We start from the raw sequence: 134637 nt of genomic DNA on the forward strand, positions 1-134637 counted from the left end.
AGTAGTCCTTGAAGTCTCCCATTTTTTCGCAAACCAAGCGGGATTTTTCCAGGAAGTCCTCTGATTGTTTTATGACATCAAAATAGGCTTGCATGTCATAATAAACCAATAATTGCCAACTGGATGTAGCGACTTCAATTTTACCCATTTTGTTCACCATAACTGCAGCTTTTACGTCGAGGTTCTTTGGCCTGTTTTCGGGGTTCCGTATTTTCTGTCGCAGTTGTAGCTTGCAATATCAATAAACAGCATAGCACAGTAGCTATGCTTCCAGTGCTATTCCTTTTGTCTTATGGAACTCGATGCCTAAGCTTCTTGTCCTTGCGTAGCTGCATTGACTCCGCTAAAGATGGCGTTTCAGCTCCAGCTGGGTTTGCTTCGCTAACAGAAAGTTGACAGATCTTGTTTAGCGATCTTTTTACTTCCCCATCGCTTGTTTTAACCGTGACTACCCGGACTTTATCATCTTGTCCTTTAGTCGTACTAATGATTCTTCCCATTGGCCATCTTGCAGGGTGAGTGTTCTCATGTTTTATAAGAACCAGCTGTCCCTCCTTCAGATTTGGCTTTTCTTGTCGCCATTTGGTTCGCTGTTGCAATGACACCAGATACTCCTCTTTCCATTTCTTCCAAAAATCACCTCTGGTGCGTTGAATAAGCTTTTATCTATCCAAAGAGCTGAATGTCTTACTTTCGTCAAAATGTTCAGGAGCTCCAATTAGAGGTCTTCCCACCAGAAAATGACCCGGCGTTAATATGTCCTCACCATCGTTTTCGTTCCTTACAGTGACTAATGGACGCGAGTTTAGCACTGCTTCGATTTGACATAGCAGCGATGCAAATTCTTCATATATAAAGCTGTTTTCACCAATAACTCGTTTAAGGTGATGCTTCACTGATTTTACACCGGCTTCCCATTAAACCTCCCATGTGGGGGCTTCCCTGGGGAATAAAGTGCCACTTGATGCCTTCTTTTTCTAGTGTAGGTGCTAACTCATTATTGTTTTTAATGGCAGCTACAAATTCTTTGTCCAATACTCTTGAAGCTCCCACGAAGTTTGTTCCATTATCTGAGTATAGGTTCTCACTCTTGCCTCGTCTTGCAAAGAACCGTCGAAGGAATTTCCAGGAATTTGTCTGACGAAAGGTCGCTAGCAGCTTCCAGATGTATCGCTTTTGTTGCCATACAAACAAATACACATATGTATCCTTTATACGTTTTTTGACCTCTTCCCTTTGAGCAGCGAATCTGGAACGGTCCGGTGTAGTCGATTCCAGTATTTTGAAACGAGTAAGCAGCCGTTACTCGATAAACTGTTAAATTTCCCATCAGTTGACTGCTTGTATCGTATGCATACAATACATTCCCTTAAATATTTCTTTAAGGAATTTTGTATGCCAAATATCCAGAACTCCCTCTGAATATAAGTTCTCATAATATTAATTCCGCCATGCAGAGTTTCTTTATGAGCATCCTTTGCAATTAACCAAGTCAAATGTGACTTATCCAGTATAATTGGATGTTTTACATTATACGGAATCATTGCGTTTTGTAGTCGTCCACCAACTCGAAGTACGCCATCACTATCCAAAAATGGATTTAGCGCCTGTAATATACTCTTTGGGTCTAATGGTCTTTTGTTTTTGGGTAGTCTGACTTCCTGTCCAAAATCCAGCTGTTGTTGTATCTTTACCACGGCAATCTTCGCTAGCTTTAATTTCTCCACCGTAAGATGTGATAAAAGATAAAAGATAAAAGATGATTTTGCAGATATTCGGATTTCCGATTCCTTTTGAGTGGGCCAGTGTTGTGCACCTGTAGCTAGCCAATTCGGCCCTCTCCACCAAATTTCACAGATTTTAAGAGCTTGCGGTGATATCCCTAATGAAGCCACGTCTGCTGGATTTTCTTCCGACTTAACGTAATTCCATTTGACATTGGGAATTAGTTTAATGATTTCTTCCACTCTAGTTCTGACGAACTTATCTTTGCTGCGCTTGTTCTGTATCCAAGCAATAGTAATTTGCGAATCACTCCATGCATGCGTTGTGATCTTGTTGCTCCATATAGCCTGCACCTTCGCTAATAACTTTGTTAATAAATGCGCAGCACATAATTCCAACTTTGGAATTGTTTTCCTGTTTTTTATAGGATTTACTTTGCTTTTTGCTGCTAGCAAAGTAACTCTGCCGCCTACTTTTGTATACACAGCCGCTGCATATGCTTTCTCTGATGCATCGCAGAATCCATGTAGCTCCATAATACCTTTGGAGCATCCAGTCCAGCGTGAATATGCTAATTTCTTCTAAATCTTATAGACCTTTAGCATATTCCATCCACCAGTTTGCTAAGTTGGATTCCAATTCAACGTCCCAAGTCATCGGTAACTTCCTCAGTTCCTGAATGAAACATTTGCCTTGAATCGTTACAGGTGCCAACCATCCTAGTGGATCGAAAATTCTGGACAACTATGATAACACTAACCGCTTTGTTATGCGTGTTAGCATTGGGTTTTCTGCCGAAAACGTAAATGTATCCTTCTTCTTGAAGTCTAAAGGTTTTGATAATTTCATTCTCCTCAATGCAGATTTTCTCCGTAGCACCGTCGTCCTGAATGTCGGCTAAAATACGTTTGTCATTTGCAACCCATTTTCGCAGATGCATGCCGGCCTTTTCCATCACTTGTCTCAATTTCCTTTGAAGCTCATAGCACTCGTTGACTGTGTATCCACCAGTTATGAGGTCATCCATATAAAAGTCGTCTCTAATTGTTTCTGCTAAGACAATATCCTCTTGGCAAAAGCGATCTGCGCACTCTCGTAGACATCGGACTGCTAAGAAAGGTGCTGCCGATGTGCCATAAGTTACGGTTGTTAACTTAAACTCACTGATCGGCAATTTTGGATCATCTCTCCATCGGATATATTGGTATTCTTGGTCTTTCTCAGCAACCTTAATTTGGCGATACATTTTTTCAATGTCAGCTACCATAACCATATTGCCACTTGCGCCATTTAATTAGAATATCGAATATATCCTTTTGAATCTTAGGACCAGCTATAATAACGTCATTTAGGCTTAGTCCATTTGTCGTCTTTGCGGATGCGTTAAAAACTACTCGTAGCTTCGTAGTTAAGCTTCCAGGCCTGATGATTGCTTGATGGGGTAAATAGTATTTACCTTGACCCGTTGTCTTTACAGATTCCATATGTCCCATCTTAAGGTATTCTTTCATGAATTCGTTGTATGCAGCCAAGTTCTTTGGGTTTCTTTGAAACTTCTTTTCCACTTGCATAAGCCTTGCCATTGCCTGTTTGCGAGAGTCCCCCAGCTTTGGCTCTTTGTGGAATGGAATTGAAACCACAAATCTGCCTTCTTCGTTAATGACAGTTGTTTCTTGGAATTTTCTTTCACATTCTGCATTGTCTGTAATTGTCTCATCGGCTTCATCTTCCAATTCCCAAAGGCGTTCCAGGTCCTTTAGATTAATTGTTGTAGTGGCACTTATAATTTTTTGCTTTGCTGCTCGAGTTATATTTAAGAACACAATCCATCCAAATCTGGTTTTTTGTCCCAAGATTCCATTCACGGTTTTTATTTTCTCCATCATAATCAGGGGAAATAGATCCACACCTATCACCATGTCAATTCTGCTTGGCTCGTTGAATCGTGGATCTGCTAGCCTGTAGCCCTTCCACTCTTTGTTGATATCAATATATAACTTTTTGCTGGGAAGGGCTCTATGGAGTGTTGGTAAACCAATGCTTCCGTTGATGTTTTGAAGCTGCTTGGAATTTTTGGTTTGATCGTCAGGTGGACACTATTTTTTGATAATTGAGTAGTCTGGGAGATACCTTCGACCTCTATAGTACTCCGTACTCTGGGAATCCTATATTTTTGTGCTGCTTCCTCTGAAATCAGCGTCTTCAGGGATCCACCGTCTATTAGCGCCCTCAACTCGTTGTAACCTCCAGCTTTGTTTTTCACTAAAACAACAGCTGTCGCCAATATTGTGTCTTGGCCTTGTTTGAGGCTATTGCTGTTGATTCTGCGTTTTGTGTCTTCATGAAGAAGGCTGTTGTGTTCTTTGGAGCATCGATTTCATGTAATTTCCTTTCTGCAGTCGATAGCATTATGCTTTCCAAAGCATCTAAAGCACATGCTGTTCTGCTCTGAATTTGAGACACTTTATCATATCGTGGCCATCCTTAGAGCAAAAGGTACACGATCTAACTTGCACTTTTCTTGTAGCAAGCTGAGCGGTATTTTTAATAATGGCATTTACTGAGTTGTATTGTTGCTCAATAAACTCCAGTACGTCTTGTAAGGACTGTATAGCTCTTGCCTTTTTTACATGCTGTTCATACAGCTGCAAGGCTTCTGGCGAAAATTTCCGCAGTAGAATTTCTGTTAAAATTACGTCAGCAGAGCTATTTTTCCTTTTTCCTTTATGATGAATATGCTCTCGGTCGCAGTGTCCTAAAACTTCCTTAAATTTTTCTCATCATGGAGCAGCAAGCACTCCAGTTCCATTAATTTGTTGAAGTGTTGGGAGAATATTTCGTCGTAGTTGGAACTTTTGAACTGTTCCAACTTCATTTGAAGTACCATATCTAGTGCGGCATCTTCAGATTGCAGAATGTCTGCCTCATCTTGATCAAAGACAGTTCTGTCATACTTGTTTTCAAGCAGTTTCAGTGTGTCCGTCACGTTGGACCAATGACTTTTCATCATTGCCAGCTGCTTGACTAGTTCAATCTCACTTGAACTATCTAGGGTTTCGTAGATTAGGCTCATCTGTTGCCTCACCCTGTCCGCTCTTCTATCCACCAGTTGAACCAGATTATCAACTGGACTGGAGCTCCGAGCTGATGTGGTATAAGGTAATTTTGATCCGCTTGGTATATTTATCGCTTCAAGTGTTTCTACCTTTAATTGTGACTCCTTGTAGGCCTTGATAGCATCCATAGTTTTAATAAATATTTTATCATTAAAATATTGATGATTGCCAACTCTCAATTTTACCAGCGCATTGTGGTTAGTAGTAAATCGGACTACCAATGCTTCTATTGCTGGTATGATCAGCCAAGGAAAAGCAAGAACACAATGTTTCACCTTATAGTTCTAGTACTTTAAGGCGTGGTCTTTTATTCTTTGTTTCTTACCACTGGTGGGGGAAACAACAGAATCACTCGAATAACCTTGCTCTTTTAACTTTGAAGCGCTGGTTTTTTTCTTCTGTCTTTCTTACCACTGGTGGGGGAAAACAACAGAATTTCTCGAAGGACCAAAATGTTCACACTATAAATTTGTGCGTACACTTAATGAGTTCAATTCGGGTGTTTGAATCTAACTGACTCGCTACTGCGAGGGCTTCGCCTTTTATTCATTCTTACATAAGTTCTTATCATCTAATTATATAATGCAGCGCTTGTAAGTCGCCGCAGTCTGCGTTTGTAAATGCAGCTGAGTTTTATTCTTAAATCTATGTGCGAAAACAGTAGCAAAATCGATGTTTGAAGTTTTAATCTGTGAAAAACTCCGATGCGTCGCTTAAGCTTCTTATTTTTTGAAATAAGAGCTAATACATGGTGCATACATGGTACATACATGGTACTGTGGGCCTTACGAGTTTCTATCCTACCACAACTGTGTATATTTTTGTTTATAAGCCTTTGAAACACTGCCGATGCAGTTTTCAGACCCATTGGCATTCTGAAAAATTCGAATTCGTGTAACAAATGAGGTGTATTTAGCCGATTCCTTATTAACAAATACAAAAAAAGAACCATTTTTAAAATCAAGTTTTGAAAAAACTTTCTTGTTTACTAGTTTGTCTAAGAGGTCATCGATGAGCGGTATCGGATAATTATCTTTAATTAACACTTTGTTTAGTTTCCTAAAGTCTATGAATAGTCAGTCATATGTCTTCTGTTCATTTTCAAAGGCGTGCTGACGCGAGAAACGACGCCTCGACTCCTCCCGCTGTTGCTAGGCCACTCCCCTGCACCCGGATTTGTGGGGAGTTTTAAGACTCCTCACATCTGCCCCTTCCTTCGGATATTTTTGAAAAGATGATGTTTCCGGCGGTCCTCAGCTCCGGTGTCTCCTCGCATAGGCAGCTTCCTCATTTCTCCTCTGGTCGACCCTACACCCTTCGTTCTAGACCCCGTCGTTTAGCGTCTTGACTTGGCATCTCAAACATTCATTCGCCTTGAACATTCAGCCTGCACCTTCCTGATCTCAGCATTGGCGTCTCAGCCTAGTAGACCCGTCGTTTAGCTTCTTGAAGTGGCATCTTGATCCTTCACAACCACCGCCCCTGACTCCTCTCGTCGACCTGCGCGTCCTTGATCACAGCCCGGCAGTCTCAGCCTTGTTGTCTCAGACCCTGTTGTTTAGCGTCTCGACTCGGCACCTTGATCATCGCGTCCTTCTCCACCTTCGTTCATCTGCTGCTCCTCGTCACCAGCTCTGTATTTACACTTCCCGCCTGCCTAGATGTTTCGTGTCTGGAAACTCCACCGAACCTCACCACGATCGAATTATCGATATTGACGTCCGGCGTTGCCACTTCCTTTTCATTTCGATATTACCGGTGCTGACATGTTGTGTCGATTGCTTCCAATAATGTGACCGGGTGTTGAAAATCCATGTATATCCAGTATTCGACCACATCTCGGGTCGTTTTGCCGGTCCGCGTGCCTGGCCCCGCATCACCTCCCTTCTCGCTCATCTGTGGCTGCTGCGGATGACATCCGCACTTTTTTGTTTTTGTGTAGTGCAATGTCATTTTTTCCCTCCCCTGAACCAATCACCCGATCAAATCACCGATGATTACCGTGACAACTTTCTTTATTCGGCATTCAGAACCTTCACCTCCCCGCCCACCGCACCTTGAGGCGGTACCGCTGACCGTCATGGATGAATAGCTTGCCCCAGTTCTTTCTCCCTCGCGCCGTCTGTCCGTCAGGAGCTGCAGATAGGAATCGGAATCCCCACTCTATATCGCTCCGAACTGTCCCCCCACGCCGCTCTCCCGCATCTCCCAGTTGTTGGTGTTGCTGCGTGCTGCCACCTTTAGATATCGATTTCAAAAGATAGACTCGAGCCACCCTCTCCGCGATGAAACCACGGTTCTCCCGTCTGCTCCTTGGGCCATTATTCGCGGGGCCTGTACCGGTAACAGGAATTTCCTCCGTGTACCTGCCTCCCACGGAATTTGCAGCTATGTGCATTAACCGCTAACAGTGCTTGCGGCGGTATAACCTCCCTGTCCCGCTCTCCAACGGGCCTGTGTATGTGTATGAGTGACTGTTGTGCATTTCGATACCTCGTCTCGTTTTTAACACTCGGTGTCCTCTGGCCCGCCGGCGCCCGCGCTTCACGTCTTGTGAGCCGTTTTCACTTTTTTGGTTGCCACGTGCTGCTGGATGCAAATAACTGGAGATGTGAACTCCTTTATCCTGAACGGCCCGACGCCTTTGCCTTTGCCTTTGAAATATGGTGCTCCTAGGCCCATACTGTGCCCCCCACCTTCTGTTTCCACGGCCGTCTCCGAAGATTATAGGGGTGCTCCTGATCCTGCGCTGCCTTCACGTTCCTCCGCACCAATTCGAAGATTTCCTTTAGCTTTTCCACGTTCTCCCCTGTGAACTGCGCGATCATTGTTTTGACGGTCCTGTTGGCCTTTTCAATCGGGTTTTCTTGCGGGTTATATGGAGCTGTGAGCTGGTGTCGCACCCCCAGCACCTCCATAAACCTCTTGAACGCCCTGCTTGTGAACTGCACTCCGTTATCCGTTATCATGACCTTGGGCACCCCTATCCGTTATCGAACAGACTTCCGTAAGGTCTCGGTGGTTGCCCTCCGCATCGAAACGATCTCGGACCAGAAGCATTGAACTTCCGTGCTTCGACCGCGGAAAAGGGCCCACGAATTCCGCACACACGGTGGCCCATGGTTCCTTTGGCACATGGGTCAGCATTTTCCCGACTGGCTTGGACAGGTTTGTACTTCATGCAGCTTTCGCAGTTCCGCCCGTACTTCCTTATGTCCGGGTGCATTCCCGGCCAGTGGTACCGGGCTGCTATCCTCGCAATCGTCTTCCGACTTTTAAAGTGTCCTGCCGACGGCATGTTGTGGTTCTCGGCCGTGACGAGCTGCCTCTCCTGGACCGTCTTCCATGACGTCACATTCTCATTACCTGCCCGGTGCGGAATGTGTCTGTACAATCGGCAGGCCTCCTCCAGATAGTCTGGCAATTTTTGAGGCTTTACTTTTTTTTCGCATCTCCTCCGTCCACCTGCACCCCTGCTGCTCGTTTGGGTGCCCTTCGTCCTTTGCTTTTATCCTACGGCACGTTTTCTGTAAAGGTTGTCTTGACAGAGTGTCCGCGATGACGATCATCTGGCACATCCTTTAAGAATTTCGAAATTTCGTTGAAGCTCCAGTGCCCACCTTGCGATTCTTCCGGATGGACTCTCGATGCTATTCAGCCATTTCAGGGCCATGTGATCCGTTTTCACTTTGAAGTGGTAACCCTCCAGGTACGGTCTTAATTTCCTGACGGCCCACACTATTGCTAAACATTCCTATTCCGTTGCAGAGTAATTCCTTTCCGCTCCGTCCGGCGTCCTACTGGAGTAGGATATCAACCGCCCGCCTTGATCGGACTGCTGTGTGCGGATGGCGCCAAGCCCATAGTCGCTGGCGTCCGTCTGCAACACGAACGTCTTTGCGAAATCCGGGCATGCTAGGATTGGGTCGGCGACCAGCCTGGGTTTGACTGCCTCGAATGCTTCTTGGTAGGCGTCCGTCCACTCCCACCTTGCCTGCTTCTTGAGGACCGCATTCAGTGGTTGTATCGGCGTCGCAAATTCCGGTACAAAACGTCTGTACCACGACGCCACTCCCAGGTACTGTCTCAGCTCCTTCAAGTTTCCTGGGGGCTTCAGCTGCGCAACCGCCTGGTCGCATCATCACTTGGTCTAACGCCCGCTGAAACGTTGCCGACGCGGAGTGCAGTCCGAATGTCATTACTTTCCACTGAAATATGCCCTTCCCCGGCACCGTAAGTGCCGGCTTTCCGCTTCCAACGGAATTTGCCAGTATCCATCCTTCAAGTCCAGGCTTCTTTTGTACATCGCCTCTCTCAATTGGTCCAGAATGTAGTTTATCATCGGCATTGGGTACGCGGACCTTGCATTTATCTCGTGGAGATCCACACACAACCTCCATTGACACGTATTCTTTTTTACCATCACTATTGGTGAGCTTTATTGGCTCATCTAAAATTCGTCGACCTTGGCGTTGATTTCCACCTGCATCTTCGGATTCTTCGATTAATATCGCTGCTTGACCGGTTGATCGTCGTTGTGGCACCGACACTGTGATGTCCCTTACACTTTTGCTAAACCGGCTAACTTCGACCTTCGGAAGTCGTATCGTAACGCTTAGTCCCGCGCACTCCATCCTTGCTCCCACTCTAGTTAGAAAATCCCAACCCAGAACTAGAGCGTCGATTATATTGTGGAGGATTAGTAGCTGCGTTCCTAAGGTCCTCTCTCCGAGTGTCTGCCATACGCACTTCTCTACTCGTGGGTGCGACCTCTCCCGCTGCCTTCAATCGTGTCCATCGTGTCCTTAATTTCCACTCCGTCTATGAACACTGTGGCGGACAGTTGCCTTTCCTCCGCCTTCAGTTTGCCCATTAATTTTGAGGGTCAGCACCTTGCGAACCTAGTTTGCCCCTCTGAGGCTGGGGTCGCGTGGCGTCCTCGGGCCGATTCTCCCGCAAACCCAGCATAAGCTGATCGGACGGTTCCGGGAGTCACGAGTCCAATGATCCTGGCTTCCGCATCTATGGCAGTATTGTGCCAGGCTTAATACAAACCCCCGCCGCACCGGGTCTGGCCCAACCCCTTTGCTCAACTTTCTCATGTGCCACCTGGTTATATCCTTCTTCCTCTGACCTTTCTTCAGTCCGTGTGGACTGACCCCTTTGTCCATTGGTTCAGGTGGGTGCTGGCTCTGAGGGTTTCCCGCATACGGGCGTGACTGCTGCCTAAACGAGCCGGCTTGATGGTTTCCTCCCCTTTGTGTTTTTATGAAGTGGGGATTTTTTTATTTCTTCGTTGGGCCTGACGAAACTAGCCGTGAACACACTCCTATCATTGCTTCTTGGGGCAGGGCTAAGGCTGTTGGCAGTGATTTCTGTTAGACCTAACACGAACGCATGCAGTGCGTCGTTTCGGAACCTTTCATTTAAAACAATCGCTGCGGCCGCGTGGTAAGTCATTACGATTTTGTTTGTTAGAAGTATTAATTTCTTTTTCACTTCATCAGTAATACTTTATTACGACGATACTTTATTTAATAACGATGGGCTCAATTATTGCTGAATTACATGTGTCGGTCGGAATAACTATGATATTCTGAGCTTTTTGGTCTTCGCTGATGCCCGATGTCCAGAGTTAGGTATTTACAAGTAAGACGTGTAGTTCGATTGGCAACAAAAACTGATCTAAATCTTTATTCTAGCTCGGTTCACAATCAAACCTAATAGGTAAGTTTTTATTTATAGTTTCAACTACCCCCTGATTGTGTCCAGTTTTTCGTCAAACTGCATTTTTTGTCGATCTAAGGCGGCGCTGATAGCTGCCTCCAAACTAGTGATTTGGTGGTGCTCCATTTCTTGTTTTCGTTGAGTACTTCCCCCGCTTGTAAAATCTGAAATTAGATGCAATATTTTTCATTAATATTTTACACTCACGCGTTTTTTCTTTTCGCTCCGCTCTATACTCTATTTTAACCTCTCACAGATTTGTAATTTGTAAAGTCGATTTGTCGATGTGTAAAGTAAACATACTGTTAACAATCGTTTTGTTGTTTGCTTAAAACTTAAAAAATATAAAAAAAAGTCTTAAATATTCTTTACTGATTTATTTATTCATAATTTGTCCTTTAGTTGACTCACAATTGGTTCTTTATTGGGTTTCCAATTTTTGTCGTCAGTCCTCTGTGGAGGCACTTCAGTATAATATGAATTGCATCGGTGTGAGCCAATGCAGTTATTTTCTAAAACCGATTTCTACCATATCGCTGCTCCCCGGCGAAGCTTCGAATTCCCAACTGTGCGGTCACCTAAGTGCCATGTCAGCGATTTTGCGTCCGCTCGACGACGGCCACTTGTTGCAGGCGTGATCCGACGGAGTATCGGGCCCCGCACGACGGGCTGCATACTCAGCAGTTTCCATATTTAATCTGTGGGCATCTATAGCTGTTTTGTCGGCGTTTTCGTTGCCTTATATTCCAATGTGACTGGGGATCCATATAAGTTTAATTTTTGGGAATTGTTTAGAGACAAGGTTCCTTGATGAGTTTGATGCATTTTAGGGCGGACATGGAATCGGAGCAGATAGCATTGCCTGTGGTTTTTAGTGCAATCCTAACTGGTTCTCCTATGGCAATTATTTCGCTTCAAAGGACTATGGAGTACGGGGGGAGGAGGCCAGATTTGATTTTGTTGGTTCCGAGCTGTGTAAAGGAACTGTAGGTTGTGTTTGGGAATAGAATTTTTTAGAGACTGAGTTTTAGGGAGGAATTTGAAAGTTGTGGCGGGTGTGCTGGAATATTTGTTGTATTTTGATAGAGATGTATTGGTAGCGTTATGTATAATTTCGGAGTTGAATTTTTTACTTGGGGTGGTTTTTATTGGTAAAAAAGGGACATTAAGCTTATGACAGTCTGTACTATTCGGTCAATAGTTCTGGGGTATTAAAATTTCTTATTGGGTGTTTTAAAGAAATTTTTAAGGGGTGTCTCGTAGGAGTGTAGTAGCTTGCTGGAAAGATTGCCTTTCAGGAATTCCCTTCTAATTGAGTTGTTCTAAAATCTCATAGAGCTGCTCTTATTGCCGAGCTTTGCATAGTTTTTATTCGATTTAAGTGTTTTGGGGCGGTACAGTAAATGGACAGGCAGTAGTCTATTATAGAGATCAATATCGAACTTATAATTTGGATAACGGAGAAAGTGTTGATGTTGTATTTTTTGGAGGAGAGGTGTTTTATGATGCTAAGGGGTTTACAGAGGCTGTCTCTTAGATTGCCTATGTGGGGTGCCCAGTTGTATCTATTGTTTAGAGATAGACCTAGGATTTTTGTGCTGTACAACCTACAACCTGGAATATTTAAATTTGTTTGGCATTTGTTTATTGAAAGAGAGGCACCTAAGTATGTGTATTGATTTATATTGTTAAAGAGGGGTGAAAGGTTAGTTGAGGGTTTTATTTTGTATTGTGTATTGATTTATATTGTTAAAGAGGGGTGAAAGGTTAGTTGAGTGTTTTTTTTTTTGTTGAGGGGAGATAATAGCAGTAAGAGAATTGTAGGCGATAAGAATGACTAAGATTAGGGAACCTTGCGGGATGCCGTTTTTGAAAGGAAGCTGTTGGATAAATTTTTTGAGTTTTTAACTATGATCTTCCTGTTTGTCATGAAATTTAAAACGTATTTAATGATACGGGGACCTAATTTCCATCCTTGCAGTTGGTGGATAAGGGAGTGGATACCTATTTTGTCAAAGGCTTTGGAAAAGTCTAATGAAATTATGGAGAGGTGGAGCTTTAGAGAGAGGGATATTGTTGCTAGGTGGTCTACGTATAATAGACTGTCTAGAACAGATTTAAAACCGAACTGGTTGTTGTTTGTTGGTTAAAACAAGCCACCACAAACGTTTACCTACAAGTTTATCTTTAGCCAGGCATGGGTTCAGGGAAATGGGAAATGGTGGGAGTGTTCTGAATCATGGTATAGCAGATACTGTCTAAAATTAGTTTTTGAATTGATCGATATACCGATCGCTTCGAAATCAGAGTTTAGTTGGTGTTGTGTGTGGGAGATCGATTTGTGCACTAAGATAGCTATGCAACCGAATGCATTCGAACAGAAGCTGCAGTATATTTTAAAATTTATAGGGATATGGAGGGATGAGGTGTGGGATATGTGCGTTCCTGAAGGGCAATGATGTGTGGTCTAAACTTTTTAATTAGTATTTGAAGTTGGGAGTAATTGTTCCTATAACCTTTAATCTTCCATTGTTATATATTAAGCATTAATATAGTTTGGTGGGGGTATAATGGGTTGGTAGTTAGTTGGTCGCAAGAGTCGCTCGACACGGTTTGTTTTAGATTTTTATTGGCTACTTTGAGCGATGCGATCATGTGTTTAGATTTTTTGATGAGAAGGATTTTCACAAGGCTTAACAGGGTTAGTTAAAGGTAAGCTTATAAGTAAGGTCGTGGTGGTAGTCGCCTCCGCGGTTGTAGCAGGTTTTTTGTTTTTACGACTTTTGTACAGATAGCCGAATCCGAAGCAGTTATTGCATCTAGTTGGTAAAGGAATATACTCGTAGATTGATGTTCTTTGATAGCTGATTACATAATCAGGGAGTATGTGAGAGTTGAATGTCTATATAACAAGGCAGGTTTCGTTGAGATTGCCGTTCTCTTTTTTCAAAATCTTATTTTAATCGATTACTTGTGGGTGTGCAAGTTCTCTTAGGATTATACTTTCGGATTTTCCTCGCAGATCATTAGAGTAGAGTACCCATTACGGTAACATTGCTGTTGGGAGCAGAAGCTTTTTTTTTTTTGTTTTGATTCTTAGCCTATTGCATTCTTCGACTTCTCCTCCGCAGACGAAATCAATTTGATATTTTATTGGAACTAGCAAGGTCGAAAACTGGGTCGGATCTGGATATAAACATTTTTTTTGGGTCCCCGGGGGAATTTAAAAAAAACGGTGTTATTGGTGGTGGAATTTTGTGGGCCTCGATCGGGCGGATCTGCCATATTGGTGTTGTTGCTTATATGTCTCGTATGTTATTTCACTGGCGCTGGTTGTAACGGTAGATATAGAGAATTGTTGTTCGTTTGGGTAAGTTGCCTAATGAGCTTTAGGTTTGCTTGGCGAAACTAAGACACGACAGATCTTAAGAAGAGTAGGATTGTGACTGCGTCCAAGAAATATTGTAGTATTAGTTTCAATTTATTATTTAAATTTATAATTTATTATTATTTATGATACTCGTAGAGTAAAACGGTATACTAGATTCGTTAAAAAGTATGTAACAGGCAGAGAACACGTTTCCGAGTCGATCTGGCCATGTCCGTCTGTCCGTATGAACGCCTCGATCTCAGGAACTACAAAAGCTAGAATAAGATTAAGCATGCAGCTTCCAGAGACATAGGCGCACCGCAAGTGAGTCGATCAAATGTTGCCACGACCACTTTAACGCGCACAACCCGCACAAAACTGTCCCGGCCACACTTTTGAAAAATGTTATGATATTTCAACAGATTTGCCAAAAAACTTTTTGCCACGCCCACAAGCCGCCAAAAATGTCACGCCCACAATTTTGAAAAATGTGATATTTTCCTATTATTGAATATATTTTTAACTTTCTATAAATCTTCAAAAAAAAATTTTTGCCACGCCCACTCCAACGCTCACAAGCCGCCCTAAGCTGTCATGCACATTTTTTTGCAAAATGTGGTTATATTTAAAAATTTTTTTTTATACCTTGTAAATTTCTATTAATTTGGCAAAAACTTTTTGCCACGCCCACTTCAACGCCCACAAGACGCACAAAACTGTTAGGCCCATACTTATGAAAAATGTTGTGATATTTTTTCAATGTATCTTGAAAATTTCTATAGATTTGAAAGAAAATTATATTAAATCATATCTGAAAATGAGTTTAAATCAATCCTTACTAGCACTGCAGCAACTGCTGCTATTATTGTGTTAGTTTCAATTTATTTTTTAATTACAATGTCCATGTTTACATTTCAATTCTTAATAGTTATGTATTTTGTTTTAGCCTGTAAGACCGTATATTTGCGACCAAGAAATTTATGGCTGAACAAAGTTTATTATATTTGGCCCAGTTTCTGTTTGCGAGAGTACTGGGCCTGTCGATTGGAATCTCACTATGACGGGATCACAATGAATACTGCTCAAGTGGATCAAATATGTTGTTATCGATAGCATTAGTAATGCATATATTTTGCAAATGTCCCCTGCAAAAGATATGAAATGTGTGGTTTTTTTTTTTTTGATGTGGTACGTACATAAAGAGGAACATTAAAGGAACTGAATATCAAAGTAATTTGTACGTACTACCAAAAAATATATACATATTTCGGTATTTAGCTACTTATTTAAAATGCATCGCGCGCTTGTATTTTTGACTGCGTTCTGCTGTTCCCCATTATTTTGGGCTAAGGCGAATCGTTGTGAAAGGAGGTGGCATTGCTTTCTTCTGGCAATGTACTAAAAGAAACCATAAAGTCTTCCACATCGAATGATATAGAATTCATTAAGGGACTAGTGGAACACTGTTCTGGAAAAGAATTTAGGCGGTCTCTGGAAACAGATGTTTCCAGCGGAAGACTAAGAAAAACACCGGGCTCAATTCACTCCTAAGACTTTTTTGAACGAAGTACAGTGGTTCACAGCTTATTTCAACCACCGTCTATCTGAAACTTCAACGGTCTGTAAAAGCTGAACTAAAAATTTTATCAAAAAAATTTAAACGCAACAAATTTCTTGTATGTTTCAAGATATTATTTACTAACTTATTTTATTTTTAATAATTTTTGTAGTATTTTTTTAAGAATTAATAATGAAAATGTACCTCAAAACAACGCAACAGCTTATTTCAACCAGTTTGTAAAATTGGTATTTTTTCCTATGCTTAAAACTATTCAATTTTTTTAAAAATTTTGTGTGACCTCCCTTGTTGTTAACAACCATTTTAAGAATTTCGGGCATCGAATCCACTAATTTTTGGGTGAGTTCTGGGGTGATTTTAGACCATTCCTCTACCAAAGCGAGAGCTTGTATTAAATTCGCGGAGGGAAATTGCAGAAATGGTTTCGCTGAGTGATTCTACAGTCCAAAGTATCATCTATCGCTTCGTCCGAGAAAATTGAGTGCAGGATAAGGGAAGAAATGATCCCAACAAAATTTTTAATCAAACGGACGAGCGCCATATCGTTCGGAAAATTCGGGAAAATCCCAGATTATCGGCTCCAAAAATTGCCAACGAATTAGAAGCCGAGTTAGGAAAGTCTTGCCACCCGGAAACAAATCTACATGTGCTCCGAAACAAATCGTGTGATTTGGGAAGCTCGAATTTATTGAGACAACGATGGATAAAAAGCGTTACCTCGATATTTTGTCAAATTTTTGGATAGTGCGGAGAAACTGGCTATACGGGACCATTTTCGCATTTATCAAGACAATGACCCCCACAACATAAGTTGGGCATTGTGCAAACCTGGCTAGTGTGGAATTGTCCCCATGTATTGCAACCCCCAGCACAGTCGCCAGACATGAACGTTATAGAGAATTTGCGGGCAATTTTGGATACAAACGTCCGGAAACGCCAAATTTCCAATAAATCTAACCTAAAAGTAGCTTTGGTAGAGGAATGGTCTAAAATCACCCCAGAACTCACCCAAAAATTAGTGGATTCGATGCCCGAAATTCTTAAAATGGTTGTTAACAACAAGGGAGGTCACACGAAATTTAAAAAGAAAATGTAATAGTTTTAAGCATAAGAAAAAATACCAATTTTACAAACTGGTTGAAATAAGCTGTTGCATTGTTTTGAGGTACATTTTCATTATTAATTCTTAAAAAAATACTACAAAAATTATTAAAAAAAAATAAGTTAGTAAAAAATATCTTGAAACATACAAGAAATTTGTTGCGTTTAAATATTTTTGATATAATTTTTAGTTCAGCTTTTACAGACCATTGGAAGTTTCAGATAGACGGTGGTTGAAATAAGCTGTGAGCCACTTTTACGCTCTTTTATTGATATGCCAAACATTGTGGCGCCCACAAACAGCGCAAAACTGTCTTGCCCACACTTATGAAAACTTTTTCAATTTTATTCTGTGTAGGTATGCCAAATAAAGTATGCTCATAATTTTCAAACAATTTTTCTTGCCGATTTCTATCAATATACTTTGGCATAAAAATGTTGAAATTTCTACTTAATAATAATAATACTCTCTTCGAATACTCTCCTGGTTGGTTTCGTCACTATGTTATGCCAGTCGACAGCGATCCACTGATGATGCATCATAAATCTTAATATCAGTAAATAGAAGTGTTGAAGGTTGCTCTTAAGTTTGTTTCATAAAAGATAGAGAGTTTGATTTAGATGATTTAGATAGATAACGCCTGCACAGTGGAAGGAAGAAAGTCCTTTAAAGGACGGAAGAAAGGGAAACGAAGACAGTTCTGTTTGAAATCCATAAAATATTTATTTAGAGTGATGCCTGAGGTAATAAAAAAAACTTCAACAAATGTGAAAATATTAATTTAAAAAGTTTTTCAAGGATCTTGTAAGTCATATCGCCGCTGGCATCGTAGATTGTAAAAAAGATGCGTCCACAATTTTAGCCTTAAAAAACACACCAGGGAGTTCGAGAGGGTTTTTTTTAATGTCGATAAACTAAAATATTTGAAAATTCGAAATTTAACCCTCAAGCTCACCCTAAAACAAGCTCAAAAAAAATATAGGATTTTCCACCAAAATAAAATCGTATTATTTGCAGTCAAAAAGGGTCCAAAAGTGTTTTGTTTTAAAATCATTAGTTCATATACAAAAATTTTGTATGCTCTTAAAGTATATGCTAGATGTTGAAAATCACCCTTATACCCTACGAGTAACGGGTATACTATATTTGTTGAAAAGTATGTAACAGACGGAAAGAATCGTTTTCGACCATATAAAGTATATATATTCTTGATCATGATCAAAAGCGGAGTCAATCTGGAAATGTCCATATGTCCGTCCGTGTGAACGTCGAGATCTCAGGAACTACAAAAGCTAGCATTCAGATACCACAGACATAGACGGAGCGCAAGTTTGTTAACCCTTGCCAAGCCCACAAACCGACCAAAACGGCCACGTCCACAGTTTTCGAAAATGTGTTGAAATTTGTTCATTTCATTATTAGTCTGTTAAATTTCTTTCGTTTTGCCAATACATTTTGCCACACCCACACTTTTGAGAGTTTTTAATTTTATTCTTGTCTTTTTCCATTTCTATCAATATGCCAGAAAAATTTCTAGTTCGCACTGATAGTCGCGGAACTCGACTTCTTTTTTTTTTATTATTAGGCTTATACTATTTTGAAAAACATGGTTTCGAGAAAATGCCGTTCCAAGTTTGCTGTCAAGAAAAAAATAGTCGCTCGGCGCTACACAATTTCGAGAGTTAGCTTATGTAGCTTTGGCACGATATTCTGAGGCAATATACATATCGATTTAAACAATACAAAAAAAAAGATCTTTTTAATGTCTAAAGGTAGTTCCCTCCTTAAGGCTAGCTTACTCTGAAACTATGAAATAGTGAGAAACTCTCACGACAACACTATAAGGTATACTCATTGCCGATAAACTACTTTTTACATTCTAAAACATTTATTTCTAATTTCTTTTTTTCAGAATATGTCTGGAAGAGGAAACTTGTTGAGCTTATTTAATAAAAATATTCGCAATATGGAAATATCAAATTCAAACGAAGATCATGAAATCGACAGTGGATTGGAATATGAGAATTCTGAATCAAGTGGAGAATGTTTGCTGTCAGGCCATAATATTGAAACTGATCTTATAACCACTCTTCAACATGTAAACATTTCGGTCGGTCGAGGACGTGCTAAGCTTATACACACGTTAAAAAAATATGACCATACATCAAAACAATTTATAACAACTGAATTGAGCACTAAGGCAAACAATGTCGAAGAGTCAAAGGGCCCCGAATTGGAAGCATGTTCTTCAAAATATGGATTCTTTTTTCCCGATTTAGTTCATGGATCCAAAGGTAAATCCAAAAAACATTATGCATTATAATGTTTATACATTATACATTCAATTAAGAGGTTGAAACCATTTTAAGTGTATAATAATTTAAGTAAAACCCCTTTGTCATTTCTTAAATCAGATACTTTAAGGTGGATACAACTTTTTTAAATAACACTAAAATATGTACATTTCATTTATATATCTTCAATTTAAAATATAAATATAGGAATATATATTTTCTAAATTAAAACAAGAGAGAACCTATAGTCGAGTTATCCGACTATCAAGTATCCGTTACGCACCTAGTAGAAGTGCGAACGGGAAATTAGAACATTTTCTGAAATATCGGTAGAAATTGGGAAACGAATAATAAAAGGGAAACAAATTTAAATTTTCCAAAAATGAGGTCGTGGCAAATCTATAAAAATTTACAAGATATATATCTTATATATACAGCTGCGGCTAAAAAAATAGCACGACTGCAGGTGGAAAGTTTATTTCCTAAAAAAAATGATTGAATGTTTATTTTTTTTAAAGTCAGTTTGCATTAATAATAAGTACCATATGTTGTCTCTCTGAGCAAGAAATTTTTACTCTCTCAATGTAACGGTTCTTTTTGTTTTTGGGCACTTTCTGTAAAAGCGCCCGAAATGAGGCGGTAACAAAACTAGCACTGACCACGTATTTGCTGAATAAAATTAATAGGAGTGATTGCTTTGGGTTTTTTTTTGACAAATTTTGAAAAAAGGAGTTGCATTAAAGGTTTTAATTGAATTTTTTCCAAACGAAGACCAAAAATTCTCTAGTCATGGGTCGCGGAAGGCATTGTACCGTCGAATAAAGAAATTTGATTAGAAACATGGTCTCTGAAGGTAAAACCTACGCTAAAATTGATCGAATTTTCGGTTGTTCAAACAAAATGATCCGCAAAGCACTGCTGTTTGTCGAAAAGAACGAAACACGTGGAAGAAAGCCCTCAATGTCCAACGTGGCGATCAAGCGCTTGGTTCGGCAAAGCAAGAAGGAGCCTTTTAAGCCGGCAACGGAATTGAAGAAGGAGCTTCAGATAGCTGAAAGCGTGAAAACAGTATGCAAACGCTTAAGACAAAACAACTTTAATGCGTGGAGTCCCAGAAAAGTCCCGCTTTTGACTGTGAAGCATGTGGCAAAGCGAATGGAATATGCTAAGATACACAAGGATTGGCCTGTGGAGAAGTGGCGCAACATTTTGTGGTCAGATGAGAGCAAAATTGTGTTGTTTGGTGGAAAAGGCCCTCGGTCTTATGTTCGGCGTCCACCACGACCTGAATATAATCCTCGCTTCACCTCTAAGACGGTAAAGAACGGAGGATCAAACATAATGGTATGGGCGTGCTTTTCATACTATGGAGTAGGTCCGATCCATTGGATTCAAAGCATCATGGATCAGCATATTTACACAGATATCCTGGAAAATGTGATGCTGCCATATGCCGAGGATGAAATGCCGTTAGTTTGGACATTTCAATAAGGTAACGACCCAAAACACACGAGCAAGAAAGCTCGAAAGTGGTTTGAGCAGAAATCGATCAGAGTAATGAAATGGTCTGCTCAGTCACCCGACTTGAATCCAATCGAAAACCTTTGGGCGACGTGAAAAAAAAGGTTTCTGAAGCCAAACCCAATAATATCGAGGAACTTTGGGGTGTGCCCAAGCAAAATTCCTCAAAAACGGTGCCAGGACTTGGTGGACTCCATGCCAGGACGATGCGCAGCTGTCATCGCCAACAAAGGTCACGCAACCAAATATTAAGATTCTTTAAACATAGTTCTTAAGATATAATCCATTTGTTGAATTATTTTTTTATTTTTTTGCTTAGTTTTAGCAAACTACGAAAAAAAGTGCTATTTTTGTTATCGCCTAAATGTGAAGGTTTTCTTTTTGTTTTGCCAATTATTTTTAAAATATCCATTAGATCTGTTACTAATTTTGTTATTTCGATTGAAAATCATTGTAGAATTTAAGTTTAGTGAGTAAAATGATGAAAAAGTGTCAGAAAATACAGAAACGCTGGGACAAACACGAAATGTGCTTATGGTGCTATTAATGTCTCCGCAACTGTATATATCTAAAAACTGGAAAAATAAGAAAAAAAATTTTCAAAAGTGTCGACATGTTGTTGGGCGGTTTGTGGTTGCTAGAGGGGGCGTGGCAAAACAAACTTGCGCTGCGTCTGGAAGCTGCATGCTTGATTTCAACATTCTCGTTTTTGTACTTCGTGAGATCGAGGCGCTCATACAGATAGACTGACATGGCCAGTTCGACTTGGCTATTGATTCTGATCAAGAATATATAAATTATGTTTTAGTTATTTCCCTGGGTTGTCCCACGTCTCAGTCCAACGGAAAGGGGTGATGTCGTCAGCCCGACTTGGTCGGCCTCTCGATCGGGGAGGGGAGCGGAGATCTTCTCTGCTCGTGAACGAAACGTTGCGCAGTTTGGTATAGTATTTATTGACTGACCGTTATTGACTGCCCTTAAGGCTAGCCAACCAATATAAAATATGCAGCCTTCGCTGGAGTAGGATTCTTGAGCGTGTGCTCTTTATTATAATTGAAATCAAACTGAACTTATTCTATTTTACTCCAGCTATTCGCGGCCGGCAAGCCGACCGCTCGTCCAGCAAAGTGCTGACACTAGCAAAAACTGCATATCTCCCAATACTGGGAAACCGTTGGGAACCAGGAACGGCCCCTAAGGCTTTTATGCTGAATCTGCATATAAAATACTGGGGTAGCGATCCTGAACTTATACCGACTTAAGTTTACTCATTAACCGTGTTAACTACTCCCCCCTTGAAGTATGACCGTCCTCGGTCATCTGCAACTTGTCAACGACCTGACGAAGCGAAGACGCTGATTCCAGTTCCAGCCGGTTCCAGCCGATTTCGCTTCCTCTTTAAGCCTTTGGATAATCTCCAAATTTTCGTTCTTGATCCGTTGGAGAAGTGGTATGCTTAGCCTGGGATCATGGCCGATGATGTTTAGCAATGGGGACGCAGCTTCACGTAGGTTAGCGTATTTGGTGCCGTTGATGAAAGCCACTCGCTCGAACATAATTAGATGTGAGCCGTTGGGATCTATTTCAGGACCGTCGTCAGTGCTGACTTTAGCTGGGCACTCGTTTATTATTACGCCGTCGTCTACTAGTGTAATGGGGCTTAAATGGCTGGCCTGCGTTTTGCATAGTGCAGTGCTCCCCGCGTGCAGGCCTCGAGCGCAGGTATCTTGGTTAGCCAGCTTACAGTACGAAGCGTAAGTTGTTGATACGCAATCGGTGACTGCCAGAACGTCGTTGTTGCATTCCGCTACTATGTTCTCCGATGTGTTGGTGTGATACAGGAAAAATTGTAACCTTTCTACAAGTGGCTTTAATATTAGGATATGCATTATCACATGGATAATACTATCGGACTGGAAGATTTTAATATTAGATGCCTCTATTAGGCTTATAACGGGGACTTCTGTGGGGTGATCTATTAATACAGACTTCAAATCGTTATGGTTAAGAATGGCAGGGTTTATGATATTGGCTTTAGTCAGTGTGACGGTAAGCATTAAATTTTGAATTTCGGTTATTAATATTCTGTTTCTAGCCAAGAGTACCTCGTAAGTACCACTCCCAAGTGGGGAGTGTCAACCATATTATTTTGTTTTGCTCAAATGATTTTGTTAACTGCTTCTGTTAATTCGTTAATCTTGTTTTGAGTTTGCGTATTAATGACCACTTGCCTATTATTTGACTCTATTAATCGAGATTCGGATATTTTTGGCATTTCAAAATCGGCGGCATCGGGGGTGCCTGCTATTACCTTAAGTGCGGAGCCTAGAAAGTTTAGGCTTCTGGCAATCCTATGATGTACTTTCAATACGGACAATAAACTTCTGAGATGGTCGGTATCGACATCTAACAAATTTCGCATATGCGACTCTGGAAACAGCTCGGACAACCTACTAGTCTCTTCTATCATCATTTCGAATTCGGACAAATTACTAGAATGCCTAAGCCAATTTCTCTGTTCCCGCACCAGTGCAACACCGTCTGTTATGGGGATGTAATTAGCATGAGAGTAGTCTGTAACCCTAGCGTTAACTATAGCTAACGTAATTAATATGATTCCGGCATTCCTGTAAGAAGGCGAAGGATAAATTGAATGTGCATCTAATAAAGATAAGTATGCTTAAATATAAGGTGCATGAATAAAGACATAAAAATTGTGGGAGATGTAAATTCAAGAGGGAATTTTTTATCTAAGGTTGTCCTTATGGACCACCCTCCCTCTAATGAGGACAGACGTTCCCATGTCTGCTTCTACACGCTCTTCTGTGTAGAGTGCGGTTAGTTTATTTCCTAACCTTTTATTGTTTCTGAGGTAAACCTTTTCACCTACCTCAAAAATTCGGTTTTGCTTAGTAGGGTTACACCTCGCTAGGTTAGCCTGTTGCGCTTTTATGATACTGGTTTTTATTGCCAACCTCTGAGCGTCGCTTGCAGAATGTAAGGCATGTTTAGGTTGCAAATTTGTGACTGAGTGTAACGTTTTGTTATACTCTACCGTGGCTCTCATGATGAGCTCGACGGTGTCGTCAACTTTTTTGTCAATTTTAATGCAGCTAGCTATTTCCGATAGGGTGCTGTGGAATCGCTCCACTTGCCCGTTGGAGCTGCTGTGTAAAGGGGGTGCAGTAACGATGTCAATGTCATATTGGTTTTTCAATAACGAAGATATGGTATCCTAATTGAAGGAGATGCCTCATTATCGCAGTATATGGTTTTGATATTTGGAAAAAAATTTACCAATTGTAGCATGGGGCTGCGTACGTCAACTATGGCCCTAGAATTTAATGGGTGAACTTTGAGAACTTATCCACGCAGGTTAAGAATAACTTTTTATCCGCGGAGTAGATGTCTATATGCAGCATTTCGCCCGCATATGAAGGAATTGGGGTGATACCCAATTCTTGCTTCTTGGGGTGCCTGTTGTACTTGGCCTTGGTACATGTCTTGCAATTTATAACCACCTCGTTGGAGAGTCTTGCCATATTTGGAAAATAGTAGTCCTGAAGGACTTCTTTAACATTTTCCTGGGCAGCCCTGTGGGCGCGGTTATGCTCGCATGTAGTAATTTCCCTCTGCTCATTAGCATCAGTGATATCATTAACGAAGTTTTTGCAATGCCAAAACTTGGTTGCTGGGAATTCCGTAACCAAGGCATGCTGGATGCATGCTAGTGTGGGGAGGTTGCAGTAAATAGCATTGACAACATTTACGTTTACAACTTCTTTAATCGATCCAAGCAGCGAGTCCTTCTTATCAAAGCTGATAATGTGTCGGTTTTTGTTTCCAAAAACAATAAAATGTCGCCGTGAGGGCTGGCCTGATTCTTCCAGGATTATTTGATTCCTGTAACAGTTCAAAGGTTTATCGGTGGTTTCGACCGTATAGGTCAGCGACAGTTCACTATGCACAGTGGCTGCGTCGGAATGGAGTTCACTTTCCAAGGCATTAATTTTCTGACGGGACAAGGCGTCGGCCACAAAATTTTCCATTCCAGGCTTATAGAACACTTTGGCGTTGTGTTCTTCGATGAATGCTTTCCATCGTTTTATTTTAGCGTTAGTGTTCCGCTCGGACACAGCGAAGGTGAGCGGCTGGTGGTCCGTGTAAATCAGGATTTCTCTGGTGCCATATAGGTAATTTTGCAATTTCCCAATAGCCCATACAATTGCTAGTAACTCCCTTTCGTTTGTTGCGTAATTAACCTCGCAGTCTTTTAATGTGCGAGATATCATTGTGATTGGTTTGTCCTTTTGGGATAGTACCGCACCAATACCGCTTGCTGAGGCATCGGTTGTCAAATCGAAAGGAAGTTTGAAGTCTGAATAAGTAAGTATCACATCTTCAGATGACAGAATATCTCGCAAGCGCTCTGCGTTGGGTATCGTCAAAATCAATAGCGACTTTTTTTGACATGTGTTTACTAACAGTGTGTTTACTGCCATTCTCTCCCTTAAGTATTGAGGTAAGTGGTCTAGCTATAGAAGCGAAGTCTTTGAAAAAACTTCTGTAGTAACTAGCCAATCCAAGAAAAGACCTGAGACTGAACAAATTTTTTGGTTCAGTGTACTCTTGTATGGTTTTTACCTTTTCCGGATCTGTTTTGGCTCCGTTTGATGTGACAATAAAACCTAAGAATTCAACATTTTCTTTGAAGAATTTGGTTTTTTCTGGGGCCACTCTCATGTTGGCTTGATACAGCTTGATACCAAAAGGTAGACGGCAAAATTCATACTTTCCTCTGTTTATGGAGAAAGCAGTTTTTTCGCGGTCTTTTTCAGCCAGTAATTCATACTTTCCTCTGTTTATGGAGAAAGCAGTGTTTTCGCGGTCTTTTTCAGCCAGTGGGTGGTACCCCGATTTTAAGTCTAGGGTAGTAAAAAATTTTGCCTTTCCTAAGTTCGCTAGAATCATAGGAATACTTGGCATAGGGTACCGATCGGCAATGGTTCTTTCATTCAGTTTCCTGAAATCGATTACCAGTCTTTTTTTGTTGTTGCCGTCGGCATCGGTCCCTTTTTTGTCTACAACCCATGTTGGGCTGTTGAATGGCGACCTAGAAGGCCGAATAATGCCATCCTTTAACAGCTGTTTGATTTCTGTGTTAACAAAATCCGCTGCTACCATGGGATAAGGATATAGCTTGGAGTATACGGGTTCGTTAGTTTCCGTACGAATTGTGGCAATGATCGAGGTGTTAAATGGCAGCGCCTCTTTAGAGTGCGAAAACACTTGTTTCCTCTTAAGGATCATTTTTTTAAATTCAGCTTTCACTGAACTTGGGACTTCCACGTCATCGATATTTGTGAAGTTCACATAATCGCATTTTTGGTATTTTAGCTTTTCAGATACGTTTCCATACCTGATTGCGTTGTTGCGTAAATCTAATGCTGCTCCGGCCTGCGGTAGCAAGGCATTTGGCATCAAATGTACTAATGGTATCAAGTAAAAAGAATGGGGCCGTTAGGCCAAATATGTGCATTAGGCACTTTCTTTTTACTTAACTGGAGCCATGAATGGAACTCACAGTGAATGGCGAGTCGGCAGGCGTTATGTTTTTGAGCTCCTTTAGGGGCTTTACATAATTTTTTGCCGCTCCAGTATCTATGAGGATTCTTAAAACTCTCCCCGCCAGCCTTCGTTCAATGAAGGGCAAGCGGGACCTTCCTCTAAAAAATTAATGAGGTCGTTGGACTCCAATGAGTCACTGTCGTCCTCAATTGCATTGAGAGCGGCTACATCCGCGTTTTCGTAATCGTCATCTTCCTCCGCGTTAGCTTCTTGTTCGACCTTGAAAACCCTGTGGCGCCTTTGGCCAGATTTTCTTTCAGAAGAGTTTGATCTTTTAGGGGCATGTTTACTACTTCCCTGCCTATAGTTTGTGGGGAGTCGAAGCTTTTAAGACGATGGATGTATGTCCATTGGTTCTGGGGTCTGATTTTGTTTGGGATCAGGGACGCGATTTCAGGCGCGCGATGGAAATCAGTATTCTGATTTCTTTGCTCCATCGCCTTGGCATATGTGGCCGCGAACATACTTCGCTCGATACTGGCCTCTGCCTCTCTTGCTAATGCCAGTGTGGCTGGCAGGTCTTTGGGCTGTGCTGGAAAAACAACAGCCCTTAGGGATTTTATTAGACCTGAAATAAATACGTGTAGGGCATCAGCCCTAACCTCTGTATTAAGCAATGTGGCTCTTTCGTCATCATATGTTATGACGATTTTGTTAGTAACGAGGGTCAATTTTCGTTCGACCTCATCGTAGTATTGCATTAGGGTCTGGTCGCCCTGACGGACCGACTCAAGACCCTGTCGTAATAGGCGCAAGGATGTCTTGTCTGCATGGGAGCAGTCTAGTCTGGCCAAAATGGCGTGAAAGTTAAGCACTGTGTTATGTGAAACTAGCAGCGCGCGCGCTTGCCTTTAATTTTGTTTCTAATAATTGTAACGGCTTGGAAGTGTCCTCTACTGTCTGGATAATCCTTGAATAATTCAAAAGCATCCGTGGCCGATTGGCTCCATGCCACGTATTCATCCTGTATACCAGTAAATTCTGGAATTGAGTTCACAATGTGTAAAAGTGTATCACACGGTGTTGCTCCCGGTTTTACAGCTACCCTCTGGTAGGTTTCTACCTCTGGCGCTTCTACACGCAAATTTTTTAACTGTTGATTAACAGCATTGATTTGCCCCGCAAATTCGGCTTTAAGCCTCTGTTCTTGATTAGACAAAGCCGCCTGAATTAACATTTCAATTTGGGCCGCGTTCATGTATGTGTTATTTTCTGTCAGTGCTACTGGATTTCTAAGAGTCTCTCGGACGAACTCCTCTTCACTATCACTTTCACTAACAGTTTCCCTATATCGGCCTGGGAAACTCATAAGGCCATTAACTGGTTAACACTAAACACAAGTATAGAGAGGCCGATTATTTTAATTTGACTGTGGTATATTTATATTAATAGCCGAGTGCTTGGTGTCTGAAATATTCATTTATTAATGATAATGATTATAAATTAATTATAATAATAAATTAATGATATTAATTTGCCTTTATTTGCGAGTCACATTTATAATCACACTTTGTTTAAATTTTATATGTTAAGATTTTTTGTGAATAATTTGTAGAGATTTTTGTTAGTTTTTCCCTGTTTAATTGAAGCTGTATTAATTTGATTATTATATTTGATCAGCCCACTTACGTTCTTAGGGGTCGTGAATTCTTCTTCATAATTGGGTGCCAATTATGTTTTAGTTATTTCCCTGGGTTGTCCCACGCCGCAGTCCGACGGGAAGGGGTGATGACGTCAGTCCGACTTGGCCGGCCTCTCGATCAGGGAGGGGAGCGGAGATCTTCTTTGCTTGTCGTTGCGCAGCTTGGTATAGTATTTAGTATATGTTGGGAGAACTTTCTCCGTTATTGACTGCCCTTAAGGCTAGCCAACCGATATAAAATATGCAGCCTTCGCTGGAGTAGGATTCTTGAGCGTGTGCTCTTTATTATAATTGATATCAAACTGAACTTATTCTATTTTACTCCAGCTATTCGCGGCCGGCAAGCCGACAGCTCGTCCAGCACAGTGCTGACACTAGCAAAAACTGCATATCTCCCAATACTGGGAAACCGTTGGGAACCAGGAAGCGCCCTAAGGCTTTTATGCTGAATCTGCATATAAAATACTAGGGTAGCGACCCTGAACTTATACCGACTTAAGTTTACTCATTAACCGTGTTAACTTAAATATGTACCTGTTACATACTTTTTACGCTACGAGTAATAGGTGTAATTATTAGTTTTCTCTTCTTTTCATTATTTGTATTTCCAATTTATATCGATATGCCAATACCAGCTTGTCCCACAAAACGTTCAAAACCATCACGACCACTCTTTTGAAAAATGTTTTAAATCTGGTCGCGAACTTAAATTGCAGAATGCTGTGTCGAATACAACTTTAGTGATTGTTTCTTTAATTTTATAATTTGTCTTGCCAATTCCTCTCGTTATTTAAAAAGTATTTTGTATATGTTGTAGTCAGATACGATTAAAGCGTTCTCACTTGATGTGATTATGTACTAATGTAGATTAGTATTATTTTATGGTATAAACACTTTTTTGTATTCCTACTTTTTGTTTATACATTGCGTTGAAATAATAAAATCGATTTTTCAGGTTCATCTGTTAATATGTATTGCAATTACTTAAAGCTTACGACGGATGAATCCAAGGGAGTTTTTAATTACGAAGTGTGTTTTTTCCCTCCCATTGACTCGATTCATTTAAGAATGAAATATTTAAACGATCATAAGGATAAGCTTGGAGAAACCAAAACATTTGACGGTACAACTTTATATTTACCTATTTTGTTACCAAATAAGATGACCGTATTTGTTTCAAAATCCGAAGATGCTGAGTTGCAGATTCGCATTTTATTCAAAAAAAAAGAGGACAAGAGGAACTGCACGAAATTATATAATATTTTATTTGATAGAGTTATGAAAACATTAAATTATGTTAAATTTAATCGCAAGCAATTTGATCCTTCGCGGCCAAAAATATTACCACTGGCAAAGTTAGAAGTTTGGCCTGGCTATGTTACAGCCGTTGACGAATATAAAGGTGGTATAATGCTATGCTGCGACGTTTCGCATCGTATACTTTGTCAAAAAACTGTTTTAGAAATGTTGGTCGATCTATATCAACAAAATGTAGATTATTACCAAGAATCCGCTAGAAAAATGTTAGTTGGAAATATTGTCTTAACTAGGTATAACAACCGTACATATAAAATAAATGAGATTTGCTTTGATCAAAATCCAAAATGTCAGTTTCAAATTAAAACTGTTTGCACAAGTTACGTGGACTATTACAAACAATATCACAATATAAACATAAAAGACGTTAATCAACCATTGCTTCATAGTATAAAAAAATCAAGAACAACTCCAGCCGAAAAGGAAAATGTACAGTTTTGTTTAATCCCAGAATTGTGTTATCTTACTGGGCTGCGGGACGAAGTACGGTCAGATAACAAGCTTATGCGCGAGATTGCTACATTTACAAGAGTTTCGCCAAGTCAACGACAGATGGCTTTAAATAAGTTTTACGAAAATGTTTCAAGGACACCCGCCGCACAAGATATTCTAAATAGCTGGGGTCTTTCATTAACAAATAATTCCAACAAGATAATTGGACGTCAAATGGACATTGAGCAGATATGTTTTTCAAAAATGACAATATCGGCCGGAAAAACTGCAGAGTTCGCTAAATATGCTGTGAGCAATGAAATGTTGGAAGTAGTTCACCTGAGTAAATGGATTATTATACATTTAAGAAATGATACGCGAGCTGCAACTAACTTGCTCGATAACATGAAGCAAGGTTGTAAATCACTTGGTATGAACATTTCTAATCCAACAATGATTTCTCTGGATCATGACCGAATTGATGCTTACATTCAAGCATTGCGACGGAATATAACAATGAATTCGCAAATAGTCGTATGTATTTGTCATAACAGTAGAGATGATCGTTATTCTGCTATAAAAAAAATATGTTGCTCGGAAATACCCATACCATCACAGGTAAATTGTTTTAATAATTAACCTTACTTAAATATTTAGTCCGCACTTAAAAGTTGAGTATGACAATGAGTATGAGTAGTACGCTCAACTAAAAAGTCCCCGTTCTACCATTGTTTTTTAATTTTTTTTTAGACCTTTAAGTGATTTGCCAAAAAAAAGTGTTTGCCACGCCGACTCTAGCGTCAACACACCGCCCAAAGCGACCACGCCAATACTTTCGAAAAATTTGCATTTTTTTCGGTTTATTACTTGTCTTGCCAATCTCTTGCCTATCGATATGTCAAAAATGTTTTGAAGAATGTATTTATATTTTTCATTTTTTTTTATTAGTCTTTTAAATTTGCCTACAAATCGATCGCCCAGAAACCTACCATTACAGAATATGTAACCGTCACCAGGTTGTGTTAAAGAGCAATCTCGAAAAGAGTATTTTTATCTTTTCTGCATCTAATTTCCTCGCTATTCCACTAATTAAGTAGGACATATCTGAAAAACTTGATTTTCTTGTTCGTATCCAAGCGTATATGTTATAGGGCTAAATTGTTCAATTATGATCTTTACACGTTGTTCTGTTCACCAACTTTCTTGAATTCAATGCAATAAATGGAAATGTTGTTAATAAGAATACTCAAACTTATCAAACTCAACTTATTTTACAGATTTCAGCAATGCTATTATTAAAAAAAGTACTGGAATAAAAAAAGTTGGAATTGATTAAAAGTCATCCAAGCATGGCTTCCCTGAATATCTTGCGAGATATCAATATTCTTGATCAGTAACAATAGCTGGTTGGATTTAGTCATATCCGTCAGTGTGTTTCTTAACAAACTAGTCTCTAACTTTCTAAGTTTATTCTTAACTTTATTTCTATTGAAGGTATCACAAAATCACAAAATAGAAAACTTAATAAAAGACCCAGAAAATCAGCAATTGCAACTTTTTGGCTCAAAAAATGGAGAAAACTAATATTTAGTGATGAAATTAAGTTTAATTTAGATGGCTCATTTATAATTTTTTAATATATATAATATATAATTTTGTTATTTACATTTTTTTAAATTTATACGGTCTGTCATACTGATTAATATCGTTTTAAAACTGTTTGTTTTACCTATTATAATGTTTTGCTTAAGATTTGTTTTTTTATTTAAACAATTCAGTACTGTTACGAAGTTTTTTATGTGCTAGTTCATCATAGCTTATTAACTTCTTAAGTTAGAGACTTGTGATATTTGAATGTCGTTTAAAATGTATATTCATACGCTATCAATTCTTCGTAAAACCTTATTTTATCGAATACAACGAGTTTTTGTTAAATTGAAAAGTGTGTGAATTTAAAAATTTTCTAGGTCTACAGATTCTCCAACTGTTAATATAAGTTTATAGTTTGTATTAGAATTTAAATATACACACTAGAGAGCGTGTCGAATATTAATAATATCTTCCGCTATATTTTTACCTCGGTTTCAATGTTATTAATCAACCATAATAAATCTATTATATGGTCAATAGTTATGTTCGAGTTATTTTTTTGCTTGTTTTTATTGTTTGCGCGTTAGTGTAGTTCCTCAAAACATACTCTCTTTTCAATTACAATTTAAAAAAATCGAATTTTTGGATTTTTAAATTACTTTTGTGTAATTTATTGAAGGCTGTTAATTTAGTAATACTCATAACCTTATCTTTTTAATATCTAGGTGGTTGTTTGGATCCTAACCTTAACCTTTTTTTTATAAATGTTTATTGACCTCCATCATAAGTCTGTATCCTTGTTGTTGTTTCCCGTTTGTCGGCTACCTATGTTTAATGTTTTGATTTGATTAATTTTAATGTAATGTTTCAAGCCGGTAATAATATTTCTGCCAAAAACTACTGACTCAGAACAGAGTGTACTGAATAGTTGTACTCGTACTCGTACTTCTCAAAGTTTTTGTGTTCCTCTTCAGCCTTTAGCACTGTGAATATTTCCTAAAAGGTTAGGAAAACCTGCCCATTAACCTAAGCCTTTTTTGATGGTTTCAATTGATCTCGTGGCATAAAAGTGGAGTTACTACTTGCCCATTAACCGAAATTTATATTGTGGGGCATTTTAAATTTAGTTGTATTTTAATGGATCTTGTAGTTATTGCTTCAGTGATTTCTCATTTTCCACTACAACTTCTTATGATAAAACATATAAAATCAAGTGTCGTGTAGAGTATATTTTATGTCTAGAATGTCTTTTGATGATTTATCGATTTTCTATTCTGCAAGTCTTGAGGAATTATGTAAAGTCGGTAGAACCAACCATTTGGTTTCCGACTGCTGCAATCTAGAGCAACCGTTTTCAAATGTATGCTTTAAGTAAGTCAACTATTCTAAAATATAATGGTTTCTTGCTGTACCTTCAATACTGCCTGTTTTCTTTTTAAGTTTGCCCTCTGTAGCATATTCCTTGTTCGTACTCAGCTATTGCGTATGTTTTCGTCTGATTTTGCTCCGTTTGTTCTTGATATTGAACTTCAAGATAATCCTTGTCTTTTTTCGCCTTGACTTAAATCAAATGCAGGTTGTTAGCCTTTTTAAAGCTGAGGCCTCCTAAAGTAATTAAGCGCTTTTGTTTAAATACTAAGGACTGCTATCATTGGTTGCGCTGTGGTTGTTGATAATATTTGGAGTGGTTAAAGCATCATGTAATCTGCAGAGCGGCGTTTTTTATAAAGGGTGTTTTTTTGTAGGAGGTTTATGTTTTTAAATTGAAAAAGAAATTGCACAGGTTGCGGTAGAGAGCAGATGTTTTTTATTTGAAGGAATTCAATTAATGAATTAAGGAATACGGCTTGAGACCCAAAGGGTCCACAATGTCGATGGGCAGAGGTGTAACTCCTGTGCACGGTGACGAATCGCTGTGTTCGGGTCTTCTGCTACACTGGCCTCAACGTCCGCGTTATCGTCTAGTCTAGTCGAAACTACTAGTCGAAACTTCTTGATAACCTGTTACTCGTAGAATAAAAGATATACTAGATTCGTTGAAAAGTATTTAAGAGGTAGAAATAAGCGTTTCTGACCCTATAACGTACAAATATTCTTGATAAGGATCATTATCCGAGTCCACCTGGCCATCTCAAGCTGGAAAGTATCAAATCAGTTTTCAAAAGTGTGGGAGTACCAGTTTTTGGTCGTTGGTGGACGTGGCAACTTTTTGAAACAAACTTTCGCTGCAATTATTAGTTCTCTTGCCAATTTATATCCCTATGCCAACCAAATGTTGTACGGGCGCTGAAGTGTATTGCATGGCTCACGTGATGGTAGACCCGTTATAGAAACTAGTAAAGGATGTAAATAGTAAATATTAGTGAGATCTAATGAGTGAGATCATGCAACTTATAGTTAGATAGTGAAACTAATTGGAACATAGAAGTTCACCACGAATCAGATTACAAGTAAAGATTGCTCCAAGCATCGTTCTATGTTTAGCTAGGTAGAGTAAATTAATTAATATTAGTCTTCTGGAATAAAGAGGTAATATTAGGTTTTCGGCGCTGTATGGCAAACAGTAAAAAGTTTTTTGAACCTATTCAATGCGGTGATCCATACTCTAGAATCAGACGAACTAGCGAAATGAATAAGGTTTTAATCATGTAAGGACCTTTAAATTCCTTTGACCACCTTTTTATAAAACCAAGCACACCACTAGCCTTATTGACAATAGACATAGATATAGAAAATTTAAGTTTAGGCCATAGAAGAACACTAACATCACGTGTTATTCTTTCCAAAGAGCACCCTAAGTCGCGTGTCTTGGGATGACACGACAAAACTTCATAAATTTAGAGACATTGCCATTTCGTTAACCTTACAATCCAATTTAGAAAATCAAAAGGGAATCATAAATACGGTTTAATAACCAAAAGTGAATGATTAGCAGAATCAAAAACTTTACTAAAGTCAGTGTAGATCTGTGAAGATTATTTTTGAAGCCCTGTATTAGGAAGAAAGTTAGCTCCAAAGGGTTATTGGTTGTTGATCTGCGATTCATAAAACCGTGCTGACACGGTGATATAATTAACCTACAAAGGTGTTGCATATGTGGAGTGATAACATTTTCAAAAAAACTTAGGGATAGCCGACAATTTAGGGATTCCTCTGTGATTCCTTGCATCAAATTTGTTACCATTTTTATGGAGAGGAATCACAAATCACTCTTTCCATATATGGGGGAACTGTGAAGATTCCAGAGATAAGGTAAACAGTTTCAGTAAAGGCTTGCACAAGGCTTCCGCACAGAGTCTAAGAACACAGCCCGGAATTCCGTCGAGGCCTGGCGAATAGACAGGCTTAGACGCTGAAGATCGTAAAGCAGTGAGCTTTCGTTTAAAGGGGGAGTAAACAAAGGAGTAAAGATCGGACCAATTAAAGCCGGATGAAAATTATTTAGCCTCAGAAAGTTTGCCTCCCGAAAACAGACTTCTCTGATTTATCTTATGTACCTGTGTCCATTGTCACCTCAAAAGTTGAATATTATGGATCTTCCGACTGAGAAAGAGGTGCAACTCTGGACTGAAACATCCTATTAGAACTTCTTATAAGGCATAGATCCAATAATCGACCAAGAGAGTTTCGAATATAATTAACTTGCGACAACGCAAGTCTCTGAAAACACAAATGGAAAAGAAAGGCTATCAGAATAAAATGTAGTTAGCTTGTTTCGCAAGCATCTTGCATTGTGATAGGAGATAGTTAGATAGGATAGGAAACTAGATGTTAGATTTTTTAAAAAGAGAGGAATAAGAGGAGAAAGAAGTAGAAGAGGGGGCGGCAGTGGTCTGGGCACGTGAGGAAAGTTTAATTCCCACGGTCCCTTTTTTCCTATTTTTGATCTTTCGAACTTTAGTTTGACCATACTATCCGGCCAAAATAACCAGAACATGTGGTGGAAAGCAGCTCACTATCTTGAAAGATGAAATGTCCCTGGTTGGAATCACTGGTTGAGAAACCAGTGCAGACAAAGCGGAATCTCTAGCATCCCAAATTGGAGTCCCTTCACAATATATTAATAGGATTTCTCCGAATCTTTTTTAGCTGCCGATCTTAGTAACATTTGAGGATTTGCTACGATCGACAACCGATCAGCTGTGGAGCCCTGTTAATCACTTGCCGAATGCTGCGGTGCATTCCCATTAGGCAGCCCACCACCAGCGGCTTTCTTGCGGTTTGGCGATTTCTCTAATAACTTAAGGCTATTAAACTGCGAATTTAGCGCGAAAAGAAGATCATCAGCTCGACGATCAGTCCAAGCCATCTTTAGCTTGGCGCATAAACGATATTAAAACGATATTTTAGATTTGGGCCCTTAGCTAGGTGTGTGGAGAGCGGGTGCACAGTGCATTTATTGGCGAACAAAAACAACACGAAGCAGCACTACAAAAGAGAGAGTAAACAGAACACAAAGACAGAAAAAACAAAAGTTTTAATTAATTTGTTTAAAGCAGTGCACAAATCGAAAGAGATTCACTCGCGAAGCCAACGGAGTTTTTATAGTTTTAATTATATACAAAATATAATTAACAAAAAACTTATTAAAAACCCTTGCTGGGTTTGGCAAGAGCAAAAATAAAATAAAGAAACATGACCGTTCACTTTGAAGTCAGAAGGTATCTGCGATATTTTCAATTAATTTTATCGACTTTTATAAAACGCAATGTTTTACTTTGTAAAGTAATTACTTAATTTATAGGGTCGATTGTCCGTATCGTCGTATTGGTGATGTTCTACTGCCTGTAAAATCTCAAATATTGAATCCGAATTTAATATTTATTTACTACACCTGTCATGTATCTTCGATGACTGGCGACAATAATCATCTTATTGTTCTTGGCGACTTTGATTTCCCAAACGTCTCTTGGTTTCAGTCTAGTGACTTGTGTACTTTTATTATGCCACACATTGCGTTTTAGGAGAACGAATTCGTCGCAGCTAACGCAGTCGCTATTTGTGTTTGATTGGGCGATCCTAATTAATTTTCCTTTTGCTGAAGCATCTAGCAAACATCTAGCATTCTTGGCATGGTAATCTTGCTTATCATATTGCTTCAGGTTGCTTGAAAGTATGATGGAAGGTCATTCCCCTGCGCAAGCCAGGGTTCGCGTAGACTGTTTGTCATTCATCACATTTCGGCATTGCAGCCATCCAGTTGACTCAGTATAAGTGTGGTTTCTTGGGGATCAGAGGCAGAAGCTAGAAAGGACACTCCGCATCTAACTTGGAACTTTCTTCCCAACGTATATTTTAGCCGGGCGAAGTGAAAAAAGTGAAGGAGTACTTAATTTCTTTTCTTTTTTAATGAAGAAAATCATTTTTCCACTCTTCGCAAAACGTTTTTTTGCGGTTGAACAGTAATTGATTTTCGTTTGCACGAGTCAAGCCGAACACGTCTACCGAGGATCGTGTCATCGTTTACAGTGTCGGTGTGGCGGCAGAGCGTCGGTAGAGGAATTCCCAATCCCATAAGATAGGGAATTGGCCACGACTGATTTCGAGGACAAGTTCTCTTCTACTCAAGCTCAATCGTCCGCCACAAGTTTTCAAATGTTTGTTTAGCATGGTATACCTATTCAAATTAGGGAACATCGCCATTTACTGTATAAACAATTTGTATTAACATAGTCTATAACCCCCATCTATGCGACGCTTCGTAACATCATTGTTTAAACTTAGTCCCTGTGTATGGTTCCACTTGCACTTCTTACTTCAAAGCTTTCCTGCGTACATCCTTTTTGACGTCCTTAATCAATTCATAAGACTCGCTCATCAGGTAGACTGTGTGTGTAGATACTTATGTATTCGTTTTTTAATTTCCAATGAACCGTTAGTTACGCGTCTACTTCGAATATCATTGACAAAAAACATGGAGTGTTTGGCCAATATATCGCTTTGTTCCTACATTTTTGATATAATCCACCTTATTAAAATTACCGATAACACAATTTTAGTTTTATATGTATCGAATTTGTAGCTTTCTAATATTACTTCAATTATATTTACTGTTGCTGCTCACTTCGTACACACTGTTGCGATGTGTCCAGCATAACCACATTTGAAAGATATCACCGTTGATCCCTTTCTGGTCATCGTGGATCTGCTGTGCACCTACTTGGGCATAGAATCAAAGTATCCAATACCAGACAAATTTACGAGCTTTTCTCGGTATTGTTTTGCAGGGATGTTGAGAACACTTCTGATGTAGGAAATCTAGAGTCAGGTTCGTCGGTCATAAATATTTTCATTTTCTCTTTGGCTGCAGCGCAGCTAGTCGCAATAATCTTTTTTTTTCAAAGCTTGCTTCTGGAGGTGTATTTTTAAGTACCTTTCTTTGGTTACTATTCTCTCCCTATCATTGCCCTTAGCTCAGGGATTTCGATCACCTTCCCCACCGCTCTCTCATTCAAAAGCTTCTCTCTTTGTTGTTCTTTGAACTTAATTTATTTTTTATTTTCAACTTAGCAATACACATAGTATTAAATTTTTTTTTTAATATAACTCCTTTTTTTTGGATCTTCTCAGAAATAATGTGATATATGAGAAATAACAAAAATATTTCTAATCTTAATTATATTTCACAATCTTTTGAACTGTGATCTGGAAAAATAGGGACCTAACGATAATCGTTGGGTCGGGGAGGGTCGTTGCGGCGAAGACGGGATCGGGCAAACTCGCGTTAGACTTGCCGCTATGTATTTAGGATGTGAAGTTAATTTGCTAATGTACTTATGTTTTTTTTTGAGGTATCTCTTCTCTGACGGATCTCATGTTCAGGTCTCTTTGAATATTTTCGTTTCGACTATTCCACGGTGCTCCAGGGAGTGCTCTCAGTATCTTTGATTCAGCACTTTGAATGATGTCAATATTACTGCTGCTGGTACTTCCCCATACTTGGGAGCCGTACGTCCAGATTGGTTATAAAACTGAATTATAGAGTAAGATCCCTTAGTCCACACAAAGAGATGACCGATAATAATAAGCCAAAGGAGGCACTAGCCTGAAGCTTAAGATGTCTTTGATGTTCTTGCTCCAGGGGAGCGTTCAGTCGAAGTGGACTCCAAGATAAGTATCTTCATTTGCTTTCAGGAGTACAGTGATGTTTAAGGTAATCAAGGGGCAGTCATGCCGATTGAGTGTGGTGAATGTCAAATGCTTACATTTTTGTTCGTTTGTTTGTGATCGAGTTTGTCGTCGGCAAACGTAGAAGTCGTTAGTATTCTGTTGTTGGTATGTCTACTGTATAAAGGACATAAAGCGTGGGTCCAAGTACGCTGCCTTGGGGAACTCCAGCGTTTATATCATGGTCGTCGGATATATTAAAGTTTCATCTCACATGTTGTATAGATGTTGTAGAGATACAATTTCAGGAGTGTGTGGGTGTTTTTGTTGCTTTAATTTTTTACAAAAAACAAGTTTGGCCATACCTTCGCATAGGCCTGAGAGACATCGATAAATATTGCCGTGTAATATTCCCGCTTATTGAAATCAGTTCGTTTTTCTGATGTTATTCGATTGATGCGCCGGATTTCTTAAAGGTGAAAGAATTTCTGCTGATGGGGTTAAACTGGGATGAGGTTTCCATAGGGAGTTTTTAACGCTTGACGTTGATAGTGGCTCTACGTGCCTCCTGCTTCAGCGCATTGGAGAGTTTACGTGAAGCACTTTTTAATCTTTGCTTCACGATTGGCGATCTATAAACTTTCCACTTCATTCGCATACATCGGTTTTCAAGGACGACCTGCTCGTTGTCTAGGTTTGTTGTCCTAGGGCTTCTATTTGGGGTGATTAGGCGTGATCCCCAGTGGGTGTGTATGTCGTTATAGTCATCTGTAGCAATGAAGAGGTCCCCTAGGGTGTTGGAAAAGTCCAGAAATGTATACCGCTGCAAGGGTAAGATTGCCGTTTCCTAGTTGCACGTTAATAGAAGGGGACTGCAAGTATCTGTAATCTCGCTATGGTAGTGGTTTTACTGTGTTATCGAAGTAACAGGAAGATTCTCTAGGCATTTGATTGACTATGTCTTTTCTATATTAAGTTAGCTAAAGTATTTAAGCAGTATATATACAAAAGTATAAAGTATTTAAACTCCCAAATTTATTTTCAGGTTATAAATGCTAAAACTTTACTAAATGAATTAAAAATTCGATCCGTTGTTCAAAAAATTGTACTACAGATGAACTGTAAGATTGGAGGCTCATTGTGGACGGTAAAAATTCCATTTAAAAACGTAATGATTTGCGGAATAGACTCATATCATGACCCATCAAATCGGGGCAATTCTGTTGCTGGTAAGGATTTTTTATCATTTTATATATATATAATATATATTGAAATCAATAATTTATATTATCATATCTTCCTACAATTATTTGGCACGTCTACTAGAACCTCCTTAAAAATATAAGGCGGCTTTTTAGAAAGATTTTAAAAACTTACTAGAAGATAATTGTAAGTCTGCATGCTAAAGCATTTATTTTCAGCTTGGTATAGAACCTCCTTTGCTGTTCGTCTCCATATTCCTCGAACTTCCATTAGCTGAGACTATTTTATAGTCGTATTTTATATGTTTTATCTATGGACCACATAGTTTGCGGCTTATTCAATCTCATAGAACTTCAAATTATTCCATAGAATAATATCTTATAGATAACTAGCGCATTTTATTATTATTATTTAAGAAGAAAAATCTCTATAGTGCCTCTTTTAATGTTCAGCTTAAATAACTACGAGTGTGATGACATTTATCAGTAACATTCATTTTATTAATATAGAATAATAAAATCCGCACTTACCTTAGTCTTACGTTTACTCGTAGAGTTAGGGGTATACAAAGTTAGTCGAAAAGTAAAGTTTTAACACGGATGTTTGATTAAAATGTTTTAAAATGTAAGAGTGGACCTCTCGCTTGGTACAAAATATAAAACATCGCACGCAGTTTTTCGTTGAATGATCATTCGAAATATCCTAAAGAATGCTTTTAAAATTGAGCTTCATATATTACTATATTGGAACTTTTTGAATTTAATTGGGTGTAACTTACAATTTGTCACTTCTTACCATTATACTATATTGAATTTTAATTGGTTGTCTGGCTGTCATTAATAGTGTTGTTGTCATATATATTTTAACTTGTTTCTCGAAAGAAATGGGTATACTAGAGTCGTTGAAAAGTATGTATATTCTTGATCAGGATCTTGATATCCGTCTGTCCGTATGAACGCCTAGATCTCAGGAACTACAAACGCTAGAATGTTTAGATTAAGCATGCAGCTTCTAGAGACATAGAGAGTGTTTCCAAATGTTGCCACGCCCACTCTAACGACCACAAACCGCACAAAACTGTCACGGCTACACTTTTGAAAAATGTGATATTTTTTCAGTTTTGTATATACATATGTATGTATGTAATTTTGTATCGCTATGCAAAAAAAAAAAATTTGCCATGCCCACTCCTACGCCCACAAATCGCCCAAAACTGTCACCTTCACACTTTTAAAAAATGTGATATTTTTTCATTTTTAAATGTATATTGTAAATTTCTATAGACTTGCCAGGCCCACAAACCGCCCAAAACTGTCACGCCCACACTTAAAAAATGTGATATTTTGTCACTTTTTTATATACTAGGTTTTGGAATTAATTCATAGCGTTTTACGAACGATGGCGCTAGCCAACTATTCATAGTCACACAGACAAAAGTAAATACTCTCCTGGAAGCTACTGACATTAGCGCATCTTCACCAGTATATGACATTGCCTTATTGTGTTCATAGCAATTGTTGTGCAGTATCAAACATGTCGAAGTTTGTGCCTGAAAAATCGTTTTTTTCGGGGAGCGTTACTTCATTATTTTAACATGAAGAAAAAAGAATATACGGTGAACATGCTCTCGCTGAGAAAACATGCAGAAAGTGGTTTGCGCGGTTTAAAAGTGGAAATTTTGACTTGGAAGACAAAGAACGTCCTGGACAACCGAAAAAGTTCGAAGATGAAGATTTGGTGACGTTTGCTCGATGAAGACCCGTGCCAAACACTTCTGGAGATGTCCACATCACTTGGAGTCGACTTTTCGACGGTCGGAAAACGCCTCAAAGCCATAGGAATAGTACAAAAACAGGGAACGTGGGTTCCATATGAGTTGAAGCCAAGGGACGCCAACGGCGTTTAACCACCTGTGAGATTCTTCTTCAACGGCAGATAAGGAATAAGGATTTTTGCTTCGAATAGTCAGAAAAAATCGTGGGTCTTACCCGGTCATGCATCGACATCATCTTCCAGGCAGAATATTCATGGAAAGAAGATCTTACTGTGCATTTGGGGGGATCAACTCGGCGTTATTTATTATGTATTGCAGGAAAAGCGGGCGCAATATAAAGATCGTCACGACAAAGTAATTTTGCTTCATGTCAATGCAAGACCCCATGTTGCGAAAGTCGTGAAAACTTATTTGGAAACGCTGAAATGGGAAGTTTTGCCCCACCCGCCATATTCAGCGGACATTGCTCCATCCGATTATCATTTGTTCCGATCCATGGCGCATGGCTTGTCAGAGCAGCGCAAACTACGACGTGACCACAAATTGGATCGATTCATTCATCGAATCGAAAGAAGAATTTTTTCGACGCGGTATTCGAACTTTACCAGAATAATGCTACTGTAATGATACCCTCATAATAAATCACGAAACTTTGCAAAAAAGCGCTACGAATTAATTCGAACACCTAGTAATTTGTAAATTTCTATAGATTTGCCAAAATACTTTTGCCACACCCACTCTATCGCATTGGATAGAATATTTTTTCCCCGGCCAGTGTGATCGCCCAAACAAAAAGTTTGTTTTGGCTAGAGTATTGCTTTTTTCTGCTTCATTTACAATTACACTTTGTGTCCGATGAGTATGCTCAGATGCTACTAATCAAAACATAGGATCTGTGTTAGAGCTTGTTGAACGAAGGACATACACACTGTACCAAAAAAAATTTTATATTCGGTTAATATTTTTCGGTATATGGTTTTTTCGGTTTATTCAAAGATACAATAAAGTTCCGAAACAGTTTTAAAAAAGTTTTACAACAAAAGATATTAAATTAGCATTTGAGAAAGCTGTGGGTGTGATCCAATCTCACGAATACAGTGACGCCATACTTATATTCGAAATAATGAATTGGTATCAAAGAATTTTCAAAAGATAAACCCATTCATTTCGTGATTTCTGTGAGTTGGAGGTCCGGTTTTAAAAGCCCCTATCCGGTAATATCTATCTATCTACCGGTAATACCTATCTCGTAGTTGTCATCGAAAAGCTTACAGTATGTTGCAACATACGTGTTATAGTACACGTTACGAACAAAAAAAAATATGGTTTTTAAATGCTCATGAAGTCTCCCGTCGATTGTTCTATAGATTTAAATCGTATGATTTCATTTATTTGGTCAAAGCGTGCGTCTCGCAATTCTGCCATCTTATTGGCCAGTGAATCAAATATCTTTTGTAACAAATATCCTTTTGCTGATTTTCGCCGGCTTGCTCGGCTAATCCATTATGTATGCCCACCTGCACTACCTGCTTAAGCAGGGCCTACTCTGCTGTTCACTGGTGTCAACGTTCTTATTAGGTCCTCGCCCTTGAATTCTGAGTCGCTAGGGTATGGTTGTTTTCTCTTATACTCAAGGAATGGTGGGCTTATCAGGCGTTAATTTCGGAATGTCTTTATCTAAAGTTAAATTCTAAAATTAAAATCACCTTCCCTCAGGCTTCTATAGTCAACATTACCCTCGAGAAAAAGTTAATGAAAAAGTTAACCGAATTTAAATACTTTGAAGTTTATCAACTTTAAACTTTGAGTTCTTGAGCAGCATTATCCAGATGACTTCATTATGAGCTTTAGCCGCAATCGGTTAAAGTGAGTCGATTCATCCATAAGAAGAACCTCTGATTTGATGGTTGTTCATTTTCTTAAAAGAGATCCATTATCAATCTCTACTCCCATCAAGGCGGCACTAAAACACCCCTGGTAACTAACTTGGACATAACCTTCGACCTTCTTTTGGATCAAAGTTCTCTTCGCATTACCGCTTCATTTCCAACAAAAATTTCAGCTATCACCAAATGAAGTTACTTGATTTAATTTATACCAGTTCTGTTCTTAACTCTTCAATTGCTCTCGCCGAATTTACTAGTACTAGTACATGCTGAACAGGATGAACATCACCAGTATTATGTTTTAGCATTGAGTTTCTAAATTTTCTACCTTCTCTGAATTTAATTTCTGAATTAAACTTATATATGTCGGAGCATAATTTTGCATGTGTTAGTATATGGGTATTCTGGTAGTGTATTTCATCATAATGGAAATATTGAATCAGCCTCTATTTGCGCAGTTATTGGTTGCCTGTAGTTTGTAGTTTTTGGGAAGAACCGTTTTAGCGCGGCGCCAGCGTGTTGTCGCTGACGCCGAGTGTTGTTCGATGGTAAGCACGGAGAAGAAGAGTGCGACACAAGGCAGTTGTGCGTAGTACTTCAGTGCATTATGGCGAATAACAACGAAACTGCGACATCAGAAGTGGGATCGGGCTCGCTACCTGATATGTCTAGTGAACCATGGCGGTTTTTAATGGAAATGCAAAATAGAAACTTTATTGAGCTTGTTAAAACACTGCAAACAACGACATCCGAAACAACAAATAAAAATTCGGTAGTGCTACCCAAATTCAACGCAGACGGTGCTGGCGTCGATGCAACGGCGTGGTGCTCTACAGTGGACATAATTTTCGCAGAAAACACCATAAAAGGCAGCGCGTTGGTGATGGCTTTGAGTGCAGCGATGGAAGGTAGTGCTTCGCAGTGGCTTGCTCAAATTTGTTATCCTGGCATAACTTGGGCCGAATTTAAAGAACTTTTCGTTCAACGTTTTGCCAGTGCGGAAACTCCAGCGGCTATGTTTTTGGCAATGCTGGCAGATTGTCCAACTGACGGTGAATGCCTTTCCAATTATGTTAGTCGCATGATGACGTCACTTATTACGAAATGGCGTGATATGAATGTGGAGGAAATTGCAGCTTCAGTAACGCTTGCTAAGATGGCACATGTGGATAGCAGATTGCAGCGATGGACATTTACTTCAAATGTACGGACCAGAAGTGAATTGCAAACAGAGCTTAAAGCATTTACCTTCAACAAAAGGAAGAAAACTCTGCAAGAAGAAGCGGCTCCGTCTGAAATAAGATGTCATTTCTGTGGAAAACTAGGCCACAAGATGATCGAATGCAGAATTAAACAGCAGCAAAATCTTTCATCTCGTGCTAAGGACAGCAACGATAGAAGCGCAGTTGGTCACCATCAAAAATCGGATGTAACCTGTTTTAACTGTTGAGAACGTGGCCATATTTCAACATATTGCAGTAAACCGAAGAAAAAGGCACGCTTCAGGAAAAAAAGGGCGGAACTTTGTGAAGTTGTTGAACCCAAGGGCGAGATGGTTCATCAGTGCGAGACATATCCAATAACTTTTGACTCTGGATCGGAATGTTCTTTAATTAAACAAAAGCTAAGTAACAAATTTGTTGGTAAAAGAATTAACAATGTAGTGCTGTTGAAAGGTATTGGCAATGGTAGTATTTGTAGCACATTGCAAATACTTAGTAACGTAAATTAACAACTATTGTTTCATGTTTTGGACGATGTGCATTTAAGAAATGATACCATTATTGGTCGAGAAGTGTTGTTCTCAGGATTTAATGTAATAGTATCACCTGGTCAATTTGAAATTATCAGATCAAAAACTGTAAATTATTGTTCAAATGATAAACAACTTTGCGAGTTGAATGCTAATCTTGTTGGTGAAGATATGAGGAGGTTAAAGAGTCTAATGGGAAAATACTCAAAATCTTTTATTAACGGAATTCCTTTGTCTGGGGTTAGCTCAGGGGAAATGAAAATTAAATTGGTAGACCCAAATAAAATTGTTCAAAGAAGACCATATAGGCTTAGTCCAAATGAAAGAGAGTTGGTGCGTGAAAAAAATTAAGGATCTATTGGAGTGTAAGATTGTAAAACCGAGCTGCTCACCCTATGCAAGTCGAACGCACTATGAGCACCTTAAAGAACTTATTGACTGCAGTTGAGACTAGCAGCCGCGCTTGGCAAGATGCGTTGGGAGAGGTTCAATTAGCGTTAAACTGTACGGTTAGTAAAGCAACCAAGGCAAGTCCCTTAGAACTGTTTATTGGTTGCTTCCACCTTGCGATACGGCAGACGAGATTGATTTGACAGAGGTGGGAGCGCAGGCAGTTCACAATATTTCAGCTGCAGCAGCATATAGCAGGAGCCAATTTGATAAAGGAAAAGCCAAAGTTGTTAAATGTCAAGTTGGAGATTTCGTGTTGTTGAGAAGTGAAGAAAGGCATCAAACAAAGTTAAGTCCGAAGTTTGGAGGGCCTTTTGAAATAACCGAATTGTTGGAGGGGGATAGATATATGCTCAGGTCGTTGACGAACAATAGAAAATATAAATATGCTCACGATGACATAAGAAAAATGCCAGATTGGCAAGTACAAGAAGAATTAGAAAAATGTAAAAAGAATTTAAATGAAATGGTTGAAAATGAAGCTGTTGAAAGAGACAGTAATGAAGAAATGGAAAATGAAGCTGTTGAAAGAGACAGTAATGAAGAAATGGAAAATGAAGCTGTTGAAAGAGACAGTAATGAAGAAATGGAAAATGAAGCTGTTGAAAGAGACAGTAATGAAGAAATGGAAAATGAAACTGTTGAAAGAGACAGTGATGAAGAGATGGAAAATGAAGCTGTTGAAAGAGACAGTGATGAAGAGATGGAAAATGAAGCTGTTGAAAGAGACAGTGATAAGGAAATGGAAAAGAAAGCTGTTGAAAGAGACAGTAATGAAATGATTAGAATATAAGCTTTAGCAAGTGACACTGCGGAGGCCTGAAGGGCTTATAATGAAATTTATAATAATAAGCACAAGTGAGCACAAGTGCAAAACAATTGTTTTGATCATGGCGTGTGGCGTATTAGATATTGTAATGAAATGATGAATGAATTATGTTAAAAAGTTTTGTATTGCTCTAGGAATGATATTGAGGTGTGAAATTTAATTTGTTAATGTAAGTGTAATTTGAAAATGGTTTTGTTGCATTACAGAAAAAGCATTATGATAATATTTCACGAGGTCGTGTAATGGTCAGGATGGCCGTGTCGGAGCATAATTTTGCATGTGTTAGTGTATGGGTATTCTGGTAGTGTATTTCATCATAATGGAAATATTGCATCAGCCTCTATTTGCGCAGTTATTGGTTGCCTGTAGTTTGTAGTTTTGGGAAGAACCGTTTTAGCGCGGCGCCAGCGTGTTGTCGCTGACGCCGAGTGTGGTTCGATGGTAAGCACGGAGAAGAAGAGTGCGACACAAGGCAGTTGTGCGTAGTACTTCAGTGCGATCGGAACTCACTGCGCTAGCATTATGGCGAATAACAACGAAACTGCGACATACTATTAATAATTCCATTGTATCATTACATTGGGTCTCCATACTATCGAATGCTTGCCCTAAAATGAGCTATAACAACTTTTTATCGGCCACTATATCGACTATTGACAGCTATTCTTCATCAAAGGTGCAACGTTTTTACAAGATGCCGTTGTAAACAAAAGGCCTTTAAAGGTTACAAAATCTTAGAAACATATTTTATAAAATGTTTTTCTAATGATGGGGAAAGGTATAGACAACACAAAAGAGAATTTAAGCATCTGAATAAATTCGTATGTATTCAGTTTACATCCGATGTTGAATATAGCCTTAAAAGCCAACCCTTACATATTCTGGTGCTTTATTGATTCCATAAAGAAGTCTTCGTTTGACATATGGGAACATTTCAGCTAACTCTAATGTGGCATCTTTAACAATTGCTCCCTAATTTTCTACTAACTTTGAGTCGACTGTTCCCTGGAATGACCAAAATATTTTAGGCAATATTCCGAATCCCTAATATTGGGTCGCTAGATATTACTGATGACGACATTGCTGATGCGATATTGCACTTTAATGATTCCCCTAAACCCGACATTGATGGAGTCTCCTCCTTTTTTCTTAAAAGCTGCATTTCGAGCTCTTTTTCTCCCTCTCAGGATGCTTTTTTCGTCTTCATTATCCACTTGGAAAATTGCTAGGATCTTGGCGATACCCAAAAATGGTCTCCAACTTCAGAACAATTGCTCAAATCACCAATATTGCTAAGCTTATTGAAAGGATAGCTTGTAAAAAAAGAGTCTTCCTAATTCCTGCTTACATCGATTCCAATCAGCATGGGTTTATGCCTGGGCGCTCAACTACTACCAACCTAGCCACCTTCTCTAAGCCCTGCATGCATGCCTTTGAAGCCCATTCTCAGGTTAATTCGGTGTACACAAATTTCGCTAGACGCTTAAACAAAGCTTGTCATTTCGCGTGGCATTCACTTTTCCTTTGTGTACCCGTTACAAGTTTTACGTAGAGTAAAACGGTATACTAGATTCGCTGAAAAGTATGTAACATACTTATGTTGACATATATGTTGACATACATATGTTGAAGAAAGCCTTTCCGACTAAATGAATATATATGCTTGATCAGGATCAATAGCCGAGTCGATCCGGCCATGTCGATCTGTCCGTCTGTTTGCAGACAGCCCAAAACGGAAATGCTCACACTATTGAACAAATTTTAAGTTTTTTTATTAGTTAGTCGCCTAGATGAACTGAATACCCACTATTCCGCCCACAAACCGCTTAAAACTAAACACACCTTAAAAAATTTAAATATTTTTTTAATTCTTTTTTTTCCGCAATTTTTACCCATATTCCACAATATGATGAAATTTTTCGTTCGCACTTCCACTAGCTGAGTAACGGGTATCCCATAGTCGGGAAACTCGACTATAGCATTCTCTCTTGTTAAATTTAAAACATCATATATGGTAAATATGAGTTATCATCCCGAGATCAGTAGAGCTACTTCTAGACTTCCTCAAGGTAGTTCTCTTGGTCCTTTGCTTTTCATTACTTTTACCAATGTTATACATATGTTCATGCTTACAATTTTCTAATTACCTGCTGTAAGCAGATGATCTATATGACAATTAACACTATTAGTGACAGTTTCTTGCATGTGGATGATATGAACCGAATTTGCAACTGGTGCTCTAAAAATATTTCTTGTTAGCTTGGATTTTTGACCTGGGAGTACTTTCTGAGAGGAAATTCTAGTTTTCTGCGCACTTGAATTAGATTCCTCCGAAACCGTATTCAGTGTTTGGGTTTCTTGGGCGAAAAACTATGCAGTTAGAGTTCCTTACTCCCGTGTATTATGTGCCGATGCTGCATTCGTCCGTTCTAGGGTGGAGTACGCTTTCATTATTTGAAATGAAATGTTCACTTCACCCCCTGCATTTTTCTGATTCCCGTCCATCATATAGTATTGTTTCGTATTGTCTAGTATTGTCTCGTCCATACCTGCTCATTAGAGGACCGGCGTTCGATAGTTGTTATTTATGTTTTTAACTGTCTGAACTATTTATGCGCGAAATAAACCTTGAAATTAAATCTTGAGGTCCTTGCATTTACTTAACTGTCTTCCTGCAAGCATTCGCTTTAGTTGGGGAGCTGATTGGCTTAAGATGGAGAAGGTAAATCTCACTATTACAATGCGGGATTCAGGAGGTGTGGTGCGAGGACGCGACGAACGTAAAACGTAGTCTCACAGCTAATGACGAAGTTGTAGGTAATTTGGTCTCCAAGATCGCTGATACGTTTAAGATTGGTAGACTAAGTTGGTGTAGAAACGGTAGACGGAGAAGTTGTGCTCAGTAACATTGATTTTAGCCATTGCTGGTACTGCCGGTGACTTCTGCAATGCCCCATAGAGATGTCCTTTTTGCCATTCAGGCCTAGTTGGTAGTTCAGTATTATTAGGAATGTTAAAAATGTTAGAAAGTTATTTAGTGTTAACCGGACAAGGCAATGACCGAATGTCCGAGGCCCAGCAGCAGCCAATTCGCTGACACATCGTTGCATAGTTGGCTAACTTATTTATATAGCTTATAATTTATGTTAGCTTTAAGGAATATTTTCAAGTTCAGTATGATTTTGACTTCAACAAGTAAACAGCAGAAGCTCGTAAACATAAACAAAACATAAACATAAAAGCATAAACAAAAAAGACTAGTGGTTAAAAAAAGGATAGTTTCCTCTGAGCGACGGCTCCAACTCCTTCCCCCTAGTGAAGCTCGACAATTACCCTATCTCTGGATAAACAGTGACAATTCACTTTCTGTGGCTATCCGAAACGCATGAACGGAAACTTGTGGACGTCCGCCTGCCAGCTTTTGAAACCTGTGCAGCCAATCCTCCCACATCTGCGGACAGCGTGAAGCGGCAGCGTTTCAGCGGCCGTTTTCAAGCTCAGTGAAATATTGCTTACCAGCTCAACCCATTAATACAACCACCGACGTGATTAGAATAAATTAATTTATATATTAGTTTGGCAAATATCTCCCTTCCGCCTTTTTGTCTTTTGAATTTCGCGGCTATGTACAAAGCGCTACAGAGCTCGTATCTGGCAATATTATACATAATTTGAAAGGTCTTGACATAACCTACAAAACGACGCTATGCATGATTAGTTTGGATATTGTGTTCAACAGTTATAGACGTGTAAACATGGAGTTGACTAACGCCGAAATTCGCGCTATTTTAAAGTTTTCCTTCGTTAAAGGCAAATCCGCCAGAGAAACGTTCCGTGAGATTAATGGTGTTTTGGGGGATGGTACTCTATCACTTCGAACCGCGGAGGAATGGTTTCGACGATTCAGAGCCGGTGAAAACGACACCATGGATAAGCCAGCCGGCGGAAGACCTGTGACGACAAATACCGATCAAATCATGGAATACATCGAGTTAGACCGGCATGTGGCATCTCGTGACATCGCCCAGGAGATGGGAGTTAGTCACCAAACCATTTTAAACCATCTGCAGAAGGCTGGATACAAAAAAAAGCTTGATGTTTGGGTGCCGCATGATTTGACGCAAAAAAACCTTCTGGACCGAATCAACGCCTGCGATATGCTGCTGAAACGGAACGAACTCGACCCATTCTTGAAGCGGATGGTGACTGGCGACGAAAAATGGATCACATACGACAATATCAAGCGAAAACGGTCGTGGTCGAAGGCCGGTGGCCAAGCCGGGATTGACGGCCAGGAAGGTTTTGCTGTGTGTTTGGTGGGATTGGAAGAGCTGCTCCCATATGGCCAGACGCTTAATTGTACCATCTACTGCGAACAACTGGACCGCTTGAAGCAGGCGATCGACCAGAAGCGTCCAGAATTGGCCAACAGGAAGGGTGTAGTGTTCCACCAGGACAACGCCAGACCACACACTTCGTTGATGACTCGTCAGAAGCTACGGGAGCTCGGATGGGAGGTTTTATCGCATCCACCATATAGCCCGGACATAGCGCCAAGTGATTACCACCTGTTCCTGTCCATGGCGAATGCCGTTGGTGGTGTAAAGTTGAACTCAAAAGAGGCTTGTGAAAAGTGGCTGTCCGAGTTCTTCGCAAATAAGGAGGGGGGCTTCTACGAGGGAGGTATTATGAAGTTGCCATCTAGATGGAAACAGATTATCGAACAAAACGGCGCATATTTGAACTAAATCCGATCACTGTAACACTTTTTATAAAGCATTGAATAAAGAGCAAAAAAGCGGAAGGGAGATATTTGCCAACCTATTATATGCATGATTACAGAGTAATATGTTCTGACTATAATACACATTATTCTAATATCTTAAATATCTTTTTAGGCAATTCGGAACTAACTATTTATGCACAAAATTAGATCTTAATGATTTTAATATATTTTTTTTTCTTGTTTTTACTGCATACATATATCGCGTCTATGCGCTCCAGTGGGTTAGGTGGAGGGGTGGACGTAGGAGGGCGCAAAACTGGCTTGCAGTTTGCTAATACCTCGGAAAAAATTTATGTCATCTTCGGAAAGAAATAAAGCAATTACATAATAGTTACTTGCTCGATGTGCACGATTATACTCGGAATTCGATATATCATTCTGTTCTGACTTGTCTGATAACTCGATAACAAGTGATTTACAGTACCTAAATACGGTGGATGGGAACTCTTCAACAATGGTGTGTTGAATAACTCCCAGAATGGGGAGTACTCAATATATTTCATTTTATACATATATCTTGACCACGTCTTGCAAAACTTGCAATAGGGAGTCCCTGTTTACGAAGTTTATGACCTTATTTTTCAATAGCACTAAAGTCTTGACCAATGACTAAATAAACAAAAATTATATACATCGTAGACATACAGAAACATTTTTGACAGAAACATCTATGTCTTTGCGGTTGTTTTCAGCCTGTATTATCTGGTGAAACCAGATCCAAGGTTGTTATTACAGAAATTATTGGAATCGGTTACTTGTCGTCTTCGGTTATTTTTAGCTTACTGAAGCCGAAACTACTTGTTTTTTCTGTCCATTCTTGTCAACTCCTATTTTGTCAACTACCCATATAGGATCATTTTATGGGATCGCGACAAAGACTCATAGGGCCGGTTTATTCTTGAGTTTATCATCCTATTTATCATCCAATTGGAACATTGGACATCAACAATGTTTATGAATTATACGTCATCAAATTATACGTCATATTAAATTATAATAGTACTTTAGTCAAATTTTGTATTGATCTTAAGAAAGTCATCCCCCACGTTTCCTACAAGTTCCGTTAGGCATTTCTAAAAAATAAATGTGGTTTTAATGTACTATTATGTAATTCGGGTTTCGCCCGGAACAGGCATTTCAACGCACGCTTTGGTTGAATATAGTTTTTTGCGGCTCCGGTATCTACCAAATGGACTTTTCACTTTTATTTGACGAGATAAACCAGCGCACGAGTCGATACCATGACAGGCTGGAGCGCCACAGAAATCGACTTGCCAGCGGTCTAAACAGATCTCGCCCACCAAGGAGGCTCAACAGAAGGCAACCGAGGGACCTCATTTCCCGATCTCATTTGAGATCCTTATCATAAATTAGTTGTTATCTGTGATTGTTATGTTATTGTTAAAATTTTGTTAAATTGATAATAACCTATGTAAGAATGAATAAAAGGCGATGCCCTCGCAGTAGCGAGTCAGTTAGATTCAAACACCCGAATTGAACTCATTAAGTGTACGCATTAGTTTATAGTGTGAACATTTTGGTCCTTCGAGAAATTCTGTTGTTTCCCCCCACCAGTGGTAAGAAACACAGAAGAAAAAAAACCAGCGCTTCAAAGTAAAAAGAGCAAGGTTATTCGAGTGATTCTGTTGTTTCCCCCACCAGTGGTAAGAAACACAGAATAAAAGACCACATTGAAACAGTGAAACATTGTGTTCTTGCTTTTCCTTGGCTGATCAATCAGCTGTGAGTCGAGGCACAGCTAGGTCAACTGGGCGACCAATCAAAAAATCCTCCAACGGATCACGCCAAAGAATATAAGCAGAAAGCACAAAAAAGTCACAGTGATTGTTTTCCCAACATGTTGTCGGAAAGATCTGTGAAATTGATGCAAGACCAAGGAGAGCTGCAGAACAAAATACTGCAAGCAATCAAGGAAAAGGCATCTATACCAGCAATAGAAGCATTGGTAGTCCGATTTACTACTAACCACAATGCGCTGGTAAAATTGGGAGTTGGCAATCATCAATATTTTAATGATAAAATATTTATTAAAACTATGGATGCTATCAAGGCCTACAAGGAGTCACAATTAAAGGTAGAAACACTTGAAGAGATAAATATACCAAGCGGATCAAAATTATCTGATACCGCATCAGCTCGGAGCTCCAGTCCAGTTGATAATCTGGTTCAACTGGTGGATAGAAGAGCGGACAGGGTGAGACAACAGATGAGCCTAATCTACGAAACCCTAGATAGTTCAAGTGAGATTGAACTAGTCAAGCAGCTGGCAATGATGAAAAGTCATTGGTCCAACGTGACGGACACACTGAAACTGCTTGAAAACAAGTATGACAGAACTGTCTTTGATCAAGATGAGGCAGACATTCTGCAATCTGAAGATGCCGCACTAGAGATGGTACTTCAAATGAAGTTGGAACAGTTCAAAAGTTCCAACTACGACGTGCCAGAACTCCCAAAAGTGGACCTTCCAACGTTCAATGGAAATGCGAAGGAATGGCCAACATTTTTCGAGCTGTTCTCTGAACTAATAGACAGCAGGAAAGATCTCAGCAACACAAGGAAGCTGGGATATTTAAGAGCCTGCTTAAAAGGAGAAGCTCAAATGGTGGTTAGCCAACGGGATCACCGGCTAGCTATACAGCAGCGTGGGAGCTTATCTGCAAACGCTATGAGAATAGCAGAAAAATATTCTCCCAACACTTCAACAAATTAATGGAACTGGAGTGCTTGCTGCTCCATGATGAGAAAAATTTAAGGAAGTTTTTGGACACTGCGACCGAGAGCATATTCATCATAAAGGAAAAAGGAAAAATAGCTCTGCTGACGTAATTTTAGTAGAAATTCTACTGCGGAAATTTTCGCCAGAAGCCTTGCAGCTGTATGAACAGCATGTAAAAAAGGCAAGAGCTATACAGTCCTTACAAGACGTACTGGAGTTTATTGAGCAACAATACAACTCAGTAAATGCCATTATTAAAAATACCGCTCAGCTTGCTACAAGAAAAGTGCAAGTTAGATCGTGTACCTTTTGCTCTAAGGATGGCCACGATATGATAAAGTGTCTCAAATCAGAGCACAATCAATCGAAAAAAGAAAAGAATTCGTTCAAAAGAACAGCATGTGCTTTAGATGCTTTGGAAAGCATAATGCTACCGAGTGCAGAAAGGAAATTACATGCAATCGATGCTCCAAAAGACACAACAGCCTTCTTCATGAAGACACAAAACGCAGTATCAACAGCAATAGCTTTAACCAAGGCCAAGACACACTATTGGCTACAGCTGTTGTTTTAGTGAAAAACAAAGCTGGAGGTTATAACGAGTTGAGGGCGCTTATTGACGGTGGATCCCAGAAGACGCTGATTTCAGAGGAAGCAGCACAAGTATTAAGGATTCCCAGAGTAAGGAGTATCAACAAAGAGTGGAAGGGCTACAGGCTAGCAGATCCACGATTCAACGAGCCAAGCAGAATTGACATGGTGATAGGTGTGGATCTATGTTTCCTGATTATGATGGAGAAAATAAAAACCGTGAATGGAATCTTGGGACAAAAAACCAAATTTGGATGGATTGTGTCCGGAAATATAACTCGAGCAGCAAAGCAAAAAATTATAAGTGCCACTACAACAATAAATCTAAAGGACCTGGAACGCTTTTGGGAATTGGAAGATGAAGCCGATGAGACGATTACAGACAATGCAGAATGCGAAAGAAAATTCCAAGAAACAACTGTCATCAACGAGGAAGGCAGATTTGTGGTTTCAATTCCATTCCACCAAGAGGCAAAGCTGGGGGACTCTCGCAAACAGGCAATGGCAAGGCTTATGCAAATGGGAAAGAAGTTTCAAAGAAACCCAAAGAACTGGGCTGCATACAACGAATTCATGAAAGAATACCTTAAGATGTGACATATGGAATCTGTATAGACAACGAGTCAAGGTAAATACTATTTACCCCATCAAGCAATCATCAGGCCTGGAAGCTTAACTACGAAGCTACGAGTAGTTTTTGACGCATCCGCAAAGACGACAAATGGACTAAGCCTAAATGACGTTATTATAGCTGGTCCTAAGATTCAAAAGGATATATTCGATATTCTAATTAAATGGCGCAAGTGGCAATATGGTTATGGTAGCTGACATTGAAAAAATGTATCGCCAAATAAAGGTTGCTGAGAAAGACCAAGAATACCAATATATCATATGGAGAGATGATCCAAAATTGCCGATCAGTGAGTTTAAGTTAACAACGGTAACTTATGGCACCTCGGCAGCACATTTCTTAGCACTCCGATGTCTACGAGAGTTGGCAGATCGCTTTTGCCAAGAGGATAGCGTCTTAGCAGAAACAATAAGAGACGACTTTTATATGGATGACCTCATAACTGGTGGAGACACAGTCAACGAGTGCTATGAACTTCAAAGGAAATTGAGACAAGTGATGGAAAAGGCCGGCATGCATCTGCGAAAATGGGTTGCAAATGACGAACGTATTTTAGCCGACATTCAGGACGACGGTGCTACGGAGAAAATCTGCATTGAGGAGAATGAATCGATCAAAACCTTAGGACTCCAATGGGATCCGAAGAAGGATACATTTACGTTTTCGGCAGAAAACCCAATGCTAACACGCATAACAAAGCGGTTAGTGTTATCACAGTTGTCCAGAATTTTCGACCCACTAGGATGGTTGGCACCTGTAACGATTCAAGGCAAATGTTTCATTCAGGAACTGTGGAAGTTACCGATGACTTGGGACGTTGAATTGGAATCCAACTTAGCAAACTGGTGGATGGAATATGCTAAAGGTCTATAAGATTTAGAAGAAATTAGCATATTCACGCTGGACTGGATGCTCCAAAGGTATTATGGAGCTACATGGATTCTGCGATGCATCAGAGAAAGCATATGCAGCGGCTGTGTATACAAAAGTAGGCGGCAGAGTTACTTTGCTAGCAGCAAAAAGCAAAGTAAATCCTATAAAAAACAGGAAAACAATTCCAAAGTTGGAATTATGTGCTGCGCATTTATTAACAAAGTTATTAGCGAAGGTGCAGGCTATATGGAGCAACAAGATCACAACGCATGCATGGAGTGATTCGCAAATTACTATTGCTTGGATACAGAACAAGCGCAGCAAAGATAAGTTCGTCAGAACTAGAGTGGAAGAAATCATTAAACTAATTCCCAATGTCAAATGGAATTACGTTAAGTCGGAAGAAAATCCAGCAGACGTGGCTTCATTAGGGATATCACCGCAAGCTCTTAAAATCTGTGAAATTTGGTGGAGAGGGCCGAATTGGCTAGCTACAGGTGCACAACACTGGCCCACTCAAAAGGAATCGGAAATCCGAATATCTGCAAAATCATCTTTTATCTTTTATCTTTTATCACATCTTACGGTGGAGAAATTAAAGCTAGCGAAGATTGCCGTGGTAAAGATACAACAACAGCTGGATTTTGGACAGGAAGTCAGACTACCCAAAAACAAAAGACCATTAGACCCAAAGAGTATATTACAGGCGCTAAATCCATTTTTGGATAGTGATGGCGTACTTCGAGTTGGTGGACGACTACAAAACGCAATGATACCGTATAATGTAAAACATCCAATTATACTGGATAAGTCACATTTGACTTGGTTAATTGCAAAGGATGCTCATAAAGAAACTCTGCATGGCGGAATTAATATTATGAGAACTTATATTCAGAGGGAGTTCTGGATATTTGGCATACAAAATTCCTTAAAGAAATATTTAAGGGAATGTATTGTATGCATACGATACAAGCAAGAGATGTCCAGTCAACTGATGGGAAATTTACCAGTTTATCGAGTAACGGCTGCTTACTCGTTTCAAAATACTGGAATCGACTACACCGGACCGTTCCAGATTCGCTGCTCAAAGGGAAGAGGTCAAAAAACGTATAAAGGATACATTTGTGTATTTGTTTGTATGGCAACAAAAGCGATACATCTGGAAGCTGCTAGCGACCTTTCGTCAGACAAATTCCTGGAAATTCCTTCGACGGTTCTTTGCAAGACGAGGCAAGAGTGAGAACCTATACTCAGATAATGGAACAAACTTCGTGGGAGCTTCAAGAGTATTGGACAAAGAATTTGTAGCTGCCATTAAAAACAATAATGAGTTAGCACCTACACTAGAAAAAGAAGGCATCAAGTGGCACTTTATTCCCCCGGGAAGTCCCCACATGGGAGGTTTATGGGAAGCCGGTGTAAAATCAGTGAAGCATCACTTTAAACGAGTTATTGGTGAAAACAGCTTTACATATGAAGAATTTGCATCGCTGCTATGTCAAATCAAAACTCGCGCCCATTAGTCACTGTAAGGAGCGAAAACGATGGTAAGGACATATTAACGCCGGGTCATTTTCTGGTGGGAAGACCTCTAATTGGAGCTCCTGAACATTTTGAAGAAAGTAAGACAATCAGCTCTTTGGATAGATGGAAGCTTATTCAACGCATCAGAGGTGATTTTTGGAAGAAATGGAAAGAGGAGTATCTGGTGTCATTGCAACAGCGAACCAAATGACGCCAAGTAAAGCCAAATCTGAAGGAGGGACAGCTGGTTCTTATAAAACATGAGAACACTCACCCTGCAAGATGGCCAGTGGGAAGAATCATTAGTACGACTAAAGGACAAGTCCGGGTAGTCACGGTTAAAACAAGCGATGGGGAAGTAAAAAGATCGCTAAACAAGATCTGTCAACTTCCTGTTAGCGAAGCAAAACCAGCTGGAGCTGCAACGCATAAATGAGAGACGACTACTGGCCGTACATTTTTCCCCCCCGGAGAATGTCTAAATATGTGTTTAGACATGATAAGTAGGCAAACTATAAATATGTTCTATTTATGGGCTGCAATAAACATGTCACGGGACAGCATAAGTGGCAACTACAGATAAGTATGATTGCAGCGGTCTATTGCCGAAGTGTCAAGAGATATGATCACACAGCTACTGGAAGTGCGAACGAGAAATTTCAACATTTACTGGAATATCGGTAGAAATTGGGAAAAAAAATTATTAAAATAAAAAAAACTTAAAATTTAAAAAAAAAAGTTTTTTGGCAAAATTATAGAAATTTAGAAGATATATAAAGAAATGATAAAACATCGCAACTTTTTTTTAAACGTGTGGGCGAGACAGTTTTATGCGGTTTGTCGCCCTTAGAGTGGGCGTGCCAACATTTGGAAACAAACTTGCGCTGCGCATGGAATATCCATGCTTAATGTCAATATTCTAGCTTATGTAATTCCTGAGATCGAGGCGTTCATACGGACAGACGGACATAGCCAGTTCAACTCGGTTATTGATCCTGATCAAGAATATATATACTTTATATGGTCGGAAACGCTTCCTTCTGCCTTTTACATACTTTTCAACGAATCTAGTATATATTTTTCCAAAGTTTTGATTGCGTTACTTTGAGCAATAAGGCTTTTTTGACGGCTGCTTATTGACGCGCACCATTTATTTCTCATTCTTTCTTCGGAAAACTCGAGATTTGCCTAGATCGGAATGAGGTATCGTTGCCTTTGGTTAAACGAGCTTGCTTGTCCTGTTTCGATTAGTATAGCAGCTGCAGCTGTATCATGGGTTATTATTTTTGTTTTTAGACTCAATTTTATCTAATAATATTTCAGATCCCCTTCCCTCAATAAACTAAATTCTAGTTGTGAGTTTTATCAGGTCGCCTATAATGGCTGCATAATCTAGCACCGTCCTTGCCGGTCCTTATAAGGATGACCACCGCTAGGTAGTGCTTCCTGCTTTGGTGATAGGGTTCGCAGACCGCAATGGACGTTTGTCTCCAGGAGACAAAGATTTCCAGTTTTCCCTCAAAGTCTGGGACAAATTTAAAATTATTTAATGGTTCATCGCATTTGACTTCACTTGAAAAAGTAATCTCTTAATAATTTTCTGTTTGAGGCGTACTTATTGTAGTGTTAATATTTTGATTTCGAATAATTTTAAGTTTTGCCTCGAATTCTTGGGCTTTCTTTCTTATAGTCTTTCTCTCAGTAATACAGTCAAACTATACGCTGCCTTCTTGCTTAAAACCAATCGTGGTGCGATTCTTTGCTAAGTATAGCGTCCTTTATTCGAGTTAGTTGTCCTTGGCTAGTTGTTGAGACTTTGTCTCGGAAGATACCGACAGCTCTGTCTTTAGTATTCCACGTTCACACTATTTTGTCGTCTGACATGGGAAAATTTAAATAACACTACCACCAGTGGAGTATCTTTTTTTTCAATTTCTTGCAAAGGCATAATTATATAAAAAGTGAAAACTATTAACTGCAGTGCCAGTTTTTAAACTTTTCGTTACCAGTTTATATGTTTATTATTCCATTTCATTTTAATTTTATTTATTAAATATATATTTCGAGGAGGTAAGGATTACAATATATTATATTAGTAATTAGTTAGGTAGACTTTTGAATTAGGATTTTTTGTTTGAATTGTATGGGCTCGTTAGAGCTTTCGAAATTCCGTTAGGAGACTACCCAAAACTACTACTACTTGGTTCTAAGCAGCGCTCTTAGCAGAACGCCGTGTCAGCTTCCTTGTTCAGACGATATCAGTAGCGGTACGAACGGGTACGTCTTACATTTATGGTCATTTCCTTAGCAGCACTGTAAAATGGTTTTGTTTGTTACATTTAATGATTAATTTTTAATATAATTCCTAATATTTAAAATTATTATTATTATAATTTTGTATTCAATTTATATTATGCAGCATTTGTGGCCTCCACAAATTCGTCATACTCACAATGGTACAGTAAGGCTGTTGTACAAACAAAACATGAAGAAATTGTTAATGGACTTTCTGCATCTTTTGAAACTGCTCTACAAATTTATCATGAAAGGAATGGAAAACTCCCCGAAAATGTTATAATATACAGGTAATGCACACATAATCATAAAATATTACAAAATCGGCTAATATGTTTTTATAATATATGTATACTACAACATACAAAAAAAAAATCTGATGTAAACTTTTGTAAATTCACCCTAGAGCTCCGTAAATATCCTGGATTTTCAATTTTACGAAAAACCCATTCAACCAAAGCAATAGGAATTGGTGCTGTACAACATGAAAACATTTAGAGTTTTAAGCAGTTTTACGAACTATTTCGATACTATCTGAAAGGTTATCGGATGAAATAACGCAAGTATTTGATCGGAAACATACTTTGGCCAATTTCTTAAAATTATTTTATTCAACTTATTTAATTCATAACTTGTGCTTTATGACTAAAAAATGTTTGAAATGTGGACTCCGCGTTGGAAAATTTTTTGAGCAGTATAGCAAAATCGAACGCTTGTTTTTAAAGCTGAATAAAACAGCCTGAAACAATTAAGTTATTTGTGCGGAGCACCGATAAAGGTGTTTAAAAGGTTTTTGATGCTTTATGAAAATGATGTATTTATGCATTTGTCAAATTCTTTAATGATCGGCTCTCGTTGCCGCACAGCTCACCTAGATAACATGATGGAAATCGCGGTAGATGCTGTAAGAGAAGATCCATAGTTGGAAAATATGGGGTAGGCCGAAGTAGTCGGGGCTGGGTTTCACCTGAGCTCCGGCTCTAGAGCTGAGGGCAGCGTTTGCTGCCAATGCAGGTCTATGGGAGATTCTGTTGTTCTAAGCAACAAGGTCTCGTTCGCGTAGCAAATTGTAGCTAGAGTGATCGTTGTGTTGAAAAAGAAGGGCGGAGGTTCGAAGTAAGCGTTTTCAAGTTGGTGATGCGAGATTTGGTCCGGCGGCGCAAGTGAGTGGGCGCGTGCAAGAGCGGCGGTCGGTAGAGGGGAGACTGAAGGTGCATGGGGAAGGTTCATAACTTATATGTATATATTCTGGTATTAATTATTTTTTTTTACGTCTATGCCATACTTACACACGTTCCATCGATGTTAGCAGACCAGATGACTGTTGATGAGTAGTTGGGAAAATTCACGGATGAAGAAGAAAACACGCCGATCCTATACGTGAGATGGAAACGGCGCACCAATTTAATGTGTGCCGTAGAAACTGCACAAAAATCTATTAATGTATTATCTGCTCCTCGCTTGCAGCGACAAAGGAGTTGAAAAAGACACCAACTCGGAGTGACCTGTGACCCTCGATATGTACCTGTTAAGCAGCAGAAAGGGGAAAGCACAGCTTTCCGTTTAACGTGACGGGTGCTCCGGTTGTACACAGATGTGTATTTTTGCAGTGATCGATGAAACCACAGAAAATTCCTCACGTGGTCAAAAGTCGAGGCTAGAAAAACAATGTGGGCCGCTTGGGCATTGCAGCCAATAAGATTTCTACCTCTAAGACGTGAGACGGGCAGCACGTGGATTAATATTTGGGTATGATGCAACTGCACTCGATCAAGCCTTCCAGAAAAGGAGAACCGAAGTATGAAGATAGAATGTCACCGTAGCCTGCCACAATCCTTCTCGGGGATTCTATGCGTTATTTTTAGGAAAATTTTTAGTTTGCCAGGCTCTGGACTGCTAAGACAAGGATCAAATGTATAATGCTCAAATGGCCGCGGGGTTAGGACATATGTATAACATCGCGGTTTCCTTCATTGGATGTGTTCACACTATAAACTAATGCGTACACTTAATGAGTTCAATTCGGGTGTTTGAATCTAACTAACTCGCTACTGCGAGGGCATCGCCTTTTATTCATTCTTACATAGGTTCTTATCATCTAATTATATAATGCAGCGCTTGTAAGACGCTGCAGTCTGCGTTGGTCAATGCAGCTGAGGTTTATCTCAAATCTATGTTTGAAGCCTATGACCGCGCTAGTCACCTCCCGCGTGATCATATCTCTTGACACTTCGGCAATAGACCACTGCAACCGTACTTATCTGTAGTTGCCACTTATGCTGTCCCGTGACATGTTTATTGCAGCCCTTAAATAGAACATATTTATAGATTGTCTACTTATCATGTCTAAACACATGTTTAGACATTCTCCGGGGGGGAAAAATGTACGGCCAGTAGTCGTCTATCATTAATGCGTTCCAGCTCCAGCTGGTTTTGCTTCGCTAACAGGAAGTTGACAGATCTTGTTTAGCGATCTTTTTACTTCCCCATCGCTTGTTTTAACCGTGACTACCCGGACTTTATCATCATGTCCTTTAGTCGCACTAATGATTCTTCCCATTGGCCATCTTGCAGGGTGAGTGTTCTCATGTTTTATAAGAACCCGCTGTCCCTCCTTCAGATTTGGCTTTTCTTGGCGCCATTTGGTTCGCTTTTGTAATGACACCAGATACTCCTCTTTCTATTTCTTCCAAAAATCACCTCTGATGCGTTGAATCAGCTTCCATCTATCCAATTCCCAAAAGCGTTTCAGGTCCTTTCGATTTATTGATGTAGTGGCACTTATAATTTTTTGCTTTGCTGCTCGAGTTATATTTCCGTACACAATCCATCCAAATTTGGTTTTTGTCCCAAGATTCCATTCACGGTTTTTATTTTCTCCATCATAATCAGGGGAAATAGATCCACACCTATCACCATGTCAATTCTGCTTGGCTCGTTGAATCGTGGATCTGCTAGCCTGTAGCCCTTCCACTCTTTGTTGATATCAATATCAAACTTTTTGCTGGGAAGGGCTCTATGGAGTGTTGGTAAAACCAATGCTTCCGTTGATGCTTTGAAGCTGCTTGGAATTTTTGGTTTGATCGTCAGGTGGACACTATTTTTTGATAGTTGAGTAGTCTGGGAGATACCTTCGACCTCTATAGTACTCCTTACTCTGGGAATCCTTAATATTTGTGCTGCTTCCTCTGAAATCAGCGTCTTCTGGGATCCACCGTCAATAAGCGCCCTTAACTCGTTGTAACCACCAGCTTTGTTTTTCACTAAAACAACAGCTGTAGCCAATAGTGTGTCTTGGCCTTGCTTAAGGCTATTGCTGTTGATACTGCGTTTTGTGTCTTCATGCAGAAGGCTGTTGTGTCTTTTGGAGCATCGATTGCATGTAATTTCCTTTCTGCAGTCGATAGCATTATGCTTTCCAAAGCATCTAAAGCACATGCTGTTCTTTTGAACGAATTCTTTTCTTTTTTCGATTGATAGTGCTCTGAATTTGAGACACTTTATCATATCGTGGCCATCCTTAGAGCAAAAGGCACACGATCTAACTTGCACTTTTCTTGTAGCAAGCTGAGCGGTATTTTTGGTAATGGCGTTTACTGAGTTGTATTGTTGCTCAATAAACTCCAGTACATCTTGTAAGGACTGTATAGCTCTTGCCTTTTTTACATGCTGTTCATACAGCTGCAAGGCTTCTGGCGAAAATTTCCGCAGCAGAATTTCTGCTAAAATTACGTCAGCAGAGCTTCCTATTTTTCCTTTTTGCTTTATGATGAATATGCTCTCGGTCGCAGTATCCAAAAACTTCCCTAAATTTTTCTCATCATGGGGCAGCAAGCACTCCAATTCCATTAATTTGTTGAAGTGTTGGGAGAATATTTTTCTGCTATTCTCATAGCGTTTGCAGATAAGCTCCCACGCTGCTGCATAGCTAGCTGCTGATCCCGTTATCAAATGGCTAACCACCATTTGAGCTTCTCCTTTTAAGCAGGCTCTTAAATATCCCAGCTTCCTTGTGTTGCTGAGATCTTTCCTGCTGTCTATTAGTTCAGAGAACAGCTCGAAAAATGTTGGCCATTCCTTCGCATTTCCATTGAACGTTGGAAGGTCCACTTTTGGGAGTTCTGGCACGTCGCAGTTGGAACTTTTGAACTGTTCCAACTTCATTTGAAGTACCATCTCTAGTGCGGCAACTTCAGATTGCAGAATGTCTGCCTCATCTTGATCAAAGACAGTTCTGTCATACTTGTTTTCAAGCAGTTTCAGTGTGTCCGTCACGTTGGACCAATGACTTTTCATCATTGCCAGCTGCTTGACTAGTTCAATCTCACTTGAACTATCTAGGGTTTCGTAGATTAGGCTCATCTGTTGTCTCACCCTGTCCGCTCTTCTATCCACCAGTTGAACCAGATTATCAACTGGACTGGAGCTCCGAGCTGATGCGGTATCAGATAATTTTGATCCGCTTGGTATATTTATCTCTTCAAGTGTTTCTACCTTTAATTGCGACTCCTTGTAGGCCTTGACAGCATCCATAGTTTTAATAAATATTTTATCATTAAAATATTGATGACAACTCCCAATTTTACCAGCGCATTGTTGTTAGTAGTAAATCGAACTACCAATGCTTCTATTGCATCTATACCAGATGCCTTTTCCTTGATTGCTTGCAGTATTTTGTTCTGCAGCTCTCCTTGGTCTTGCATCAATTTCACAGATCTTTCCGACAACATGTTGGGAAAACAATCACTGTGACTTTTTTGTGCTTTCTGCTTATATTCTTTGGCGTGATCCGTTGGAGGATTTTTTGATTGGTCGCCCAGTTGACCTAGCTGTGCCTCGACTCACAGCTGATTGATCAGCCAAGGAAAAGCAAGAACACAATGTTTCACCTTATAGTCCTAGTACTTTAAGGCGTGGTCTTTTATTCTGTGTTTCTTACCACTGGTGGGGGAAACAACAGAATCACTCGAATAACCTTGCTCTTTTTACTTTGAAGTGCTGGTTTTTTTCTTCTTCTGTGTTTCTTACCACTGGTGGGGGAAAACAACAGAATTTCTCGAAGGACCAAAATGTAAAATTCAGAATTGCTGATGTATGGCCGCAACACACCTTACCACAATTTATAATGGTACACAAAGCAACCTTTAGCTATAGACTATAAGGTGCTTGTTTTATTTAAAAACATAAAAGATTCTTTTGTATCTTTTTGCTTTTTATATTTATACTCTGTTCCTTACCTTTGGTAGGGGGAAACAAGAGTCAATTATTTTTGCTACCTTTAGCTGCAAGATTAACTTAGCAATGCTTAAAGGAGCTGGCCTTTCTCTGAATCCCTTACCATATAGGGGGAAACTGCAGAGTCGAATCCGGCTCGAAGGACCAAAATGTTCACACTATAAACTAATGCGTACACTTAATGAGTTCAATTCGGGTGTTTGAATCTAACTAACTCGCTACTGCGAGGGCATCGCCTTTTATTCATTCTTACATAGGTTCTTATCATCTAATTATATAATGCAGCGCTTGTAAGACGCTGCAGTCTGCGTTGGTCAATGCAGCTGAGGTTTATCTCAAATCTATGTTTGAAGCCTATGACCGCGCTAGTCACCTCCCGCGTGATCATATCTCTTGACACTTCGGCAATAGACCACTGCAACCGTACTTATCTGTAGTTGCCACTTATGCTGTCCCGTGACATGTTTATTGCAGCCCTTAAATAGAACATATTTATAGATTGTCTACTTATCATGTCTAAACACATGTTTAGACAGATGATATAAAGCAACCTTAAAACTATACACTAAATACTCTGAATTCAAAATGAATATTATCGAACTATTTTCTGATTAAACATTAATGGAATTATCTTTTATAATATTGATGAACATCTGATAAATAGTGGTAAATTAAAATTTATTTTCACTCTTTTTTTACAAATAGACCACTAGCTGTTAGAAGTATATACACCTCTTTTAACTCTCTGTCGTTTATTTTTCCCGATAATCTTTAATGTTTCCATTAGCTATTTAGCTTTTAGCATTTTAGCAATAATACATGTATTTTGAAATGGATGTAACAACATCACATCCTATATTTGAGTACATATTCTTTTATTTGTTGTGCTGAAACTTTCACTTTTGCAAAATCATTTGCTTTTTTTAAACTATTTATACCTGTTACTCGTACAGTAAAAGTAGATAGTACAGTATACTACAGTATAGTAGATTCGTTGAAAAGTTTGTAACAGGTAGAAGGGAGCGTTTCCGACCATATTAAGTATTTGCATTTTTGATCAGGATCAATAGCCAAGTCGATATGGCCATGTCCGTCTGTCCGCCTATCTTTCCGTTTGAACGTCGAGATCTCAGGGGCTATAAAAGCTAGTTGAGGTAAGGCATGCAAATTCCAAAGACATAGATGCAGTGGAAGTTTGTTGAACCATGTTCCTACGCCCACACTAACGGCCAGAAACCGCCTACTAAATTGCCACGCCCACAGTTTTTGAATAAATTTTATATTCTTTCCGTTTTGTTTTGGTCTTGTAAATTTCTATGGATTTGTCAAATACCTGTTTGCGACGCCCTCTCTAAAGCGGTTATAAAACTGCCACGCCCACAGTTTTTAAAAATGTGTTGAAATATTTTAATTTTAATATTTGTCTTTTATGTTATCAATCAATGTGCTAAGCAAAATGGTGGACACGCCTACTGTAAGGCTCACAAGCCGCCCATAAACCCCGATGCCCACACTTAAAATTTGTTTGTATTATTTAAAAATGTATTTTATTTTTACGGCGCCTAAAAATTTAAGATTTTTGTTATGCCAAGTCATCTTACCAATTTCTATTGGTATACCAAAAACATTTGAGCGAATGATGAGACAAAAGAGCAGTCGTCAGAGTATTAGAACTCCTTCCAGGATGCAGCTCAACGGCTACCGCTAAAGGACACTTTATTTGTGGCGAGTTGTCATCATTACCAAGGACCAAGTCATCCACTCCCTTCCGCTTTTTTTGCTCTTTATTCAATGCTTTATAAAAAGTGTTACAGTGATCGGATTTAGTTCAAATATGCGCCGTTTTGTTCGATAATCTGTTTCCATCTAGACGGCAATTTCATAATACCTCCCTCGTAGAAGCCCCCCTCCTTATTTGCAAAGAACTCGGACAGCCACTTTTCACAAGCCTCTTTTGAGTTCAACTTTACACCACCAACGGCATTCGCCATGGACAGGAACAGGTGGTAATCACTTGGCGCTATGTCCGGGCTATATGGTGGATGCGATAAAACCTCCCATCCGAGCTCCCTTAGCTTCTGACGAGTCATCAACGAAGTGGCCAATTCTGGACGCTTCTGGTCGATCGCCTGCTTCAAGCGGTCCAGTTGTTCGCAGTAGATGGTACAATTAAGCGTCTGGCCATATGGGAGCAGCTCTTCCAATCCCACCAAACACACAGCAAAACCTTCCTGGCCGTCAATCCCGGCTTGGCCACTGTTTGGGACGATTCACCGACCTTCGACCACGACCGTTTTCGCTTGATATTGTCGTATGTGATCCATTTTTCGTCGCCAGTCACCATCCGCTTCAAGAATGGGTCGAGTTCGTTCCCTTTCAGCAGCATATCGCAGGCGTTGATTCGGTCCAGAAGGTTTTTTTGCGTCAAATCATGCGGCACCCAAACATCAAGTTTTTTTTTGTATCCAGCCTTCTACAGATGGTTTAAAATGGTTTGGTGACTAACTCCCATCTCCTGGGCGATGTCACGAGATGCCACATGCCGGTCTAACTCGATGTATTCCATGATTTGATCGGTATTTGTCGTCACAGGTCTTCCGCCGGCTGGCTTATCCATGGTGTCGTTTTCACCGGCTCTGAATCGTCGAAACCATTCCTCCGCGGTTCGAAGTGATAGAGTACCATCCCCCAAAACACCATTAATCTCACGGAACGTTTCTCTAGCGGATTTGCCTTTAACGAAGAAAAACTTTAAAATAGCGCGAATTTCGGCGTTAGTGAACTCCATGTTTACACGTCTATAATTGTTGAACGCAATATCCAATCATGCATAGCGTCGTTTTGTAGGTTATGTCAAGACCTTTCAAATTATGTATAGTATTGCCAGATACGAGCTCTGTAGCGCTTTGTACGTAGCCGCGAAATTCAAAAGACAAAAAGGTTGAAGGGAGATATTTGACAACCTTCTATGTGGCAGTGAAGGGTTTTCAACTCGTCGAACTTCATAACTAATTCGTTTCTAGCGCCAACAAAGTTAGTTCCATCGAATGCATTAATATGAATGGCTTAAGACTGTGCAAGAAAATCACTTAGTTGCGAAGCGTTGTAAAAACACAACGCTCTTAGGCTTGTAGAAAAGTGGTCGAAAGAAGTCTGACTTCAAAATTATGAAATCCATACGCTCATTTGGTTGATCCGCCATAATGTGCACAATCAAACATAAAACAACCCAGCCCAAACGACTATTAGGAAACGACAATCAGTTGATATCAGGGTCCACGAGCTTAAGATTTTGGGGCATGTTCCAGCAACAAATATGTTAAACGTTAAAAATGGCACACATTGGGTAATATTGGAGGCAACAACAGCAGTGATGTCGGTCAAGTATTCAGATTTTTAAGATCGCATTGAAATAATTTCTAACAAACCATCTGTCAAAACCAATATAGCTTACTTCGTAACGCAATCGTACGACTTTGTCTTCTTAATTTAATGCTGATTTGGTAATCAGAATATTATTAATGTTACCATTGAAAAATGCTATTTTTAACTTGCCATGGTGCCCTGCATCGCTGCTTAAGAAACGTTGTCATGCATTCCCACGTTGGCATTAATTGCTTGTTTCTCCAAATGCTCCTCCTATTATACCTAACTCGCCGGATCCAGGTTTTACAGAATTACTTGAACCGATGATACATTCAGCGATTTGTTCGGTGGAGCCCATTCAATTTGGAGCGCGAAAAATGAGCGTAAATTTTATCTGATAGTTCACGAAGCATTGAAACGAAACCACTTTGCAGTCCCAGAATTCCAATAATGTGTTTCCTGAAAAACCAAACGAAAATTAGCAATTCGTTTCGTAATAATTCCAGCATAGATGCCACCAGAAATGTTTAGTAATGGTTTCCAGCAAATATGTTATAGCTTTTTTATGTTTGTGAAATGATGGGAAATGATAGTGCTTTATGCCGAAGTGCCGTCAGCAAAGGTTGAGTCGCTATGCATTTGCAAAGCGAGCTTTGTTATTTCTGCGGAACTGAGGATTTATTTAATTTAGTTACTTTCCTCAAAATTGTATGCTACAAGCACCATCTTTAGTTTTTAATTGCAACATATTGTTCCACCGGAAACTAGTTAAGAGATTACCATTTTATATTTCTCCGAACGTTTTTTATAAATTATGTAATTGTCTTCTGACTTCAAAGCGAAAGATCGGGTTTTTTTCTGCGCTCCGAATTTGTTTTTGCAATTGCTGAAACCAGTGGTGGTTTTTAATCAATTCTAAAATAATTCTAATTTATACACATAATTAATTAAAACTTCTTTCGATTCGCAAGTGAACCTCTTTCGATTTGTGCACTATTTCAAAAAATTAATCACTTAAACTTTTTGTTTTTTGTCTTTGTGTTCGGTTCACGCTGTTTGGTGTTTTTGTTGTTACGCACATAAACTGCACTGTGCACCCGCTCTCTCGCTCTCCCACACAAAATCCAAAGTTCAAAGGATGCTAACTGCGCTCTTGCGGTACATTTAACAGCTGGCTTGGAATTTTTGATTTGTCTTCGTACAATGGTCTGAAACATACAAAACTGGAAACTAATGTTGTCTGCTTCCAACACAAAGGCCGAACAAGTGATGACCTAGCTAAGGACCCAAATCTAAAATACTGTTGTGATGCTTTCCTAGGGGTTGCGAACGAGATGAAATCGTTTATGCGCCAAACTAAAGGTGGCTTGAAAGGACTGATCAGCAGATCAGCTGATGATTTCCTTTTTGAATTATATTTGCAGTTTAATAGCCTTCAGCTATTAGAAGAATTGCCAAAGCGCAAACAAGCCGCTGGTATAGGCTGCCTAAGGGTAGCACCCGCAACATCTTACAAGTGATCAACAAGACTCCACAGCTGATCAGTTATCGATTGCAGCAAATCCTGAAATGTTGCTAAGATCGGCGGCTAAAAAAGATTTGTAGCAATTCGATCAATCCGCTGTGCAGGGAGTCCAATCTGCTCCGGTTTCTCAACCAGTGATTCCACCTGTCCCGATTAGTTTACCACCAGGAATAGGAAGAGGAATATTGAGTCCGGAATACCGGCGCAAGCTGGAACGGTGGTTCCTCAAAAGAAACAAATTTTCGTTTCTCCGTTCTTCCCTGATCAAACATCATTTGATATATTTTCTTAAATAGGAGGTAAAACAAAAGCCGATGACATAAATGTGAAACATTTAACTTTTTCTTACGCTAGGGACATTTCATCTTTCAGCTATAAGCTAATAAGCTATTTTCGACCATATGTTCTGGTGATTTTTGGCCGGATTGTATGGTGCTGAAATAGTTCGAAGCTAAGATCAAAAATAGGAAAAAAGGGCCTGTGGGAATTTTCTTCACTGCATCCTCTTCTACTTCTGTATTCTGATAATTTTTCCTTTGTGTTTTTCATTGTGTTTACAGAGACTTGGTTAAATCCAGAAATTGTATTATACTCTTTAACTCAGCGAGTAACTGGTATAAAAATGTATTGATACAGGTGGAGTATTAATTGCGGTTAGGTCTCACGTCAGAGAAGTTATTTTTTGATGAGTCCCGTTACGTATATACATACGAGACCTCTGTTTATAATACGTGCTCTTACATTTTACCGTTTTTTGAAATCCCAGAGTATCCAAATCATTTGTTTACTAAACAATCTGTCTCAAATAAGCTGTCCGATAGGACCCAATTGGTAGTTCAAGGTCGAACTCATTAACATGAAATTTCTACAGACTTACATATCTAGCTCTGTTATCATGCTCATGTAAGCTCTCCTATGTTAATAAAACCAGTCGTTTACAAACTCCTACACACACCAAACATCTCGCGGAAATCTCATTGAAACTCATTGAAATCTCATGACAACGCGTTAATAAAGGTTTATACACCCCCAAGACTGATATCTCATGGAGCACAAAAAAATCTTTGTACATCAAACATTTTGGCGCCCAACATGGGGCTGTGTATAAACAATTTATTAACAATAATTAATATCAATACTAAAATGTGCCGTGATGTGCCCCAATTCGTTTTCTCAGCCGGTGAATGCTTTGAAAACAAAGTCTCGCATAACAATATTTATTAGTTAGTTATTAACGGCTTAAGAAACACACATTCGCATAAAGGTAACAGATCTATCGCATTTTTCTTTCGCACTTATTTTGCTCCCCATTGAGAGTCGTTCTACTCCCGCTGCTGACGCTGAAGTCAATCGCTCATACGCTTTGCACCGCCACTGCGCAAGCCTATCGCAGGCTGCATTCATTTCGTTTTGGTCGACGAAAAGGTCAGAACTTTTGGTACAGTTGTCTCTCCCTCGCCGCATTTTCGCTTCGACGCTTTCGTTAGAAAAACTGTACGGCGCTATAAGTTGTTGTTGCCGCAGTTGCCGTTTCTAATCGCTATAATTCTCGCTTATTCTACCAACGACGTAGAATAAGCCATCGTAGTCACTTCGAATCGCATTCGCATAACGCCAGCTAAACTTCAATGTATCGTTTGAGTATCTTGGAAACATACTTCATACAAGCTTTTCCGGTGCAATCGGATATTGAATCCCCGGACCGTGAATGTAAACGACTTATTGGCGATGAGCTGAACAACACGATCCTCGACAACAATCCATATCTATAGATAAGGACCATCTCCGAAACTGTGTAACAGGATCCGCCTTGGAGGCCATAAAAGCCTTTCCAGTTTCTAAAGAAAGTTATCTACTGGCATTGGATAAACTGAAGTCTCGGTACGATAAGCCAGCACTTATATTAGTGTAATCGGTCGCGTCAATTTTGGAGCTGCAGCCAGCTGGCTCATCTAATAAATTCAGGACTTAACGAAGGATATTCAGTGGAGGTTTGTGCCTAGCGTAGCCAATCCGGCTGATATAGTAGCACGAGACGCAACTACATCAGAACTCGAAGCATATTAGACACACCCCTCTTGATGGAATCATCTGCAATTGGCGAACTTCACCGTCGACTTAGTTCCGGACACCAACAATCCGGACCAATCGGAACAAAGAAAGAGCACGTTCAGTGCAACAGTGGTCAAAAACCATTTTCTTAAACAATTAAGCAATAGCCGATCTATGTGCGCAGTTTTTTTAAACATTATATTCTACTTTACCTCATTCCGAACAGCCTTACTCTTACGCAGTATCAAAGTAGAATTTAATATCTTCTCCTACTCTAAACGAAAGCTCACTGCTTTACGATCTTCAGCGTCTAAGCCTGTCTATTCGCCAGGTCCCGACGTAATTCCTGGCTGTGTGCTTAGACTCTGTGCGGAAGCCTTGTGCAAGCCTTTACTGAAACTGTTTACCTTATCTCTGGAATCTTCACAGTTCCCCCATATATGAAAGGAGTGATTTGTGATTCCTCTCCATAAAAAAGGTAACAAATTGGATGCAAGCAATCACAGAGGAATCTCTAAATTGTTGGCTATCCCTAAGTTTTTTTGAAAATGTTATCCCTCCACATTTGCAGCACCTTTGTAGGTTAAATATATCACCGTGTCAGCACGGCTTTATGAAACGCAGATCAACAACCAATAACCCTTTGGAGCTAACTTTCTTCCTAATACAGGGCTTCAAAAATAATCTTCAAAGAGATGTCATCTACACTGACTTTAGTAAAGCATTTGATTCTGCTAATCATTCACTTTTTGTTATTAAACTTGTTTTATGAGTCCCTGTTGATTTTCTGAATTGGATTTTAAGTTACCTAAATGGCAGGACGCAACAGGTCCCCTTTAAAAATGTACATTCTTGTATTCACCGAGTCACATCCGGTGTCCTTTTGTTATTCTCATTTTTGTAGCTGTAGGCTTTCTTCCTCCGGTAGTTAAATTATTTTGATTCAAATAATTTAATTATTTTTGATTACTCAACGGAGTGTTGAGAATAGTAGGTATCGACACATCTAGACTGTTTGTACCAGTTACTCGTAGAATAAAAGGGTATACTAGATTCGTTGAAAAGTATATAATAGGTAGAAGGAAGCATTTCCCACCATATAAAGTATATATATTAATGATCAGGATCGATCTAAAGGTAGAAAGTTGAAATTAAGCATGCAGTTTCCAGAGACATTGGCGCAGCGCAAGCTTGTTTCCAAATGTTGCCACGCCACAAGACGCCTAAAGCTTCCGTGCCCACACTTGTAAAAAATATGTTGATTTTTTTTGGGTTTATTGTTTGCCTTGCCAATTTCCATCGGTATACGCCCAAAAGAGGCGTGCCCACACTTGTAAACAATTTTTTAAGTTTTCTCCATTTCATTATTTTTGTCCCCAATTTCAACAGCAATTTGATGTTGATTTTCTTCGGTCCTCTCACGGTTGGCTTGTACTGTGCTCCTTATCTTTAGTCCACCATGTTTTTGCTTCTTGCGATCGGTAAGGCGAAGCCGTTTCATTTAAGGTCTTAATATAAAAATTACTCTTAGCTTAGGCCGCAAAGCGGGTGATGCCAGTATGATTTCATGATGATTTGGTCAGCATTTGGGACCATCTTGGGATCGCTCACTTTGCATTTATGTAGAGTAGCCTTATATGGGTTATCATATTACATTTGCACTTGGGCTGAAAAATATCGTTCCAGATGCCTTACTCCAATTCATACAGAAGATCTATTACAATTAGGTGGTAATTAGTTAATCGGTTTACAGTTTTCACATTTCAAATCTGTTCTGCAAAATAAAATTAACGACGATTCGGATCGTATATTTGGATGTCAAAGTTATCGATGGCTATATATATCATCAAACAGAGCATGATTCTAAATGCAAGATAGCTGTCCTTGCATGGAAACTATGACTATTATATTATTCTTAAATTAATTTCCGTAGCTGATCCCGATCCTGATCATGGCCATGACCATCATCGATCCTGATGATTCATTATCGTCACCTGGCAATAATGACACTTTAGATCGACTTCGCCATTTCTAGTATTGTCCCAATTTAGTTAAGGACGTAAGAGGTTATATTAATCAATGTGAAATTTGTAAACGTACCAAAAGTTCGAAAAATGCTCTAAGACCCTTTTTTTTTGCAGAAGTCTAGGAAGTGGTAATTTATTTTAGACACGTTATGTTGACTTATTGCTGGAATGTTGGAACCTATAGTTTTAGATAAAAATCCGCTTTCTAAAACCATTAACAGTTGTTTCATTGCTTGGTTATTTTATCTAATAATGTGAAACATTTACAAATTCATGTTCCTTATAACTATGGCTTTAATCGGTGACAGCAAGTGTTACGCCTACACAAACATCAAACGAAAAGATTTGGCTTCAATCAGTAAAAAACTATCACGCGCACAATTTTGAAAAATGTTTCGATGCTTCATCCAAGACAATGCGGAAACACTTTCTTTTTCATTAAAATATTTTTTCATGAGAAGGATTGCATAATACACGTATATTTATATACTTTTTAAAGCAACAACACCGAAATTCCATATATTCCATAATAAAAGTACGATAACGCACTATATAATTTTCTTTCGGAACATGCAGTTCCGCATTTCTTTTCGAGCGATATGCATTTCATAATTTTCCAAGACTTTATTAAAATAATTTTCTGCAGAAAAAAACAATTTAATTAAATAATATTTTGAGTCTACGATATAATCCGGAACCCCAACGATATTTAGTTTAAACTTATTTTCCATTGTTATACCCGTTCTCTTATACCCCCACTGTAAAGTCGACAAACAGCACAAAACTGACATGCCCACATTATTGAATCGATATTCCAAAATATGCGTATGGACGAAGTTGAAGATATAATAACGTCTATAAATTCGCTCGCGCGACAGCATACGATATTATAGCGAAATATTATTATGGCGGAATAATTTTTCCTTGCTAGATTGTTTGAATGTTAATCGTAAGAAATATTTGCAGAACAGATTATTGTAATCTGACTTTACAGAATGTTTTGCATATACCATACACAATATTAAATTTAATATCAATAATAATATTAAATTAAAGGGCAATATTATTTGCGCAGTTTTTCATGGGTGTATGGCTTTAGAATAACTATTTTAGAAATAACTATTCGACAATCTACCTATCTACCGTGTAGCAAGAATAGATTTTTTATGTCTGGGAGCCAATTAAATACATTTTATATACGCTTATGAAATAAAATATATGGATAACAATCCTTCCTAAACGACTTGTCAAAACATTTATAGTTTAAGTGATCAATGGTGCTCAGTTTTCCAAAAAAAGCCAGAGCCCTTTTAAGTATAAACAAATAAATACATCAACAGCATCCATGAAAAGAGTCATACCATAGTATGAGTTTATCCTTTATGATCAAAGCCAAAGGCGATAAGTATTAATTCGTTACGTATTGGCTGGAGTGCATTGGGTACAGGTAGTAACGCTCAGATTACACAGCAGGTTGTGATTAAACGCAACGTAAATCTCAATATTGAAACAAATATAGATGGATTTTAATTATTATATGACAACCATCTTCAAAACCTTTTGAAAGCGGTCCAAAACAAGGTGTCTTGTTTAAGAATATATCTGTGTAAAGCAAACGGTGTTTTAAGGCATGAACCTGAAAAAACCTAAAGTCATGTTGCTGGCACTAACACACCTCACCAAACTTAACAGGCAAATACGGAGTTACACATTCTACATCACCGACAATCCAGATGGTAAAGTCCACGCGGAACATGTATTCCAATTAAAAAGACCACTTACGCCAAAGGCTTGCAACAAAGCCGACAACAAACAAGGTGGTGCCAGCCTAGCTATACAATCTCCGAAGACCAATTCATTGTGGCCCCTTTAATTCCTTCTTTTTTAGCTGTGACAAAAAATATCGCTTTTGGAGTTATAATCACACCACTAGCATGTGCAGAAAAAAATGTTAGAGCTGCATTAAACTTAAGTAAAAATCAAGAGGAAACACAATAGTTGAGTTTCTCGACTGTCATATACTTGTTACTCAGCTAGTGGAAGTGCGAACCAGAAAGCTCAACAATCTTTTTGGCATATCGATAAAAATTGGCAAAACAAAAAAAAAATGTTTAAATATCAAAAAATAAAATTTTAAAAATGTAGGAGTGGGGTTATAGAGAATAGGTGTGGACGACATTTTTTTTAACATATCGATAGAAATTGGAAATAATAAAATGAACAACACATTTTTTGAAATTGTGGGTGTGCAGTGGCTACTCCGGCAGTTAAAAACTGTACACCACAAGGGAGCGTTATGCAGAGCAACCATAACAAAAATCATCGCTTGTTTTAAAAAAAAGATGATAGAGACGTGCTTGGCAAAACAGCTTGTTTTATCGACATTCCCTTAACAATGTTCTAAGGGCGCCCAGACTCATCAGGGCTCTTAACGCGCCGACCCAAACAGAAATGACTTTCGGAAGCTCTTTAGGCAGCTGAGCCAGAAGATAAATAGACGGTGCCTTTTTGACGCGAATATTCCCATATGTAAGTGCGCAGAATATCATCCCGGTATATCAATTTGGATTTCAAGAAAACTTTGGAACTATGGAGCAAATCAACAGAATAACAACAGATATATGAACAGCAGATATATTTCTAGCCATTGCAAAAGCATTAAACCAAGTCTGGCTTGACGATCACATGCATAAAATCTGATCTCTTCTGCCTAAAAACACTCACAAGATACTTGAGTCGCATCTCTACAACAGAGTCTTCGCTGTGAGATGCAACGCCATTTCTGAGTTTTACTAGAATCTGAATGATTTATTTGAAATCTCTAGCTTCTATAGTTTACACTAACTCAACGTTCATACGGACGGACGGACAAACATGGCCCGATCGACACGGCCCTCATCAAGAATAAACATACTTTATAGGGTCAAAAAATATTCATTCTACCTAAATACATACATAATCTTTACCGAATTCCACCACAATCAGTTACTCAGCTAATGGAAGTGCGAACGAGAATTTTAATCATTTAAAAATTATTCTGGAATACCGGTAGAAATCGCAAAAAAAAATAATAAAACATTAAAAACAAAAAGTCGAAAGTGTGGGCGTGAAAGTTTTGCGCGATTTGTGGGCCTTACAGTGGGCGTAACAAAGTTTGGCATATCAATATAAATTTCCATGTCAAATTATATTAAAAAAAAAATTAAAATTTATTAAACGTTTTTAGCGGTTTTAGAGTTGGCATGACAACGTTCAAAATTGTGCTGCATCTACATCATTAGAATATGCGTGCCTAACCTCAACTTCATAGCTTCAATAATTCCCGATATCTCGACGTTCATATGGAACGGACATAACTAAATTGATCCTAATCCTAAAAGTTAAGAGCGTAAAAATCCAAAAATTTTACGCACTTACTTGAATGAGTTAAACACAAAAAAAAAAGAATGTGTGTATGTGTGCATACGAGCAGAATATTTTCAAAACGAAATAAAATTTGATCTAAGAAATTACATAATTTTGAGACCTTATCAGTTTTGTTGTAAAAAGATCTTTTACATTTTTTATATAAATACGTTCTTAAACAAATTTTAGCATCATAGGCGTCACTAGTCTTAAAATACTAGCTTTTATATTTTCCAATATCTCAACGTTCATACGGACGGACGGACATGGCCAGATCGACTCGGCCATTGATCTTGATTATGAATATATACTTTATAGGGTCGGACTAGCTTCCTTCTACCTGTTACATACTTTTCAACGAAAATAAATTATTATTTATTTATTTATTATGTATGCCGGCATTTATTCGGTCATTCAAAGGCATAGTCTTTATCAAGACACACGTTTGTTCCAGCGGAGTAAGCCCTATTGAAAGCACAATAAAAGTATATTTGTAGGGTAAGAGCAAACAACTGTTTCCTCCAAAACTTTATAGTCTAGCGGCACCCGTACATTTAAAAATATTTACTGGCAGAAGTCGGGACAAAAGTATCTTGCTAAAGAAGTGTCTTTCAATTGAAATTGTCTTTTTAATTCCTATTGCTTTTCCAAAATAATACAATTGTATAACGTTCAAGGATTTCAATTTGTATATTGAAATATGGCAACGACAAATATTGCCAAGATATTTGAGTAACGGTTCCCTGAAGTTTTTCTTTATGCAACTTATAAAGCTTACGTTACACCTTTTTATATTGCGTTTTAAAAATGATAAGGATTCTGCTGTATTAAACTGTCAGTGTACAGAGTGTTCTTCATATTTTATGTGACAACATGTATATTTAAATTTCTTTTTATTGGAGCTTTTATTGAAACCCTTTATTATCTTATCTTACTCGAACACGTTGTCGCACCAAGTTTTTTCAAAACAGTAAAATCATCATTGCGCATAGTGATAGCAATATTATTCCTATATTGAGGTCCTATTTCAATGAATTGTAGCAAATTGTGAATCGTTTTTTTGCGCAAACAAATTCGCAGTTTGTTCGAACAAACTACATTTTGGAATCTCCTCAATTTAATTTAATAAAGATATAATATTGTATAAATATTATAAAATAATAAAATTATAATTATAATACCCGAGAAAAAAATTAGGTTTCTTCATAAAGTTACATATATAGTTACATATATATATAATATATGGCTATATTTTGTTACTAGCTGGAAGCAATGAAAAGCTCTATATTTATAAATAAGTACGCAAAAGTCATGCTTTTGTGATCACTCTTTATTCTAACAGCTAAGTTCTAGCAATAAAATTTCACGTCAAAAATGTTAAACAAGTTACAATATTCCTTATTTTTAAACCTTTTTCTGGTTTTTAATTTTATTTTTATAAAACATTTCAGAGATGGAATTGGAGATGGCCAGCTGAATACTTGTCTAAATTACGAAATTCCACAATTTGAAGTGGTTTGTGGAAATCGCATAAAAATTACATTTGTTGTAGTCCAAAAACGAATCAATACTCGCATTTTCTCGGTAAGTTAAAATGCAATAGACTCATTAACATTAAAATAAAATTCGTTGTTAACTTATTTAAGATAAAATCTAATTCTATGCAATTGTATACTCTACGGTACACGAACTAGACGAGTGGGTAAATATTTTCCAATAAATGCACTAATTGCATAGAGTTAAGAAGGTAATATGGATTGGTTAAAAATTCAAAAGCGGTAGAGCAAACCGTCACCAACCAAAGAAAGTTTATATTTCCTAGCGCAAGGTCACTATCCAAATCAATTTGGATACGTACCGCACGTCTGTATGCGTATCGTCGATAAATCGGGATTGCAATAAGCAAAAACTAGGAGGCCGAAATAACCTATTTTAAAAATTTTTTTTTTTACTTTTGATTATGCATGACTATTTTGAAGATTTAGTAGATTACTATTTCGCCATAGTAGTTGACTGATAATAAGCAACAAGCAGATCCCAGTATTAACCCGTTACTTGTTGATATAACAGTATAGTATAGTATAGTAGTATAGAAACTCGACTACAACGTTCTTTCTTATTTTTTTCATCAAATTCTTTCAAATTACTCCTGGCACTTAAAGATGTATATTTTGCTATTCTTAGGTCCTAACAATAATAATATACCATTTAAGTCTTTGAAAGGAATTAAGCTAAGGGAGTTTCTTCCTTCTGAATCCTTTTGAAGCCAGCACGAACATACAATTCATCGTTCTTGACCACTTCTTTGATGTTATAATTCCCCAGTTAGTTCACATAATTAATTTATGACCAATAAGGTTGGTGTAAAAATTAAGTTCATTAAATAAGTGGTTATGTAGATCATGTGTGAGTTTAGGTGTTGGTAAAAAAAAAGTACATAAATCAATTATCAAATATATTTTATATATGAAAAACATATATAAATTATGAAATTTCGGAGTCGATTTACTTGCGAGGATACGACTGTCGCGTTTTATTTCTAAAATTGAACCAAAGGCCAAGTACATTGTTTCTTAAAACCCTAGAACTGCTAAATCCGCCGCCTCGTGTAAATTACGAACTATCAGGTGAGGCAAGACTGCAACGTTGAGCTGGGAACGCTGTTGGGCAACGTCCGCTAGTTACGTTGACCTTGCATCCCTTCGTCCGGTATGAAAAGCCTCATGAAGATTTCATGTCCAGATGGGACACAGTCGATCGGGGTTGAAGTTCGAGTCGTCAGGACCAGAAGAATTCCTTGAGCCAGGAGAGACGAGAAATTCCGGAACACATCATGAACGAATTCCCAGTAGATAGAATGTTCCAAGATGGGCGTCGTGACCATCAACGTGCGTTGGAGAATATCGTATCCAGCATCCGACATCCGCAATTGGCCACATCGTGAAAGCCGAACTAAAACTCAATTAAACTCGCTTGAACTCAAATAATTACAGCCGAGTATGAACAGGCGGCAAATCAAAGAAAAGAAAATAGTGAACCCATGCATTTTTTTATATGCCAGCTAAAACAAAGTAACAACAATAATATCCAAGACAAGTGCAGTTACCAAGTAATTGGAGAATCAGATAGCGGTTGGAACGCACTGAAGCATACATATTACCATAGACATATATAAGTTAACACCTAACATGCCGCCGCCCCCCCCCCCCCTCCCCCTCCCCTCGCGCATCGCATGACTTCAATTACAGCGGAGCTGGTCATCGTTCTCTAAGTAGGGCATTTCCTGCCTCATTGCTACTACCGCCCCCGCGCGAACGTCAGAACAGCACAACACAGCATTCCGCGGGATCAGCAGAATACTAGCAATATCGCACGGAGTTGCTGGGCCAGCACTGTGGCAACAGTCACGTTGTGCCGTGTCAGCGTTCTTACAGCTAAGCTGAGGCTTCACGATGCCCGTCGATCGAGCGGCCAATCTGGTATCTGGAGTCATACTAACGGGACGTCCTATTGTCAACAGCGCGAACTTCATTGTGATTTCGTAATGCCATTTTTAGGTAATGCCATCGCCCCTTCCGTAATGCGGGAGGCGCAATGAAGGCTATTACCTTAACTTATATTAAATATACATTGATAGACAATGTCCCCCCATGCTATAAAAAAGGTAACAAATTGGATGCAAGCAATTACAGAGGAATCTCTAAATTGACGGCTATCCCTGAGCTTTTTGAAAATGTTATCACTCCTCACTTGCAGCATCTAGGTCAATTATATCACCTTTATAGCACGGTTATATAAAGCGCAGATCAACAACCTTTTCGAGATAACTTCCTGTTTAATACAGGGCTTCACAAATAATTTTTAAACAGATGTCATTTATTGACTTTTAGTAAAGCTTTTGACTCTCATTCACTTTTGGTTAGGAAACTTGATTTATAAGGTTTCCTTGTTGATCTTCTATATTGTATTTTAAGTTATCTAAATGGCAGGAAGGAACGGGTTATTTCTTGCAATTCGGACTTACAATCTGATCTAGATAGCTTTCAAATATGGTGCCGTGATAGCGTACTAAGCTTAAATGACTCCAAGTGTAAAGTTATGATATTTTGTTGTGTCATTCCAAGACACGCGACTTACACTGCTCTTTGGACAGAATAACACGGGATAATGATCTTCGAGGCCCTAAACTCAAATTTTCAGACCATATTTCGTCTATTGTCAATAAAGCTAGGGGTGTGTTTGGTTTTCTAAAAAGGTGGTCAAAGGAATTTAATGATCCTTACAAGAGCAAAATCTTATTTATTTCGGTATTTCGTCCGATTTTTGAGTACATCAACTGTTTTGGGTCCACAATATGAAAATCATTCGGACTGCATTGAATCGGTTCAGAAAACGTCTTACTGCTTGCATGAAGGGGCCAAAATTGGGATGCAAACCTTATATAACCTTATTATTCCAGTAGACTAACATTAATAAATTTACCTTCCCAAACTTACCGTGGAACGATGCTTGGAACAATCTTTAGTTGTAATCTGATTCGTGGTGAAGTTGATAGCCCCAACTTGGTTAGAAGGCTAAACTACTCTGTTCCAAGCAGATTCACTTGCAATTACCCCTAATTGCTAATCATTATTACTAATCCTGAATCTTAAAGTGGTCAATACGATCTTTTTAAGACATAATTAGATCTTACTAATATTTATTTATTTCCTTGCCCCTATCTTATCGCGAATCGAGCCGTACGATACACGGCAGCGGCCCTCGCTCTGTTAGGCGGGAGGTGTGGCCATGTTATTAAAAAAAAAACAATATGGACAAATAAAAAAACAAACTTTCCAAAAGTCTTGTTGTCGAAATATCTTTTAATAGGAACATATAATTTTAACAAATGTTGCGCGTATTTAAATTCGCTACTTTTCTAAAAATCCGTAGAAGCCTGTTATCTATAGCATATATTGGGGTTTCAAGTATTTCAATTATTTTATAGATATTCAAAATCACTTTTATTAAGTTATTATTAAAACTTTTCTGTTTTATTGGCTTTTTAAGAAACGTCTAGAACGGAGCTGAATAAAAATTGTATTTGGAGTTCAAAGGCAATTAAACGCAATGCATTTGTTGAGAATGTGATGGATTTCTGTTTCTTCAAAATTGGCTTGGTTTCGATGTTTGTTGGAGGAATTTTTCGCGTAGCCCAGTCTGGTATAGCCCAGAAGTATAATTTTGGATAACTTGCAATTCTTTGTGTTATCAGCTATACTAAATCCGTTTTCATTTGTGCTGTGGTTCCAGTTTGAAGATAAGTTGATCATTTGCGGAGTGATGTTAAAAATCTGTTTATGTCTAGTGGATGTTTAGTGATGTGAGTAATTGAAAATTTGTGCTGCCTCATCGGCAAGTTTACTAGAGTACGCATAGAATTTATATTTTTCGGTAGTTGATTGTTAACCGGCGAATTTTGTATAACAAATGATCCGTATTGTTCATTTATGCATTAATTAGTGTTGTCGCTTTGTAATATAAAAAATAAGTAATATAAAAGAACTCACATTCTTCTTCGGAACATTCACTAATTAGGGCATACCCTATTCTTTCTTTATACAGGGATCCTGTTGAGGTTGGTTTAATATTCTAAATGCTCTTAGGAAAATTTTTCTTGAAGTTCTTGATTTTTGGTCATTTTTCAAACCTAAGCTAGAGTAATACTTTCTTGAATTACTAATTATCTATATTTTTATTATTTAAATTTTCCTTATTATGGAACCAAGATATTACGATACGACGTGTGTTATTGTGTGGTAGAGTTTTTTTGAATTGAATTTTTTAAAATATTTCCCTACACGTACAAATTGGTAGTTGGTGTAGTTGGAAATACTTCTCGTTCACGTATGTTTTGATCGATTTTATCCGCACTGTCGTTAAATGCTATCACGAACAAAATTACTGATAGCGACGATCCTTATGGAATGCCGTTGTGTAGATCTTGTAGTGTTAAATGGGTTCGGCTAGTCATATTTGATTGTCTTCCGCAGCTTCATTTTTTTAGTTGGTCTAAAATTTTCAAATTTAATTCTCTGCTGATTTAATTTAATATATGCTCTAGAAGACATATATTAGGTAGTTTGTTTGTTATAAAAACCACCATAGATAATGGGCTTATCCTGTCCATGTGAGGAATTTGAAATCTCTAGATGCTATTGAATTTTATTAGTCTATTTTGTATACTTTTCGAGGTTTAGGAAATTCGTACCGTGGTATATTTCTTTTTATTCTTGAAATAGCTTTAAGAAGCAGCCAAGAATTATAAAAGGTTTATGGTAAATAATATTCGGCTGTGCATAATTTGTGGATTGCAGAAAAAGATTGGTAAAGTGCTTATCCTCCGAGCGTTTAAAACAATGCCTGAAAATGTTTGGATCTTGGTACAGATGAAGAAGAAGAACTTTTGACTTTAAAGTAAACGGTCTTGTTTTTTTCTGCGCTCCGAATTTATTTTTGTTTTTGCCAAAACCAGCGTTGGGGCTTAATAAGTTTTTTAATAATTATATTATGTCGACTTAATTATTAAAACGCCGATAATTTCGCGATTGTGCATTGATTTAAAATAAATTAATTAAACCTCTTGTTTTGGGAATCTGAGTTGGGGGAGAAAGCACCATGCAGATTAATTTTGCTTGTATTATTTGTGCTTTTGTTGGTCCATATGGCAATTGAAATTTCAATGGAAAATGTTTCGTGTTTTCGTAGTTTTTTGTTTAATTTGTTCATTTAATTTAGAATTTAGTTTAAAAATTATGTTATTTTTTTTTGTATTAGCTTATTCCAGCAGTTGAAATTATCCTCGCGTGGGTTTGTTGGTTTGAGAGATGTATGGTCCGATTATTTTGAACTTTTTTCCTTAAACCGACATAGAGGGGAAATTTCCCAAAATTTGTTCTGTTTTTTGTGTTGCAAAATTTCGTGTATTAGCAGGGGACATCGCTTTTGGCTTAGATTGAACATAATTGATACCCATTAAAGTTAACTGAAATTGAGAATTTGGGAATGCATTATATGGGTTTATGGGAGGGAGCGAGATGATTTTAGGGTTCAGTTGTTTTATAAGTTGTAGTTATTAAATTAGCCGAAATTGTAGAATAGTTGTATCATGATATCTGAATAGCTTAAATTTTACGGTAATTATACTGTTAAATCTGTGCTTGCTTGTGCCCGCTTGCTTGCTTGTAGGTAGTTTCGAGTAAAGTGCAGCAATAGTGTTGGGTTTCACAACCTATGTAGGTAGTTTCATGTAAAGTGTAGCAATAGTGTTGGGTTTCCGACCATATTTATTTTTGATTAATCACTCACCAAAACGATTTGGCGATCTAGATGCGTTAGGTATGCACGTTTATTCTTAAGCCCACCAAGCGCATAAAACTTACAAGCCCCACTTTTTAAAAATGTATTTTATTAATTGTCTTATCAGTTTCTTTTGCTATGTTAAAAAAATGTATTACACCTATACCTAACACCCAATGCCCACAAACAAATGCGTACAAAATGCTTTTTCTTTTATCTGTTTTTCAGAATTTTTATACATACTTAAAAAGAATTTTAAAATTTTCTCTCACCACCTATCTTACGGGTCGACTATAACGTTTCTCCTTGTTTAGATGTATGTACATTAGACGAGATTCCGTCGTAATGTGGTCTGAACTATTTTCAATTATATTTCTAATTATTTTTGTATACAAATTTATTGTCTTGTACATTTTTATCGATTTCTGAAGAATATGTGGGTGGCATATGTAGCAGACACAAATGTATAGATAAATATTTTTCTGTCATATTGCGAAAAACTAAATATTTTCCGATTCTCTCTAGCTCTCAGACTCCCTTCAGCTGAGAACCGGGGGTACAGCTGATAGTATCTTTGCATATAAAAGTATTGACGGAAACTCAAAATGTTAGAGGTTTTTACTTTTTCGGCCATCTTTGATGTCAGCGGACATCTGTCTAGTGCTTTATGTTCAGTTTGGTTTGGCAATTCATGATGAATAGGTTAAAAACTGAGCAGCGATACCAATCCGTTGAAATTTATTTCGAAAATCAGAGGTCGTTTGTAAAAGTGCACCGTTTGCTTCGCCCGTTTTATGGTGCTCATAATCGGCTATCAATTCGACTGTGCGCAGTACTATCGAGAAGTTTCGCACCCAATTCACTCTTTTGGACCTCCGACCACCGGCTAGACTTCGCAGAGTGCGCACTAAAGAAAATATTGCGGCAGTGTAACAGAAGACCCGAACACATCGATTCGTCACCGTTCGCAGGAGTTACACCTCTGCCCATCGACATTGTGAAAGATCATTTAAAAAGATTTGGGTCTTAGGTCGTAAAAAATTCAGCTGGTTCAGAAACTGAAGTCAACCGACCATCGTTTTCGCTAAGAATTCGGAGATTGGGCACTTGAAATGCTGCAACGGGATCTGCAATTTTACCGGAAAATTTTGTTTAGTGACGAGGCTCACTTTTGTCTCGGTGGTGTGTTAAGCAAACATAATATAATAAACCTCCTCAAAAAACCAGTTTAATAAGCTACTACTGCTATCTTTAATTAGAAACGTAATAATTTTGTTTGTTTTGTATTTTTAGGGAAGTGGCATTCAACTTGAAAACCCATTGCCAGGAACTGTCATTGATCAACATATAACAAAATCAAAAATGTACGATTTTTTTTTGGTTTCGCAATTGGTACGACAGGGTACAGTAACCCCAACTCATTATGTTGTTCTAAGAGATGACTGCAATTATGGACCGGACATAATTCAAAAGTTAAGTTATAAACTTTGTTTCTTATATTACAATTGGGCTGGTACAGTACAAATTCCAGCTTCTTGTATGGTAAGTCATGAAACCACTTAATTTTCTTCAAATTCACAAAGATAACATAAGATACCACTAACGAATTTACTAGCGTGCTTTGATTTATTACAATCTTATGAGTAAGCTACATTTCAACAGCTTATAAACATATTCATATAAGTTTTAATCTTAAAGTCAGATTACAAAAAGTAGTTGCTGTGAATTTGAATTTTTAATTTATTGTTAGATACTGTGCACATTTTAAAAAATTATCGAAGATTAAATTCCTCTGTTAATAAAAAAAACCGTTTAAAATGTTTCAATACCTTAGTCAGTTCTTAGTTGTGTTCAACCTATGACGTCTTATTACATTAGCAAAGTTCAGACACATTTTAAATTGAAATCGAACCGGTCTGCAATAACTTGTTGCCAAAGACCGATGGTTTTTCCAAAGTATAAGAGTATACTTTTATTATATCCTCTTTTATATATTGTCTATAATATTTTATTGTTGGTTTTTATACAAGCCTGCATTTATTACTTCAATGCTTCCAAATGTTTTCTGACTCGATGTTCACCCCATAAAGCATTTAAAGCGCACTAATTTTTTCGTCGCTCATACTCTACGTATATCACATCCACGCTGAGCATTTCCATTTTTTATAGATCTATTGTTAGTACATTTTAATAAAATTACTACCTTTTTGTTTAGCCAATTATGTTGGAACTGAATAATTGTTATATTAACAACGAATCCTAAAATCTTATATTTATTTGCATATTTGACTCAATGTCATGTTGTACAGCATCAGTCACATATTGCAGCTTATTTGTATTCGGTATGCATTTCGTAGTGATCGCTTTAAGAGTCAGGACTAGAGATAATAATTTAAAGCAAGAGAGAATGCTATAGTCAAGTCTCTCGAACTAGAAATTTCAAAATTTTCTAGAGGATCGGTAAAATTTCAAAAAAAAAAAAAAAAAATTTAACATTTTTTCAAAATTAACAGTTTGATTAAAGACACTAGAATAATAAGATGCGTAACGGCAATACATTGGTTTTGCACTATGCAGCCACTTTTTTGGAGACACTCTTTATGCAGCCACTCTCCCCGTTCGCGTAAAATTGGGAGCATTAAAATCTAAAAATAAAATTCACTTGCTTGTGTGAGTGAAAACAGTAGGCAAAAAAATGCATGTGTGCGTAGTTGTGCTAGAAGACGATTTTCGGTCCGAAATCAATTTTGATCTAAGAAACGAATTCGATTATTGTTTTGGTCCATTTCGTTGTAATATGATCTAAAAAAAATATTATTTAAAAATTGATGCCGTGACTATTATTTTTTTTAAGAACGTATTTTAATTTTCGTTTACAACTTAACTTTACATATAAACTTTTATTGAATATAAATATGGATATATTATTAAAATTTGGAAAAAATAGTAGCAAACGATAAGCTCTATGTATTTGTCAGCTTTAAGCAAACATATTAAGGGGAACTAAGAGAAGAAACAATAAATTTGGCGCGGCTTTTTACCCACTCAAAATAGCGGGGTTTTTAAAAATATCAAATTAGAACATAACAAAAACATTCAACAAAATAATATTTGCATTCCAAATACTGAAAATTGGTCATTTACATAAGTATGCTTCTTTTTTTTTATTTGTATACTAGTAATTTGTACTAATAAATATACTAAATAGTTAAAAAACTTCATATGCAACAATTTTTATTGCTAAATTGAATTCTTGAGGCAGGACCAGCGCACCTAAGAATCTTTAACTTCAAATATATTTTCCACGTCGCAAGGTGAATACTCTAACGACAATTATTCTAGTATAAGGTAATATATGAAATGAATTAGGTATTATTATGTACATTCATTTATCTATTACTATTTCTTTTATTTATTTAAATAATTATCATGTTAAGGCAATGCAAAATTAGAGATTTTTACATGGTGGCAATCGACTACAAATAATAAAGATTTAAAGTCCATAATTTTCTGAAGTAAAGGGCATATTTTGTTAAATTTACAATATATAAACATACGTGTGATCGGCTGTCGCTGTATGCGTACAAAAGAGCTGCTGGCTCTAGTGTGCTTTCTCTATGGCTCTTGAACAAAAATTCGATAGAGCCTGGAGCCAGCTCTAGAGCCAGCACGAAAAAATCGTGTGCAAAAATAGTGCAAAATAGTATGACGTTACGCATCTTACGTTAAGATCATACGATTTTGAAGACTCGAACATAAAACAGATAGAATCTGATGGAGGGGTACAACTACTTCGTTGAGTCAGACTGAATGCAACAAAGAAAATTTAGTTTGACACTTGGCCCATAGAACCGATGACTAGAGAAAACTCTAGCCCTGTATAAATGGCCTCAGCCCACGAAAAGTGAAGACATTCTCGTTAGGAGCCTTTTTCGGGAGGAGACCTTCTAGGGCGGAGTCTTTCTCGGGAGGAGACCTGCCCTAGATTGCCCGAAGAAGACTGATGAATGACGAACTGTACCAATTCAATTATTTTACAGGCCCTTATAATATTTATTCTCGTTGGAGTATGTTGGAGAGGTGAGAGATCACAAGACCCGAATACGACGAGCTTACGCTAACAACCTGATGCCGAAACATCGGATGCCTCTACCTCGGTCCAAGTTGTTTTCCAGGATAAATAAGTCGACGTAAAAGAAGGCAATTTGCCCTCCGAAGAGAAAAGATAAACTAACACCATTGTCGCTGCGCTGTGAAAGACAACTCTCTACCTCTACCTTCAACATCAGAAGAAGAATCACCCCCCAGCAATACAATTCTGGAAAAGCTGGCGCACGCTCATCGAAACGTAAAATGAAATTTACATCGTAGTGCATCACAGTGGCTTTCGCAAATTTGTTTTCCTGGAATAAGCTCGGTGCTGTGTAAGGAATTATTCATGGAGCGCTATGAAGGCAACGAGATAACGGCTGCAGTGTCGCTAAACATGCTAAAGGGACGTCCAAATCGCCATGAATGCCTTTCGGTGTATTCCAGTCGTTTGGTTACATCTTTATTGACCAAGTGGATGACGATGACATATGAAGAGATTGCTTCTGAACTTCAGTTTAGTATTTACAACAAACATAAAGATGCGAGTGTAGCTTCAACAACAGTTCAAAGCTAACACTTTCATTAGAAATGCGGAATTTAACAAGGCCCCGAAAAGAAGAATTAAAAAATAGAGGCAAACACCGATTAGATGCCTAAGTTGCGAAAACCTCGGAAACAGGCAAAAGACAAGACCATAGCAGAGGCAGATATGTTTCAAATGCGGCAACGTTAGTGTGTACGAAGGGACCAGTAACAGCGAATAGAAGCATCGATAAGAGATTGGAAATGTGTGCGGTTTCCGGTTAAAAAAAAAAAAATAATCAGCAAACTAATCGGCAGAAGATGCCATAATCTTGTAGCTTTTCAACTTGGAGTAATGTTTGAAAGTAACAGGTTCGATATTTATAGAACTCAAACCGTATTATCGGTAATTGATAATAACATTTTAAGTAAAACTGACTCAATTGGATGTGACAAATCAAAACTATATGATATATTAACCAAATTGTCAATTTTCTTTGCTGTTGGTATTCCTAGTAAGACGTATTGCCAGACAAAAATAAGACCGTTCAAAGGCGCCGGATCGAAAATAAAAGGGCAGATAGTAAGGGGTAAAATTAATCAAATGTTAATAAAACGTAGTAGTTATCCCTTCGCTAGCCAAGGTAGGGCGTGTGATGAGTGCTCTAAAGGGCATGTCAACAGCGGTAGAGTCCATCGAACGTTCGTGGCAGGAGTCATTGAGCGAAAATCCAGTTAGCCATAAACCGCACCGTTGATCGGGTTACTCACTATGTTCCTTAAAATTGTTAATAGGGAAAGAAGCAAAGTCTATTGAAATGTTGGCTATCAATAAAGAAATAATAGTAGATCTAAAAAGAACTAGAGAAAAGGCTACAGAAAATATTGATAGGAATGCAATGTATGTCAGGTCAAGAGTTAATAAAAAGCATGCCGATGTTGTGAAACATATGGTTGGCGATCATGTGCTAATAAAAAGCGAGAAACGAAACTAGATAATAAGCTTATACAATTTGTTATTATTAAATTGCTAGAATTCTTAGATGTTAAATTCATTATATTTAAATTCATAAAAATTTGGATAAAAAATTCGATACTTTCGAGTTTATGCAGAAGCATTTTACTCAAAATTGTATGTATCATCTAAATTGACATTTGATGACTGATTTGGTAGCCAGACGATTGTAGTAGAAAAGAGCTGTGACTCTAAATGTTATGTTGAATGGTATACTACTAAGCTAATATCTGATGAAATCTATGGTTATCGTTATCCAAATTATTGGGTTTGTGCGGAAGAAAGCGTGTACTCTAGAAAAGATTGTGAAGGATTATCCCGCACAAACTACCATTTAAATACACAAGAAGTATAAGTAAATTGGTTATGGAAAAATAAACGGAAATAGTATAAGCAAATTATGTGTTTAAAAAAACAAATGTACAATGAAGGGTAATAAAGTAAGTAACACGAGATCTTGTTATAGTCAAGAAGGCCGTGTCGGAGAATTTTTTTTGAGTTACTAGATTTAATTGTTAATTGTAAGTTTCTGTCGATTATGTATATAAAGGAAGATCATAAGGAATGAAAGAGAGCTTTTCTATGAGACAGCTTCTGAATCAAAGCACAGTGGGGAAGTGGCGGTGGCGCAATGAGAAGACACCTGCGACTCGCTGCGATGTAAAAGTCCCTCTATCTCCAACAAACACATACACGAGAGACGAAATCCAATCGCAATAGTTTACTAACGATAATTGGTCCATTCGCAAAGTACTCGCAACTGATCTAAAACTACTTGTTACACAATTTTGTTATACAAAAATTTATCCCAATTGTACCGATCCAAGCAAACCCCATATTGTAGACTCCAAACAGGATATCCATACTGAAGAATCGGACGGACTGCGACATTGCTCTAGGTGTGAATCGGACTGCCTTCAAATCACATAAATTTATTATGAAGAGAAACGGTTTTTATAAAGGAAAAATTAAGGTTACGCTTTTAATCTACATGCTTTATTCGAATTCTTTAGCATTTTATGCTTTTTCGAATTTCAGTTTATATAAAATAATTTATATATATGTTCGGTCAAACCTAAAATAATCTTTGAAATTCCTACCATTCCTTCATTTATGAAATTCCTACTCTGTTAACTCTGATATCATGCTCATGTATGCTCTCCTATGTTAATAAAGTCGTTTACAAACTCTTACACACACCATACATCACGCGGAAATCTTATTGAAACTAACAACGCGTTAATAAAGGATTATACACTCCCACGACTGATATCTCATGCAGCACAAAAAAATCTTTGTGCATCAAACATTTTGGCGCCCAACATGGGGCTGTGTATAAATAATTTATTAACAATAATTAATATCAATACTAAAATTTGCCGTGATGTGCTTCGACGCTTTCGTTAGAATAACTGTACGGCGCTATAAGTTGTTGTTGCCGCAGTTGCCGTTTCTAATCGCTATAATTCTCGCTTATTCTACCAACGACGTAGAATAAGCCATCGTAGTCACTTCGAATCGCATTCGCAAAACCCAACCAAAATGGGATTTGGCCGGAAGATTTTCGTTTACTCCAGCAATCCAAGCCACTAACAAGTAGCTTGAAGTTCTTAAATCCTTTTCTTGACAGGTCGTCCGGATATTTACTCATCCGGGTTCCGACCCGGGACGACTATACAAAACTGACATTCCGGAATCCGAAAATCATCCGATATTGCTGCCCAGCAAATCACATTTTGCCTGGATTTACGTTCGTCATTTACATCTGCGAATTTGTCATGCAGTTACCCCGATCCGCCTGGAATACTGGATCATCAATGCCAGAGATTTAGCTCGTAGAATCGTACGCTCCTGCATATCTTGCGTTCACTACAAGTCCAAATTGGAGAAACAATTAATGGGATCATTACCGCAGAGGAAACGATATCGACTATTTTCGCCACAGACTTTGCAAGGTTTCGTTTTATTCCTCCTAGAGGTCCACACTTTGAAGGGCTCTCGGAAAAGGCCGTGAATAGCGCAAAGGGCCTACTCTACAGAACACTGACGACTTCTAGATTTACGTATGAAGAACTCTGCACTGTCACAACGGAAGTAGAAGCCATTCTTAATTCGCGTCCTTTGTCTCCGCAGTCTCCAGATCCCAGCGATCTCGGAGCACTTACCCCAGGCCATTTCCTGGTAAGAAAATATATTTGTGCTCTTCCAGAACGAACCATCCCTACGTCAATACTTACAAATCTGGATCGGTTCAACGCAGTGACTGCTGCTAAGCAACAGTTTTGGCGAAGTTGGTCATCCGAATACACCAACGAGTTTCGAGGAGGAACCAAATGGACGACACCATCATCGAACATTTGGGTGGGCGCAATGCGTCCTTAATCATGTCGATTATCTTCCGCCCCTACAGTGGAAAATCGGAGGCATCGCAGGCGTCGTACCTGGCAAAGATGGATTCATTCGAGTGGCCCAAATTTTGAACCAGCAAGGGACCATTTTGTCGACCTGTCCACAAGCTGGACGTGCTGCCTATTTCATGTTGAAAGCGGATAATTTCAAGAGGGCGGGATGTTCGTTCAAACATGATCTTATCGTCTTTATTATATGAAATGTTACTTTTCAATTGCTACCCATTATGAAATTCCTACTCTGTTATTCATGCTCATAAAATCTCTGCTATGTTAATATTAAATCTAGCCGTTAACAAATTCACAAACAAACTCTTACACACTCTCGCGGAAGTCTCATTGAAACTAACAACGCCCCAATACACCCCCAAGACAGCACAAAAAAATCGTTGTGCATCAAACAATATATAATAGGTTGTCAAATATCTCCCTTCCGCTGTTTTGCTCATTATTCAATGCTTTATAAAAAGTGTTACAGTGATCGGATTTAGTTCAGATATGCGCCGTTTTGTTCGATAATCTGTTTCCATCTAGACGGCAACTTCATAATATCTCCCTCGTAGAAGCCCCCCTCCTTATTTGCGAAGAACTCGGACAGCCACTTTTCACAAGCTTCTTTTGAGTTCAACTTTACACCACCAAGGGCATTCGCCATGGACAGGAACAGGTGGTAATCACTTGGCGCTATGTCCGGGCTATATGGTGGATGCGATAAAACCTCCCATCCGAGCTCCCGTAGCTTCTGACGAGTCATCAACGAAGTGTGTGGTCTGGCGTTGTCCTGGTGGAACACTACACCCTTCCTGTTGGCCAATTCTGGACGCTTCTGGTCGAGCTGCTCCCATATGGCCAGACGCTTAATTCTACCATCTACTGCGAACAACTGGACCGCTTGAAGCAGGCGATCGACCAGAAGCGTCCAGAATTGGCCAACAGGAAGGGTGTAGTGTTCCACCAGGGCAACGCCAGACCACACACTTCGTTGGTGACTCGTCAGAAGCTACGGGAGCTCGGATGGGAGGTTTTATCGCATCCACCATATAGCCCGGACATAGCGCCAAGTGATTACCACCTGTTCCTGTCCATGGCGAATGCCCTTGGTGGTGTAAAGTTGAACTCAAAAGAAGCTTGTGAAAAGTGGCTGTCCGAGTTCTTCGCAAATAAGGAGGGGGGCTTCTACGAGGGAGGTATTATGAAGTTGCAGTCTAGATGGAAACAGATTATCGAACAAAACGGCGCATATTTGAACTAAATCCGATCACTGTAACACTTTTTATAAAGCATTGAATAAAGAGCCAAAAAATCGGAAGGGAGATATTTGACAACATATTATAAACAAAATTCAACGATGTTTATTTTTCAGCATTTACTACGGCTCATTAATATAATTTTAAATATTTTTCAGTACGCTCATAAATTGGCTTATTTGATTGGACAAAGTATTCAACGAGATGTGGCTGGAGCACTTTTGGAAAAACTGTTTTATCTTTAAATTTTAAAATAAAAACCTGTTCATAAAATTATCTAGACTAAAGTTTAACATTTTTGATATATGAATAAATTATAAAAACTTTCTGCCAATAATTCCAATAAATTATTATTCTTAGACAACTTGTCTACTTCATATTTATCTGCTTCTCCGGTAGTAGGCAGCATACAAAAACGGTTCTGTCTCCATGTCATCTTCTGAAGCTCTTCAATACGGCTGAGCACCCCTTACTTACTTTAATGTTGGCGGAAATTTCGGAATACTGGTGTAAGTTAATGGCTTAGTAATGGCATAACCGGAAATTATTCTTGATAATCTATAGATATATGTATGATGCATCGACCGTACAGGTAGTTAAGGAGCTGGCTTTATTGCTTTATACTTAATGGTGTCTACCTTAAAAATGTCTTGAGAAGAATTCTCAGTACAATGTGAAATGTGTTTCGTTTGACAGATGTTTCCCGTAATTAATTTAACTAATTTTTTAAGCCAACAAAAAAAAAATAAGCGAAAAACCTAATGCAGCTCGTTCGAAAGCAACACAAGTCTTTTCATAACCCAATGACAAAGTCTACCGACTGAAGAAAGTTAACTTCTAAAAAGATTTGATTCAATTAATAGATACTCGTCTGCCGACGCTGATACCCGGGGTGCGCTATATGAGGTTTTGGGATATGTTTTTATACCCGTTACTCTGTCTGCCTGCGATCTCAAGAACTAAAAAAGCTAGAAAGTTGAGATTCGACATGCAGCCAGAGATATAGGCGCAAGTCTGTTTCCAAATATTACCACCCCCACTCTAACGCCCACAAACCGTAAAAAACTGTCATGCTCACAATTTTGAAACATGTTGATATTTTTATATATCTTGTAAATTTCTATAGATTTGCAAAAAAAAGTTTTTATATCTGGTAAATTTCTATAGATTTACCAAAATACTTTTTGCCACGCCCACAAAACGCCCAAAACTGTTACGCCCACACTATTGAAAAATGTTGCGATATTTTTTCACTTTTTTATATATTTTGTAAATTTCTATAGATTTGCAAAAAAAAACTTTTTGCCACGCCCACTAACGCCCAAAACTTTAACGCCCACACTTTTGAAAAATTTTAAGTTATTTTTAATTTTATTATTTTTTCCCCGTTTTCTACGGATACTCCAGAAAATTTTAAATTTTTCGTTAGCACTTCCACTAGTAGCTAGCACTTCCACTGAGTAACACTGAACACTGATAGTCGTGAAACTCGACTAGGGAAACTCGACATTATCTCTTGGATTTAGCTATCATTATGTCAATATTAATAGTCTGGTCTGACTTTCGATTACGTTGGACCCAATAACGGTGATGACGATGTCGGCAAAATTCTTCCAATTCGACCCAGGTTACGGCGAGATTTGAATGGTTCTCAGTCTCGGCGTAAGACTCAGCCAATAATGTCTTCCAATCTACCCGGTATATATAGTGACATCTTCAAAAAATGTATAGCACAAATATCCCAAGACACAAATCATGAAATGATAGAAAGCGTAAACTAATCGATAAGCACCGTAGATCTTTATGGTTTTTTAGATCATAAGCATAATTTTGATAATAGGTTATTAACTGACTCTGGGTGTAATGAACTACATATAAACCCATCAAATAATATAATTTTAAAATTATATTTGTTATTTAAATAAACATATTTAGCTTGTTCTTATTTTGCATTAAGAACTGCCGAGACAGTTACCGTATTGTAAATATCGTTCGCTTAACACTAAACAAAAACTCGTCTATTGAATTCAAAGCGAACGTTGGTGTTTTTTTCTGCGCTCGGAATTTATTTTTGATTTTGCCAAAACCAGCAGTGATTTTAATACATTCTTTAATAATTCTTGTAATTTATCTTTGTATTTGCTTACTCTTCTGTGCCTTATCCCTAGTGGTGTTCGGTGTTGAATTTGTATGCACATAAACTGTACGCACCCGCTCTGTCACTTTACCCCACAAAATACAAAGCGTTTTACCTGCGCTCTTGCGGTACATTAAACAGATCGCTTGCAAGTTTGGATTCTCTGTCTTTTTTTCTAAAGTGGTCTGAGTCAAAAAAACATGGAAACTAATGTTGTCCGTTTCCAAAACAAATGCCAACAGATAATAAAGCCTGAGCAACCAAAAATGACTTGTTGGCTGTCATGATAAAATGGTGCACAGTAAAAGCGCGGGTTTTAGCGGCCGAACAAGTGATGACCTAGCTAAGGGCACAAATCTAAAATACCTTTGTGATGCTGAGATGAAATCGTTTATGCGCCAAACTAAAGATGGACTGATCATCAGTTTTGGCGCGGCTAGAGATAGTTTTCGTCGAGCTGATGATCTCCTTTTCGCGCTAAATTCGCAGTTTTATAGCCTTAAGTTACTAGAGGAATCGAGAAAGCGCAAGAAAGACGCTGGTGGTAGGCTACCTAAGGGGAATGCCCCGCAGCCTTCGGCAAGTGATTAACAGGACTCCACAGCTGATCGGTCGTCGATCGTAGCACATCCTCAACTGTTCCTAAGATCGGCGGCTAAAAAAGATTCGGAGCAATCCGTTGTGAAGGGAGTCCAATTTGGTGCTGCTAGAGATTCCGATTTGTCAGTGATTCCACCTGTCCCGATAAGTTTACCACCACAAATGAATATTGAGTCCGGACTACGGGCGCAAGTTAACCCTTCAGAAACAGAATCTTCAGTGTCAAAACTACTCACGGTGGTTCCAATAAAGAAACAAGTTTTCGTTTCTCCGATTTTTCCTGATTAAACATCATCTGATATATTGTCTTATATACAATACAAAACAAAAGCCGAAAACATAAAAGTGGAAAATTGTAACTTTTCCTTACGCTAGGGACATCTTATCATTTAAGATATCGGTCCCATCGGGACCATATGTTCTGGTGATTTTGGCCCGGATGGTATGGTGGTGAAAGAGATCGAAACTAAGATCAAAAATAGGAAAAAACGGGCACCCTGGAAATAAAACTTCCCTGACGTGGCTAGAACAATATACTATACTCCTTTCTACTTCTACTTCTTCCTATTCCTATTATTTTTCGATATTCCATCTAACACAAAATTTTCAACTTCCCCTATCTCTAACTCCTCTCGCACTCAACGAATTTTGGGATCCCTTACCCGTTCGGTCTGCAACAGTAAATCAATATCATAAGGGGACGCACCTACAATTCTAACAATATCCTCAACCTCCGGGCAAACCTAACGGACTTAACACGTTTCTTAGGACTACACGGGGTTTAGAAAGTCTACACTGCCTGCAATTTTCACTAAGTTCACAAGATTCAGTAGTTATACAAAGTGCAGTAAGGCCACAAGGTCCAACAGAAACTTCAGATTGAACAGGACCACAATCACTAGGTTCAGAAGGTACAACCGATCTTAACGAAATCGGACACGAATCAGAAATTCCCTCCACTGCCTCCTTATTTTAACAACTCTGTTTGCCTCCTAAGCGCATCTGCATGGGCCACGTTTGACCCTGTCCTATGGGCTATAGCATAATTAAAACTTTCTAATTCAAGGGACCATTCTTAAGCCCAAAAGGCATCTCCAAGTACTCGAACTGCCCATCCGGAGTTACGAAGGCGATATATTTCACGGATTCTGATTCAACATCTATGTGGTGCCACTTTTAAGGTCTATAACTGAAAACACGGATTTACCCTCAAAGTATTCTAAGCAATCTAAGGGTAGCGGAAAATTATCTCTAGCGGTCTTTTTATTCAATCCACGGAAATCAACACCCATGCTTACGTTTCCATACTTATTCTTACCTAAAACCATGGCTAAGGCATACGGCGAATTACTAGGTCAGATTAATCTATTGGCTAAGAGATCATTAACGGTTTCGGAAACTATATCTCTTTCACAATATGACAACCTTCTAGGGGCACAATCAAATAGTGTAGAATCCGTAAGACCAATGCACATTTTACACTTGGGTTCACTATTACTTTTGAAAAACTTATCAATATATTGACTTTGTATTATTTTACCGCATTCTCTCAATGAGACACAACCAAACTCACTGCCTACCTGAACGATGGCATCTTCATTTGATACAATTTTCGAACTATTGCATCCATTCCTGAAAGATCTGAGGCTTCGCCGAGGTTGCATTTGCGTTAAAATATGAACACTAATCTTTACTAAGTAATCGTATGCTTACTAATTGAATATACGAACTTCCACCAACTGAATTGTCGTCGTCCTCCTTCTCGTCTTGCCCTTCACCATGGCTGAGGGCAGCCGTTCGCAAACGTTTTGGACACTGCCGATATTGGTGGCCAATCTCGAAGCAATGGAAACACGCTCCTTCCGTGTTTCACTTTAGTCACCTGACGCACTGGTGCAATTGGTGTCTTCCGCTGGTTCTCCACCTGTAACATCTGGTATCTCATCATCTTCTCACGCAGCTCTTCGAGGGAAGTACAATAATTTAATGGAGCTGCGCATCCGGTATGGTCTTGTGTATTTTACGATGTCCACGGCCTCAAAGGACCCTTGCTCGGCAAAATGACGCATTCACAGGAATAGAACGACTCAGCAACTACTTTGCCACCTGGTGATTTGTCATTTGGAATCCAAAAGTTTTTCGCAGACTCTGGCTTAACTCCTTCCAAATAGCTGGTTTTTCGAGCATAATGTGTGAGCATGAGATCCGTCCAGCATTCGATATTCCGTATCCAACGTTGAGAGCTGTCTAGTTTGTGTATGACTGCAGCCAGCTCGAAGTCAGGAGTCCATGCGTGCACAGACATGATGTCGTCTCCAGAAAATTTCTGTAAATTAGTCTCAAGGTCTCTGATCTCAACTATGGGCGAATTGCCTTCCAAAGCGACAACCTTCACTTTGAACTCCGAGATCCTTTCGTGCTTTATACAGCATAATCTGCTTCGTAATTTCGGCCATATCGTCTGGCACCTGCTCCTCTTGCTCACGCTCTCTTCCCACGACGCTCTCTGCCACGCTTTCCACCACACCATCCGCATCAATCGGCTCTTTGCCTTCTTTTATGGCAAATCTTAGTCTATCACCAAAGCTTTTACCACTCCCCGCATCTGGTGAATGGTCTCCCCGCCGGACAATGGCACTCGCTTCTCGGAAAGCCATTTTGTAAGCTCCTCCACGGTCAGATTTAGAATGACTGAGTATTTCCTTCTTAAGCCGAAATATCGCTTTGAGCGAACCCCACATCCAGGTTTTTATTTTAATGTTTAAATGTATAATCGCTTTTATTTTTAATGATTATTTTTCATTCCGTTGTTTTATTTGCGTCTCGATTGTTTTTCCGCCAAAATGCAAGTGACCGATCGTCCTTCTTCAAAAAAGTGCCCATATCTTCTTTCTCTTAAAATCTACTTCATTTTATCGCTTATCGATAGCATTATATAACTTGCTTACACTAAGACGCGCATCTCGAAAATGGGATGTTTGCACTATAGTAGATTTTTATAATTGTTTTTGTAATTCAAAGGTGGGATTTTTTTTAGCTTCATTGCAAATGTGTGGTACTCAGTAAGTTCACACAATCCCACGATGTCGTTTGTCGGCACTTTTTCTAATTCTTCGTCATGAAAAACTTCCTTTCCGGACGTCTCTTTCGTTTTCCCTTCGAAATCGTTCTCTCTCGTCTTTTGAAGGCTTGCTACGTCGTTAGTTTCTCCTCATTGTCGTTAGATTAGCTGGCATAGCCAGTAATTCTGAGTTGCCAGACCATTCCCACATATGTACTTATATATAACATTTTATTTTTGTATATTTTCTTTCTTTATGGTTTACGGAGTTAATTCAAACTCAATTAAATAAATGTGCATGTATGTAAATCTCAATCATACGTTTAGGCATGCACTCAAGTAAATTGGTTATTTCTGGCTCACCTTGTAAAATCCACTGGTACAAGCGCTTCCATAGGTCGGTGGTTAGTAATTCTGTTACATATAATTAACGGGTCGTCCAGAAATCAGAACTCGTTCCCTTATTTATTCTTTTGAATAATAATTTGTCACTTTATTGTTTCATTTCCTACATTTCTTACATTCTGTTGAACTTATTTTAGCCTGTGTTTCTTAACTCGCGTTTTCCTCTTTAATTTAGACAGCGTTTCATGTTTACAAAACCTCTTACAGTTATTATTACTATATACTAGTTAAAAAGATCTCCTATTTGGTGGTCCAGAGGTCTTCCGTCTTCTGCAGAGGTACGCCTTGGTTATATTGCTAGCCTTGTGGCGTACCTATGTGTTTGTAATTAAGAACAAAGCTATTTACGGCTATGTGACGGAGTTGAGCTGTGATTTATTAAGAAGCTTTTCAAGAACTGAAGTACAGACAATTTTCATTCCTTAGCTTACCCTACGCGACAATGCATCGTGTTATCAAGAAATGAGCGACAAGCCGACTCAGCATTACTTGCGGCGCAGCGCAACACTCCAAATGGGAAGTGTCGGCTTTCCATGCCGAACGTTCTCAATTATGGCGCGTCAGCATTGTTTATGCGAAGCTACTTAGTTGCTAAGGGAATATGAACTTGATTGCTTGTTAACTTACTAGCTCTCACAACTGTGACAGCATCATTATACGCAGTAGACTTCTATAAGTTCAACAAAAGACTATGGGTTAGATAATTAAACTGGACATTTTCTTTGGCTAGTCGAATCGCTCTGCATAAAAAAACTTGTATAGCTTTAGGTCAACGGAATGGGATCTGATCGGAGTTATTACAAAATCTTTTGCGATAATGGTGTATAAAACAGATGTATACCTTACACTCGCAAATCTATTGGCGGGTAATAAACGATTGGAGACATTGGTATTTCGATTAGAATGCCATCTTCCTAACTACAAAAATTTTCTTAAGAATAGGTAAATTTGTTGCAGTTGGAGTCCATGATAATAGGGCCTTATCGATAGGCAAAACGATAGAGCGATGGCATTGGTGACGCCCGCCTTTTTAGAATCCTGTTGGGCGATCTGGCCGTTTGAATTAATCCCGGTTCGCATAGGTACTACTAATAAATGGCCTGGAATGGCCATAGCAATACCAATGGCCAAAGTCGGTAGAATAAAGGGGGAGCATGATAAAACGCAAATCATAGGCCAATCGTAACCATTCCGATGAGCTATCAAGGGCAACTTAAATTTATATCTGTGTGGGAAATAAAAAAACAGTGAGTTATTAAAGAAAATTTTTGTTCTGCATTTGTCCCGAGAATAACCGGGGTGCCAATATAAAGGAGCCCTGAAAAATTTGCATTGGAAGTCGGCAACATATGTATAAGTTAACGACTCGCTCCCGCCTTACCACGCTGGGAGACGACCGATCGTCGCTGCAAGGTGCAGCGTCAGCGCTGGAAGCAATCACGCCACCCCACGTACACAAGCTTCGCTAGCAGCGTTGGGCTGTTGTTGTCACTGAGCGCGTTTCGCAACATCCATTGTGCCACTCAGCTTTTAACTCGGGCTGGCCGGCAGTTGCTAATACAGCATTTCCCACGGGCATCGCTGGACCCAGAGTCGATCCCGATACCGCCGGTGGGTCTGTTCCAAGCACACTATTAGCTGAGCGCAGGAATTTGGAGTCTTCCAGGGCAACCTCCCTTGACTCCAGTATAATTCTTGGCTATTCCGTAAAGCGTCGACCGCCCCAATCGACATCCGTCAACGGCTACCGCTAGTCCTGGCGCTGAAATTTATAAGTCAATTAGGCTTACTTTGTTAACTTACCTCGATTATTGTTAATCAATCGGAGTCAATCGGGAGTCTGAATTTTCGTCGTCGTGCCATTCAACTTGGGCCGCGGGAGTTTAGTAGAATCTGACAGGAAAACACAACACATACTCACGTTTGGTTCGCACCTCCCGTCTTATCTCTTGGAGCTTCTCAGGGTTAGGTTAACCTACACGTATGTAAATACGTCCGTTGTAGTGCAGTCCTTGTAAGAACCGTCAATTGCGGGGCAAGTTTCCGCGGTGTTTTGTAGCTTTCGAAGGCTTCCAAGACTTGCCGATTTGATCTTTCTCAGAAGCAGCCGACGATCAAGGGTGAGTCTGATGAAGTGATTGAGAAAAATGTAAATTAATGTTAGAATTAATACAAATTCGACACAAAATTAACAACAAAAATACAAATTAACACAAAATTCATGTTCAAGTTTATCAATGCGAGAGTATTTTCCAGGATGTTTGAGTGAGTGCTCACTGTAGGGGAAAGCCATCCTAGTCGCTTGGAGCGATCCTGACGTGTTCATGCCCGTAAAATACTCCGGGCATCCTAGGTCGGATGGGTGCGCATGGTCACAACATCTATGTTTTCGACGGTTTTATAAAAGTAATGCTTCTATTTACCTTTTTTGTTCGTTTGATTAATAGAGATCGTAGGTTTGTAGAGTTGTGAGTCGTTGATAGCTATCAATAATTACATGTTACGAGCAGTGTGGCACGGGAAAAACTTCGCCCTGTGTTAGCGGCACTGCCATAAGGAAAGGAAAGCAGTTATTTTATCTATATCTTGCAGGTGTTTGTGTTTTCTTAACTAGGATTAAAATAATCAAATATAGCAGTTATAGGGGAAATATACGGAAATTTATACAGACCTATTGTAGTTAAATAAAACATGAAATTAAATATATAGATGTGGTCAAAAGTATTTACACAACGTGCTTTTTTTTCAATTGTCAACTTTGATCGCTTATTGCTGCTGCTTTTGTACTCAGAAACGAACTTAACGGTATTTGTCGTGCTTCTACATCTATACAGAAGCAAACGAAAGAAGAAGTGGAAAAAATAACTGTTCATGGGCTAAAAATAGAAGCATTGAACTGATGCTTGTCTGTTGTCAGAAGTATTTACACACAATTTTTAGTCTCTCTTCATATTGATCAATCACTCTATACTCGCTATATCCCCCAAAAGGCTTCTGGAAGCATTCCCTGACAGTCTTCTCGATGTAATTTCCCATTGTTTAGAGAGTAAAAACTTAAAAACAATTTTAAATCTCAATATTGCGAGTATATATAACATTATAAATTCGCTTAATTTTCTTTGAAATGGAAAAATTAGCATTGCTAAGCGCAATGGCATAATCCCACAGAGCACTTACCTGTGGAACAGCTGAGATTTCTGACATATGTGAATTTTCTCGTCTCACACGGCACCATTTATCACTTACCGTTCGTCAATGCCCTTATATAGTATATTTTATTTTGTCTATCAACTCATTAAAAATATTCAAAAAATATTTAACGCATACTTCAATCGCATTCAAACCGGGTCTTATTTTGGTCAGTAGAATATTATGGACTTGATGCTTCTCTGTGAGAAATTCATATAATTTTTTTTAAATTATGTAATCGAATTCTGTTAAGCATTCCAAATCAAGTAAGTAGTTCATAGACGTTGCACCGCTTCCTTAGCTTATTAAAAATAAAATTATTATTTCCTAAATGCACCAAATGTAAATAGTGGAAACTGACAGTACTTAAATGGCGGACGATTTGCAAAACTACAAACTACAATTGCAACAAGTGTGTATAAATATAGTTATTTATACTTCTTTTTTCTTTTGGAAATTAGTCTAAAATATATTTATTTTGGTGTGCTAGTGCTAAAGTTTGTACATGTTTCGTTTATATCCTTGAAAAGAAAGATATTTTGTTTAGTCCAGTTAAAATGATGGTGGTCGATAGTCGACGAAGCGCACTAGGAAAATGTACGAAGGCGATTGCTATATGTATGTACATGCATATATACACGAAGCAAAACAAATTTGCTGTGGTTGTCATGGCTTTGTTGTCTTTGGTCATTAAACGTTTCCATTTTATTTTAACCAAATCTGATATTTGATTGGTTTTTGTTACTCGTGATTTATACTTACACACTCATTTTGTGAGCATAACCATAACTTAATGTGTAATATTGTCCAAAAATAAATATTACTGTTATATTTAGCGTTCAACTGTTTTGGTTCAATCGCGAAATAATTAATATGTTAGTTTTTTCAGTTTTTCGCGGCCCAGTACACTTTTTTTTTGTTCATATCTAATGTTAATAAATGTACTAGGAGTCTATAAACTAGCAAATCATTAACTAAATTTGGATCTTGTGCTTTCGTGTGTATTTTGCATACACTCACCACCAGATAGTCTTTAAATCTAAAGAACCCTTTATATTGCAGAATAAATTAGCACGATGTCTGCTATAATCTTCTTATTTAGGTCAAAAGTGTAGGTATTTCGGAATTTGTCCCCGCTTAACATAGCCTGGATAAATACTTATACTTAAAATTTACATAAAAATTACATGTTTCGACTCGTTTATGGTAATGGTCTGGCCATTTTATTAATGTATACCTATACTCGTACATTGGGAAGTTAATAGTGCTGTTAATAAAACTTGCGATATTAGACAAACCACTCAAAAAAAGCTTCTACAAAGCGTTTTACAAAATAATCCAGATTCTGCATAGAATATTAACTTCCTAATGCGTGGCTTTTTAAACAACAATTCATTATGAAACGTTCATTTATATAAACCTTTATTTCAATATTTAAATATTAGGGTGCTGTCTACCATTGTAAAATTAAAAATGTAATTTATTTAATTTTTTTACAAGCAGTAAACAAATTTACATTTTATTGAAATTTAAGGTGGAGGCAGCTCTTCAAACTGATCCAGAAAATGAAGAGCTATTAAAACTCAGAAGTGATCTTGGCGAAGTTATTACCCTTACTCGCGATCTGATACAAACTCAACTTGAAGAACAGCATAAATCTTCCTATGTGGAGCCATCCTCAACTAAAAGAGCTTCCTCCAACTATTTCGACGAAATTGAAGCTGCTCTATTAGAAGCAGAAAAATTAGTTTCAGCTGCTAAGATTTGGAAAAAAGGAGATAAGTGTCAAGCTAAATGGAAAGAAGATCGTCAGTACTACGATGCAACTATTGAAGATATATCAAGTACAGGAGAAGTTAATGTAATATTTGATGCCTATCAAAATCGTTCTACCACCCACGTCAACGAGTTGCGAGAACGCACTACTCGCAACGAAGTTTTTCCGTCAAACAAGTATAATATTTTGAACCGCCAAATACAAACTCATAACTTTTAACACAATTTTTGCAGACGTCACAGGCCCAATCAAAAAGAATATTTAAAAAAACGTAAGCAAAAAAAGCAGCAGCGCTTCAAGGACTTGGAAGAGGAACGTGAATCAGACAAAAACAAATGGCTTAATTTCAACAGCAAAAACCAAAAAAAAAACGGAATGAAAGCAAGAAGTATATTTGCGTCTCCGGATAATGTAAGCGGCAGAGTAGGAGTCGGCACTTGTGGAACTGCAGGAAAGGGCATGACAGATTTTACTGTAGGAGAAAAATATAGGAAAGGTCTCTAGAATATTGTTGATTACACGGTACAATAAAAATGTTCATAACAATATAAGAAAAAATAATATTGAAAAATGTATTAGTTTTTATAAATCTAATGGGCAACTGCAGAACGGAATCGTTTACTTTCGACTTTTACTCTTATTTAGACACAAAAGTTATGATAAAACTTCTTAAATTTAATTTTGTAATAGCGCATTTTCGAGCATTCCACTAAACCACATTTGCACATTTATAACATTCACGTTATATGTTTATAACATTTTTGTATTCTTTACATTGTAATTTTATTATTAAGAAGTGTGTAAAGCAGTGGACAGTTTCGGTTCTGCAAGGTATATATTATATAGTATTATACTATTATCACCATAGTTGTGGCCGTCAACCAATCGGCCGCCAAACTAAGTTAATTTAAAAACCTTTCTTTTTGAATGGTCGGTCATTGACTTTTATGACGTACGGGTTTTAATGAATTTATATCCTGCAGGAGCTTACAAAAAACATTGTGAAGAAAATCAGAAATATTAATCTAGCGAGCATATTTAAATAAAAGACATCATTTATAATACCGTAAATATTTTTACTGAAATTAGTAAATTTGTTGGGAATTCGCTAAAAAAAGAAAAATATATCTAATATATACATACATATATCACAAACCCATTATCGCTCGAAAGATGTCAGAGTGAGAGCGAAACGAGTTGCGAGCTCAAGCGAGAGAACAGTTTGCAACCTGCATTATCGCTGCAACTCGCTCAGAGCGTCTGATAGTTTCGTTGTATTCTGTGCTTTAGTTACCGCTTATTTTCAAAGCACGCGTTTTAATTTTTTCATTTGGTGTCATTTGTGAGAAAACACCAGAACGAAATGGAGGTAAACTTTGAAAATTTAATTAATGTGGTCTTTTTACGCCAGCAAGAACTTGGACGAAAAAAAAAAAAAAATTTTTTTAAATTGGACAGAAAGGGAAAACATTAGACACAGAAAGTAAGTATCGATTTATAAATAACTGCAAACTATTTGTATTTACATATTTTTATTCGGTGTTTCTGTGTGTGCAAACAAAGTCGCGAAAGGCGTTTCTCATTATTTGGCCTGTTCTTAAATTAACATGGTTGAAAGAATCGTCGCTATGAGTTTCGTTGTCAATATGGAATGTACCAATGTAGCTCCTTTCTCGCAAAGCTCTCACTCTGCCATCTTCTCGCTATCCTTAAGCTATATACCTATAGCGCACTCTGCCGTCAGCCTTAGGAGAGTAACGCGTATCTGGAAGTCGGGATTCTTGGTCCGCAGACCAGATCCCGATATGGCCCTCCATGTCCCGCCATGTCCCACCATTTCCCGCTCTGCGGTCCGTGGTCGACTATTGCTGTATGCGTACAAGAGAGCTGCTAGCTCTATAGCGCTCTCTCTCCCTTTGTCTCTCTGTGGCCTTTAAACAAAAATTCGAGACAGCCTGAAGACGATTTTCGGACCGAAATAAATTTTTACTATGTATACATATAATATATATTTGCAGTCGTAAATTATTTATATATTTTTTAACATGTAGGAATTATCACTCATTTTTTTATTTATGAGTTATTTTATTTATCAGTTATCACAGTCCACTGCAATGCTTAAAAAGTAAGATTTTTATTTGTTTGTCTAAAAGATCAAATTTACACAAAACATTCCTTATGGTTTCATTGAACCATAATGAGAAATCGCTACAGTTGTTTCTTATAAGGTGTTGGAATTAATTCGTAGCCTTTTTTTGCAAAGTTTCGTGATTTATTATGAGGGTATCATTACAGTAGCATTATTCAAAGTATTGTCCATCGTTATCTACAACTTTTTGCCATCTTTCTGGTAAGGTTCGAATACCGCGTCGAAAAAATTCTTCTTTCGATTCGATGAATGAAAATTTTGGTCATGTCGTAGTTTTCGAAGTTCTGCTCTGACAAGCCGTGCGCCATGGATCGGAACAAATGATAATCCGATGGAGCAATGTCCGGTGAATATGGCGGGTGGAGCAGAACTTCCCATTTCAGCGTTTCCTTATCTGCTGTTGAAGAAGAATCTCACAGGTGGTTAAACGCCGTTGAATGTCCCTTCGCTTCAACTCATATGGAACCCACGTTCCCTGTTTTTATGCCATTCCTATGGCTTTGAGGCGTTTTCCGACCGTCGAAGCTCCAAGTGATGCGGACAACTCCAGAAGTGTTTGGCACGGGTCTTCATCAAGCAACGCCACCAAATCGTCATCTTCGAACTTTTTCGGTTGTCCAGGACGTTCCTTGTCTTCCAAGTCAAAATTTCCACTTTTAAACCGCGCAAACCACTTTCTGCATGTTTGCTCAGCGAGATCATATTCCCGGTATTCTTCCACTAAAATACGATAACTTTCCGCGGCACTTTTCTTCATGTTAAAATAATGAAGTAACACTCCCCGCAAAAACTATTTTTCTGGCACAAACTTCGACATGTTTAATATGGCAATGTCATATACTGGTGAAGATGCGCTATGTCAGTAGCTTCCAGGAGAGTATTTATTTTTGTCTGTGTGACTATGAATAGTTGGCTAGCGCCATCTTTCGTAAAAGGCTACGAATTAATTCTAACAAGTTATATTATTTTTAAAAATATTTTCAAGAACTTTAATTTTGAAGATGCATTATTTTGTTGAGAAAAAACAGATGGTGCCTTTAGTTTTCCAAAGTCCAATACCATCGAGTAGTTTTTCTCATGTGTGAAAAGTTCTGATGGGGCTGTTAAGTGATCGCGTCGATAAAAAAAAAATAAAATGAAGGGCATATTTTGTCAAATTTACAATACAAGAGCATACGTGTGCACGAATACAGTACTTTTCACAAATTATTGATAATTGTTTATTTTTTGTTGAACAATATCAGACACTGCTTTCCTAATGAACAGACAAAACGGGACTTTTTTCTATCCATATATTTGGTGGAGGTGCAGTAAAAAGTCGCAAACGAAAAGAAACATACGAAAAATCCCGTTATATTCGGTCCTTCGAAACCCGGAAATAATCGAAGAGTACTCCTTGCAGCAGCCAAAATGTCTACACTACAAGGGAGGGATATGCAGAAAACTTATCTTCAACTCGAACGGGTAGTCTCAAAAGACGTTTTAGGACTTTACTATGTCTACCAGTGCGTCCGGTACGCCTAGCTGTAGTACAGCTCCTAGCGAGGCGTTTCATTTCGCCGAGGCAAAAGCATTTCTAATGTGAAATGACACAATTTAGCAATATTCCTTGTTACCTACATTGTTACATATTTTGCCTTCAAGGCGAGGCCCTTACCGTTGGGCTTGCATCTTGCCAGGAAATTGCTTGGCGATGTGGCTCCTGAAGCTTCGTGCACTTGCAACTGAGCTGAAGGCACTGATAGGATCGTGCGATCGTGCATATTGAGCCCCATTCTTTTACCCAGGCGTTAAAATCCCCAGACATGACCCTATTCCGCACTCCCCTTGCGACACTTTCCAGCTCATCTAGGATTGATGATCGTCGTTCCTCTTGGTGGTGATGCAGAAGAAGCATTTGGCCTCTTTTGAGCAACGCGATGTGTTGTGTCCGGTTTGCCCGCACTTTTGACGCATCGGTCTCCTGCATCAAACCTCGTTGTGGCCTAGCCTAGCCATTTTAAAGCACCTAGGTTTCGAGCCGCTCTTGAATCTTCAGAATGTCCAACCCAATTTTAACTTGCCCTTGGTCAGGTCCGCTTGCGCCTCCATTACGGCAGATTTATTATTGCCGACTGTGTGTTCTCGAAGGCTTCGATCCGCCGACTTATCAATTTGATCGAAGTCTAGTGAAGTCCACCAGTGAAGTCCTGCGCTGATCGACCAGAATTGCATCCTCGAGTCCTTTGACAGCGCCCGCACAGATCCAGCACCACTTCCAGATCGTTTTTCAATAGCGTAGCGTTCTTGTCACCATCTCTGTTGAGCTCAAGCAAAAGGTTGCCCCTTGCTTTGCACCTCGTCGCTGCTCCTGGTGACCAAAGCACCTGGAGGGCCTTCATCTTTGAGAACATATAAATTTGTGTATGTTAAACGCTTCATGAACTCGCAATTCCCCAAAAAAATCCTTCTTACCTTACTTTACTTTACCTTATCTTAAGAGTCCAAATCAAAAACATTTATTAGCAAACAATAATACCCAAGAAAAACATTAGGAATAAGTATATTGAACCATTTTATTTTAAACGTTAATTTTTTTTATAAATATATAACCCTATTTGACACTATAAGCGTGTACGCGATCTACGTAGCGACATCATTCCATATCTTTAAGTATGTTTAAGCTGGCCCTCATCATCGACCTGGGTTGAATGTAGCAAACCATCGATCCGGGTGGAAAGCCGCCAATGGATCATTGACCTGATTAACCACTTCCTAGGAAACGCAGCGGAAGGGATCTCGCATATGGATAGCCCACCAGCACGAAGGCAATGGTCCTGCATCTCATCGCAATAGATCAATTATAGGAAAGTTCATTTATTTCAACATTTATTTATAAATATTATTTTATATGTATTGTTGAGCTAAAAAGCTTTTTTATTAGCTATTTTTACGCAATGAAAAGACGATATATAGCGATTTCAAACAATTGATTTTATTTTGGTTGTTTGGTTGTGTGTGTTTTTTTAACTTTTTAACTGTATCATATTTTAAATGTATCGCCTTGGTTGCAAAGCAAATGAAAACACAAACGTAGTATTTCACCGGAGCTTTTTTGCGCACTCGAAAAATACCAACTTGGTCAATGAAGGGTGAAAGCGGGGATTTTAAAAGCAAAAACCTTCGACGAAGTGTAAACAATCGACACCCGAACCATTAAATTCTTTCGACAAAGAAACTATTAGCTCAAGGAGTTGAGGAGATAGTAGCCTTCACGCAAGCTCTGTAAAACATCCAGATATAAAATGATCAATAGATTTGGTTGAGAAGATTAGAGTATTAAATAGTTTTACAGCTATATTTTGGAATGTGAGGTTTCGATTTGTCGTCTAGTAGAGTGATAATGTTTTTCCGCTTTCGCCTACTTGGTCTGTAGGGAAGTGGCAATTACAACTCGGGATTTCGGATAGTTCGGCTTACCCAGACGCAGTACAACTGCTGGCCTAGATTGAATATTTAATTCGATACTAAATGCGGATATCAGAGAATCTTTGATATCCGGTTGTTGAACAGTAACTAAAACATTTAATTTTACAACAATAATTTTCTTAAAATAGTGATAGAAGAGAGTTAAAGAGCCCGATAAGGACTTGGCATTTATGAAAAAGGCGGATATTGTTAAGTATTGTATTTAAATAATATAGATATTATTAATAATAAATTAAAGATAAAAGTTTCGAAACTTTGCCTAACCTTCCTGGACATTTTCAAATGTGAGAGGACTATTTGAAAGAGGCTATTTGTTAGCAACGACTCCGTGTAAACATCAATTCCACCACGCGTGCTTGTCAAATTGGCTTAAGAATTCTCAGCTTGTCCTGCATGTCGGGATCTTTGTACTACATAATTGCTTATAGGAGGGAATGTCGATTTGAAAACTAAAATTACCAACGCTAAAGCTGCAGCTACTACAGCTTCAGGTAATTTACCAAGGGCTGCTAGTAGAGAAAGACCGTCGATTAGAGGTCCTAACAGAGATGCACTAGCTTCCAGAACATATCATCAAGTGTAAATTGCCCAGCAGAGAAGTCTGAAATAACACCACAGCTTTTACCTTTTCTCATAAGATGGTCGAATTATTTAAAAGCTCGATATCGGATATATGGTAATTAAAATACTACGTGTGTTCCAAAGAAAACAGGACTTTTTGAATATCCCTCTAGTGGCGCCATCTTTATGTCTACTAGTGCGTTAGAATCTGCCATCCTTTATCGACTTCTAGTACAAATTTCATGACATTTCATCTATTGGAACTGAAGATATTGCCTTTTAAGTGTCAGTATGTTTTTGTCATCATTGTGTTCATCACTGTATGTTTTTCACTGTATATCAAGTCATCAACATAAAAGTCACGGCGAAGAATTTCAGCACCCACTGGAAATGTGGCTTCCTCATCCATAGACTGATGCATCGATCTCAAAGCTAGATAAGAAGCAGGCTTCGTGCCATACGTAACAGTATCCAGCTTAAAAACGTACAGATCATCTTGGGGATCTCCACACAATGCACTGGAAGTAGCTATCCTCAGGCGAAACCCTGACACACCGGAACATTTTATAGATGTCTCCTGTGATTGCAACTGGATGCCAGAGAAAACGAATAAGAATCTGGAATAGTTTTGACTGAATCACTGGGCCATCAGAACATCGTTTGGGGAGTATTCTGAAGAAGTTGACGCCGATTCATCAAAAACGACGCGAAGCTTGGTAATGGTGCTGTCCTCTTTCATGACACAATGATGAGGCAAAAAAAAATACGGGTACAGGAATTGGATTCCTCTGTCGGAACTTCTGACATATGTCCCATCAGCAAGTACTTCTCAATGAAAGCCTTGTATTGGACCTTGACGGCTGGACGATGATCTAGTTTTCGCTCAAGAGATAAGGATCTTTGCAGAGCTTGCTGGTAGGACTCCCCCAACAGATCTAAGCTGAACTTGGCTGGCAATCCAACAGAATAATCCCCAGCCGGCAAGCGAGGAAAGTGTTCAACGAAATCCGCTTCACAGTCAAGCTCTTCCCTAGTAGCTCAAACAATGGGCTCGGCGCAACTGTCCACCTCCCAAAACCGCTGAAGCAGCACCTCAAGACGATCCAGTTGGGATTGCTCATTGGGCGGAACAACCGCGCACGTATATATGAAAACCTTGCCATTGGAGCGACTGCAGCCTCCGGAAACAACCCAGCCTAAACAAGTCTTTTGAATTAGAGGCATTCCCGGCAGAAGTCTGACTTGATCAACGTAAAATAGACTGGCGGTCAAGAGTCTAGAGTCATCGCTGCTCCAAAAATGATGCCATGGATTCCCACGTGGGAATGAAATTCCTCAGAGCAGGGTCCTCCAAATGCTCCTCTCATTTGGCCTGACTCGCCGGATCCAGTTTTTTGACAAGTACGTTGACTGTTATGCATCCAGCAATATGTTCCGTTGTACCCAATCCGTTTACAGCGCGAATATGGGCGTTGAATTTATCCGACAGCTCACGAAGCATTGAAACGGATCTGCTCTGCACTGCCCTTAGCCCCTGAATCTCAGTGACATGCGTCTGAAGAACTAACCGTCGATTAGCAAATCTGTTTTAAATCTGTTTTAAACAACTCCAAAGACATAGTTGCCTTCCGAAATTTCCAGAACGGTTTCCAAGGCTGTGTCCCTCAGGCAGGATCGTAGATGCTGCAGTTTTTCTATGTTTGTGAGGTCAGGATGGCTATCTATTATCGTCGTAAACATAGAATAAAAATTCAGCCAGTTAGCGTAGCCTCTAGCGAATTTTGGTAGCTCCAGAAGGGAGCTACCGGAGTGAACGTTTCTGATGGCCACAACCACACGGAGAAATGCCGTCATCAAAGGTTGAGTTGGCGTGGATTTGTGAGGCGCGCTTTAAAATCTCCCCACGAAATGAGAATTTAAGCGTTATGTGAACCTCAAATTTGTCACTCAAATCGCTTTCAATTTTCCGAAACATTTTTTGCAACTCATTCAACCTTACATACAGAACGGAATCGTCAAATGAAGTTAACGCAGAACTCGATAAAGAATCTGCTAATCATTCCACCCTGTTATAATATATATGGCAGTCGCCTTGCGCCTCAAAAATGTCACCCTGTTTCCATCAGCGGTAACGTTTACAGAATTTTCAACAGCCATGGCAACAGCAAAAACAACAAAATCGGTTCAAGAGGGAAGATGAGCGCAAAGAAGAATCAGCGGCAGCTTCTGTTATTTGGCTTTAATGTGCAATTATTGTAGACAAATATTGTTTATTCATATTATATTATTATGTACTCCGCAGTAACAGCAAAGTTTAAGCTTTAAACAGCTTTGTATGATTGCACTATACATTGTTTATGCACAAATCACTCAGCAGTAACAGCAAATGCCTAGATCGAAAAGAAAGATCCGTATTGTTAGTGATATCAATTGGGGCAATTGCGACTTGCGATGATCAGCAGACCCTCTGTTTTGCCTTTACATCCATGAAAACTGCGGAAAATTCAAACCGATGGTCACTCGAGATCTCCGCAAAATCCAAAGACGAATCAAAGGCGAAGTATAAGGAATTGATCCATTCCGCTCGCGCCAGCATATCAGCTTCATCAAACTGATTGAACGAATCAGCGTTTGCACTTTCATATGTGTTTGTGACCTTATGCGCGCCAACGACACGAATACATCAATAATAAACGCTGCAACAAACAATGCTGCCCCGCTTGCGACTTTACCACTTGCGGCCTAAACCACTTAAACTGGTCTGGTTGAAATATCGAGCAGTTAGTTCTAGTCGGACTTGGAAACGCATCAGCAACACATTTACTCGAATAAAGATTATATTCAGAAACCCATTCCTTTGAGTCTTTGTATTGAAGCTATGTCCAACGCAACTATATATGTTACAACGCTGGATATGCTCCGCAACCCAATATGGGATGACTTATCTTATATTCTGTGTTTATTTGTGCTATGGTGTATTTGGAGAAGCAGATTGACTAAGCGAAATCGTGGCTCCAAAATAAGAAGTTGAGGCTATTTATAGACTTCAGAAAATTCAACGAAAAAACAATAGACAACAAATATATTATATCCAACACGACATCCTTGAAAGGTTGGGTAGGGTCATATATTTTTGAACTGTACATTTAGCAAGTGGAATTCATCAAATCAAAATGAACCTAAAAGATAGAGCCAAAAGGTTTATGAACAATGTTTTGGATACGTTAGTTGGAGAAATTTACTTAGTCTACTTGGATGTTTTATTATTTATTCCGCTTTTCCCTAGAAGCATCTAGCATATATCATATCAGTTTTCACTAAATTACGCCTAAAACCTAAAAATTCAATTAGAAAAATCAAATTTTCTTAGGAAAGAAATAGATTTTTTATGGCATATAATCATCCAAATGGGCATCAAACCTAGTCCAAACAAAATTATAGCAATTCAAGATTTTACAAATCCCAAAACTCGCGTATTACCAAACCGAAAAACCCAACAACTAACAGGACATTTTCTCATTAGTCAAAATGGATAAAGACTTTCTAGAAGCTTTTGAAACTTTTGAAACACTCCTAATTAACGACCCTATTCTTCAGCACCCGGACTTGGAAAAGCCATTCGTCCTATCCATAGAGCCGTACTGTAGCAGGTCCCAAAGAATTGAATTTGTACGGTCACAAATCGAAACATTTACGGACCACAAACCATTACTGGGGACAAGTAAATGCTAAGCAATTCGTTGGAGGGACTATCTTAGTGACATTCTAAAAACCCTCTCAAAACGTTTAGTCTACGGGCTACCTTCAAGACTTAAATCAGTAGACAAATTTCAGAACCCCTCTTCAATTTAGGGAGACTAACTGAGATTTTAATATCAATACTAAGGCCACATAAAATATTAGCCGCATTCATAACTAACGAAATTTTAATTAAAACAAGAAGCATATCAAAATATTTCGCATACACTCGCCTCTACAAAAACTAAAGATACTCGATAATCGTAAGCGAACCCTTAAACTTAGAGGAGTCTAACTAAATAGTCAAGCCCCATCACATAAAAAACAATAATCGGGGGTATGGACTAAACTTAAGCACATCCAAATAAAGGAAACCTACATTTATCCCGCAACTGAAGTTCCACAGGCGATTTTGGAATGTGAAATTGGCTTCACTTTAAAATACGACAGACGCCTACAAAGACCCCCTAACGTTTAACCCGAAATACCAAAAGGACCGTTGGACATTTCTGAGGAGTCTTAAAACATAAAGTGCAGGAGAGCTGCCCAGCAACAGCGAAGAAGGCTGGAAAATGATGGACCTTGGACCCCGGCAAAGCGGAGACCGTGAATTAACGGCACCGCGCTGGACCTTGGACTCAACCCGGCCAAGGGCACTGACAGCTTGACCTAACGGGCGATACACCTCCCCACCAAAACATCATTAGCCCCATTCGAGCCGGCGCGGGTAAGCGGTCGAGAGCAAGGGAAGGAAGACGAAGCAGCGACGCCGCGCAGCCGACGGCGAGGACTGTGGGCGTCTATCGTTCAAGAAGTCTGTAAATAAAGCTGTTCGAATCTAGAACTCTGTCTTCTCTTTGGTCGGGAAATCACAGAAATCATAAATTTGATGGGACGAACAAACAAACTCTTTGAGCTAGCCGCTGCAATTCGCAGCGAGCAGAACCAAGGAAAACAGGTCGTTACACATTATACATGCGCACATCTACACCAATAACGCCAACTGTAACCTGACAATTATCGATAAACTCTCAAAATGCAATTAGTGCCACGAAGTCATTTAAAACATTATTTAGCCCATTTGGTGTACCGAAGGAGGTAATTCTTGATTAAGCAGCCAAATTCCCTGGCCCGTATTTTCGGATTTGCAGTAACTCAACGCTCGAACGACTACGTTCCAAATTAACAGAAATATATAAGTCCTCCTAACTAGAAGGAAAGAGTCAAAATTACAATCAGACCATGACGAAATACTGAAAGAAACTATTATAACTTATAATAATGCAATATATTCATGCAAAAATCTTACACCGTCTGAACTTTTTAGCAGTCGGACACTCATGTTAAAAAATACTAATCAATTCAACAATACTCACCACTACTTGAGTAAGATTGAACAGATTGCCTTAAAACAATTGCGTTTGAAATTAAAATACCGATTTTGTCCCTGAATAACTATGCATCATGGTTAAGATTCATGGTTAAGATTCACTGTTCAATGGGACGGAAATTGTACTGAGAATAAGAATTAATTAACTATTTGTTTGCGAAACCCTCACTTTTTATAAATTTATAGCCTTATAGAAGGACTTTTGTTTATTACAAAACAAGATATTTTTTTGGGTATAAATAAGAAGTCGGATGGCGCTAGTTTAATAGTATAACATTTTTTAATGATATTTCGTTGTTTTTTCTCCCCCTCGAACTTCTCGAGGCGTTGTAAACTTCAATATTATTTGTCCTATCTTTTTATCCTATCTTCTTTTCTACTTCTCCCACTGCTTCGTTTGCACGAGTAGGCAGCATCATTATAACAGGTGTTAGGTCAACTATTACAAATTATACTAATTGAGTTTTGACATTGAAGAGGCATGTAATAAGGTAACTTTCCGTATAGGACGGCTGATAATTTCCGATTATGCGAGGATGCCGACTATGCTACCAAGAAGCCACCGTTGTGGGGGGAAGATTATCATCGTTAACAACGACCATGTCGTTGACAGCTAGATTTGGTGCATTCTTCGTCTAGGTTGTGCGCACTTGGATCTTGTTCATATACTCGTTGTTCCAGCGACTCCAGATGTGATGCTCCGTCCTGGGCGAAATAATGTGGAAGTTAATGAACTCAGAGCGACTTAAATCATAGATTGATAGAGTAGTTTCTTCCCTAAAAAGGAACTGTTTTAAAGCTTTTAGCTTATTGTTAGCTTCTACAACGGCTACAAAGACGACGCGTCTCAACGAAAGATCTGATTATCGCTTCCTGAGTGGAGGAAGCAAGTTTAAAATATGATTCCAAAATCGGAAAACGGCAAGATGGAGAAAATTTCAAATCCGGTTCCAATGACTTACTTATACGCGTAAGGTTTTTTCGAGCATTCTTTCGCTGATCCGCAAGTGGCTTCACACATTGAAGAGGGGCGGAATTTAACTTCTCACAAATTTTTCAAATTGTGTTTTTCGCAACTAGCTAGGTATTCCTTGCCATATCATTGGTGTCAAGACAGTTCAAAAGCCCTGTGCTGTTTTGATTAACGTCACTTTAATTTATATATTACAATAAAATACAAGTTGATTCTAAAATAAAGTTAAGACGTTCAGGACCTAATACTAAAGAATAATTTATTTCAATTATTAAACACTAATTAAAATCATATTATTGATATATGAAACATTTTGAATGCAATGCAATTATTTAAAAACGTTTTCTACAATTGCACTTGTAAAACAAAAAGCCAATATACGTCAGTAGGCAGCAGGTAAGTAAAATAATATAAATAATATTTGCATTTAAGCTTGTTTCATTAATTTTTAAGTGATTTTCAATAGAATTATTTTTCTTTAAAAAATATCCGGTTGGTGCCAAACGCCTTAAAAAGCATAGCGCTTTACCTTTCTTATTTTCGAAATGGCTTAACATACTTTTACCATCGATCCAACTGTTATAGTTCCAGTATTGACAGGAACCTGACGTATTGACCTCCTTATTCTTGGACTTGCGAAAGATAAGTGGCACGGGTACAGGAAGATTTGAACTATAGCCAGGTAATGATATAGATACTATTCGGCTTATTGATATTAAAGATCTAGCAGACTGTTGGAATAGTTTGTCATTTGAGTATACTTTAATAACAACAATAACGTCATTTATCTCTTTGGTTAAAGCTTTCAAGGTGCCTATTAGATCTATTGGCAAGTATACACCAAGTTCTAAGTCAGGTTCATCAACAACATCATTAATGTCATGATTTACTTGAAGAAAACGGTAATGTTCGTTTTTAAATGCTCCCTTTAGTTTTGTATGTGTATTTATTTTTTTATTATTTGCAAACAATGCTATTCCAGAAACATTGGCAATACTTGGGTTGATTGAGAAATATAAAAAAAATTTGGAAATATATACTGATACTCCTATATCATCATAGTCAATTGTTTCACTTTGCAACTCAGAGACAAGCAATTCTTCACCATTATCTATTTGAGTAAAAGTCAAATTAGTTGATAAAGTGTCAACAGACCTTTCAAATGATCTTAATAACTTATTTGTAGCATTTAGCTCAGCAGACATCTTTATAACATTAGGGTCAATGCCTAATAATATATTGTATATATCGAAAATGTCAGAAATTGCATTTTTCCATTTGGTTGATCCTTCACTTGTCTGTCGAAGTGATAAATTTGATGAATGGGTATTAAGCACGGATTGAATAATTTTAGAAATAAAGAATATATCAGCTGGGACTATATTATTTTTATTATTTGCAATTAAGTCTTTCACATTTAGTAAAACTTTTTCTGGTGAAGACTTAAACATTTTGGATTTTTGCAAATCATGCAATACTTTGGTATTATACTTAGGACTTTCACATTTGACTGGTTGTGTTAACGCTTTCCAATATGCACCATGAACAAAATCACCTAAACATAATCGCGTATAAGGCATGCCATTCTTTTGAATACACAATTTCTTTGTCGTAGCAATTTCTCCAATACGTGTTGTAGTCCACTGGTTTTGCATTTCATTGTTTGAAAATGAACGCTCTGAAAAACAATAATCTGTACTACGTATGAGAAAGGTTGAGTTCTTAATGAAATTAAAAAAAAAATTGTTCAGTACAATTTTAATGTGTATAAAGGCAAAAGATTTCTTTGGTATTTCGGGGACATTGTGCCCAAAGGCAAGTTCCTTGACATAATTTTCTGCTGTTACTTTGAGAGCCGCAGTAATATGAATCCAAAAAACAACATACTTATTTTTGATCCATTCCATATTCATTATTCGAACATCGTGTATGAAAATATGACCTAGATTTCTGTTTCCATATATACTTTCTGAAAGCTTTCTTAAATTTTTAACGGTTACTTCATCACACAAATGATGTGCAAAATTTGTATTCATACATGAGACGTTCCAACGTATAACAAATCCAGGCACTGTGTTTCTATTAAAATCTACAAATAACCGGGTGGAAATCAGCTGAAACTCAAAAATGCTGTGACCTTCACACCTATATTCGGTGCGATAGAGTGAAACTAAATTTACATTAAAAATGGAATACGATTGTTCTTGATTCTCCCATACAAGGTCCAACCTAGCTTTTTTTAAAGTGCCATATTCTAAAAAGGCAAAACATTTAACACCAACATAAGAGTTGTTATTTGCCCATAAATACTTTCGATTATAAATCACCAATCTTAGCCCTTTAGAGCTATTATCTATTTCCAATACCATTTTAACAGCACTACTTGACTTCGCAATTTTTTTGCTTAAGGTAGGAATCGATTTATAGCCTTTCCTAACAATTTTAAAATTTTCATATATACTCATAATTATAATATATTTTTTTCTCAAGTGGTGAGAAAGGAAATCAATTTTGAAAAATTCGTGTTGATTTTTCTTTGGTACGTACTTTGCTAAAATCCGTCTTAGCCAATTTCGTTTTTTTAAGTACTCTCTTAGATCAACGTGTTCATAAGTAAAATTATTCCAGTCAATACCATAACAAACCGCCGGGTGATAGACTAAAGCTCCAAATCCGCTGGGACATCCAGCATTAGATATCAGTCGTTCCGACTTAAAAATGCACACAGCATTTAAGAAAGCATGACAGTCTACAGCTACTATTTGATTTTTGAAGTCAGTTGCAGTTTGATTATTTATAATATGCTTCAGGCAGTGCTCATTGGGATTATTTTTTAAGTGTTTTAAACTCTTATTTATTTCTTTTCTCCAAGATTTTCCTGGCAAACGTACTTCATAAGGAAAAAGCTCGTTTTTTCGACGTATTGGAAGCCAATATTCACATATATTCTTCTTAAGCAAGAACTGGGATATTGCAGAAATTTCTAAGTTTGTTAAATCCATAGGAATAATTATATTTGAGCCGTAGCAAAATTGTTCATTGAACTCTTGAGGTTCATTTGAAATTTTTAAGCAAATTGGAACGTCACCAACGTCTCGAATTTCAAAAAGGTCATCAGGGCAGTGCAGGTTTTTGTTTATTTTTATTTTGCACTCTATCAAATCCGGTATCCATTGTCCATTATTTGTATCGCACACACGCATTAAAATTTGATGGTTGGATTTTAGGCACAGTAGGTCTTCAGATATTGCATAAGGAATGCCTTTATACTTCCAATATGCCGTACCTGATGTTGTTTTAGTAAATTCGTCAAGACATTTTATCTAAAATATATAAATTCGAATAATCCATTACTTATTTTAAATGTTGCCTTAAACTACACTAACATTTCATACCCTTGTTGAATTTTCTTGCGAAAGTATGGAATTATGTAATAGGCACATAAATACTACTGTAGAGATAATGTTACTACGCATGATTGTGATACACCATAGTAATAATGAAGTAGACTCCCATATTTTGGTTAGCGCTACCCTATCTAAAAACAAATAATCTTTTTTATCTTTGTTGTCTTTTAATTCTTCTATGAGCTTATAAGGTGGACCTAAAAAGATTCTCTCACCAGTTTTCAGATTCTAGTTTTGGTAAGAGGTAATACGATTTATCATGTCAAAAAGTAATTTTAGGAACTTACGAGTGACACCAGGTACAATACTACATAGGTGTAGTGAATAGTAATCTTTGAAATGCAATGCTGTCACTAAAAAAATGTTGCCGTGTTTTAATACCAATATTAAAGAGCTTTAATATCAAAGCTCTTAGCGAAAATGTGAATTTTGTAACGTGCGAAAGAAGATATAGAAAAATTTCAATAATAATTACGGTGCTTTTCCTGATTATACTGTTAAATTTTGGTTTCGAGACTTCCATAGTGCCCAAAACTGCACTGCAAATGAAGTCAGCAATGACAAGCCCTCTAATGCGGTTACAGAGAACATTTAATAAAAATCAACGAAATAGTGTTGGCTGACCGGAAAGTCTTAGTCAGCGAGATAGTATAAGCTATAAGGATATGTACCGACACGCCATATTTGGGTATACTGAATAAGTGGCCAACAACGGACACAAAACGGCGCAAAAGCTCCGAAGCGGCCAGGAAAGCTCAACAGGTTGGGAGGGAAATGTCGTCTGTTTTTTTATGATTGCCATGAAATACTCTTAGAAATGATGTCAAAAAAAATTGTGTAAAGGAACGTAAGGGTCTCCTCCCACAGTATTGCATTCCATCCGATTAAAAACGTTTGGCCTTAAAAGTCTATTTTTTCTTATTTTAGACATCATAAGTCGAGCATCAAATACTGTTAGAAGGCGACGGCGACCATTCAACTGCTTTTCAGATCAAACATTTTGTCTTTTCAGGACCTTGACAACCACAAGCGTGTCGAGCACCCACTTTTTGTCTGGGAAATAATACTATTTTCTTTATCAGAAGACTGCTTCTTCATTTTTCAGAGAGATAGTTTCTTAGTTAGTTATATAGTTTCAGAGAAATAGTTAGAGACTAAGTTACAAATTCAACAAACCAACTATAATTTCTGATTTTCTGCATTCTGACAACGGAATAATAAAAAAAAGCAGAGGCTAAGTGTAACGGTAAATATGCAGTTATTTTTGCTGATGAGAACTGGTGCAAAACTGAGTAAAAGCGCTTGTTTGGTTTTTGAATCATAACTATTCTTCTTTTTCTATTTTGCTATACACGCCTAACTGTAAAATAAAAACAAGGAGTTCAATAAAAAAAGTTTTTGTCATTTACAATATTCGTATAATAATAGGTTGGAAAATATCTCCCTTCCGCTTTTTTGCTCTTTATTCAATGCCTTATAAAAAGTGTTACAGTGATCGCATTTAGTTCAAATATGCGCCGTTTTGTTCGATAATCTGTTTCCATCTAGATGGCAACTTCATAATACCTCTCTCGTAGAAGCCCCCCTCCTTATTTGCGAAGAACTCGGACAGCCACTTTTCACAAGCCTCTTTTGAGTTCAACTTTACACCACCAAGAGCATTCGCCATGGACAGGAACAGGTGGTAATCACTTGGCGCTATGTCCGGGCTATATGGTGGATGCGATAAAACCTCCCATCCGAGCTCCCTTAGCTTCTGACGAATCATCAACGAAGTGTGTGGTCTGGCGTTGTCCTGGTGGAACACAACACCCTTCCTGTTGGCCAATTCTGGACGCTTCTGGTCGATCGCCTGCTTCAAGCGGTCCAGTTGTTCGCAGTAGATGGTAGAATTATGCGTCTGGCCATATGGGAGCAGCTCATAGTGGATGATTCCCTTCCAATCCCACCAAACACACAGCAAAACCTTCCTGGCCGTCAATCCCGGCTTGGCCACTGTTTGGGACGATTCACCGGCCTTCGACCACGACCGTTTTCGCTTGATATTGTCGTATGTAATCCATTTTTCGTCGCCAGTCACCATCCGCTTCAAGAATGGGTCGAGTTCGTTCCGTTTCAGCAGCATATCGCAGGCGTTTATTCGGTCCAGAAGGTTTTTTTGCGTCAAATCATGCGGCACCCAAACATCAAGCTTTTTTTTGTATCCAGCCTTCTGCAGATGGTTTAAAATGGTTTGGTGACAAACTCCCATCTCCTGGGCGATGTCACGAGATGCCACATACCGGTCTAACTCGATGTATTCCATGATTTGATCGGTATTTGTCGTCACAGGTCTTCCGCCGGCTGGCTTATCCATGGTGTCGTTTTCACCGGCTCTGAATCGTCGAAACCATTCCTCCGCGGTTCGAAGTGATAGAGTACCATCCCCCAAAACACCATTAATCTCACGGAACGTTTCTCTAGCGGATTTGCCTTTAACGAAGGAAAACTTTAAAATAGCGCGAATTTCGGCGTTAGTGAACTCCATGTTTACACGTCTATAACTGTTGATATCGCAATATCCAAACTAATCATGCATAGCGTCGTTTTGTAGGTTATGCCAAGACCTTTCAAATTATGTATAGTATTGCCAGATACGAGCTCTATAGCGCTTTGTACATAGCCGCGAAATTCAAAAGACAAAAAGGCGGAAGGGAGATATTTGCCAAACTAATATTTATGTGAGCTTACCTATGTATATTCGTGTCCATCCAATTTTGGGGGTGTCTGGATAAATCGAAAGGCAAAGAAAGAAGACAAAAGCTAGAGAGGCGGAAATAACGTCACTCCTTCTCTACTTAGTAACCTAACCGCACAATAAAATATTACAATATATTTTAAATATTTTAGCAACTGAAAAGATAAGAAAGGAAAATCGACCATGCTTAGAGTGCTAAATTAGTGTCCACCACTGTACATACAGTGGCTCACAGCTTATTTCAACCAGCGTCTATCTGAAAATTCAACGGTCTGTAAAAGCTGAACTAAATATTTTATTAACAAAATTTAAACGCAACATATTTCTTGTATGTTTCAAGATATTTTTTACTAACTTATTTTATTTTTAATTAATTTGGTAGTATTTTTTTAAGAATTAATAATTAAAGTGTACCTCAAAACAATGCAACAGCTGATTTCAACCAGTTTGTAACATTGGTATATGATCTTGTGATTAAATCTATTAAATTTTTTTAATATTTTGTGTGACTTGTTGTTCCCTTGTTGTCAACAACCATTTTAAGCCTTTTCGGCATCGAATCCATTAATTTTTGGGTGAGTTCTGGGGTGATTTTAGACCATTCCTCTACCAAAGCTACTTTTAGGTTAGATTTATTGGAAATTTGGCGTTTTCGGACGTTTGTATCCAAAATTGCCCGCAAATTCTCTATAACGTTCATGTCTGGCGACTGTGCTGGGGGTTGCATTACATGGGGACAATTCCACACTAGCCAGGTTTGCCCAATGGCCGACTTATGTTGTGGGGGTCATTGTCTTGTTAAATGCGAAAATTGTTCCGTATAGCCAGTTTCTCCGCACTATCCAATAAATTTGACAAAATATCGAGGTAACGCTTTTTATCCATCGTTGTCTCAATAAATTCGAGTTTCCCAACTCCAGCTGCCGACATACTGGCCCAAAGCATGACTCTGCCACCGCCGTGCTTCACTGTGGCTTTCAAATGCTTGGCTTGCAGCTCTGTATTTGGCTTTCGCCACACATATGATGCTCCATCTGAGCCAAAAATATTGAACTTGGTGTCATCAGTGAATATAACTGTGTTCCAAAAATCTGAATCCTTGTTTAAATGCTTTTTAGCAAAGTAGACGTGCCTTAATTTTTTAGCACTTATAAATGATTTCTTCCGTGCAATTCTACCATTTAAATCATGCTCACGGAGCACACGCCGAATTGTTTCCGGGTGGCAAGACTTTCCTAACTCGGCATCTATTTCGTTGGCAATTTTCGGCGCCGATAATCTGGGATTTTCCCGTATTTTCCGGACGATATGACGTTTTAATTCAAGTTCTCGCTTTGGTAGAGGAATGGGCTAAAATCACCCCAGAACTCACCGAAATATTAGTGGATTCGATGCCGAAAAGGCTTAAAATTATACAACAAGTGAGGTCACACAAAATATTACAAAAATGTTAATAGTTTTATACTTTATTAGTAACTAGTTTGTAACTAAACTGGTTGAAATAAGCTGTTGCATTGTTTTGAGGTACATTTCATTATTAATTCTTAAAAAAATAATACCAAAATAATTAAAAATAAAATAAGTTAGAAAATAATATCTTGAAACCTACAAGAAATATGTTGCGTTTAAATTTTTTTACTAAAATATTTAGTTCAGCTTTTACAGACCGTTGAAGTTTCAGATAGACGCTGGTTGAAATAAACTGTGAGCCACTGTATATGGTGCAGTACGCAATTCGCCAACTAGACAGTGACAATTCAGCATATTCTGCTTTCAACCAGTAAGTTGATCACGATATTTAAATTTGTATAATGGCGAAAGAGTTCTTTGGTATTTTGGAGGCTCTTTCCCCCTTGACATCATTTTCTGGTTTTATTTTGATCCACTTATTTTTTAACCATTCCAATTCGTGTATGGAAAGATTACCTAGATTACTATTTTCATTTCTGAAACTATCACACAAATTATATATAAAATTGTATTTATACATGAGTCAGGCGCAGTGTATAACAAATCCATTAAAATCTACAAATAACCGGGAAGAATCCAACTGAAATTAAAAACTGATGTGACCCTCACACCAATATTCGGTGCGATAGCAAATTAAAAACGATTGTTCTTGATTCTCCAAAATAAATTCCAGCTTGGCTTTTATAAAAGCCACAATCTAAAAATGCGAAACATTTAACACCAACATAAGAGACATAGACTCTACAAATTCGCCAAAAAACTTTTTGCCACGCCCATTCAAATACCCAAAAACCGCACACAACTATCACGGCCACACTTTCGAAAAATGTGATATTTTTTCATTTTTTTATATACTTTGTTAATTTTTATAGATTTCCCAAAAACCTTTTTGTCACGCCCACTCCAATGCCCACAAACCGCCCAAAACTGTCACGCCCACACTTGAAAAATGTTGTGATATTTTGTATATATCTTGTAAATTTCCATATATTTGCCGAAAAACTTTTTGCGACGCCCACTTCACCGCCCACAAGCCGCCCAAAACTGTCAAGACCACACTTTTGAAAAATGTTGTGATAATGTTTCACTTTTTTATATATCTTGTAAATTTCTAATGATTTTCCAAAAAACTTTTTGACAAGCCCACTCTATCGCCTACGAATCGCACAAAACTCTAACGCCCAAACTTTTACACAGTTTTTAAATTTTTTTTCATTTTATTATTTTTTCCCAGTTTCTACCGATATTCCAGTGAATTTTAAAATTTCTCGTTGGCATTTCCACTAGCTGAGTAACGGTTATCTAATAGTCGGCGAACTCGACTATAGCATTTTATTTTGTTTTTATTAAAGTAGGAATCAATTTCAAGCCTTTGCCAACAAACTGAACATTTTCAGAAAGACTTATTATTTTTTGTTGTGTTATATTTGTTAAAATTTCAATAAACCAACTTAATGTCTATAATAAATACATAACAGAAAACGAGAAAAAAATGTTATAAAAATTTATTTAAAAGGGCACTTTATTTAGACTCTTCAAAAATAAATTCGTTATTTTTTTGCTAGTTCTCGCATTTGTGGTAGAGATGGCTTCCGGAAGCGATGCCGTCGAACCAGTGTTTCCTTGACCGCAAACTTTAAACGCCAAAATACAAAAACAAGATGGAATGCTTAAGTCGAGTTCCCCGAGTACCAGATACCCTTCTCTCAGCTAGTGGAAGTGCAAACGTGAACGTTCAACATTTTCTGAAATATAGGTAAAAAATAAAATAAAAATAAATAAAATAAAAATATAAAGTAAAAATAATAATAAAAAGAAAAAAAAGTAAAAAAAGTGCGCGTGGCAAAAAGTTGTTTGGAAAATCTCTAGAAATTTACAAGATACATATATAAAAAAACAATATCACAACATTTTTTAAAAGTGTGGCCGTGACAGTTTTGTGCGGTTTGTGTGTGTTAGAGTGGGCGTGGCGACATTTGGAAACAAACTTGCGCTGCATCTATGTTTCTGGAAGCTGCATGCTTAATATCAACATTCTAGACGAACATGTCTGGATCGACTCGGCTATTGATCCTGATCAAGAATATATATACTTTATATGGTCCGAAGCGTTTCCTTCTGTGTGTTACATATCTTTCAATGAATCTAGTATACTATAATCTATAATCATAATATAATGTATAATATAGTATCTAGAAAATTTGAGCTAGCAAAATTCCTACATCAGAAGCATATATACGTAATTCTTCTTTCGGAAAGTCATCTTACAAGCAATTACAATTTTTAAATGAGAGATTACCACTCCTATGGTACAAATCACTCAGATTTTAAAGCACACGGTGGGACCGGCATACTGATAAGGAACCGTATGAACCGTATTACAAAGAGTTTGGTGAAAATCATCTTCCCGCCTCGTCTATCAACATACAGCTGAAGGACAACACTCACCTCACACTAGCGGCCGTATACTGCAATAAGCTGCCTTAGAATACTTCATCGACCTCGCAGTTACGAAAAATATTTCTCACAGCTTGGTGAGAGCTTAATGATCTAGATCTATTCCAGATCTATTATCAAATCACTTGCCTGTACTAATTCACCTCCGCCGTTACGCAGAAAACCACCTTACAGATTGACTTCACACAAAACAAACTAGCTCACTAAATCTGATATAGAGAGCTGCACAGGTACACTGGAATCCATTCGTAAAGCAGCAGCTGGACAACACTTCAAAACAAGAGGGGGAATATGCTCAGCGCCGAGTTTGCTGCAGTTTGCTACATAACCCATTTAATGCCATCACCAAACTTGGTTACTTTCGACAACGATAGAATATTTTTAGACGTTTCCGAAGCATTCGAATGAGTCTGACTTGACGACCTGATGCTTAAGCTTTACCCGAAAGTATTTTGAGACGTTTTCGAAGCATTCGACTGAGTCTGACTTGCCGACCTAATGCTTAAGCTTTACCCGAAACCACTCACAAATTTCTAAGGTCATACCTCTATGACAGAAAGTTTGCAATGCGGTGCGACACTGCCACTTCCACTGGTAATAAACTTGGGACTGGACCCCCAAGGCAGCGTTCTTGGTCGAACTTTCATCTATTTATACAGCCGACATCCCTACAAATAGTCGCCTAACGACGATATCCGTTTCCCGACGATATCCTTATCATTAGCCGTTCAAGGTCCCCAATCCAAGCTACAGCACAACTGGCATTGCACCTCACAGACGTTGAGAAGTGGCTCTCTAACTGGCGAATAAAGCTAAACCGGCAAAAATACAAGCATGTTTCGTTTACGCTAAACGGACGAGATTGCCCACCACTTTTGTTGAACAACATAGTACTCCCGAAATCAAATGACGTTACGTACCTAGGAGTATACATCGACAAAAGACAAGACGCCGGCACATTGAAGCAAAAAAAAAAATTTATCTTAAACTCAAAGCCAACAACATACACTCATCTTACTCATTTTACCAAGGACATTAGAATACAAGATGTGTAACGCCATATGATTATATTTTGTTGGCTCTAGGGCTGGCTCCAGCTTCACTCGCATATTTTGTTCAAAAACCAGAAAGAGAGAGCGTTCTAGAGCCAGCACCTCTGTTGTACGCATAGTGCGACAGTCGACAAATTATTTCAATACATCATAGAAATATTTAGTAACAGATTAATAAATGTTCATAATAATACCTAATTAATTTCATAAACTACTATATATAAACTATACTATAATAATTGTCGGAAAAGTATTGAGAAATAAGAGGTTCTTAGGTGCTAATGTGTTTTTGTTTGTTTAGTATATTAATTAGTACAAATTAGTAGTAACTGTACAAGAAAGCAAAAACACCTAAGGAACTTTAATTATCACGGGAATATTAATATGTATTGTCTTGATGGCTTGATCCAATCTACCTGAAGCTTTAATTGGACTCGTCATAGATATATTAATTCCTTAAATACTCCTTTTATGGTCCTTACCAAACAGACCACTTTGACTTTTTAACTAGTTGAGTTAACCAGGATCCCCATTTGCATGCGTTCGAGCAAAAGGTGGTATCTGTCGAAATCCTCCACTTAGCGAATTTAATATAATAATTGCCAAACCAATATCCGCACACTTTTTTAAAATTTTCACAAAAGTCGAATTGAGAATCAGATGATGATGTTATGTTGCCAATAGAGTTGGATTCAATTATATATCAACCTTGCCTTGAAAACAACGGCAAGAATAGTTTATATCATTTTCAAAAATTGTACCAAAATAAGAGTGATTTTTTGCGCAATGATGTACCCATTGAATTAATTTCGAATATATATTTTGTTGGATATATTGCTAAGGGAACCATTTGCGATAAATGCAGATAGTTGATTTTTAAAAGAAAACGATCACTTAACAGCGCCATCAGGGATTTTTATATGTACATGAGAAAAACTACTCGATAGAATTGGACTTTGGAAAACTAAAGGCACCATCTGTTTTTAACATCATCAAAATTGAAGTTTTTAAAATATTTTTAAAAATAATAAAAACAACACTATAAAAAAAATGTATTATATAGCAATGCATAAAGTGCACAAATGAAAGTAGCGATTTCTCATTATGGTTTCACTCAAATAATGAATATATCGAAAAACAATAGTTAGAAAACTAAAATAATAGTCAATCATCGCGGCAACCACTTTTTAAATAATATTTTTTTATATCATAATACAACGGAATTACCCAAAAACGTTATTTAAATTAGTTTCTTAGATCAAAATTGATTTCGGACCGAAAATCGTTTTCTAGCATAAGGACGCACACATACGTTCTTACTTACTGTTTTAACTCACACAAGCAAGTGAATTCTATTTTTAGATTTTTATGATCTCATTTTCATGCAAGCGGGGCGACAGCAATTATCCAAAATCATCAAAACAGACTTAAATATTTCCCCAGTCATTAATGCAACTTAAGGAAAAATACCACAGCGTGCTTTTCTCGCACGCTAACCACCTAGCGAGGGGTCTTACACAGCTCAGCAGTCATTCCCGTCTCCGAGGAATAAGGACCTGCCAACCCAGCGAAGACATTTTTAGGGGCGTCTAATCGCAGCTGGAAAAATTAATCAACTGTTCAGAAAAATTTGTTGTTGCTAAGATTTGTGTACTTATTGTTAGTTCTTATAAAATACAAAAAGATTCAATAAATAAAAGCAAAGAAATATAAAAAAAAAAATAGATTAAGAAAATGTTTGATTTGTTTATTTCTGACTAAAATTGTGACCATCACTTACACAATCTACGATGTCAGCGGCGATATTACTTACAAGATCTTTTTAAAATTTGTTATATAACAATTTTCACTTTTGTAAAAAAAATTTTCTAATAATTCAAGCATCACTCACAGTAAATATTATATTGACTTAAAAAGAATTGTCTTCAGTTCACTAAAAAGCGACTGCAAAAAAGACCTCAATGACTACATTAGGATATGTAGAACCGTGCCCGATACATTAAGACACGGCAGATCTGAAGTGAACAGAGTTATAACACGGGACCCAGGTCACATCCCTGAGGAAGGCCAGCACGAACACTTCTGATGTTTGACTTTTCCCCTCTCACTTTGACCATAAAGCTTCGATTAAGGAGGTAAGATTTGAGGAGGAGAAATCGGCCAGTCGGGAGTAGTGATTTCATCTTATAAAGTAAGCCATCTGCCACTTGCTCTGGGGTCCCATGATGGTGCCTAAAACCAAACTGGTGGGAATGGCATCCTGTACGCTCCTTATTCCCATTATTCTGCTAAGAAATATTCTCTCGTATATTGCTATGTCGATATGACTCGACAAGGTTTTCCGGTTTTCCTCGTTTTGCTATCATCTTTATTACAGCACACATCCATTGAGAGAGGAAATTATGAATACGTAACATTGAGTTGAATAGGAGAAAAAGGAACACCGTTCTCTTCTTAGGCAAAGCCTTAGTAATTCTTCTGTCATTGCTGTCGAATCCTACTTTCCTATGATGTAGCTTTTGAATATGATGGCAAACTTCTTTTGGCTGAATCGGTAATGCCTTTGAAGAAGGAGCATTTAGGAGGGCCAGTGTTTCATCCTCTTCTTCTCCTTATAGACAACAAAATCAATGGCTGTTGGTGGTTTTTGGCTGTATGTATTAGTTTGGCAAATATCTCCCTTCCGCCTTTTTGAATTTCGCGGCTATGTACAAAGCGCTACAGAGCTCGTTTCTGGCAATACTATACATAATTTGAAAGGTCTTGACATAACCTACAAAACGACGCTATGCATGATTAGTTTGGATTATAATGCGTGGGCCCTCTAGCAAGGATCTGGACATTTGAATTGAGAACGGAGTTTGGGAGTGCTCTTCCGAGGGCGTTTGAGTTTTGAGACCCCCAGACGATAGTGAGCGTTCCAATCTCCAGCGATTATGAACTTTCTTCCCAGGTTTTTTTTCGAAATCGATAGCAGAACATTGAAAATTTGGTGAACAATAGGTTGGTTATGACTTTGACTGCGACACATTGAACATTTTAACTTTCCAGAGTATGCAACTGGTAACATTGAAGACAGTATTTAATTAAAATTGCACAAGCACCGCGTTTCCGATCGGCAGGATGAATTGCTAAATGGATATCATACCCATGTAGTTTGTAGTACGACCTAGAGCAAATTTGGCTTTCGCTATCCAACATGATGTCAATATTATGATTTAGGACAAAGAGCTCCAGCTCAAGGGCTTTGTTGACAGGTCCGTCGGAGTTACCTTTTGTTGCTACGCAGTGGGGTAAACTGTTCACTCTGCACGAAAGTCACAGGAAGTTGGAAATACGGACTTTCTGACATTTCAGGCAGTATCTTGACAGGTAAACAATTTTGTCTGTGGATCTGATAAGTCCGTTCAGATTCTGGCAGATTCTCAACCACAATTCCGGGTAGTTTGTGGGACCGTAGTTTTTTTCAAAGGGTTGGCGGAACATTTTATTTTCTTTTCTATGTGCCGGGTGATAAACTAAAGCTCAAAAGCCGCCCGGACCCCAGCATTAGATATCAGCTCCAATGCACATAGCAAACAGCGTTGTATTTATTTATTTATTTCTTTTCTCAAAGATTTTCCTGGAAAACGTACTTCATAAGGCATAAGCTCGTTTTTTCGACTTATTGGAAACCAATAATATCATATATTCCTCTTGTTGGTGACTGTGTAATTAGCAAATGATGATCCTTAGTCTCAGCGACAGTCTGTGTTGAATGAAAAGAGCTGAGCTCGCCTTCGTAGTCAAAACTAAATCTGATTTAATTTAGTAAACTGAACGGTATTTATAGGTAGGTAGCTATGTATGGAAAATACGCTTATGTCAAAAAAAATTGTTTCTGGAATGTCGGTAGAAATTGAAAATAATAAATACAAATTTTTCAAAAGTGACGGTGGACAGTTTTGGTGGGCGTTAGAAATCGCGTGCTCAAAATATTTTTAGTATACAGGCAGACAGACGAACGGGCAGGCGAACGGACAGACGGACTTGTCAAAAACGACTCGGCTGTGTCAAGAATATAATTTATGTAATTCCTTATGCTCCTGCAGATAGGAAGTACCTTGATCGGTTGGTCTCCCTAGGACAGGTTTTATCCAGGTGATGATTACGGTAGACGGCGTGACGTAGCACCCTTAGCTGATCACTGGCCTTTTGGCTCAGCCAGAATGGTAAAACAAATGTATTTAACAGCTGAGTGCCGGAGTTCCTAGTCTTTATTCTTAAAGTGCTTGCTTAGAACAGAATACAGGAAAACGGGGGAAACGCCTTGAATTCATGGTCGGCAAGCCGACTGAGCATTTATGCAGCGCAATGCGGTACCTCGGATAAGGGGTGTCTGAGATCCGTTGCTGTCCGTTCTTAACGCGGAGCGCTGAACTCGATTTGGGCGCATCAGCATTTTATACAAATCTACTTAGTTGCTAGTTGTGAACTTATATATTCCTTATAGGGTCGGAAAAGCTAACTAATACCTGTTCGATTATTTTCAGGTGTACCCCAAATACTATTGGATTGGATAAATAAAGATTTGTTTAAATTGCCTGTTTACCAAAAAATTTAAAAGTCTTTCTCCCCTGCGCATTACCCCATATACGAAATGTATGTTCACAAAATGGATGTGAATTTTATATAACTTTACCTGCACAGAGCGCCACTCTGTTCAGATATATAATTTATAATACAAATCAAAAACTAATTTGTATATTAACTTTGAAGTTGAATTCGAATTACCTTGTTTCAGGATTTGAAATTATTCCAATAATAAAACTATCATTTTTTATAGTTATTTTTGACGATGTCTGAAGACAACCAGCACACAGTTCAGCCAAATAGATTTCTCACTTAAGTTTTCTATTTATTTAATAGAAGCAGAATTTGTAATGGAAACCGGCGCAGAGAAGGTACCACATGTACCAATTGGCCAAGCTCAGCCAACAGGTTCGGGCCTTGAAAAGCGCAATGCAAGCGAACGCGAAGCAGCTGGCGGAGACCTCGAACCACGAACGGGAAGGCGAAGGATGTGGCTGTGGATGTGGCGTTCCCAGTCGCATCGTATGAGGATCTGTTAGCTTTAGAGCTGAAGAGCCCTGGCCCACGCACTTGCATGAGTAAAAAAACCCAAGAAAAAATTGATATAAATTATCGTTTTTTCCGAGGAATTCTAGAGGCAATCCCAAGGAGTTCAAAGCATTCCAGAGGACTTTCCCCGCATTTATTTTCCCGGGAATCCCCCGGAAATTCCTTGCGATTTTCTCTAGAATTCCCCGAGGATTCATCGACAACTTCAAAATCCCATCTATCAGAATAAGAGTGGGTTCCGATAAGTTTATATCTTTATGTAAACATAGAATATATGTTCGTGCCAACTTCATTTCTTTTTACGATCAATATATTTTCGTAATATCGTTAACCAAAGTGCATAGACGATATTTTATTGTTAGCCTCCTCTAGGCAATGCATTCCATCGACAAAAATTAAATGTTCAATAATTAATATTTTCAGAAAGAAAGATAACTCTTCAGCGGTATCAGTATAAGCCTTGTTTTTGATGAACAAAGCCCTCAGAGCGACGTTTGTAGTCGTGAACAGCTAGCAGCTTTTGTTGACGTGTGCATCGTTGCCCAGTGGTGAATACGTTACTCTCCGCTAAATAAATTAATGTAAATGTAGATTTTGTTTACTAAAATTTAATTTTTTTATTACACATGACGCAAGCCAAGAATATATTAATCAATAAAAATATAATATGAATACAACGATAAAATGACCATTTTCAAAAGGGGTGCTAACGCGAAAAGTGGAGTACGTCAAAAATTATGACATTACGTTTGACGGACAACCTTGACAAAAGAGGTTCGTATTGCATGATCCGAAACATTGCCCGATCGTTTTACAATCAAAAGACGACTAAGCTTGTGGGGAAGTTAGGACTGATGACTGACTGTTTTTACAGGCACTTCTAAATTTTATTCTCGTTATGTTGGAGAGGTGAGAGTCTTATAAAGAATCCCGACCCGAATACGACGAGCTTACGCTAGCAACCTGGTGCCTAAGCATCGGATGCCTCTCCATCGGCCCAAATCCTTTTCCCTTACACTAAAATTTAGCCTAATCAAATTAGGGAAAATTTCACCTGAATGATATAGTTAAATTTTTTAGGCAGTCGATATACACAGCGGTAGAATCAAGAGAGAACGTTACAGTTGAGTTCCCCCAACTTCAACCATTTCTCTACATCGCCCATGAAATGTTTGTCTAGGCTGGTGGTTCCAAACCATGCCCCTTGAAACACCTTATTCTCGCCTGC

The 134637-nt window shown here is 38.4% G+C and overlaps 3 protein-coding genes across 4 annotated transcripts; 2 read left to right on the top strand and 1 right to left on the bottom strand.

Annotated features, from left to right (window-relative positions):
- Nucleotides 1-18844: 18844 nt before the first annotated feature.
- LOC26526860 (protein argonaute-3) lies at nucleotides 18845-94011 on the top strand. The gene is made up of 6 exons (XM_026976404.1): nucleotides 18845-18913; nucleotides 39196-39379; nucleotides 59610-59775; nucleotides 78547-78679; nucleotides 85727-85975; nucleotides 93876-94011. The coding sequence occupies exons 1-6, from the start codon at nucleotides 18902-18904 to the stop codon at nucleotides 93960-93962; spliced, it is 831 nt and encodes a 276-aa protein (XP_026832205.1). The 5' UTR covers nucleotides 18845-18901; the 3' UTR covers nucleotides 93963-94011.
- A 9331-nt stretch (nucleotides 94012-103342) lies between these two features.
- LOC26526215 (survival of motor neuron-related-splicing factor 30) lies at nucleotides 103343-105449 on the top strand. 2 transcript variants are annotated; one of them, XM_015158756.2, is made up of 4 exons: nucleotides 103343-103375; nucleotides 103460-103521; nucleotides 104644-105062; nucleotides 105120-105449. In XM_015158756.2, exons 2-4 carry the CDS (start codon nucleotides 103480-103482, stop codon nucleotides 105388-105390), a joined length of 732 nt encoding a protein of 243 aa, XP_015014242.1. In that variant the 5' UTR covers nucleotides 103343-103375; nucleotides 103460-103479; the 3' UTR covers nucleotides 105391-105449. The 2 variants fall into 2 exon arrangements, with proteins under 2 accessions (XP_015014242.1, XP_026832206.1); XM_026976405.1 differs by lacking the exons at nucleotides 103343-103375; nucleotides 103460-103521 and adding an exon at nucleotides 103763-103795.
- Nucleotides 105450-117497: 12048 nt separating this feature from the next.
- On the bottom strand, nucleotides 117498-120673 carry LOC26526001. Its single transcript, XM_026976417.1, has 2 exons — nucleotides 120561-120673; nucleotides 117498-120488 (listed from the first exon to the last, which is right to left on the bottom strand). The coding sequence occupies exons 1-2, from the start codon at nucleotides 120639-120641 to the stop codon at nucleotides 117498-117500; spliced, it is 3072 nt and encodes a 1023-aa protein (XP_026832218.1). The 5' UTR covers nucleotides 120642-120673.
- Between the last annotated feature and the right edge of the window lie 13964 nt (nucleotides 120674-134637).

This window comes from Drosophila erecta, unplaced genomic scaffold, assembly GCF_003286155.1.
Source record: "Drosophila erecta strain 14021-0224.00,06,07 unplaced genomic scaffold, DereRS2 tig00000021-arrow-pilon, whole genome shotgun sequence".
Classification (NCBI taxonomy): Eukaryota; Metazoa; Arthropoda; class Insecta; order Diptera; family Drosophilidae; genus Drosophila; species Drosophila erecta.

Excerpts from the sequence above, each read along its gene's own strand:
- LOC26526860 (XM_026976404.1), top strand. Across the intron at positions 59,776-78,546 it reads GAAAATGTTATAATATACAG|AGATGGAATTGGAGATGGCC; the intron begins GTAATGCACACA and ends AAAACATTTCAG. Across the intron at positions 78,680-85,726 it reads TCAATACTCGCATTTTCTCG|GGAAGTGGCATTCAACTTGA; the intron begins GTAAGTTAAAAT and ends TTGTATTTTTAG.
- LOC26526215 (XM_015158756.2), top strand. The coding sequence starts at position 103,480 with ATGGCGGACGATTTGCAAAACTACAAACTACAATTGCAACAA. Across the intron at positions 103,522-104,643 it reads ACAAACTACAATTGCAACAA|GTGGAGGCAGCTCTTCAAAC; the intron begins GTGTGTATAAAT and ends TTGAAATTTAAG. Across the intron at positions 105,063-105,119 it reads GAAGTTTTTCCGTCAAACAA|ACGTCACAGGCCCAATCAAA; the intron begins GTATAATATTTT and ends CAATTTTTGCAG.
- LOC26526001 (XM_026976417.1), bottom strand. The coding sequence starts at position 120,641 with ATGCGTAGTAACATTATCTCTACAGTAGTATTTATGTGCCTATTACAT. Across the intron at positions 120,489-120,560 it reads CGCAAGAAAATTCAACAAGG|ATAAAATGTCTTGACGAATT; the intron begins GTATGAAATGTT and ends TATATATTTTAG.